This window comes from Stigmatopora argus, chromosome 6 (assembly GCF_051989625.1).
Source record: "Stigmatopora argus isolate UIUO_Sarg chromosome 6, RoL_Sarg_1.0, whole genome shotgun sequence".
Classification (NCBI taxonomy): Eukaryota; Metazoa; Chordata; class Actinopteri; order Syngnathiformes; family Syngnathidae; genus Stigmatopora; species Stigmatopora argus.
Genome location: NC_135392.1, coordinates 14,792,505 through 14,933,703, shown reverse-complemented (window position 1 = coordinate 14,933,703; position 141,199 = coordinate 14,792,505). Strand labels below are relative to the sequence as shown.

At 39.0% G+C, this 141,199-nt stretch overlaps 6 protein-coding genes and 1 long non-coding RNA gene across 27 annotated transcripts; 1 reads left to right on the top strand and 6 right to left on the bottom strand.

The window, feature by feature from the left end:
• Window positions 1–1,507: 1,507 nt before the first annotated feature.
• Window positions 1,508–37,457, bottom strand: LOC144075527 (semaphorin-3F-like). 5 transcript variants are annotated; one of them, XM_077602648.1, is made up of 19 exons: window positions 37,100–37,457; window positions 35,548–35,724; window positions 16,426–16,586; window positions 16,040–16,102; window positions 15,630–15,749; window positions 14,630–14,719; window positions 12,975–13,068; window positions 11,327–11,446; window positions 11,063–11,202; window positions 9,942–10,056; window positions 7,653–7,722; window positions 6,889–7,033; window positions 6,439–6,661; window positions 5,567–5,655; window positions 5,385–5,426; window positions 5,067–5,224; window positions 4,451–4,518; window positions 4,076–4,209; window positions 1,508–3,800 (listed from the first exon to the last, which is right to left on the bottom strand). In XM_077602648.1, the coding sequence occupies exons 2-19, from the start codon at window positions 35,663–35,665 to the stop codon at window positions 3,354–3,356; spliced, it is 2,397 nt and encodes a 798-aa protein (XP_077458774.1). In that variant the 5' UTR covers window positions 35,666–35,724; window positions 37,100–37,457; the 3' UTR covers window positions 1,508–3,353. The 5 variants fall into 5 exon arrangements, with proteins under 5 accessions (XP_077458774.1, XP_077458773.1, XP_077458775.1 ...); XM_077602647.1 differs by having other exon boundaries at window positions 4,451–4,534; window positions 5,068–5,224; XM_077602649.1 differs by having other exon boundaries at window positions 4,451–4,534; window positions 5,068–5,224; window positions 14,630–14,701.
• Window positions 37,458–68,627: 31,170 nt separating this feature from the next.
• Window positions 68,628–73,802, bottom strand: arl8bb (ADP-ribosylation factor-like 8Bb). The gene is made up of 7 exons (XM_077603862.1): window positions 73,583–73,802; window positions 72,912–72,992; window positions 72,077–72,150; window positions 71,595–71,688; window positions 71,325–71,392; window positions 70,165–70,235; window positions 68,628–70,076 (listed from the first exon to the last, which is right to left on the bottom strand). The coding sequence occupies exons 1-7, from the start codon at window positions 73,703–73,705 to the stop codon at window positions 70,027–70,029; spliced, it is 561 nt and encodes a 186-aa protein (XP_077459988.1). The 5' UTR covers window positions 73,706–73,802; the 3' UTR covers window positions 68,628–70,026.
• A 499-nt stretch (window positions 73,803–74,301) lies between these two features.
• Window positions 74,302–76,655, top strand: LOC144075521 (uncharacterized). 8 transcript variants are annotated; one of them, XR_013300572.1, is made up of 5 exons: window positions 74,313–74,497; window positions 75,066–75,152; window positions 76,024–76,311; window positions 76,398–76,417; window positions 76,576–76,655. It is a non-coding gene; the product is annotated as an uncharacterized LOC144075521 (long non-coding RNA). The 8 variants fall into 8 exon arrangements; XR_013300574.1 differs by having other exon boundaries at window positions 74,341–74,497; window positions 76,024–76,268; XR_013300573.1 differs by having other exon boundaries at window positions 74,353–74,497; window positions 76,024–76,115.
• Window positions 76,656–76,701: 46 nt separating this feature from the next.
• On the bottom strand, window positions 76,702–80,385 carry LOC144075244 (peptidyl-prolyl cis-trans isomerase FKBP3-like). Its single transcript, XM_077602092.1, has 6 exons — window positions 80,382–80,385; window positions 78,299–78,396; window positions 78,042–78,119; window positions 77,174–77,232; window positions 76,949–77,086; window positions 76,702–76,825 (listed from the first exon to the last, which is right to left on the bottom strand). The coding sequence occupies exons 1-5, from the start codon at window positions 80,383–80,385 to the stop codon at window positions 77,047–77,049; spliced, it is 279 nt and encodes a 92-aa protein (XP_077458218.1). The 3' UTR covers window positions 76,702–76,825; window positions 76,949–77,046.
• Window positions 79,581–84,618, bottom strand: LOC144075520 (N-acylethanolamine-hydrolyzing acid amidase-like). The gene is made up of 11 exons (XM_077602636.1): window positions 84,351–84,618; window positions 83,201–83,368; window positions 82,611–82,734; window positions 82,296–82,386; window positions 82,127–82,212; window positions 81,387–81,559; window positions 81,237–81,299; window positions 81,082–81,148; window positions 80,972–81,000; window positions 80,596–80,665; window positions 79,581–80,489 (listed from the first exon to the last, which is right to left on the bottom strand). The coding sequence occupies exons 1-11, from the start codon at window positions 84,533–84,535 to the stop codon at window positions 80,415–80,417; spliced, it is 1,131 nt and encodes a 376-aa protein (XP_077458762.1). The 5' UTR covers window positions 84,536–84,618; the 3' UTR covers window positions 79,581–80,414.
• Window positions 84,619–85,632: 1,014 nt separating this feature from the next.
• On the bottom strand, window positions 85,633–89,853 carry bhlhe40 (basic helix-loop-helix family, member e40). Its single transcript, XM_077602635.1, has 5 exons — window positions 89,465–89,853; window positions 89,315–89,378; window positions 88,778–88,885; window positions 88,325–88,448; window positions 85,633–87,584 (listed from the first exon to the last, which is right to left on the bottom strand). The coding sequence occupies exons 1-5, from the start codon at window positions 89,533–89,535 to the stop codon at window positions 86,749–86,751; spliced, it is 1,203 nt and encodes a 400-aa protein (XP_077458761.1). The 5' UTR covers window positions 89,536–89,853; the 3' UTR covers window positions 85,633–86,748.
• A 3,217-nt stretch (window positions 89,854–93,070) lies between these two features.
• Window positions 93,071–139,630, bottom strand: itpr1b (inositol 1,4,5-trisphosphate receptor, type 1b). 10 transcript variants are annotated; one of them, XM_077602479.1, is made up of 61 exons: window positions 139,446–139,630; window positions 138,168–138,281; window positions 136,508–136,578; window positions 136,062–136,177; window positions 135,288–135,374; window positions 134,778–134,936; window positions 134,219–134,317; window positions 133,928–134,011; window positions 133,705–133,851; window positions 133,510–133,614; window positions 133,280–133,324; window positions 133,167–133,196; window positions 132,642–132,796; window positions 131,787–131,886; window positions 131,553–131,713; window positions 131,095–131,236; window positions 130,846–131,004; window positions 130,602–130,774; window positions 130,409–130,528; window positions 130,130–130,321; window positions 129,656–129,907; window positions 129,444–129,585; window positions 128,881–129,034; window positions 128,620–128,813; window positions 128,404–128,539; window positions 127,853–127,907; window positions 127,596–127,761; window positions 127,318–127,485; window positions 127,030–127,101; window positions 126,835–126,972; window positions 126,623–126,748; window positions 126,297–126,497; window positions 125,954–126,205; window positions 125,625–125,750; window positions 125,371–125,499; window positions 124,973–124,990; window positions 124,543–124,569; window positions 124,174–124,294; window positions 123,849–124,033; window positions 122,631–122,779; window positions 121,947–122,058; window positions 115,820–115,949; window positions 115,464–115,648; window positions 110,274–110,457; window positions 109,877–110,139; window positions 109,062–109,262; window positions 108,300–108,410; window positions 107,829–107,924; window positions 107,614–107,748; window positions 107,306–107,413; window positions 106,795–107,026; window positions 105,500–105,622; window positions 103,009–103,184; window positions 102,652–102,816; window positions 102,371–102,560; window positions 101,854–101,937; window positions 100,746–100,894; window positions 99,181–99,346; window positions 98,598–98,758; window positions 94,817–94,978; window positions 93,071–94,169 (listed from the first exon to the last, which is right to left on the bottom strand). In XM_077602479.1, exons 2-61 carry the CDS (start codon window positions 138,257–138,259, stop codon window positions 94,089–94,091), a joined length of 8,262 nt encoding a protein of 2,753 aa, XP_077458605.1. In that variant the 5' UTR covers window positions 138,260–138,281; window positions 139,446–139,630; the 3' UTR covers window positions 93,071–94,088. The 10 variants fall into 10 exon arrangements, with proteins under 10 accessions (XP_077458605.1, XP_077458608.1, XP_077458615.1 ...); XM_077602482.1 differs by having other exon boundaries at window positions 106,834–107,026; XM_077602489.1 differs by lacking the exons at window positions 124,543–124,569; window positions 124,973–124,990; window positions 133,167–133,196 and adding exons at window positions 116,463–116,510; window positions 117,150–117,182; window positions 120,928–120,963 and having other exon boundaries at window positions 106,834–107,026.
• Window positions 139,631–141,199: the final 1,569 nt, after the last annotated feature.

The window sequence follows — 141,199 nt, the reverse complement described above, 5'->3', positions numbered from 1 at the left end:
GTTAAAAGGTTATTTCAGAAATCCAGAGGCGTTTTTATGAATAGATAATTTGTTGTAGTCCTTGTTTGTTTAGAAGACTGACACCGTAAATACTGTTTGAACTTTGTCACTCTGTTTTAAGCAATCTTTTCCCCCCAACTACACTTCTCACTGTAGGTTTCTATGTGTGATCATTCGCCACCTATTCACAGGTGTGTTTTGTAGTTGTGATGTTTTCCACGACCAGTGGTCTTCTGTAAAGTCCTATCTTGCATTTGTGGGCTATGTAATGTACTACTTGACTGAGGTGATGACTTTGGTGGTAATAAAATGTAATTCACCTGAACTCGGTGATTCTTTTTCGTGGTTTCTATGTGATGTCTTTTTCACTGCAGATGTGATATGAAGAAAATTGGATTTTAGCACAATAACCCTCCAAGAGACATGCCTGAATTTGAACAATTGCTGGCAAGTTTAATCTGGGGTATGTTACCTCAGCGCATAGATACCAGCTCTGTGGTAACACCTGTGTTACATCATGATATAAAATTATGGAGTTTTACTTTCCAGTGTCTTTTCAAACTTTTAACGTAACCCTTAATGCCAAAGGAGATCACGTTCTATTAATTTTTGCCTAAAATGCACATGAAAAATGTCAACAATAAAAAATAATGCCACAGTAGTAACAGTTTAAATGACCAGAATACTTGTAATTACATCAATATAAGCTGAAAATAGTATGAACTAATAGTAATGGATGAATGTAGAATGTAATTGCTATTTTGTTGTACAACTAAACTGTCATCATGAGCCTGAGCTGTATAAAAAGGTGAGGGTTGCACAAACACTAAACTTTGAGGTGGAATAGAGTTGTAAGACATTGTCATCAGGGTCACAAATGTGAACAAAAATGAGTGATTGCTGATTGTTTGAGAAAAGAAACCATTATATGCTTTTAAAGGATAATATATATTTTAAATATCTACTGTTTTATTGTTTTTTGTGACACCAATTATGGTTTTTGTAAAATGTAATGTACATCCAAATGCAAAAGTGACTTCCAGGTAAGGTAATAAAAAATAAGAATTAACTTACCTTGGTGGACTCCATTTTGATACCTTGATAGTATTAAATGGGTTTTGCAGGTGAACTTCAGCTTCATCATCATTCTTTGACGTGTTGCCCACATTAGTTAGAAACACCCCACACTGAATGTTTTCTCAAGTTGGATGAACTGAGGGTGCCCTCTAGTGTCAGCTCTGTTTCCCTCCTTATGTAATTGTACTTCAGGTCCTACTGCCAATTTTTTATTTTCCTATTTCCCAACTAATGGCACAAATAGGCACAAATACATGTTTAATTTTCCAGGGCAGTTGCTTTGAGTTATTATAGTTATGATTTTCATACAAAGCAGTGCCCTAATATAAAAACCATAAGGAGTTTGCTATTGAATGTTATAATATCAGGGGGAAGAATAATAGTTTTCCAATAACTATTACAATGAAGAGAATTTACACAAATATGCATATGTAACACTTCAACAGATACAGCTTTATTCCAGAAAGAATTGGGCAGAACATAGAAAACATCCATTATCAAGTTAATCACAATGAGTGAAGTTGGGAAGTGGGGGGCATTCCATTTGTTATAAAATATAGAGCTTTAATTTATGAAGTTAGCAACAATTATGGGATGGTGCAAGAAATTTACACAGCTAGGTCAGTACAATAAAATCACCTCTTTTTATTTCATTCTTTTTCATAAAATCTGATACCGTGAAAAGAATGTGTAAACTTAGAACTTTTATTCTGCATATTTGCTCAAAATGTGCTCTAATTCAGGTTCAATTCAAAAATTGATTAAATTGAGGAGCAGCTAAAGCATCTTCAGATGTGTACAGGATTGCTGTACTTGACCAAAAATGAGAAGAAGTGAGTGCCCAAGAACCAAATGGGTCAGAATGATATTTTACCATGTTTCAAACATTATCACGTTTAACCAATTCATAACAATATACAGGATATAAAATTTACATGGAAAGTACAAATAACATGGTGGATTCAGTCCACATATAGAAGCAAAGTCATTGTAACACATATTTATCATCGGTCCAGTTAAAATATTTAATTATTGTATGTTTGGAGCTGCTGTACATTTACATTTGTTCTACCAAGTGTAATTTATTAGCAATGACTCTCATAACCTATTAGCCATCTGCTAGGGAGATGAACAGGAAAAAATAGACCACACATACAGTACGTCTTATCAGAAATACAGTACAAATACATGTTCATGCATACAAAGAAAGCCAGCTTCCCAATATTTGGTTAGTCACAAAATTGTTACAATGCGTAGTTGTGCATACTGTAAATGAACATTTCCTTTCCAAACATGGAAGTCAGATGACAGACGAACACAAGGTCTATCTATGCACCAATTCCCAACCTAAGCAACCTCAACTTTTTTTTTAATTATTACTTTTTTGTAATACAGTATTCACAGACATCCACAAGTGTGCTTGTTGCATTTGGCCCCAACCGTCGGCCTTTAAAATTACAAGACGAATGACCTTTGTACAAAGTTTGGACAATTTATTGCACCACAGTCTCAGCATATATCCAGTTTGCATTTGGTAAAGCCGCACCACTATATCTATATTTTAACCAACTGTATTGTTCATCTAAGAATGACACGCAGCATAATGCATTCTAAAAGAAGAAAATCCCTGTTTTATTTTTTTTAAATGCCCTGATTAAAACTGAATAATTAATGATTTGGTGAGAGAACTGTTCCTCCTCAACAGGTGGGAGCATTCTTCATGTCCATGGTGCCCTTAAAATCCACATGCATCGGCGTTGGGGTTGTGCACCAGGCGTTCTTGCAAATGTCCTGGTACCACGTCAAAACAGTCAAAAAACAACAGCGATCCCATCACCTCTTATCAGCCATACATTTTCCCCTGTTACATAAAGAGCTTCCTGGCTGGGCTCCATACAGCTTACAAGTACAAACTGTCTCTAATGTTATATGTCAGGTGACTTTTGTAATGGCAGTAACAGTAACAATAAATTCAACAACATTTGCCCAAAGTTACCTATACACAAAGAGCCCGTTTTCTTTTAAGTACAAATAAATCCACAGAATGATAGGCCTACTATATACAACCTAGAATAAATACTGAGTAGCATACTGAACGTGTTACGGTTTGAAACATTGCATGTTGGAGCTTGGGCCTAAGCTTTGTGTACTCTGTTTCTTTTAATATTGATGAGGGGTTGTGTATTTCTCTTGGTTTTGATATACTCAATAAGTCAGCTGTCATGGTGAGGGGCAGAGGGGGCGTTTGAGAGTGTTTGGTAGCATAATTGGCTACCTCATGTCTCTACATCCACCTGCTCTTTTCCCTCCGCGAGCTCCGCATGATGCCGGCGGTTGCGAGGCTTCTTCTGCTCCTTGAACTCTTTCGTGTCTTTGACTTTAAGGGCACCCTGACTGGGGTCTCCAAACTGCCAGTAGTCCTGGCAATACTGATTGATGAGGCTCATTTCTGGTTGGCTGAGAATGGTCAGCAGGTCCTTGTACTGCCCTGCACTTGGTGTCCACTGGGTGCTGGAGTGGAGTGATGGCTGAAAGGCTCCACCGCTTTCCACCAGGGCGTTATTGACGGCGAGGCTTGACAGCACCACCAACTGCAGCTTAACGAGGGTGTGCTTGAAGTTCTTTTCCGTGGCAGTGCACTGGTACATGCCGGAGTCGGAGGGCTGCAGAGACCGTAGTAGCAGACCTTGCTCTGTTTTTAACACCCGGCTGTCAGTACGTATCTACATAATGAAAGAAAAGGAAAACAAACACTTGTTTTGAAAAGCATCACAAGAGAAGTCATGTCAAACCGATTTTCAACCTTCTCAGAAAATGGACCTTGTTTAGTCACACAGGGAGGCCAAAGCCAGGATTTGAACCTATGACCTCTGTCTGTCAACATGACATGCAACACTGCATTTGTAATTATAATGTCCTCTATGTTTAGATCCTAAAATCTCCTGTTCCTACAACCGTCAGCATCTTTGCAAAATATATCATCTTGCAGATATCTCACCTCCTTCCTGCGGTCACTGTTATCTCGTTGTACATGCCATTTGATGACAGCGTGTGGGGAGCGGGCCTGGCACTCCAGAAAGGTACCGCTTCCCTCCACCCCATATTGTACCATCTCAAGAGCATTCTTATTAGCTGCGGGGCGACAGGAGAGAAGTGTTACTATAGCAACAAAACACTCATTACCATGAGCTCACGTCACCCAAAATCTTGGGAGTGGCAAATCAAAGCACTTGACTTCCACAGATTACCATAAAACTGTCAAAATATAACCAGTAAGGCACGAGTACCAGTATCGTTTAGGTGATCTGATGAATATACAAAAGGAGTCAAGAAAGGCTGAAGCATGAACGTAAATAAATAATAAGTGCCTTACCGTTAGAATTGAAACCTCGACACTGTCGAATCGGGTTCCCGTACTTGACGTCCTGTCTCCGGCTGCGTCTAAAGGGGTCAGACCAGTATAGTGGGGAAAAAAAGAAAAAAGAAAAGGCATAAAGCAATGGAAAGCCCTTTAAAGCATTTAATAACATACAGTATGATAACATCAATGTTTCAGATTCCATAAATTATAGTCGTAAAAGCGGGGATTGAATGTCAAAACTGTGAGGCAGACATGCTAAACCCTCCCTAACCATGATGCCAAAAACATACATTAATAGAATAATATATGATAGAATTTAAAAGAAACAATTTTGGTCACACTTTGTCCAATAGGCGTTGTGAGGGAACATTATGATGCGTGCATCATGTGATGTCAGTAGAAAATACATGTTATATACCGCACTCGAATATCAGAACACATCCCTTAGGTTTATGGTGCAGATGTAATATTAATTTCACCAAGGATAAACAAAATACTGTACATATGCCTTTGAGTATTGTGATATCATCCGTGTACAATGCTCTGTTTGTGTTCAGTTTAACAACAAGCAAAATACATTGTATGACCGATAAAATGCTGGCTGAAAACACACAGTTTTGGTGGATACCTCTTCTGGGAAGCGGAGTAGCGGGAACACGACTTGCCGTCCCATGCGCAGTATGGGTCTCTGGCCAAACAGCAATCAGCACACGCTTCTCCATAAACGTCACAGCGGTGAAGCGCTAGCTGCGTCAGCCCAACTGCAGATGAAACGTACAGCTGTTGCTGTTGAGAGAAAAAGGTAGAGGTGGGGGAAAAAGTGAAAAAAACTTTTACCAACTGTCTATGATATGTATCAACAAAGAAAAGATGAACATTGAATGTTTTTTTTCTTTTCTTTGTCAATAACACATTTGTTGGCGCTTAACAAATCCAACATGCTTACCCTTTTAGAGGATACTTTCATTGTTGTAATTGGAGTTGGAACCTTAAATATAAAAAGAAAAATATGTTAAAGCAGTATAGATTTTGTCTATCTTCTATGGAAAATGTTAACCAAATGATTGAGGGCAAGACAAGTAGTTGTTAAAGATAGAATAATAATAAAAAGCCAAAACAAATGCATACCCTAAACACTTCAACCTCCTCCAGCACCAGCTCCTCAGTTAGCAGGTCATCTCTGGGCAGAACGATAACTTTCTGAACTGTCCCCTTATCTACGACCCAAAACACACGGACACAAAAATGCACACGCGTGTCAGTTAATTGCAATTGTGCAACCCTTTGCCATTTCACATCAAAATTCCCCCACATCGTTGCTTTCCCCCTCCCCTCCCCTCTAAGCAGCCCTTTAAATTTAGAAACTCTAAAATAACTTTCAGATTCCTCCTCCTTCGTCATTAGACATCAATTGTAGGCTTGATTTCTGTTGGCATTCCTGAGAGCAGGATGCATAATTTATTGTTATGACTTTTGTAGGGAGTCTTCAATGGTGGTTTAAATTGGTTGTGTCTGACAGCAGCTGAAAGCCAACACATTCCTTCGCCACTCCCAGCATCGCACGTGAAGCCATTAATCTCCTCCCCATAATGCACAGACGAACAAAGACGCCAGTTGGGAAGTGGCAGCATGCTATATGTGGGGGCTGCCGTTGTAATGACTGCTGTCATTATGTATGTACCCCCCTCTTTATAGCCCATGCCTCTTCCTCACCTCCCTGATCTTAATCTTCCGTTGCCCTCCAGGTAAAAATCCACAGTTGTTGGTGTAAGAAGAATGAGTTAGAAACAACTTAAATCGGCTAAATCGCCCATTTTCCACACAAAAACAAAAGGAAAGAATGTGTGTTCAGTTAAATGAGTAATGATTATGGGGGGGTCCTCCACACTGACCCTGGCATTATCTATCCTATTCAGAGTGATCAAAGAGCCTTTTCCTTTAAATTATCATCACAGCCACTTAAAAGTTTAGTGCGAGAAGAAAAGAGACCCCCAACTCACCAGTTCCTAAGAAAAGCACTTCATAGTTGCCATCTGCAGCTGTCACCTGGTCCACTGCGATGGTGGTAAACTCATAGTCCACGTTAGTCCGAACCACTAGGGGACGCTTGTGTACTGGGTAGATTGAGTTGTACATGGCAGGATGATTCCTCATGAAGTTGATCACTTCATCCGGATAGTCCTTAGTGGACTTCATGTTGGGGGTGAAGGTACCACCAGGACACTGCAGAAAGAAGTTAATCGTCAACATTCGGCAAGCTCTGGTGAGGAAAAACATTTATACATACAGAGGTTTCTTAAAGAAATGCTGAGTTTGGTTGGACTGACACTTTGCTGTTTCTATTTGTGGTTTAGGTCAAAGAAAAATCAATGTTATGCCAGCTTGGTGCAGGATTCAAGTGTGGGGTCCTTGCCGGGTTAGACTAGCTTCTTTCGTTAGGTGAGACTTACTGTGCCCGGGCGGGGATAGGGGATCTTCCCAGTGTAGGCCACCCACTGGTAATTGGGACCTTCCTTATGGGCAAAAGGGCCATTGAAGACCATGCGAATGTCAGCCATGGAGTATACACAAACTGCTGAGCCTTTAAAGACAGATCTGTGAAAAAGAAGGGGTACAGAGAAAAAATAAGAAAAGGTGAAAAGAATTTGCCCCCGTTTTCAAATTATTATTACGATTATTATTTTCCACATTGTTTCACCACGTTAATTTTTAAAAGATAAACAGAAAATGCATGTTTTTGAAAGGTGATTTTATTTATAGATCTCAGGAAAATACATTATTCCATTCCTGTCAACCTCTGCCGATAACTGCCCTTATAAATGATTATGATTCCCTTTACAAACCCCCAAAAAACCTTACGAACACCGTACGAGTCGTACTCATTTATAAGGGCAGTTATCGGCAGAGGTTGACAGGTATGTTATTCTAAACTATCCGTAATTGAGTGAGTAGCAATAGTTAGTAGTTTTTGGATGGAAAATCTGTTCTATGTTTTCTCCATTTGTGAATAATGGCTCTCACCATTGCTTATTGATAGCTTTGTAATGCCTTCCAAATTTATAGTCTAAAAAATAATAGGATATAAGGAAACCTATGCAAAAAAATCTAAAGGGTAAATATTTAAGAATTTGAGAAGGAGGCATGGCGTTATACAAATACAAATATATTTCAAAAAAGCTTTAATTTATTTATAATGAGCAGATAGAAAACGAACCCAGAGACAGAAAAGACTCCATATAGAACAGGATTTTTGGTGTCCTGTGTTGGTTGTATGTAGACATTACCTGAAAGACAAGAGAAAGGTGTCACATAACTTAATTGTAAAGAGTACAACATCATGCTTGACTTCATTTATACTTTTGTGCAGAAACCTTCCCCTTGAAATAATGTGCAAAAGATACTGAATGTTTATCTTTCTATAGAAATACGGATAATTGGTGGGAGAGCTAAAGCATATTACAGCAGACTTTGGGCATGAGGTAGTCTAAAACCCGTATTTTTTTTAATGCCCAATGAATAGTAACAACAGTTTACATCACAAAACGGAGTGTGCCTTGTGCTTGGCTGCAAAATGGTAAAAAAAATATAGCCGCATGAGACAAGCAAGTGATGCAGGGCTACTATAAATATAAATGCTATGCGCTCCAAAAACAAGACAGAGAACTTGTCCCACAAAGATCAGCATGGGAAATTAACTGTCAGAGGACGGAGCAAACAGAATGATGCATGGAGGGTGTTTGAACACAACCCTCAAAATCTGAACTGCAAGTGTAGTTGTTATCCACAATGGAGTATCTGTACAGTGTTTCATTCCTCTTGGGACTTGAATGAAATGTGAGTTCATTCCCGGGGAAAAAGAAAAAAAACTTGCTATATTTCTTAGTAAGAGTCTTGTACTCAACTCAACTTTATTTATGAAGTAAATCAAATTGCAGCATTGTAAATAAACAAAAAAAATGCAGTGGATATTCTCTGCCAAAGCAACTCTTGGCTTAAACTCTGTAAATATGTAAAAAGTTAAGACACAACGTCAATTCATCGTTGTTTTACTCATAACAGTAGAAGTAAAGAAATATAATTTGAGCATTTGATTGCTTAGCTGTATGCTGTTAGAGGAACAACATTGGTAAGCAGTTGGCATGCTACTAAATGTTTCGGGGAAGTTATTGTTTAAACTAGGAAGCACCAAAGTGGTCAAGCCAGTGAGTGGTTAGGTTGCCCACTCAGTGAGTTATTGTGTGACCAAATTGTTCAACAATTAAAGAATGCTCCCCAAAGTATAAGTGCAAAGAGTTTAGTGATTTCATCATCAACAATGTGCATGAGTTGGTAACTAGTATTCTCTTTGAGAAAACCCGTACTCCCCGGTTTCCCAATGATACAAAGAGGTTAAAACAATTCTTGTCAGTAAAAAGCAAACTGCTCTTCCGGACTGCAGCAGGGTTGAGACAAAAGAAAGAAATGGGTCATCGTGATAAAGTGAGCTAAACTCACTCATATCAAACCCTGAGCATGGCCCTTTTCATTGTTGACATTAATTCAAGAGCATTGGGGAGCTTCTGCATCACTCCCAAGTCACTGCGTGCCTCTATTTTAAACTGTGAGACACCCAGGGACATATCCGCCACCTCAACCAGAGACGCTACTGTTCCCACAGTCACGCACATTCCTATTTGGTGATCTGATCTGGAGAGCGTTAGTCCAACCTTTTCACACAAATAAAAAAAAGAGACTTGTGCAAAACATCCCAAAATGAGATGATATATGGACGGTGGTGGAGGAAGGGGGGTGCTTATGTCCCATGAAACAACCCCTGTTATGTCACATAAAGTTGAAAGAAGGTAGAAAGTGGCCAAAAACCAAGCACTTGTACATAAAGGGCAGTTTTCGCAGATACTGACATAGAACCTATAGTTTTTTTTCTTTTAGCATATTAGATGGAATTAATCTTGACAACTATACTTGAAATTCAAAATTCTTGTAACACATCTGGGGATTTAGTCTTTTATTTTGTGAGATGCAATACTTACCGCCAAAGTGACGAATTGCATATAATTATAGGAAGTCAAAAAGGTTCCTCACCTATTTGTTTTTTTTAATTTAATTTTTAAGATGTATCTGTAATACATTTGAGGATATTTGTAAAAACCTTTTGAACTAAAGAGATGCTGCAGTTCATTATCCGATTGGGGGAGGGAAATACTATAGCAGGGGTGGCCAAGTACGGTCCTCGAGAGCCCCTATCCAGTCTGTTTTCCATATCTCCCTCCTCTACCACCCCTGAATCAAATGGTCAACTCATCAGCAAGCTGTCCAGAAGCTTCATACCGATCCCGATTATTTGATTCAGGTGTGTTGGTGGAGGGAGACATGGAAAACAGACCGGATAGGGGCTCTCGAGGACCGGACTTGGCCACTCCTGTACTATAGTATATAGTATTAAGGAAAATATGTGTTGATAGGAATGTTAATTAACAATGCAGATAGTGTATATTGGACTCACGGAGTTCATCAAAGTGTGTCTCCATGCCATCTGCTCCTGGCACCGAACAGATAAGCCTGGCTTTCAGGAAGGTGCTCCACTTGTTGACAAGACAGCAATGACCGCCATCATCATTCTGTGCAAAAAGGTGGGGATGATACACTGTTTGTCCATACGCATATGCGATACGCCTACATATCTTTTTACTCTACTGAAAACAAACCACAGGTGGAGTCTCTTGCACAAAAAAATCTCAACATGTTGCTTTGCATTATGAGGAAGCTGAAGAGAGGATGGAGGTGGGGAAGATAAACACAGCCTCCTTGTATTTATATTATTCCATCTGTGTTATAGTAAAGAGTAAAATGAGAGCAATACGCTTTGGTGTAAGACCACACTTAAATTATTGTTCCATAGCATAAAGGTAAGAATTACTAGATATAGAGATAGAATAGATATTATACACATAGATTTGATTCATTATTCTTTGTAATAATTTTAATATATTATGTTATTCATAACAGATCAAAGGGCAGGTGGACTATAGTTTCGACAGCCAGATTGGAGGGTTGCAGAGTGAGGTTTTAGATGTAAGACTGATAGGACCCCGTCCCTTGAGACGTGACAAAACCTGTTGTTAAAAGGGCATCTGTTTGTGTACCAGGTTCACGAATGACAACTTCAAATAAATAAAACAATGAGAAGTTAACATTACAATCTCATATTTACGATCTTTTCTAACATATTCTTGGCGGGTTTGCCTTAAATGTCCATGTAAATCCACATAAACATTTCTGTCCAAATGTACAGAGGTTTTGATTCCTTGTTTTATCTACAACAGATCTATATTAATGAAATACTATTTCTTCAGTCTTTTTTTTTACACTGCAAACGAGGACGATTTGACAGAAAAGGCCGTGAGGTCAAAAGGTGAGAGGTTAAAGTGCAGTCTAACAGACAGAGGCGTGCATTGTAGACAGGAAGGTTAAAGACACATGTGGATTCCAGCACATCAGTGTTGGGCAAATAGGACCTCGGCACATAAACACTTAAAAACAGTTGGGGGAGTCAGGAGACTGTTTTCATATTGAAGTTTCATTATGTTTACATCCCCAAACAAACACGGTGCACAGTCTACACACCAGGCAAATGCGTCCAATGCGGGATTGGGTCACAGGACTTTGGCCCATCTCAGAAGATGTCTCCCGGAAGAAGAAATACAGCTTGTCATCATTTCTTTCTGCACTGTCAGGGATGAGGTGCACGTGGACGAACGTGGGATCTGTGGGTAGAAGTGACTAACATATTTCATAAACTGAAGATATTCTATGTTCATCACATGTTTAGGAAACGAGTTGAATAGTCAAGAATTTATCAGTAGTCTCTTGAAGAAATGAGAGATTTACCATTCAGCCATCTAGAGTTGTACTGGTCGGTTCGCATGGCTGTCTTTGTCCCCAAAGTCCGAAAAATGGCCGAGTCTGTTCCCATAAAATCGACATAGACCCCAGCATACAGTTCACCATCTAAAAAAGAAATCCAATAATTCAGTTTGGTAACACGTCACCTTCATTGAAGGCACCAAAGCTACTTAAATAAGCTCTTGTCTTAAAGCGAAATCTGCAGTGTTTTCAAAATGAATTTAAACTGCATTTCCTCAAAATTCTCTGGAGCCAACCAAAGTAAGGCAAAAAGGTGTTTGACTTTTTCCTTGTTTGCATTTGAACCTCAGCCTAAAATATACTGTATGCACAAACATTATGGCCAGATAAGTGCATATAGAAACCTTATTATGCCAAGAGAAGGCAAGATGATTGTCCTTCGTGTGCTGTGTGGGTCACATAAAAAAGAGTAGACACGACAGCAGGACAAAGTTCAGAGGAACATCGCTCTCTGTCCCCCTTACATTGATTGTCCTAGTTCTCTGCAGCATTCTGAATCTTTCCATCCATCAATGAAACACTGCCGTATGATCTGATTAAATAACTATGTCATGTAGTGTGAAGATAAAAAGTCAATGATAAACTTAATGTCGTCACACTTGGCTTGACAACACTGCCCGTCCAAAGATGCCAACTATGTTTTGTTCCATGCAGCTCAGTTGGCTGTCTTGAAAGAGACTCGTGTCAGCCATTAACTTTCCACAGAGAAATGACTTGCCATCTTTAAGATTTTGATATGACCTTGCAAGGTACACGGTTGATTGGTCGCCGGTCTTTTGGTCGCCGATCTTTTGGTCACCGGTCTTTTGGTCGCCCGGAAGGTAAGTGATAATTACCATTTAAATCGTTGCTCAAATTCCCTAAATACAAACTGCGAATTACTATTTAGTCATACTTAATGCCCTGGTAATTATTAGGCTAAAGAAAAGTTCCAAATTTCTCGGACTTTTATTGTTTTTTGTTGGAGAACTTGTTAAGACCCTGACTGACGTAGCTTCTTAAAGGGACAACGCATGTACATACAAACTCTTATACACTCACACGTCGGCTCAGTGAAACTGGTCATGGCCATTGTTGGCTTTTATTGATGCGTAGACTGTGTTGTTTTACCTTGTTTTATCGCCGGTCTTTTGGTCGCCGGTCTTTTGGTCGCCCGTTGTCGCGGTCGGGGCGACCAAAAGACCGCGACCAAAAGACCGCGACCAAAAGATGGCGAACAAAAGACCGGCGACCAATCGACCGCACAAGACCTTTCAACACTTTCATTACAAAACAACAATAGATTTTTTTTTCTTTTGGTTTCACTATGACAGCATACAAGTATCAAAACTTGCATTTGTCAATGGGAGGGTAGAACATTTACCAAAGTAAACATCACACCAGGACAATTTAATCCAGATAGGTTTGAAGGAAGTACAATGTAAAAAAATGATTTTCTTTGTGCAGCCTTGAATTGGCATCGATGGCCTACTAAGTTAAAGGCTGAGTTAAATTGGTGAACTTTTCAAAATAATACATTTTGGAGCTGTGACCTACAATATATGCATACGCTATGATCTCATCCAATAACTCACTGCACTACATAAAACAATGACGAAAAAAAGGTACTCACTAATTAAAGCTGAAACACTGTTGAGCTTAGGGTCATAGGAGCATTTTCCCTTCCCAGACTCCACTTTTCCTGGCTCCAAATGGAAAATGTCTTCCTGCAATTGTAAAATCAGATAGAGATGGCAATAAATTCAGCACTCTTGATCATGTCACAGAAATTCCCATGTGTTGGGAAAAAGACACTCCCTCCAACTCCTGTGGGACCTTTAAGGCCTGATGGGGGATGGAGTATTAGAATAATGAGCGTGCATTCACACAAAACATGCAATGCTAGGTGAAGGAGGAATTTTAAATCCATTCTTAGCACTAGTGCGTAGCGAAAAATCTTCTGTGTGCTGCTTATCTAGGCGTAATGCAGTCTATGCCAAATATTTTCGACATATTTCTTAGTGCCTACGGTGGTACAGGTCTACTCTTGACACCTGTAATCCAGCAATGTGAAAACAAGCCATGGCTAGAGGTCGCTTGATGGATGCCTCATGCATCCTGGGATACCAACACTGAAAAGTGATTATGAGGAATTTATGAGAGGGAATAAGTAAAGCAGTGGCATGCAATGGTAAAGCCTGTGGCAGGGCCTCCAAGACCAGCAAATCATGTCAAATCTTCTTTCCGATGCCCTGTGGGTCTGTTATGGTCCATTGGTACCAAAGTGAAGGAAAGACACTAAAAATCAGTTATCATATACACCACTCTACATATTCGAAATCAAATTTGATTATGATCACCACTCATGCAAACAGAAACATGCTGGAAGCTGATTCTTAATCTTATCATTTGAAATACTGAAAAAAAAATTATAGAAAGACACATGCCCTAAAAATATTATCGCTCCACTTCTATATACAGTGGGCAACAAGAAGGCCGAACAAATGATATGATGAAAAAATGTCGCAATTATTCAAATGCTTTATGAACTCAAATTTGGGAAGACGTTCAAATATGCAACTCTTTTATTTCCTTTACAGCTACAGATGATTAGTGTTTGCTCGGGGTGAATGTAGCCTGCTGGGTGAGTGAGTAAAAGATTCTCATGAAACCTGAAACCTCTGAGGGAGAGACTGAAAAAAAATCCTGTTGAAGGTTGAAGACTGTGCCGAAAAAGTATTATGGTCTAATGTATATGAAAAATAAAATCACTTTATGCTGATTAATTTCATCTCTCAAGTATTGCATCTTGTAGGCAATCTTGATCCTCAAGCCAATCAATCAAGCAATCACACTTTTCATGAATAAAATTGCAATCTCATTTTCGGATTTGAGCTCCAGAGCTTCCAAATGTTAAATATCATTTTTCATAATGGGAAAATGGGGTAATGAGAATTTTCACACGTCTACATTTTTTAAATTAACTGATGAGAATGCACATGTGCCGTTGAAAAGGAAGTGAGCACGCTATACTTAAATTTCAAGATAATTTGAGTTAACAGGCTTGAAAAATTCAAACAATTAAAAAACAATGATAGTATTCGTAGGGAAGACGGTGAGGTTAGAATGAAGATAAACAATCAAAACTTGATAAAACAATCTGCACCAAATGATACAAAACATGCTTGAGGTTAATAATATAAACACACGATGGCCAGAATCAAAGAAACGGCACATGCAGTTCATGATAAGCAATATGCAGGCCTATAAACAGGGCCGACATCACACCTTTAGTCCAAGTGTCTCATGCACCGCGCTGGGTTCGGCAGCACGGTTAGCCCTTCCTTTGGCCTGGGTCATCTGTAGATACAAGGATGTCTAAAACAGGAGATAGCAACACAATCTTGGGGTTACACCACTGAACTGAAAAGGGTTTGGGATCTGTTTGTGGAAATGATTAGTGACTTCCTTCTTTCGAAGTTGGAACAACTTACATGCATTCGAAAAGCATTCACGACAGGCTATTCTTATGTTTTGTAAATTAATTGGATGGAGTTCAGATAACTTAAAAGCTGTTAAAATACCGAGCATTGTGGTTTATTACAGGATAATCCCCGAGAAAGAAATAAAAAAAATTCCAGTGGCAAACCATAATGGGAACTCACACCTTCAATGACCCATTTTCTCACATACAAGTTCTAGATGGAGTGTTGAGGGGAATCTATTGGTCACTGAAAAGATGGAAGACCTTTGTTGGAAGAGGGGGATATAGAAACCAGGTGCAATAAAAAAAAACCTCATAAAAACACTTAGTGCTGCATATTTTCCTCACATTTCTAATAAAATGTCAAGGGCGAGCCTAGTTGTGAATTCCCTATAATGTTTCCTTTCTATTAAAGTCCCATTGTTCTCATTAGAAAACAAGTGCAATACCCAAAGAACAGTGAGGTTTTACTGTGCCTGTAGAGGGAGGTTATGACTCCTGGATTGGTTTAGGAAATTCAAGTGGCGCCATTAAATCCTGTGGCTAAGCGGAGTGTCTTTAACAGCTCATTTGGGGTAATAGCTGGGGGTGAGTAAATCATTGGTACCTGCTTACAGGCGTCGGACCACAAAAATATAGTGTTGTAAAATCATTAGATATCATATATAAGTACCCTAACACCAGATGCATACAGAGCAGAATTTAGGTGAGAGAAAAAACTGGAGGCCACAAAATGCTGAATTGGAGGAAGACAGTTTTTGTAGTTGCATTCCAGGCCAGGGACTTCTACGAGTAAATTCTTACCTGAGATTTACGGCCCCGATTTACAAAGGTACAGACTGGATTGTACGCGCCTGTCCCACAGACATACAACTGTGTCCTGTTCCATGGCTCAATCAGACGGATAAAGTTAGCACACTCTTCCTGCAGGGATTAAGCACAGACCAGAATTGTGTTGAAACAAGACCTTCAATATTACTTGAGCTATGCCAAAATATAGCCATTTTCATGATCATATTATAGCGCTTAGGTACGTCTCCACAGCCCAAAGGTGAGTGTCATTTATTCAGATTACAACCACCGATGTAAAAGTTGATTTTGGAGGACTACTCACATTTAACATTATTTATATTAGAATGTCCAGCCGATGAAAATAATCTAAATCTAATAACTTGTACCAGGACTATAGGTTTTCTGTCAAGGGGCATACTTACATTGGCATCCTTCCCACTTACGAGGCATTCCATCTTTCTGCGTTCAGACACAGGCCAGTGAATCTACAAGCAGAAAACCATTTTATATTTGGAGTCAGTTTTCTGTTAATGGGTGTTTCAGTCTAAATTTGTCATGGATGTCCACCAATGCAAATATTAGTCCTGCAGGATTGTCCTAACCCAATAACAGCATAAATGACTCACTATAAATGGCACAAAAAAAAATAAAAAAGACAATTTGGGACAGCCCAAACAACTATTGCTGATGCATTGCAATACAATATTTTTCCATGAGGGCAGCTGAAAGTGCCACTTGTTTTATTTCATTTCAGTTTAACAACAGCGAATGAAAGAGCAAAATCCTTAAGAGTAAAAGTAGGTCTTACAATATGAGGATCCTTGTTGATGTCATGGAGATCCAGGGACAGGATATGATCTTTGCTGCCTATGTACATGCGATCATAGTCTTCATCCATTCGCAAGATCCGGTAATCAGAAGTGTTGAGAAGGTAGGCAAAATGATGAGCTGTGCCAGTAGATCTCAGCTCTGTACGGTGAAAGAAATGTTCCCGTTATTTATTCATTTATCTCTTTTTCTCTTAAGTATTTCACATGATTTCTTTTTAGAGTTCTCTCATGGTTTTCTGCTAACACTGATGCAACCCTGTATTAAGAAGAAGTGCTACTGGGCCTGTGTCACAAGGTGCTGATAGGTTAGCTTAGTACCACCAGTGGAACTGAAGAGGTGAGATGTCTTTTAAAGCTTGTCTATATAATTCCAAAGAAGGAGACATAGTCAGATAAAATCGTAGCGTGATAAAACAGACATACAGTAAGCGACTGAGACAGATCTTCTAAACAATCTCTCTGAGTATTAACACCAATGTGCAATAGGGATCCAACTTTGACCCATAAATATGACCTTGTCGGGGGTAGTTGCAGAAGCTTCACAAAGGCTGTGTGTAAGAAAAAAAGTGGCGTTTAAAATATGACATTCTTTGGTGGTTTTGTCCTTGAGGCACTCTATTTACTTAGTACAGTGTTAGGCAAGAAGTGGTACACCCCTTAAAATGAAGTTATTAGAAAAATTGGTAATACCATTGTATTGTACAATAATATCTGTTACATGACAGATATTATTATTATTTATTTTTTATAAAGTGCAGTAGACACATCCTCTAATGTTATGGGTAACCCAATATTCCAACAGCTATGTGCAGGACTGTTTGTTTGATACAATCTTCTGGCTAGAGCACTCGCCGACAAACTAAGGAGGGACTCCATGCCGTACCATGGGCAAACACACTCCTCTACAAACAATAGGGGAGAGGCATTTGTGGATACAATTTGCATACTGTTTGACAAACACAGAGGTTCCTCTTGAACTAGAGGAAATCTCTTTTTCTGTTTTGCCATTATTCGACTGACAACAACAAACTGAAAGATAATTTGCATTTGTTGAATCACGAGTTGCACATGTAGTGGAAGCATATGTATGTAAGACAGATAATACAAAATATATGTAACTTATACACAATTAAGTTACTGACTGTGTTTTGGCTTCAGATGATTACATTTGGGAAGTATTATTCTTACATAGAAGTGGTCATCATTGGGCTCTAAAACAAAGACCATTGACAGACCTAGCTGACATCTCTCATCTATTTAGCCAGAGGTAAATTTAAAGAGGTTACACCAATAAGCAATTAATTAAAAAAATACACACATCCGGGAGGTTTGAATTCATAGCATTGCCCACCAAGGGAATGTTTACATTTACAAAGTGATGGACAGCTGTCAAACCATTGAGCTGTGGAACTACAACATGTGGCCTGATCCTGTGATTATTTGTGTTTGGAGACTTAAGTTGAATGATGAGTCCCCATACACTCAACAGAGCTGTTGTGTTTGTGTGACTTTGTGTGTATGAGTAAAAACACGAGTAGACATTGTTGCATATGTGCACACGTTTCGAGCAAGTCACAGACCTTAATTTTCAACAACGTTTTAGTATATTGGAGTGCATAGCTGGATGAGAAGCGAGTGTGCAAACAGTACCCAAGAACAATTCCGCAATACTAAAATACACTTGTAAGTTGTAACCTCTGGCACAAAATTATTTGCCAAATAGATGTAAAACAGTGTGTTCTAAATGGTGTGGACAGCACAGCCTGTTACCCTATGCTACACTGTCCCTATTAAAGCCTTCAGAAGTTGAACACCTATAGTATGAGGTGATGGTCTTGTTAAGAAATGCTAAGCCCACAGCTCTTTCATTACAGTGAATGACTCAGACATTATATCAAGTCTCTGGCACTGCACAGACCTGACATTAATGTGCATCCGATAACAAGTGGACATGTCGGCTCACGCTTGGCATCCGAGTATGATTAAAGATGTGCCTCTAGTGACCACTTGTCATTAGGTGTCACTATCCAGCTCTATAAAAATAAACCCTGACATCATTTTTTTAACGTGTAAAGACAGAACTGTGATTTTAACTAGCAGTACTGGATTTGTCATGTTTGTTTCACAATTAATGATGTGGCTTTGAATACATCCATGAAGGTTCCAGCAACATGGCCCAATTTATGAATAAAAATGGATGAAACCATTCAAAACAGGTAAACACTAGTTAAGACCACACAATCAGTAGGTGAAGTGATATTGCCATAACATAAAAAATGTATACATGCCAAATAAGGGTGTTCAAGACATCCTTTTGAATAGTCCTACTTGAATAAATGAGAAGTTCTGCCTACCTTAAGTACAGTACAGGATTTGAAATTGTAGGCTGAAAGTTAAACCATGGTTTTAATGACCCTAACAAATTCTCCTGTTAGGAATGTTGATAATCTTGGTTTAAAAAAATACTTCGGAGGTCATTAGAACAGCATTAAATATAGTGATTATAAACAATAAGGATTAACTCCTCTTCAGCATCCTTAATCAGAAGGTGTTGCAGTTTCCCCTGTTATCTATCTAGTTCAAGTTTCTCACAGTGATAATCAGTATTAACACAATAAGGAAATACCTACGACAATATAATGACAATCAGTGAACACACAATCAAAAAGATTAGGAAACATAGCCCAGCACATTGTGTGTATTCTCTGGATGTGCCTGTATTTTGCCGCAAAATCAAAGTTCTAATCAGTAAAGCCCCAGTACATTCAGACTCGAAAACTGTGCTCTTGAGCAAATGTTTTGCCTTTCTGTCAAACATGTGCATAGGTTGTTTAGCTGTATGTCATTTACAAACTTCAAAGGCAACAAAAGGAGATGACACCAGAGTTATAGTATGTGATTTCAGTGTTTGAGTTTTTTTTTTAACCAGTAAATGAAAAGGAACACCGTCTGAGCACAACACCTGTTTTGTGCTATTTAGTGACACTATGGACTAGAGAATAATAGAACAATCATATATGTGACAGTCATCAACAGCACAGTAATTCAACAACATGGGCCAGGCAAGTGAATATTATGTCTCGTTTTGCTGTCTATCAATTACAAAGGTGAATAGCCAGACTACTCTAATAGGTCATGTTTGCATTGTGTTGCTGTGAGCGCTCTCACAAGGGAAAGGGTGTGGCCTTCTCGTCTCAACAAGTTAAATGTGATCCTTCATAATGGCTAAGCTATTCGTGTGGTACCATATCCCTAACACTGTTTATTAACTACAAGTCATGACCACAAGATTTTCTACACTATTAAAAACTATGACATTTTAGGACATAACAGTTCTTGTTTACCACAGGCACATCGTTAACACCATGCCCCCTTTGTGTCCTGATGCTCTCGTGCTGACCTGGGTGCTCATCCGCTCTATAATTGGGAGCTACAATAAACCCCATCCCTTGCATCCCTGTCACTCCTTTGCAAATGGCACCAATTTGTATTCTCTGCCAGCTCTGGTGAGATATCATGTTAAAAAGTGGCCTAACAAGACTTCATCACCTGAGCCCCACTGTTGCTTGCTGAAGTCAAATGCTGACGAATAGGCAAAACATTATACACTTAAATTTACCCAGAAATAAAATCTGAATGTCTGAAGTGTTGAAGGTTTATTACCAATCAATTGTGGTGATATTTAGAGAAAGAACGTTTTTTAATTGCTCTAACTCTTGGACGTAATTGTATTCTAATAATTATGTTTTTTTAAATGACATAAATAGTGGCATTTCCCATCAGGAGCATTTAAAAAAATATGAATGCTGATCAGCAGGGTTACTGTTGCCAGGAGACATGAGCAGGTCACAGATCACTGCGAAGCAGTGGCAATTCTTTATGTTCTGGTTTAATCTGGGATTAGCTCAGGGTCAGAGTTATCGTTTCTCAGCCTGAGTGGAATCAGGAACAAGGGATTGCCTCGGGTAAAGTGGCATTACAGGACAGCCTGCACAGAATCACAGTGAACATGTGTTTGACAGCGCGGAAGGACACTGATTGACAAATTATGTCTATCTCAATGAACATGAGGTTGAATCCCCTCAACTCTTCTAACTAACAATTCGTGCCCATGTGTTCCAGCTCGGCAGCGAGTCACGTGCTTTTAAACCGTGAATTACTGCACTCGATGAACCATGACTCACTGGGTTGTTGTATTTGTCCAGCCACCTTCGCGCATACCATGGTTTCTTAACTAGTTTTCACGATAAATCAAGACACATAGAAAACATAGATGAGACTCTCAAAGAATTGTCCATCCGTGAAAGAGTGAAAGCCAGCAGAACAATTGTAAGACGACTAAGTATTAGGACCTGCTCAAATGAGCGACGATTACCTTCACATTTTATCTTCACATGTCTCATCTTTGTCAAAATATAATCCCTACTTTCTGGACTCTGTCAAGGGAGAGACAGAATCCACATTCCATTGTGTCTCGGAAATTGACAGATCTTGGAGTTGTAATGAAGATGGAACCCTTTTCCCCGGTACTACTACTATTACTGTGTGTCCTCTTGCAGGTCTTGGGAACGTATTTCTTTGGCGTGTTAAAAATAAATGGATACCTCTTATAACAACAACAAAAAAATAGACATATGCTACTATCAACAAGATATTCAGCTGCTAACTTAAGCATCAAATGTTATTAAATGCAACCTAAGGAAAGCATAAAGAATGAAAATTTTGAAAAAGTATTTGTCATGTTGAGATTGTTTTCTTGTCAAACACAATAGGTGTGTATTGACAGCATTTGTGTATTTGTTGCAACCTCATCTGAAAGGAAGATTCCTCTAAGGAGTAAAACGTGCAGTGACTATTTTTTGTGTGTTCTTACGTGACTTTCAGAGTGCCAAGATAGCAAGTGAACAACTTTCACAAGCTTGACTCTGAACTGCACAATACACATCTATACTTCTGTATAATTGCATTAAAAAGCTCAAGTCAGTACTTGTAGGACATGACAATAATCAGGTCTGCGTGCTTGAAAGCTATGCTTCACTGTGCTTCCATCTCGTTTATTGCAGCTCATTCTTGTAACTTTAGTCAATGATTATATATCGGTGCATCCCAGACTGAATACGTTATAATCTAACAAAACCTAAAGAAAACAGTATTACTCAGCCTGTACCATTTTGAGATTATCCAAGGCAATCAAAAATATTATGTTCATGTAACATAATGACAATCAAGTGGTGGAGCGGTACCCTCGTGCCCTCTGTTCATTAGCCACCATTAAGAGCGTAATTATCATGTTACGTTAGCTCATCAACGGTTAAAATACACAAAATCCATCAAACAAATTTAAGTCTAAATCTCTAATCTGCTCTCTTTTCTACATGGCAATTGCATAGTTGCAAGCACACAATGGTTCTGCTCATTGGAAAAAAGCAGGCCTTTCAGCTAAGAAAGCAGTGGGGGATACAAAATATCTTAATGAGACAATCACTGCCTCAGGTGCATCCTGAAAAGTCACTGCGAGATTTACAAGTAGACAACACAGGATACAGAAGACTTTGGATGTGACACCCACCGGCATGCCCCATAGCTACGAACGCATTATTTGTTGAAGCAGTTTTAGGTCACCATGTAGGGAGTCCAATTGTCCGAATCCCTTCCTGAGAATGACAGGAAAGTGGGACGGATTGTGACAGCAACTATTGTGGCTCTGGTCCAGGTTTCCTCCTCTCAGTATGATACAGCTGCTCCCTCACCGTGTGGTGCCATCATACTGTTCTTACCCAGAGCTAAATAAGTAAGTAGTACTAAGAGAGGAATGTTTGGTTAAAATTGTACACCTTATTTATTTAAAAAAAAAGATTATCAGTAAACTATAGTTGGTCATGAGAGATTTTGATTTAAAAATGTACTGTAATCTATTTAGGGTTGAAAGTTGTCCTTTTAAGGGAATATTCTCTTTACTAATAAGACATGATCGTATTATAGTGGTTTATGACCAAAATATTTTTGATTTGACAATGTTCTGGATTTTAAACTCTCTCTCTCTAGCATGCATGTCCTCCCTAATCTTACTTCAGTTTCCTTCCACATTCTCCAAAATAAATAAATAAATAAAATTCCCCATGGACCTGTTTGAAATGTTTTTGTGTCCCAACTGGCAAGGATATATGCTCCAGTCGGTCTGAGACACTGAACAGAATACCAAAGATGAACAAAAGGAATAGAATGTGTTTGCCGAAAGAGTAAACCATTAATTCATTATAATTATTCAGGTTAATGCTGTACAATATAACACTATTAATTCATTTTTTGTACCGCTTATCCTTAGGGGTGCTGGAGCCAATTCCAACCAACTATGGGCATTAGGAGGGGGACACCGTGAATTGGTAGACAGCCAATTGCAGGCCACAAGAAGACGAACAACCAGTCATGTTCACACTCATACCTAGGGGGAAATTTAAAGTGTTTAACCGGCCTGCTATGCTTGTTTTCGGAATGTGGGTGAAATTGGAGTGCCCGATTGAAAAATATATTGACCTTTCCAACTAGCACAAAGTAAGCCTGCAAATGTGTTGGTGAAAGTATTTTGTTGACTGAATTTTAACAAAGTATATGTCAGCAGACTCATTTCATTTTGCCTCATCACTTTCTGTCTCCATTCAGAGAGCACTCATCGTAAATAAATGTGATTAGTCTTGTACAAACAACTCTCTTTCTGGTTGCTACTGTCTCCCTGGAGCATTCAACCAAAGGAAGTCCAAACTGGGCAGCAACACCCAAAGGGTCAAAGTATTGACCTCTTGTGCATACAGCACTATTCAACAATCACCGCAGGCTGCTTGTGCTGAGGTCACAAAACAGCAAAGAGCAAAAGCCACTAATTCCAACATGCACTGGGATTGTATAAAACTGCTGTTCCTAAATCATGGCTGTTTGTAAAGACATTCTAAGACTCTTAAGCTCTCATCCTGTTTCCGAGACAGAGCGAAATAATTGGTTCATGAAACTAGTTACTAATCATTCTAGTGGGAGGAGTTGTCCCCACCAAACCAGAGGTATTTAATAGCTACAGATTACATAGACAGGCGGATTAAACCATTAGATTTGCACTGCACTCCAAGAGCATGATTCCAATTGGAGGGTGATAAACATTTATTTACATATATTCCCACTCAAACAGTTATATCATGGCTCTATTTCAAGAAACACACAGACATTGTTTGGCTCCCTTTTAAGATTAATTTGAATGTGGTTACTTCTCAACACACCTTTGCAAGCACATGAATTAATTTATTTTTTTAATTTTGGCTGCTTTATTGCCAAATTGTTAGATATCTGAATCTCATTTGATGCATAGGATTTTCTTCTGACATTAGATCTGATGACAATCAATTACTTTTGAAATGCTTAAAGAGTGTTCTTTACCAAATTGGTTTGTGTATGATCAGTTTTCACATAGTAAGTTTATTTTGAACCCATCTAAGGTGGTACAAGGGAGATAATGGATTAGAGGAGAGTGGTGGGAAGAGGATGGTGGGGATGATGGGTCAGTGAGTTTGTCAATCCGATTTAGCCTTCCCAGTATGTCGCTGTTAATCTTTGTGCAACTAACCGACTGGTACCATCAGCCTGATAAGTGCAGGAGATAGAGTAAGAATAACACAGAGTGAGTGAGAATGAGATGTGATTAGAAGTGCGCTTATTGGTGCATGCGCTCTTGGCGTGTATTGTTCTTCAACCGCATTTGTATTTTTGTAACAGATGAGGTTTATGGCATGCCATTACATGCACACATAAGTCACTTATATACAAGAAGTGTGACACGATGGCTTTGCCATGTGGTATTGCAATGCCGTCATGAAATGGATACACTACCTATCTATCAACATGCAACTGTTTTCTAGAGCTGCTGCATGAGGACAGATCGGCTGCTAATCAAAAGTAATACTACATTCTACCAGAGCTGCAACTAATGGTTATATTACTTATTGATTTTGGGATTTTGTGATTATTTGGAAAATTGGGTATGAAGTATTAGATTATATTCATCCTTCTCATTTATTTTATTTTAATTTTTTAATTTAAAATCCTATTGCCAAGAAGCATGGACTCTTGCAATCCTGAAGCTTTTACTTTTGTCAGGCATTCATTTTGAGTATGAGTTTTTACAGCCAACATTTGCATTATATCAGCAAGTGTTTTTGTAAACACTGTTTCGACAAGTTAAATGAAAACATGGCTACCAGAATACAGGGAAAATGTAAGGACAATTTAGCTGGTGTGCTTAATAACCTTTTAAGGTTGAACTCAATTCCCAACAGTGACTTTTGATAAAGTCCAACTGGATCATCATATGCCTTCTTTAAGACACAAATAAGATTGGAAAGAAAAGACAGCGATATGCACAATTGGTCATTCTGAAACCATTTTACTGCGCCATTGACGTCATTTTTAGCTTTCCTGACAGCATTTGTCAAATCCAAACTTAGGTTGCTCCCAATTTGTCCTTTCAGACGTGTTAGCTTTGTTGAATAGTCAGGCACAGCAAGTCTGAGTCCAACCTCCCAGTGTTGAATCAGAAGCTAAAGAGACAAAACGAGCCTTCTCCATCATTTGTCACTGCTTTGCCCTGCTGCTTTTCTTCCCACAGAACTAATCAAAGTAACCTTGAATAGCAAGTTGAAATAGCAACTGTCAATCATTGATTACCAGGAGGCTATACACTTTGACTTAAGGGCTCCATTTTCAAGTTTGATAAATATCAGACAGAATGTAGGAAGAAAGTAAGAGATGACTGGGTCCAAAAGAACATACTAAGCCTCAGGAAGGACACAGCCTTGAGAATAACCATGCAGGAGAATGTGAGGTGGGAGCACACTACACAATTTACTTCAACCACCAAACGGGGTGTTAAAGCCTATCCCCACTAACTACTGGCAGCAGGTGTGGTACACCTTGAATGAGTTGCCAGCCAATCACAGTCAAAGCAAATAATGTTTACTATGAATGAATGTTTAACTCAAGACCTCATGACATAGAAGTCTTTGGGGTTAGATAAATGTGTTATCACGTGATAATACAAATTCTGTCAAACATTATTTTTATGCTGTTTTATGTTTTGTATAGGACAAACATTAAATTAAGCCATAAATATTATTTTAGTTCACATTGTTGAAAAATGTTTTGAAATTATTCAATATATATCATTATTTTCTAATACCAAAAAGATCCTTCCTCTGGTTGATGCTGTCATCATTTTGAGATAGAAGATTTTAAATTAAATTTCAAATAAGTAGGACGGGACTAAGAGATAGAGGTTTAACATTGCTGTCAGGTTATAAGACTTCAGAGGGCTGAAGCAGGACTGATAAGGATTGATGTGGGTGAGCTTCCATCCCAATCTGCTTCATCACAGCTAATGGGGCATCATCATGGTCTATCACAAACCAAAATGGCAACAAGACAATGAGTGCAGTGTACGGTCATCACTGCTGCTACCCATTCCACTATAGGTCTACAGGCAGGTTGGAGATGATAAGTAAATCTTCGTGCAACTTACTCGTTAAATATGCACATAAGACTTCCTTTTATAATCACCGTAAGCCTTTTTTTTAGAATCACAGCAATAAAATTGCACTTCAAACCTCCATGTCTTTTGAGCACGATAGCCTTATTTTGACCCCAAGCAATTAATGCTTACAATGACACGCTCTTTTTCAAACCAGTGAAAGGCTCTTAAAGAAATCCCTTGGTTTTTTGTTGTTGTTGGTTTTTGGTGGGGAAGTCTGGCTCATGCCAATGAGGCAATGCTATTTCACTTCTCTATACTACAGGGCCAATGCAGTGTACGGCCGTCACTACCAATGATCATCAGGAGGAGAACTATGAGGTAGTGTGATTATTATGTATCACAGGCTTTACTGCAGTCATGGCAACAATTAAATGAACCTAAAAGATGGATGTGATTATGAATATTTTTGGTTTCTGTGCACTTGAATGGGAGACAAATTGGGAAATAATTCCAGTATGTGTCCAGTCCAGAACAAATTTCAAGATGATTTTCAATAATCTTTTGCTTTTTTTTCATTAACATTTAATGTCATTTTATCAGGCCTGCAAGACAACTTGAGATGTCAAAGATAATTTATAACTTAGCTGATTTTTGTCTGGCTTTTTTCTTGACTTATTTTGAAATAATTGCTGATCAGTTTTTTTCAGTTTTCCACCTGTCTTTGGTTTCAGGGTTAGGCGTGGTGAGGTGTGTTGACAGGACAGATGTCTTCCATTAATAACGCACTAGGAGTGCAGGTGTGTTAGAGCCCATTCCAGCAGACTTTGGGCGAGAGGTGGGGTACCCCAAACAATTTGTCAACTGATTTGCTGTTTAATGTTGATTACGCTCCACTAACTTCCCAGCCTTATTTCCGTTATGCTGATTTATTACAGTACCAGTATTTCTTGGTATTAGTCCAGCATTTAACTTGGCTCCTCGGGTTTCTCTTCGTTACATGCTTGGCTGGTTACTCCTTATGTTTCTTCACCAATTATGCAATTTGTCAGGAATATATCTTTTCACTAACATAGAGTCAAAAATGAGTGACTTCCAGAATTAGATCTATTATGTGGGAGGACTGTGCTAAGCCACAAAAATTGGACTGCAATAGACGGCACTGGCACAGAACAAGTTAGGTTTGATCTTATTTTCTTGGTAGATCCCAAGCAGTGGATAAAAATGGGTGAGTGACAGATATTGATTCACTGCTCATTTGACCAGCTCGCAGAGTCCAAAACTTTACGGTAGAGCAAATTGATGCAGCTATTAAATAAACCACACATTTCTACTACAGGTAATTCAGAAAAAAATAATTTCCAGAAGCTCAATTAATGCCATCTGTGTCACCCACACTTCTCATTACCATTGTTCTTCCTCATTAGCCAAGAGGAAAACAGTTTGTCCAATCTCAGTTTCGCCTGAGGTAAAAACCACATAAGGTAACAGACATTGACAGTTTGACAGCCAGGGAAATATATTATTGAGGTATGACAGAATCAAAATTTTAATGACCAGTGCATCTCTCCAGAGTTGACTTGCAATTCAAATCAGAGAGACACAACTGTCAAATTTGACGTTTGACTGACAGGCTAGATATCCTCATTGTGACCTCGGCATAAGCGACTCCGGCAAGGGCTAATGAGCTACAGGACTGAAAAGTTTTTTCCCCTTAAATGCATTTCTGACAGGACTAAATGACCACACATTTTTATGATACTAAATGGATATTCTTAAATGGCACACCGGCCGATAAAATGAAAAAAAATAAAGCAATGCTTTATAAAATAACCAAATCATGTGAAATAAGATTAGGTGATGAAGATGAATTGACGATCAGATGAAATAAAAAAAAAACGGCTTCAATTCATAAATGCAGCACTAAAGCCCCATTTGTCTCTCTATGTGGGTTGTGGGCTCTCCGAGATGGGCTTTTCAGGGGCTCGGGTGAGCTTTGTGTGCGTTTGGCTCCCACATAACTTGAACCTTGATCCACACTCATGACAGCTCTATTCATAGATGGTTCAGACTTGCCCTGTGATGAAAGTGAATTTCCTCCTCACCACAAGAGGCCATTGCCAAGCCGCCAGTTCATGTTGCTAAGAGAGATCAGGGACGTTAAAATAAAAGCAATGAGGAGACAGAGGTTAGCCCCAGGAGTGAAAGGCTTGTCGCTGCATCTATACTAATCCTGCTGCCTTCTGTTAGTGTAGAACGTGTCAGAACTCGATCTTTTTCCTCCTTTTTTAAAGTACATATATGAAAGGATGTTAACTTTACCTTATAGGAATAAGTGTCAATATATACAGTACCTATCATACTATCTATTCATGGACCACCATGTGGGCTGGTTTACCATGGTGTTTTTATTTTCCTTGAATGTCTACCAACTAAATACAAAAGAAAATTGAATAGAAAACAAATGTTAGTTGTAATTAAATGTCACAATTGATCAATATCATTATTTGATATTGTACAGCAAGAGTCTGAAAATGCCCACAAACACACATGACTGAGCTTTACTGTGTTCTTGGAGTCTCAACTGACTTAATGGAGGGTTAAATCCACTGGACATTCTCTCTCCCACAACATGCCATTAGGAGTGTCACATCTCACCTAACCATCATTTATCTCTCGGAGTCAATTAATTCCGATCAATTACCTTCCCTCAATGCCTCTTGCACTTTTAGAAAAAACAGCAGTAGCTCCTTATTTAGTACTAGCGCATGCTCATTTGCCAGTCTTTCTAGAGTTGGTTCCACTTTTTTTGCTGTTTTTTTTTTTCTTGATAGGTTTGCCTGGATTGCGCACTACAAGGCTTATGACAGTACTGTGCGTGGTAAAGTATCACTTGTTATAACAATCATGACATACCTGGTAAATAGAGCTTAATAATAGAACATGATCACACAACTACCAACTAAAGATGAGAGAAAATGTGAGTATATCACCAGCAATGTATTCCCAGGAGACACAAGTATAGACACATCCAATGTAATGTGCTCTAATGTGTTAGTGCGCACTCTTGCCAGAGGAGTTAAAGAAGGAAACAAAAGAAATGTAAGTCAGTAGGGTATGAAAAGAGAGGGAGTGGAACTTGAACATGCAGCATAGGGAAAGACTTTGGGTCTTCTCCTAGATTGGGAGAAAACGAGAAGTCAAGATGGTTTTCTGACGTCTATCCTGGGTGCCTTTCAGAATGGAAATGCAGAACTGACTACTACTTGGGAACTCCGGGAAACACCACAGGACTTCCCCCGGGGGGGGGGTATTAAATGGACATTGATAGCCACATGGTAAAGTGGCAATAAAATATTCATTACCTCTCCATTGATTGGTTAAGTAGGAAAACAAGCAATTGGGAAGTCAAACCTTTACTACTTAAGTAGCACCTTCTCGCTCAAAGATTTACAAAACAATGAGGGTTCTTGCCGCTCTTAGAATCTTGTTCAAACACGCAAGGAAATGAGAATATCGAAGTAAGGTGTGACTGGAAAAATTAAGCAACATTAGGAAATTAACAAACAGCTTCATGACACTCCCCGTGAAATTTCTAACGCCTTTTGATATTGTATTTTTGAAACACCTCACCCGCACTAGGTTTAGCACAATGTCAGAATGGGTTGCTGTACTTAAACTGCTTCTTCTTTTCCTTTCAGTGTAAAGACCTCATTTTTCACATCTATTCTAAGTTGTTATCCTTTCTTTACAGCTTCACAGTGTGCTATTTAAACGTGGACGGTGGAATCTATGAGATTCACAGAGCTAGTCCAGCGGGAGGTTGTGCCCCACATTCATTGACCCCCCAAAAAGTCTGATGCCAATTTGATGGCCACCCCCATGTCTCCCAGAGCGTGAATGAACTTTTCTGAATAAACCCAAACCTACACAAGCACCCCCGCAGCTCGAGGTCCTTCATATGGGAAAAGTATGTGGGTGAAGCCAAACAACAACAACAAGGGGAACTGCATGCCAGAGTTTCCCTGTTTCACTTCATCACCAATCATGAGGGGGCACTGCTACGGGAGAGTCAAAAAGGATGGGTCAGTGACAAAAACAGCCTTCCAGGGGGTCTTCGCTAGCCCCTGGCAACTCTCAATAGATGTTAACTTTAGTCCATCCACCACACATTACAATTAACACCTACTCCAAAAACAGGGCGTAGGAAGGAATAGGGAAATCCACAAATCAGCATTTCAAAACCACAAGAACACAAAGGCATCAAAGTGGGTGCATTGTATCACACTCTCGGGCTCCTATTGGCATCACTGTTCAGCATTATCCAAACAGCAACATCACCTCATGTGAAAAAGTATGACCTCATCACGGTCGCCTTCATGAAACAAACACACCTACACACCCAATCTATTTTCAAATACCAGGATGCATAAAAATATAATATTTTGCCAGACAAGTATTGGTAACAAGTATCACTATGCTGTAATGACATACAATCCTGATGCATGCTTAACAAACAATCCCTATACATTCACAACAATCTTCATAAAACTGATATGTCTCCCAAGCATGACAGAAATAATCTGTAGACCTAACCCTGACAGTCTTCTTCATCCCTAGTGAGACACAATTTTGTTTTACATGGGTTTAACATGTGGAATCATTGCTAAACACATCTTTTTGGGGGTTTGAAGATAAGCACCGATGCCGTAAATATTCTCTTAGTACATAAAAGAAGATAATACACTGGCATTGCGAAAGCTATTCATCTCATCTTGAATTTTAAGCCTAGTGATGGGCGCTTTGGGTGAAGCAACAGATGCAACAACATGTCCATGAAACACAAGACGGACAGACAACACTATGTTCTCAGTCTTTTGGTAAGCCAGTCTCAGTTTCATTGAAGCTGGTCACAGATAAGGCTTGTAACCTGATTCGAGATGCTGTACAGGTGTAACCCTCCCTCTCAAAAGGGGCCGCAAAGCGCAGTCTAGAAGGATTTCAGCACATTCTAATAAAGAGTAGTATTGTCATGCCAGGAATCGTAAACACTGTGATCCTGTGATTTAACTGTTTCAGTGTGAAAGGGTAAAGAGCCTTAACTGCTTTAGGGAACTGAGAATTCCAAAAGGTTTTAACTCTCACTGATGGTGGGCAATTCATTCACTTGCAATTTTGTCTAAACTGTGAGAATAGAAGAACTGTTCTCTTTTAATCACTTTGACACATGCATGAGATTCAGGATCCAGACGTTACAAAATCACGGAAAATATTTCGTCTATATGAATAACAGATTATATTCCCCAAAAACAAAGAGGCATAGCATAATATGGGAGGCAGAGACAAGGGTCTCAAGCTATTTTATATTTAGGTTATTTTTTCAAAATGATTAAAGCTGCACATGTGATGATGGGATTTTGTAGACTATCAAACTATATTCAAAATTTGTCTTACAAAGCTGATTGGGTAAAGCAAGGAGAAACACATTTATGCCTCAAATATATGGGAGTATCCCTTGACATCTGAGGTAAACTGAATTAAATTAGAGCTGCTAAAAAGAAAAGAACAGTTTGAGGCATTAGAGACTATAACCACGAACTAGGTTAAATTTGTGTACAGTTGAAGCAATTACATATATCACATTAATCTATTCTATGAAACAATTTAATTGACATCTGCTGAGCCGTGATCACAGTAAAGATAATTACTTTTGAACCACTAATGTGGAGTGCATAGAAATTAGCCACTGGAATGTGTTGTGTGAACAACCGTAATCACCCTTTAAACATTTACTAGTTTAAGTGACGAAGCGGTAGTAAAACGACACTCCCAGAGATAAACCGTGAACTTCTGACAAGTCAGAGTGGATGAAGAGCTCGAGGCTCAATGAAAACAGTACCAAAAACACACGGTATAGTACAATTTTTAATGAGTAAAAGCCAGTGGTAAGCTCATGCATTGTCGCAAAGGTGACCCATATTCTGTTGTCCCAGTAGATTTGTTCTTGATTTTTACTCAAAAGGGAGGTGTATCTGAGGAGTACACTGTGGTTACTATACACTAGTACTTCATTTTCCTTTGCTGTAATACGTATGTAGTAGATTATAGTTTTTGCTATGACTAGAAATTAAAATTTCATGAAGGTTGACGCTATGCAGAGAGGATTCACGCAAAGTGCAATGCCAGCCAACTTCATTTACTTTTGTAAGTGGACTAGAGAAGTCAAGTGTCACCCTTTGCGAAGGACAGCATTACAGCCCAGATGAGGCAGAAGTTTTTGGATGGATTAGAGGGCTGAAATAGAGCCATAATCATACTTAATGCATGAACTCAGATCTGTCAGAAGGTAATGTGGGCCAAAAATCAGCAAGCTTGACCAAGCTAATTGTCCATTCAGAAAAGGTACAGCTTTTAGTGCTCTCAGTATCGCACCATAGGGAAAAACTGGGCATATTGAGTTGACATCTTAACGGGGTTTAAGTTACAAAGGCGATTGCATGACTGGGGTCTCACGGGGGCCCATTTCGCTCAAACAATCATTTCACATTTTAATGACCACTTAAGTACTTGGGGGGGGGAAATATTTCACTACAAATAATTTACATCTGGGATTGTTTAAATAACAAAAGAAAATTAAATTTCACAGCAGTGTTACTCAAAAATAACAAATGTGAGTAAAATGGTTACAATGATGTATTGTCTGTCTGCTTCCTGTAAATGCCCCCAAATGCTATTGCACTTAGAACAGAATTGCAACTGCTACAAAAAAAAATAGAATTTTTGAATCATATAATTTTGGGGGTTGGTGAATGTTCATAATAGTATACAGGCTTAAGTTAATTATGTGAAAATCTTATTAATAAAAACGCATTTATTTGAGTATTACCTCAACCTGCAGATGTCTAGAAATTCCATATTAACCTTAGCATTAACATTAACGAGGTCAGTTCCGGTCTCCATTAGATAACATCATGGAGGAAGCATTGTCTCATTTCTCTAATGTATGAACCTCCTTCCACGTAGCTCCTCTGTCAATATTCTCATGTCTTCGATGGAATTTCTCATGGGTGGAGCTAGCAAGTAAGCAGAGATGTGAGGAAGTTGCAATAATGAACCCCCAAAAAATAATGAATTACTCTTTTAAAGTGACAAATGAGCTGAATTTTTATTTTAAATAAATGGTATTGTGTGTATTCATATACACGTAGACAAACACACAGAAATGTGTGGCCTGGTGTTGGCTGAAAGAATCCCTGCCCAAAATGTGGCCCTGCACTCTGTCCTTTCTCCTCAGTTTACTGGCAAAAAAAATTGGACAAAGTTGTTTGTCTGCTCTGTCTAAAGTGTCTCCTTGTCTTGTCATTATACATTTTCAAACATACTAAGACAAGTTTCACATGTTTTACGACGTCTGCATCCATTGATTGCCCAGTCATTAAAAAAATGCATGAGAAAGCCATTAGAACCACCCATTTGATATACACACACATATATACATATATAAATATAAATATAAATATATATATATATATATATATATATATATATATATATATATATATATATATATATATATATATATATATATATATATATATATGTGTGTGTGTGTGTGTGTATGAATACACAAACCTACTTCACCTTTCACAGCTATCAAGTTAGTAGAAACAAGAATGTTGTTTTGATGATTAAAGCAGCAGTTGGAGGCTTAATTTTAAAACAAATAGAAGAGAAATTTACAACACCATTCTCATCAAGTTGCAGCACCTTCTGAATCACTAAAGCCAAAAGTGCGCATCATGATGCATCAGGAGTGCCTCCAGCTTGCCAAGGTGAGGACTACATGGGCCTCTCAAAAAGCAATTAAAGGAGATAGAGTCACGATATTGAATGTAGGGGGGTGCATCCCTCAGAGACAAGCAGCTTCAGTCGACTGTGAAATTTATATTGACTGGAGAGCCAAACACAAGCAGGTAGGCAAGGCAGTCCAGCCTATTTTTTTAACCAAAAGCAATGTGTAGTGCCTGCCTCAGACTGCAAATATATTCTCACTTCAGTCTGTCCATCAAGCGCCATGCCCATTCCTAAGTATCCAATAAATTCCTTGACTATGAAGCACTTCAAATAGATCGGAAAGAAAATTGTAAGCACACCAATATACAAGTGTCAAAAGAAATTACAAGCTCAGTATAAAAAGTAGACTAAAACCATATCTGAATGTAAAATGAAATAAAGCTCAGCTCTGGATGTGTTCAATGATGTGTTAAATCCCTCTTGATTAAAGAAGGAAAACGACTTCAACAATGACCCGTGCCGGTTCACTTAATTAAGTCAACTTGTTCGAGGGCGCGTTGGGAAATGGAAAGCAAAGCAAACATGGGCACTGCTGCTCGCTTCCTCCGCTTTTCTCTTGATGCTAATCAAAGGCTTGATCTCCCAGCTGGACGGGCCTCAGGGACATCGCTGTGCTTGACTGATCCTGGCAATTTACTTTTGATATTATGGTTGGTCTCCAACTCAGACCCCTACAGAATCCATCACACCTAATCTGTACAGCCTCTAACACACAAATGCACAGCACAAAATACAAATCACCAGGGTATGATCATGGCCAACAATCCCTAACAACTTATTACATGCACTGTATTGTCCCCCTTAATTGAATGAGGAAGTGTAACAAATGTGATATAATGGGGGGACTAGTGCATATGTTTTCAAATTTGGCGCATGTTCTGAGTTGGCCACCCCTGGTCTAGTTAACAGGGGTGGGCAAACTATTCCACGAAGGGCCGCAGTGGGTGCAGGTTTTCATTCCAACCCATAAAGAGGACACCTTTTGACAAATCTGGTGTACTACAAGTCCAATCACTTGATTGCTGTCAGGGGCTTCTTGTTTTCTGCAGAAAACTCATTGGTTAAAGTGTCTTTGCTGGATCGGTTGCAACAAAAACCTGCACCCACAGCAGCCCTCGAAGACCAGTTTGCCCACCCCTGGTCTAGTATTGCCCTTCATGTTCAAATAGTTCAGCAGCATTGCATCTGGGTGGTTGATTGTACATAAAAGTAAAACCAAAAGTGTGGACAATAAGCGAGTGCTCAAACAAAACTCTCACTTCTCACCGAATAGAGCATTCCATTGTTTTGTTATAAAAATGTCCAGAAATGAACAAAGGACTAAAGAATGATTTTGCAGCAGACATCTCAACCCCAAAACAATTACTCAAAAGTACAAACATTCCCTAAAGATAATTCATTCTTTCACTCCACGGTCATATGAGAGCGCAACCCTTTACGCTTTACATTTCTGTTTAACTTCAGAGTAAAATCTTAATCACTCCAACTATGCAGACATTAGCTGGTTTTTGTGAAATAAAACATGTGGTCATAGATAAACATGTGTAATATAAATCTTATTCCATCCAAATTCTACACTGCTTATTGTGTTCACAGTTGTGTTCACATTCCCAACTTATTATCTGTTAATCACAGTAAACGGGATATTGAGTGCCTTTCTGCTACATCAACCACTACCACAATAATGATCCACAGCGGGTGAGGGAAATTCATCAATGAATTAAACATGATGAGGTCCTACCTTTGAAGGAGACGAAGACACGAGGAGCCGCCAGTGGTTCATTGCTCATTAGGTTCCCCAGAGCAAAACTGCACAGCGCCAGGAGGGTGTGGACTGTCCACAGACTGTGCAGTTGCATGGCTGATCAACTTCCAGTAGCACAGAATGAGTGATTAGCAAAGCAAACAAACAAAAAATCTGCAGGAACAAAATTGAGCCCATGAGAAAAAAAATACTTCATGTTGTATTATCAATTTGACAGATATTTCCCCTCTTTTTTTCTTGATTCATTTATGTGAAATGAAAAATAAGTGGCTGCGGGGACTCATCCCTGCAGGTTTTGAAATGCAGCCCTGAATTTAAACTGAGTGCTTCACAGTGAATGAATTTTTATGGAACTAAGCTAGGCTTTTAGAGGATATCTATGCAGTAAAAATAAATTAATTATATACCATGAGTGTCTGTGTTGTTTTCAACCCCATAAAACAAAAGCACAATTCTATCATTTTATGTCGTGTTATTGTATATTGTCATGCTTACAGGGGAATTAATGACTGTAATGAAGGCAAAATTGGAAAAAAATGCTGATATTTGCTATATTATAACATTTAACTGATTAATGATAGTCCACAGAAAAACAACCACAGTTCTCAGATGTGATGTCTGATAAAAATAAATTAAATTAAATTAAAAACACACACACGCACTTAATTCTGGATATCACTTTGACCAAGTGCCTGAACCTTATACGAAGATTAGGATGATTCTATACAATGTCCATCCTAGCACCATACAATGTACATCCTACTACCATACTACGCAGTTGGACTTTTCAAAAGTGTCCAAACAAAGGGTTCCCGAATTGCTTTGCAATTGGGTGAATTTACGGGGAAAAGCAGCTGTTTAAACCTCTGATTTTTACAGAGAATTTGTGAACCAGCCAGCTGTTTACCCTAAAACAGAAGCCAAGTCATTCACACCAGTAGATGAAATCAAACAAGGCACTGAGAGCAGATGACAATGAGGACAGTAGAAGGTTGACAATCTTCTAGGGAAGTTGTGCATTAAAGAGTAAACGTGTCTTCTTCCATTTGCCCTGCTATGTTTGAACATATTCCCTATAAATACAATTTGGTGACATCTAAGAACAAAATCTTTCCGTTTTGAGACTAATAAATCATTCATTATTTTATGTAAACTCATCATGCCACTTTGCGGATAAACAAATCAATCTCCCATGTTACTAGGAATTCTATGTTTTTATAATTAGGTGAAAATATTTTTTTTAAATGAAGTTAACACAATAAGAATGAGGTTAAGATGGAATGTGATTTTGACAGAGACGTGTTTGTGACAGATTGGCAATCTTGGCTACACATGGATGACAGAACAGAACAATCTGGAGATGAATTTGAGCTCAAACTAAACTGAACATCCATTCATGAATAGTTTGCTATATTATAAAATGTTATTTCCATCAACTGAAGGTCATGAAATAATAATAAATCCCAATCTATTGCAAAGGCAGTCAAATAATTTGACGGCAGGGAAATCAAGAGCGCAAAACACTTACCTGTCAATCCCAACTTCTCGAATCAAGGCCAAATGTGGCCCGTCAAAATCCAATATCGATCACTTCCGCTTGGATCTCAACAAACATTAAATCCAATGCTGCTTCTCAAAAGCAACGGCGTATACCTGTGCGCCCTCTCGAAGTCACTTGGTTTTACTCTCTCTCTCTCTCTTTCTCTCTCTCTCACTCACTCTCTCTCTTGCTCCTCTCTCTCTCTATCTTTTTTTTACTTGAGCCTTGACAGAGCACGAAAGGCGATCTGCGCAATCCGCATCTATTATTGGGGTGAAAAACAGCGTGAAACTAAGTCCCCTAGGTGGAAGCAGTCCAGGCACGCAGCGTGGGCTCCTCGCTAAAAGTTGGCCACTCCTGACGGGGAAAGAGGCAGGGCGGGAGCAGGTGGATGCGGAGGGCCGGCCGGCTGCTGCTGCTGAACACACCCACGGGGCGGGCAACACCGAGGGAAGACGCCCCCAGATACTCTTGACACTAATAATATATGCCTCTCATATCTAGTCAATCAAACGTATCCTTTTGGAAAGTTCATAAGAAATAAATAGTAACACACCTAACCCAGATTATAAAGCAAATGCTGTCATATTATTGCTTTTTAAACACTATATAGATCAGGGGGGGACAAGTCCGGTCTTCGAGAGCCCCAAAGTGGCGGCCTGGGGGCCAAATCTGGCCCGCCGTATCATTTTGTATGGCCCGGGAAAGTAAATCATGAGTGCCGACTTTCTGTTTTAGGATCAAATTAAAATGAAGAGTATAGATGTTTATTAAATTTCTTGATTTTCCCCCTTTTAAATCAATAATTGTAATTTTTAACCATTTTTTCTGTGTTTTTAGTTCAAAAATCATTTTGTAAAATCTAAAAATATATTTTAAAAAAATCTAAAATAAACATTGTTTTAGACAGATCTAAAAAAACTGAATATTCAGGGATTTTAATCCAGTTATTTTAATCCATTTATTAAAAAAAATCTAAATATTATATCTAAAATGGTCCGGCCCACGTGAAATCAAGTTGACGTTAAAGCGGCCCGCGAACCAACCTGAGTCTGACACCCCTGCCCTAATCAGTCTATTTTCCACATCTCAATCCTGTACCACACCTGAATAATACGATCAATTCATCAGCAAATTATCCAGAAGCTTCATACCAATCCGGATTTTTTGATTCAGATGTGTTGGTGGAGGGAGATAGGGAAAACAGACCGGATAGGGGCTCTCGAGGACCGGACTTGGCCACCCCTGATATAAACAATCATTTTAAAATCAGTCCTTTTTTTCATTCATTTTGTGAATCGCTTATCCTCACAAGGGTCGCGGGGGGTGCTGAGCCGGCCCGGTGGAGCGAGTGGTTAGCGCGTCGGCCTAACAGCTTTGAGCTCCTGGGTTCAAATCCAGGTCGATCCACCTGTGCGGAGTTTGCATGTTCTCCCCAGGCCTGTGTGGGTTTCCTCTGGGTACTCTGGTTTCCTCCCACATTCCAAAACATGCATGGTAGGCTGATTGGACACTCTAAATTGCCCCTAAGTATGGGTGTGAGTGTGTATGGTTGTCGGCTGGTGACGAATTCAGGATGTCCCCCGCCTCCGGACCGGTGTCAGCTGGGATAGGCTCCAGCACCCCCTGCGTCCCTAATGAGGATAAAGCGGTTCAGAAAATGAGATGAAATGAGAAATAAGTTACTGTATATATAGGTGGTTCCTACAGTTATTTTATGGTTATTTTTTTGTCTCATCATCATTGTTCTTTGTGCTGTTGCCGTTGCTGTGCAGTTACAATAAATTTGAATACGGACAACAACAAAGCATATTCCTGGCATCACATCCATTATTTGAGAAACACTGATGTACTATACGTACATAGATGCATTAACTAGACACACCTATCAGCCCAGCAATAAACTCTAATGGATGAAGCCAACAATCTGCTGTAAGAGCAATAATACTGCGATTCAATTGACATTTTCATCTGATTAAACTTTACCATATTTCATGAAGCAAATAAATTAAAACTGAATAGAAGGAGGAAAAACACAATAAAAGAGTATTTAAACTGATAATCATAAAAAAAATTAAATGAACACAAGGGCTAATTCCTGAGTTTGACATTTATTGCTTATTCACAGCCCTGCATATAAAGACAGAAAGCATGCTGACTCTATTTGTGAAAAAGGTTATCACAGTGCTATGTTATTATGAGTTAATTTAACTGAATTAGAGCATAGACAATACAATGAATGTTGCTCCAATTTGTCTGAAAGGTAAAATGTTATCTGAGTGAACAAAAGGGGGAGGAAATGGAATTCATTTTTGATGATAGACAGAAATTGATGATAAAACGTTTAATATGTTCTTTTATTCACACCATAATTGCCCACCTAGTGACATAGTTACAGCACTGAAGCTCAAAGAGAATTGTGCAAGAGAGATTGTGCCTTTTTAAAATCACAGTAGTTCCTCAGTAAGGCCACTTGCACTACGTTTAAGCTATTTCTTTAATACTCAGATGCTTCACCATCAAGCCCATTTCAGATTGGAAATAAAAACTTTTTCACGTATTCAGCTATCAGTTCAATAGGGTCAAAAGAACTTGTCCTGCTCATCCTTTCCTCCATACACAAGCAGAATTCTAATTCCAAACCCCCCATTCTAGGAAGTGATTCAGCTTAAAGAATGCGTTTCCAAGTGATTTGGTTCAAAAAGTAATCTGTCCAGTTCCGGCGACCTTCCACATCAGGATAACTTTTGTACTTGACACAAATGGTAGAATCACTCAGTGGAAATGCCTTCAGCTTCATCAAAGCCACGTCATTCTACATTTCAGCGCCATTCAATGATCCTAACTGTCAACTTGACAGCATTTACAATGGAGACACATGCATGCAAGTTCTGGTTGATGCTAATCAAAGGTGAGTTGTGTACATTACCCCCAAAACACTCCATGCACTTAAGTGGGCTTGCACAATAATATTTGCGATAAAAATCTTGCCAGCGCATGTTTTACCCTTTCTGTTGACATCTTTCGAGCAGTGTATGAAATTGTTTTAATGTTGCATAGAGAGACTCACATTCCTGCTGAGATGGGAACTGTGATTTCTAAAAGGCTTCGCCTGCAGGGCATGAGGGGATGGCAGGTGTTAAATCAGCATTTTGGATTATTGCAGAGTTCAAAAGATCACCTGTAACAAAATCCTTGTTTTATTGGCTGAAATGTTCGGTAAAGGCTGCTTGAGTATTTGTGTGGAGCTGAGTTTCAGGTTTTATTATGGTAGGCTGGGCTTCTAAAATGTCCTTTTACTTAGATTTTAACCACGTTAACAGCATTTATACACACAGAAATATTGAATTTTGTCTTCTTAGTTGGAAAGTGAGGTTAGTAAAACAAATGGAAATAAAGGTCAAGTATTTCAATCCTATTTGAAACTGTTTAATCCAAATATGGATTACTAATGTGGAATTAGTTTTGAGGCTGAAATAACAAATAATGCAGGAAGTGATTGTAATGTTAAACTAGTCTGGTCCATTTAAAATAGGGTGATTCTTTCCTTGCTGTTAGTCAGAGTGTATGTAATTGGACCAAGTGCATTTACTTCTGCAGAGTGCTTTCGTGGTGCCTTCTGGTAACAGTGTCTTCTGTTTTTCTTGGCTACTTGTGTGGCTTCATTCACTTTTTCAGGCTTACTGCCACTCTGTAACCACCCGTACCCGACTAACCTTAGGGAACCACAAGCCACAGCAGCCAAAATGAAGGAAATGGCTTTGATTTCCTTCCACTTTTCACACATCAAATGAGTGAGGGAAATAGGATCACATTCTGTCTTGACCAAGCTGTATAAACAAAGTAATGCCACAGTCTGTGCGCGTGTGTGTACGCAAGCTATGTCATTTAAATTGTGAATGTATTAGGCACAATATAATGGCAATTTTGAGAAGCAGGTGACTTCATTTAAACCCTCCATTGCGGAGAATTAGTGTTGACTTTGTGCAGAAGGTAAATATTCTCAACGTGTATAAAATCACAAGCTACAGCATCAGCCCCTGGAGGAAGCCACTAATGCACATTTCGATTCTCAATAGTCCTCTGTTCCAAGATGCTGGCTGTCATTTTTTCCAATATTATTAATATTTGTGTAAAGTTTTCCCATCCATTTGCTATACTGCATGTTCTCTCCATTGTGTAATGTGTGTTGGTTCAATTAGAACCAATTACATTTCAGGTCATTTTTAGACTAATGTTTTTGTAAGAGTATTGTCTATATGTGCATTGTGATGAGGAGAAAACATTTTTGGCACCACTGTTTTATATATATATATATATATATATATATATATATATATATATATATATATATATATATATATACATATATATATATACATATATATATATATATATATATATATATATATATATATATATATATATATATATATATATATATATATACAATTCGCATTTGAGGATTTTTGCCATAGTGTCTTTATTTGTTCAATGAAAACATTCTTTTGCGTGTTGTTTTGGCATACAGCATGGGTTGAAGCAAAACTTAAAATCACAAGCAAAACATGCTGTAAATTTCAACAGGTCTGAGAGGAGCGGAGATGTTTGACGTTATCTTGAGCAGCAAACCCACTATTGCCTCTCCAACTTTTGTATCCGGAAAGACAGGATACACCCTTCCGTTTCCAACAGCTTTACCCATTTAACCAAAAATAACCCTTTTTTCAAAAGTTGCTTAATTTTTAAATGAATGTCAAGATATTTTTTTATAATCCAAATTAATCCGCCAAATAAAATTATACTAAAATTACGCCCACTGTCTTAACAATTTCACCTAGCATTGATGTCTTGGACCAAGTAAAGGTATGAGTACTATTCTCGCTGGAGCCAGAGAGGAAATAAGCTCAAGTGTTTGTGCTGAAGTGTTTATGCATCTATGCTGACGTCTGCCTCTTTCCTCTTTACAAGTGTATGAAATTCTGGTGCCATGGTTACACCTTCAATAATTAAAGTTATGCCTGAGCCATAGTGTATTTTGAGGTGTGTTATTTCCCTGTCAAGGATACCATCAAATAATGGGAAAATTGAAGTCAGAAAGTAATGTGTCTATACTTCTGGTGTCAGTTTGTTTTTCATGCATTTATTTCATTCACACTCTACATCAAGGGTGTCAAACTCGAGTTGGTTCGCGGGCCGCATTTACGTCAACTCCATTTCACATGGGCCGGACCATTTTAGATATAAAATTGATATATATATATATATATTTTAAAATCAGATTAAAAGAAATGGATCAAAAGCCCTAAATATTCAGTTTTTTTAATAGATATAAAACAATGTTTATTTGAGCTTTTTTTTCTTAGTAAGGGAAAACGTCTTTTAATCGTTTTTCATTTCAAAAGGAAACAAAATATTTTTATCCTGTTCAATATTAAAATGGAAAACAGAAAATATTATATATTTAATTTTTGGATTTTACAACATGCCATTTGAACTAAAAACAAAAAAATGGATAATAAAATTGAAATTATTGATTTAAAAAGGAGAAAATTAGGAAATATAATATACAACTATAGTCATTGGAATTTGTTCTTAAAACAGAAAGCCGGCATTCATGATATACTTTCTCGGGCCACATAAAATGATGCAGCGGGCCAGATTTGGCCCCGGGGCCGCCACTTTGACACTTGTTCTCTACATTAACAGAAGGTGCATATAATACCAATGTGCAGCACCGACAGGGAACTTTAAATTCATTTAATTAAGAACTATGTGAAAAGCTTTTTGGTTAATGTGAGCTACCTTCACTATAGTACACTGGAGAAGGAGCATACATGTCAGGTCTGACATGTCCAGGCTGCTCTGTTTCACAGTTTATAGACTACACAGCGCCAGGTCAACAAAAAATCCCAAGGCCTGGTTTGTATTAACTTTTCGGAGCAAAAGAGCAATGCTGGCAACACCAATAAAAATATATTAAGTTCTGAGTTTGACATACAAACACACAGCATGACATCAAACAAGGTTTTCCCGGTTCTAACAATATATACGTCAATTAATGCAACAGAACAGATCAATACAGTGGCGGTTCATCGTCTAAAAATTACGGTAATCCTTAAATACGACAAATAAATTTCTCCCAGTCATTGTGTAATTTTTAAATTGTCACGATTTCAGGAATAAAATTAAGAATAGCGCAGGGGCAAACTCATTAATGTCTTCAGGGTGCACATGCACGCAATAAGAAAGGATGAAAGAATCCATTGTTTCCGCAGAGAAGGGACACTAAGTGAACAGTCCCTCTATCCCTTAATCACTTTACCGTTGCTTATGACGTTTTCTCATGGGAGATACCTGCAGCAAAAAGCAAATATACAGGAGCCCTACTGCCTCCCACTTTTAAGTTATCAAAGGATGCTAAGCAGCTGAATTACAAGAAAAAAAAAAGTGAAGACTTTACTAAAGGGAATGCTGAGAGAAACAATACAGCACCTACAAATGACACCAGAAATTATGTATTTTACAGAATAGGGGAATAAAGAAAAGAAAAAAGAAAAAGAAAAAAAAGAACATCAAATTTGAGTGGAAAAAAATTCAAGATGCAATCCTTCCTAAATGGAGCAAGATTCTTTCTTGGCCCTTGCCTTTCTCGTTTAAAGAGTAAAGGGAATAAAACAATTGAAAAACAGCGTATTTAATAGCATTGTTGTGATTTTTGCCCAGAGTTGACACTATATCCATTAATTTTGGGGTTCAAACAAAGAAACATCATCAGAGGTCGTGAGCCCACTGCCATTTTGACTCATGCTTGAAGAATGTTCTTCTCCCCTTCTGTCCCTTTGGCTATATATCTTCTCACTCTTTGCTCAGTCTCCCTTTTCTTATGCATAGCTGTGCAAATAAAGACCCCCTTCCAGGACATGCGCACACAAACATGCACATGCATTGTCAGTTGAATACTACCTGTACTTTCAACCTAGAGTTTTCCTGCTGGGCAGAAATTTACATCTCAAATATCTAGAGACACTGGGAGTCCATTGACAAGGTAATGGCTTCCATTGGTAACTTAGGTGTATTATTTACAGAAGCAAACAAATGAGCTGCAAATTGTTTTCAGGAGCCAGCATTTTTTCTTGATGAGGAAGCCTCTGGTGTTTGTTAATACTCCCACTAAGACCTCGGCGAAAATTTGATGGGAGGAGCCAAGATATCCCATTGATGAGAAAGGATTGTAATATGTCTTCAAGATAATTTAAATAAAACAATTCTAATAGAAAAAGACAAGAAAATCCACTTAACACTCTCCTTCTCTTAACATTTCCAGATTTCAGTAATACAAATGTGATTATACATGGATAGCACCATTGGTAAAGGGAAGGTAGTTTGGGTTGATTATTTAAAATATTATTATTTATATCAAATAATTATATCAATTAGATCTCCGATCACGTGATTGGGCCCTCTTCACAGTTGTCGGATTTTTACAGTAACACTTGAAACAGTCCAAACTGAGTTTCGATCCTGATCAAAACCACACTTTGATGAAAAAATCTAATTCAAAGGGACATTTATTTGAGGTAACGATGAAACCGTGATGACGCCCGTGCCGATTTATGTCATTTCGATGTGACCTCTCAAGTAACAAGAAAACAATAATAAATCAGCAATTGAGTAGCATTTGTGAAAGACAAAAGGGAAACAAGACAGGACTTGTATCTATTTTGCAGTCTTACAAATTTGAGAAAAAAAGGCAGGCCATTTGAAAAAAGAAAACTGTATTATTTCATATCAACCAACTATTGAAAGGTAAATCAAAACAGGTGATTTGACCTTTTCCACAATTAATAACAAATTAACAAAAAAATAATAAAAAAATTCTAATAGAAAAAGACAAGAAAATCCACTTAACACTCCTTCTCTTAACATTTCCAGATCTCAGTAATACAAATGTGATTATACATGGATAGCACCATTGGTAAAGGCAAGGTAGTTTGGGTTGATTATTTAAAATATTTTACAGGCTTTCTGTTAGAATTATTATGGAATATTCTATATGTGTTGTAAGCATTTTTCAATAAGTAATAAGGCTATAAACCAATACAAACAAACAAACAAAAAAAACTCAACAGTCATAGTATTTTTAACAAGCCATATTTTGAACTTATATCGACTGTGAACGGTTGGATGAACTGGATGGCAAGACAAGTACTTGATCTACACTGGCAGCACCATGTAATGAATGGATTTTTCCATCCAAGCACTTTCCCTCCCTGGGGAGTAACCGAACAAACAGAATAGCAGATAAAAGAGAGGAAAGAAGCGGGCAGATAAAACTTTGTGTTTTGAATTCTCAAGTTATTCTGAGGGTTGACTGTCATCTCTGCTTCTATGTTCAGATGAGAAATCTTATTTACTAACACAATCTGTATCTTTTTACAATAAGAAATAAACAGTTTTTTAAAAAAGCCCAAACTTGATCTTGTCTTGGCAATAAATGCTCTTCCCATTGAAAAAGAAATCTAGATTGATATTGATCCTTCAAGCAGTGCATTGGGCAAGAATCAGTGCTTTCATTTTGAATGCTTCGGAGTTTCATTCCTGAAACAGCATGGCCTTCGCAGAGAGAAGACATCGATGGTGAGTATGTGGGTAACCATGGTGACCATGGTGCAGTTAAAGTGGAGTATTAAGAGTCTAGACCGAGTAAGCGTTCAGCAGTTGGGTGAGGCTGAAGCGAGTCTGGCGCGCCTATTTTCTTGGGTTAGATCTGAGCCATGTTGATGTTGCCTGTCAACTCAAGCTCATTTTAATTGGCAGGTTATGAAAGCAAACAAAGATTGCAGCTGATGCTTCTGGCAAATATTTCGTAAAACTCAGACTGAGGTTAAATTCTTTTAATCAGTAATTGCAAATACGCCCACCCTTCCGTACTTTCATTCTGGCAAGCCTCTTTTAAACCAAGCACCCAAGTTTTTACCAACCAAAAACCTACTACAGTGGTACCTCGACATACGATCTTAATCTGTTCCGGGACTGAGATCGTATGTCAAGCTTTTCGTAACTCGAGCGGACGTTTCCCATTGAAATGAACTAAAAACAAATTAATTCGTTCCAACCCTCTGAAAAAACACCAAAAACAGGATATTGGATTGGAAAAAATGTTTTATTTCTTCTAATTCGTCATCTATTAACAAAGTAACACATAACTAGTGGTTTAATAGTAATAAAATGTGTTTAATAGAGGTAAAATTAGACGCATTTGGCGGAGGGTAGAGACAGTGATATACACGCAGGCGGAGGGAGGGTTCGGGGGGACTTTATCCACGGCACTCGTAAACGAACAAACTAATTTAAATGAACTTGGATTAATATATACAGACACACTCAAACATACGTTTAATGCAACTTTACACAAAACTGACTAATTTTGTTTTAATTTTTTTTACCTTCGTTCTGGGCGGGTTACCTGTTTGCCACGCCTCCACCCTCACGTTCGCTATCGTTGGGCTGTTTGCTGCTGTATTTCCTTCAAAATATTCCGAAAATGATGCACACAAATGTTTTCACAATAGGATAACGCACGACCACTTGCCAACGAGAAGTAATCTTGAATGAGCGATCACGGGAGCTAAGGCTAAGGAATGAATAACAGCCAACCCACGTATTGATTGTGGGTAATGAAGTTTTATTCTGAGAAAGGGTGCCATTGCCTATCGGTGTTGTGTGCATGAGTATACTTCATTACCCAGAAAGCCCTCTTTTTGCCCGTGCATGCGCATTGTGCGTTTCCTGGTCGAAACTCGTCTGAATAAATCGTTCAGTGCTCGTAGATATCTGTTATACACCAAAGAGATGCGGGAAAAAAAGACGTCGTACATCGTACCTCGAGCATGTCGTAGGTAGAGCTGATCGAAGGTTGAGGTACCACTGTAGTACACATACCGAGATTTTTTTCCACTTTTTTCTCTACACGTACAATACACAATGCTGCAGAAAATATTTCAATGGGTTGTAATTTTGTAATTAACCACAGCACCAGTAAAAAATGTCAATCCTCACAATAGAAATGTTTGATGATAAGCAGGCTACAGACATGTGTGAGACAATGGTAAGAATAAAACACCTGTTCCTCTGATGATTCAGAGTTCATGGCATTTGATAACAACTCCATCAACATGGCATCACTGAGTTCTCATTAGCACAAGAATGACCTCATTGTCCTGTACCCATTTCCTTCCAAGACTCCCGCGAGCCAGAAATCCCAGTATGTGGTATTTTGTCTCACATTATGTTTTATGGTAACTCGTAACTTAAGACGCTGTGCATAAACCAGACTTTACAGAATTAGAAGAAATTTTGCGAGTTACAAAACACGCATCAGTTGCGTGGATAAAATGCAATCAGCCCTTATCGTTGACTTTACCTAAGCATTGAATTTGTTTCAACTGGATTATTCTGGTTGCCTCTGGTGATCATTTAGAAGACAGTTTATATTAAAATCTACATAGTAATGTATCAGGAAATAGAAAGAATCTGATCACTAAAGGCTATGGTTAAATTTCCGATCTGTACATCTTTTGCCCGCTCTTTTAAATCACTATATCCGCATTAAATGTTGAGTTATAAAAAAAATATTTATTGGCCCTACAACGCTCTAAAAATCCAAAACAGATGTAAAGGAACTCCGTTCACGCAACTCAACATAAATGGCTTGATGTCCTACAATAGACACTTTGTATTCAAGATCAGTGATGGATGAAAAAAAGAAAAGTAGCAAGATGCATTGAATGTTTTGCCAGGAAGTTCAATGGAGTATTTTTTCAAAGGGTCATGGTGACGGCACGAGTGGAAAAACTGCCCTGATGGGGAAGACCTGACCGAGCATTTAAATGAGTTGGTACTTTTTGTTTTCTTTTGCCATCGAGGAATCAGCGTGACATGCACACTCTGCTGTTGTAAAGATGACCTTAAACATATTTTTCTGGGTTTGCATTCACTGTTTCTGGGATAGGTGTCAGCCAATCTCTGTCTCTGAAGAATGATTACAGAATTGATTTAATTTTCATGCAATGAAACTCTGAGGCATTCTTGACTCTTTGAATTGCCTACCGACAAAAACCGAGGAAGGCTACCTATATGGGAAGCAAAACATATTCTAAAAACACCAGAAGAATTCAGTTGTAATTAATTTAATACTGTAGGAATACAACAATTTGGTTAAAATGCAGATTTCTAACTTTAAAACAACCACCGTTGCTTCGTCAGTAAATATAAACCTAGATGCAGATTCATCCATAAAACAGTCAACTTTATTGGCTGTCGTTTTAAATTACATGTGACATCCACTCACTGGGTCACATTTAGGTGCTGGATTGCGCTTTCAACAATACAGCATGTTTAATCAGGCCAATGTTTTTTTCTTTAAACGGAAAATTGAACATTGGCTCGTGTTCTCCTTGCACAAGTCTTGTAATGCTGTCAGTTTATGTGATTAAGGCTCCAGAGGCACAATGCAAACATATGTTTCGAGTAGATCTTTATTGCTGGGGATTTCTTTATGGTTCACTAAAGCATTATGTCAGTGTGTGAGTGATGCCAGGCAAGTCTGATGAGGAGACTGGCTAGTGGGATCATATGACAGTGTTTTTTTCCATTGGTGATTGACAGATTTTGGTTTGATTTTTAAAAATGTTGTATACTAGAAGGCTTTCACATTAAAATCATTAATTATGCAGTTCTGTGCTAAAACAAACATTTTAATATCTATGATATCTGTGTTCTATGTAAATATATTGTTATCATTGTTTGCTGCTATTTCCAGACATTGTTATATACTCTAATGCAGGGGTTGGGAACCTTTTTGACGAAGAGAGCCATAAACAATTCATATTTTCTAATGTCATTCCTTGAGAGCCATACTCGGAATTTAAAAGTCAAAATACATGTAAATGGGTGTCTTTTATTTTAGTAATTTCACCACTTTTAAAGTGGAAAAAAAGAATACTTTTGATAACATTCTTATGCAGTTGCTAATCAATGAGAGTATGCATTCTAGCAGAGTCTAATGCAAAAAAAAGAAGACTAAAGCAGCACTGGACGTAGTATCTCAGTTCTGTCACCAGCGGGTTCCATATTTTAGCTCACAGGTTAGCGAAGAGCCAGATGCACCCATCGAAAGAGCCACATGTGGCTCCCGAGCCATAGGTTCCCTACCCCTGCTCTAATGCAAGGGTGTCAGACTCGTGTTGGTTCGCGGGACGCGTTAACGTCAACTCGATTTCATGTGGGCCGGACCATTTTAGATATAATATTTAGATTTTTTTAATAAATTGATTAAAAGCCCTGAATATTCAGTTTTTTATAGATCTAAAACAATGTTTATTTTAGCTTTTTTTAAATATATTTTTAGATTTTACAAAATGATTTTTGAACTAAAAACACAGAAAAAATTGATTAAAAAATTACAATTATTGATTTAAAAGGGGGAAAATCAGGAAATTTAATATACATCTATACTCTTCATTTTAATTAGGTGTCCGTATATCAATGTAATCACTATCTGAATGTGTTTCCCTTGTGGTCACACGGTCTTTAGACTTATCATAGCCTGTTAATTACTTGCATGTCGTTGGAGACTTCTGGCACGTCCCTCATTGTAGCTGGCATCAAACAACAGCATGAGTTGATGTTATCTGCCTTAATTGCTTTGAAGACTAGCGGTCTTTTGTGCAGATTAATCTCTGGACATCAAAACATAGGCAGACAAATGTAAAACCATCCCTGATATGAAAGACCTCTCCGTGCTGTGGGTGCAGACGTCTTCATGCAAGTTATCCATTTAGAATACCAAGTAGCTGCTGGTGGTTAAACCTTTGTTGTACTCCCATAGAAAATAGGGGTATTTGATTTAGTAAAGATGGCTATAATTGCTCCTTTTTAAAACCACACTGCAGATTCACAATAAACACATCAGCATTCCTTTTTAGCTTTTAGAATGCACAACAAAACTTTGAAAAAAAATGCCTGTACAAAATCCAAGAGAATTTTGAGAAAAAAAACATTTGCTGATATGTCAAATTTTTCATACACGTTTATTAATTGGTTTAAATCATTATGGAATGTTATGTTCTAGCTGTAGGAACGGTTTTATACTGAATATAAAATAAGGTATTTACTTTCAAACCTTTCATTTGTGCAATGTAGAAGTTGACCACTTCTATTTGGTCTTTTCCATGGCCAAATGAGTCCAAATGACAATTTTAAACAACTGAAGTCAAGCAAGGAATCTGTTTAGTTTACAAGTTTAGATATTAACAAGACTAAGACTTCAGTAATACAAAGTTTTTAGTTACTAACTTTTATCATTTGTCTTGGACAGATGAAATTCGAGTGGACACATGCCAATAGCTTACTAGCACATTCAGGACATAACCTTGTCATTAGTGATCCTGTTGAGGTCCCAAAAGAGAGTGAGGCGTTACAAGCCTTTTGTCGTGATGATATGAATCTTATCTTTTCCCCATGGCTGTTCTTTGACCAAGCAGGTCACACAAAAGTATGTAACCTCATAGTCCTCCAGTTATTTATCAGTTTAACTTATCAATATATATCAGCTAAAAGGGTGATCTGACCACACAGGATTTCACACGTACTATGTCATCATTAGTTTACTCTTTTTTGTTTCGCAAATCTGCTTTGCATCAAAAGATCAAATGAAAATTACTGGAGTAATCTTTTTTTTCCGAATGTAATATTCCCAAAACAATGCAGGATCATTTTTACAGGTTTTAGAACCTGAAAGTTCACCCCTGAGTTTTTTCATAAATCATGCACTCTTGCGACCTTCACTTATATGTGCAGGCTCAGAAGTTGAGGTCAATTCAAAACATTGAAAGAATATTTTCACAGAGAAAAGCCCTGTCCACTACTGCAGACCTCACTTCCACAAAGAGAATTTCTCATTACAGAAGCCCAAGCAATAACCCCCCTATAACACATACCCCCAACTAGGATGCAACAATCAGGCAAGGCCCCGATTTTAACGCCCATGTCTGTCCTCCAAGCAGGGAAAGTGGAGTACTACCAGTGGAACCAATTAAAGAGTGAACACCAACCATCATTTTTAGTGCGTTCCTACAGCTGTGGGAATGGTGCTAATGAGAAATGTTGTATCATACATGGGCTGTTATTGCAAATCACAAGACCAATGTGCTTGCGTGTATTATATTTCTGAGAATGAATAATTAATCATTCACTGGGGCAGATTTATAGCTAAATATTGCATAATGTTTTACGGCATGTTAGACATTTTCGGGATATACTTTCCGTATTGAGACATTTGCCCCCAAAGGTTCTAGTCTGTAAAATGAAAATGTTGAGCTGTTCCTTTTGTCCATTTTTCTTTTAATGATCACTTCCGCATTTCAGGGTCACTGGTAACTGAAGCATATTACAGCTGAATTCAGGGAGGAAAATGGACTAAACTCCGGATTGGTCACCACTCTCTTTCAGGACGTAGAGAAAGAGATAACCACCACTCTCAGATTTCCATGGTCACCATAGTCAGATTTGTGAAGCACTATCAAAACGAGTCATTTTGCTGAGATTCCCGACAAGACCTAAGAGTTTATCTGTGTGGGGCTTTGTGCATGCATTTCTGAAGGCAGATGTCACTGATGTTGGATTGGATTGGATTGGATTGGATAACTTTATTCATCCCGTATTCGGGAAATTTCATTGTGACAGTAGCAAGAAAAGGCATAGTTATAAGTTAGACGGTACAGTCGCAAAGGCCGCAGAACAACAAAGCAAATCAAAGTCAATGGGATCATTAAGAATCACCAAATCAAATCATTAAGACAGAAAAGCAGCAAAAACACAAAACGAGCAAGAGTGGACGGAGCTACCGCCACCGACTGCCACTTGAACGCCGCCATTTTGGTTGCGATAGCAAAAACGGATACAGACTCAAAAGACGTAAAGTTGGACAAAAACTGGAACCACACACAGGAAGTCTTCCACAAGATGTGGAACTTCTGCAGACTGTGACCAAGGTAGAGAATATGCAGAGTCACTCTTCCAAGCTTATCCGCACAGTTCCTCTGGCTGTAAAACACAAAAAAACATAAGAGTGTACAGAGCTACTGACGTGAAAGAAAGGTTTGCTCACAATCTCTGCACTAGATTCAAAAATAAAAAGTGACTTTGTTGACGCCAGGGCCATTACTGAAATTGGTATCTGATTGGCTGATTAAAAATAATGTGTAATACAAACAAATCAGTAATTTTGTGTGTCGTGGCTCAATTAATAGGGAATTGCTTATCAGAGTTGAGCAAGATAAGACAACAAGTATGAGCACAAAATAGCAATAACAAAATAACACAGGGGTGGCCAAACTGGTCCTCCAGGGCCGCTGTGGCTGCAGGTTTTTGGTGCAACCGATCCAGCACAGACCCTTTGGCCAATGAGATTTCTGCAGAAAACAAGAAGCACCTGACTGCAATTGTAGGACACCAGATTGGTGTAAAGGTGTCCTCTTTATGGGTTGGAATGAAAACCTGCACCCACTGCGGCCCTTCGTGGAATAGTTTGCCCACCCTGGTGTAACGGTTACGTAATAATTCCAGGATTTTCATTCTTAACCTTGGAACAATTTTAGGGGGAAAAGCCTCAAAGCTATTTCTTATTGCTGATTAATCTTGTAATTACCCCTGGTAATGGTTTGCATTCAAGCATGCTGGAGTCAGCATGCCTGTTTTATCTTCATTAGAAGGAAGGCAAAAAAATAAATGAACATTTCTCGTGTCCATCGAGACACATCACATGCCAGCAGGCTATCATATTCGAAAAAGATTGCATTTTATCTCACTCCCTCATGTCTTTAGAGGACACTGGAGAGTCTTTGGGTAAAAACAAAGTTTCATTTAAGGAACAATATTTGCTGCTCTGTCTGCATCCCCATTGACTGAGTACCTCCATCCTTAGACTGCTCACTTAAGTAAATATTTACAAACGTGCACTCAATAACATCTGCTACGGTTTGTGCACAGCGGCATAGTGGAGTAGGGGAGATGATGCACATCCTGAACTCATGGGAATATAACTGGCTCTCAGGTTCCATCCGCTCATAGGAAAGCTTCAAATGCCACAAACAAATGGTCCCAGATGCTATGGCATGATGCAACACAGATGAATTCAAACCTCACGGGTTGTATTGCTTATTTAGCGCAGGGGATAAATGGCACTTGGCAGGATTAGCGGAAAACAATAGAGACATAGAACGTGTGTAAAATAAATCATTGTCAAAAGCATTCATGAGTAAGCTGAATGTGGTGATGATATTATGCTAATACTGATTAATTCTAAATATTGCATCAAAGATAAAGCCTTAAATATGGGAGTCTCCCTTAGGCTAGCGCACATGTGTCAAAGTGGCGGCCCGGGGGCCAAATCTGGCCCGCCGCATCATTTTGTGTGGCCCGGGAAAGTAAATCATGAGTGCCGACCTTCTGTTTTAGGATCAAATTAAAATGAAGAGTATAGATGTATATGTTTTTAGTTCAAAAATAATTTTGTAAAATCTAAAAATATATATAAAAAAGCTAAAATAAACATTGTTTTAGAGCTATAAAAAACTGAATAAAATGGTCCGGCCCGCATGAAATCAAGTTGACGTTAATGTGGCCCGCGAACCAACCCGAGTCTGACACCCTTGGGCTAGCGGGATGTGATTGGCTAATCGAATGATGAGGACATCACTCAAAACAGACTGCTTCTCTTATACGTCGGAAAATTTAGAAACACTTTTTTTCCTACTACATGTTAATCATTATTTGTCTAGCTTAAACCAAATTGCTATCTGAACACAAACATAATCAAATTTATTTGTTGCATAAATTTGCTCACAGCTGACTCATGACAAGCAAATAATAATTCAGTTTGCAGATGTAATGTGACGTCCATGCCAAAAATAACTCTCTTTGCATTCAACCCCTGACTCATTATTTATAATACCCACGTCATTCTGTGACTAAGTTTGTAAACGTCTGAATATCTATAGTAATAAATGATTAATACTTACATTACCATTTTTAGTACACAACAAGCATGAGAGTGTTTTATGTCAGGAAACCACTACTTTAACACTCAAACTTTGAAATTGGTGTTTTTTGAGCAATGGGGGTATGCCGTCAAGTAGTTTGCATGTGTGTACGCAAACCCGTACGTGGGAGGCTGAATACAAAGGTCATGCCGTCCAAGACCTATCATAAACCATGAAAATAATGAAATGATGATTATGGTCCTTTTCTATGACAGTGTAAGGGCTTGCCCCATAAAACTCCTAGTCAATCAAGTTGTCGCCCTCCAGGAGACTCAGTACACCCTTGCACAACATGGCTGTATATACAACCAGTGCCCACAGCTGTGGCCATGTTTTTTTTTATGAGTCATACTGAAACTTTGCCTCGCGTGAGGCCTAATGAGCTCTTGCCACTGCTCACAGGATCAGGTCAGAATGTTATTACTTTGTTTTTATTGGATATGTTACTCAAAATACAGTTTTACTTCACCGTTAAAGCAAATTGGCGATAATTTAGATGCGAAAGGTTCGCTGAATGCTGAAACTTATAAAATATGAGCAAATTAACCAATCACATTCACACCTACTAATATTCTATAAAGTTCAATTGAGATTCTCTTATAGGTTTTTTTTATTTACATATTTCAGGCAACCATACGTGACAACGAATACATTTTGCGCAGCGCACATCTCATTACTGATTTTGAAACAATATCTAAATTGTTTCTGTGTAAAGTAATGTATAAAATGTTCCTTATGCTTATAAAAGTCAGAGTTATGGGATGTGGAGGGAAAATTGCTTACTTTTGTAAAGAAGGGAGGAAAATATTGGGCGATTTGCAGCATAACAAACGAGAGAAATGGAAGCTTGCAAAGGTGAGGCTCCACTCTCCCTCGTTCCCATTAAAGTCAAACAAGCACAGTTAATTCTCCCCAACTTATGGTGTAGCGTTACAGTGAACGCCATAAAACCACTCTTGCTGCGCATTAATCAGTGTCACGTGTTAGCTAACCGCTGCTTTGCCATTGGGAGACCTAAATACCCATTCAAAATTGTTAATACTAAGGCTAAATTCTAATTTAATGAGGATGATTTTTAAATATGACAGTTTTTATGGCAGGCGAAGGACCGCATGGTCTGTTATGTCTCAGCCAGGTGTTGTCATGTGTCCGACGGTGAGTGGTAATGTTCCGCCTGTTAGAAAAGCAGGCGCTCTAAAACAGTTAATTAGAAGACCTGGGTTTTGTTTTTAAGGAGGATTTCATGGTTAAGAGGCCCCTTTGACAGAAATCCATGACATGGTCATGCTTTCTGAGGTTATTCTAAGTGACAATGTGAAAGCATGGTGACTTTGCTTCGTTCATTTCCTCTGCCTTCCCCTCCATGCCTCCTAGTTTCAGACCAAGAGATGCTTAATGAGACCCAAAGCAAGGTCAAGCCGCTGCGTAGACATAGAAACCACTGTGCAAATTCTACACATACCATCTCTGTTCATCCAAACCAGAACCAGCGCACTCCATTGACCTTGCCTCACCACGTATGAGAGACAATAGCATGGTACCACCAAGAACCACAAGAGTAATACAATATGCAAACTGCTATTTTCTTGCCACGCTTAATCTGCTATATGACAATGTGCAAAACAGAGCATGAAGATGCTGTCAGTAAGTGTTCTGAAGCAAAAAAGAATAAAGGACTCAAATTTCCACTAGCAAAGGGCAAATGTGAAGCAGCAAAATTGCATTTTTTGGTGGCCTACTTCATGGCAGAATGCATCATTATTGTAATAAATAAGAATATTCTTCTCTTAGCTCATTAAGATCTGCTACTCATGTGTTTTTTAAAGGTCAATCAGCGGACCATGAACTAGTGAGCCTTTGGATTCAAGTCCTATTTATCCCCAGTCCAAAACACATTGCCTTCCGGGTCAGAATATAAACCTCCTTGTGTTTTTCACGTCCAGGGAGAAACTCATGTGATATGAATGAGAGCCTCTATCCTGACAAGTTATAGATCTTCTCAGCGAGCTTTGAAGAGTCTTTTGTTTTTGTTCATAAATTCATTGGGTATAGAGATGAAAACCTATTCTCCAGGGGACAGCTGAAGAGATCAGAGAAATAAGTAAAGTATTTTTTTTCTCGGTGAAGCAGGGATACGCTCATGTGTCGAGGAGGTCTCAAAGCCTTTTCGGGTTGAGCCAAAGGTACCGTAGATGGAAAGAGCAAGCGAAGACAGTTTGACGAGGCTGTCGTCTTGGCAGAAGTCTTTCCAAAACAGCAACAATCAAAGGTGAAAGGTCCCAATTGGATTGGATTGGATTGGATAACTTTATTCATCCCGTATTCGGGAAATTTCATTGTGACAGTAGCAAGAAGGGGGGGAATGCAGATACAGAAAAAAAACATAGTTACAAGTTAGACAGTACAGTTGCAAAGGCCGCAGAACAATAAAGCAAAAGCACAAAGTACAAAGCAAAGCAAAGTAAATGGGATCATTAAGAATCACCAAATCAAATCATTAAGACAGAAAAGCAGCAAAAACACAAAACAAACAAGAGTGGACGGAGCTACCGCCACCGGCTGCCACTTGAACGGCGCCATCTTGGTTGCGGTCGCAAAAACGGATACAGACTCAAGAAAAAGACGCTGTAAAGTTGGATAAAAGATGGGGAACTTCTGCAGACTGGGACCGAGGTAGACAATATGCAGAGTCACTCTTCCAAGCTTATCCGCACAGAGTAGAAGCCCTCGACTCCGTTTCCGGCCTGGTAAGCGCCGACAGCTCTTCCATCTTATCCCATGAAGGAATACAAATCAATACAATCTCATGAAGAACTGTACGTGTGCAATCTGCAGCCACTTTAACTGGGAACATTTAAATCAGACTTATTTCTGACACTGCTTGGGATACAATTTGTTGCAATCATTTTGGTTCACATTTTAAAAATTGGCTTCAATGAATGAAAAAGGCCTCAGACAACCTCTCTTCTTTTTTCTTTGCTATATACTGGCCCTGATTTGTATCTGGATTGCACCTACCTACTTTTTAGCCTTGCTATTTAAAGATTCAAAATAGGCCAGCACAATTCATCTCGAGTTTTATAAATCACATTGCTCGTAATTATTTGCACACTCCTCCCATCACAACCAAAAGAAACTTAGCACCTGGCAACCGTTTATTCTTGCATTTTCACAGAAAATATGGTTTAACAATTTTATTCATTTTTGCTGTATATTTTTCTTTTTATTATCAGATACCGCCTCCACAATAGACTCAAAACCATTTTCAGAGACAGAGAGGTAAGGCTTTATAAAATGATTCATACATAGCATAAATGGAAGCTGAATTCCTGTCATCAAGATGCCCATGTTGATTAAAAAGATGTCATTCTTCCAACGCTAAACATCGGTCTGGCTTGTTATCATGGAAAACAGATAACTTTTGTTTGGTCTCATTGTGATGACAACAAACCTTTTAAAAGGACTCAGACAAGTACTCAACTTGGAAGAATGAGTTAACAATGCGTTGGCTACAAAGACAAAGAGAACTCAAAACTCCTTGCTTACTTTCTATCCCAAAAGAAATGATTTTGATTAGATTTTCTGCCTCTTAAAAAAAATCATCAAAAAAATATGCAGCAAATAGTTCAAAAAGCTATGTACATTTAAGCAGCACCATACGGGTGACATTATGTTGTCATGGGTGGCTCCTATGTTGTTAGTGACATCATGTGCATGGCGTAAAGAATTGTGAAAAAACACAGAACTTTCCACTCTTTCAAACCACAATGCGATTCCAGATATCCAGACAGGCACCGTCATATGTTATTCGTAATATTGCAATGCTTTAAGGAAGTGTATCATTTCAGCTACTTTGGACCACAGTTCAGATCACAGAAATTAAAACAAGATCTTCATTTGAAACAAAATGACAGCTTTTTGTTAATATCAATGATGCAGGAGAGAAATATTAATATTTAAGAAATATTGGTTAGGAGTAATTTCAGGTTGGAGATTCTAGATAATGAATTATTTAAATATCTCAAACAGTAATTTTACAACCACGGACAGATTACATCATTTCCAAAACATTTTCTGTGTTTCTGACAAAAGCAATGCTTAATTTGATGGGCTAGGCCACAAAGATACTAAATACACACACTCCCCCCAACCTTTTAATGGGCAATCTATTACTAACCTTCCAACCAGCACACTCTCACTCCTACAAGCTTGACGGACAGCAGGGCCCCAGATCACAACCCCTGTCCAATTTTTCCCCAAAACCACTGGAAGCCCACGAGCCTCTTCACAGAATTTACGAGCAGGCTTCTGGCAGTCCAATGTGGTTTTGACACTTCACATTCTTTGCAGTTCTGAACAGAAACATTGCTATATTGATATGATAGCCACAGTGCAAAGAGTTGAATTCTTAAAGCATTTGAGGGTTCCTTTTTGTCTGTTATATGCTGCTATAGAAGTTGTTTTTAAAGTCTGTGGATGGAAGCTGTCCAAAAAAAAAAAACACTGCAAAGAATGAGTTGGATGTGGAGAGGATTAAATTCGGCTAGAAAAAATACATCTGAGATATCCAACAGTGAATTGACTCAATTTAAAATCATTAGCTCATAATCATAATAGATAATAATTAGATCATATGACTGACTAATATTTTTGGGACCGTAGAGATGACTATTTCATTTATCCCTGAAGTGCCTCCATCACCACACAAGCATAAAGTGATTATATTTTCATAACCCGGTTATGATGAGGTAAGAGTCTCTGAAAGAATCTTTGAACAACAGCTGCGATGGAGACGACATTTCCTTCTGACCGTGCAATAATCCCCCCCTTTATATATACATAGATCGACAAAATAAAAGTAAAATGTGATTATCAGCATTCAGTGTTAAAGTGTTGGAAAAGTCTCATTTGGAGAAGGCCACCAAGTATATTTTTATAGAAAGGTGTGGTTGCTTCAATAATTTGTTGTCATTTGCCCCCTGAACACCGCTTTCCAAATATACAAGTCATGGACTTGCGTGACACACATTCATTAATTTAGACATTTTACTTAAAGCGGTCTGAATTAGTAATGGGCTAATAAATTACCCATTACTAATACCGAAAAAACAGCTCAATGGCCTAGCTAAGGAGTCATGACAATAAATAATGAGAGTTTTCTGGAAATCATGCTACAGTTGTCTAAATATACATTACTCACGAACAAAGTAATAATCAGCCCTCCTGCATAAACCAGGCACAGGTCAGTGACTTTATTTTGAAAAGTTAATGGACACAATTAACGTGGAGCTTCGTTTACCAGAGGTTCTGCCAACATCTGCGTGTTGTTGCAGCTGTCTGCATGAAACATGATGAGTGACTTTCTGTGTTTATGAAGGAGTTTGGGGACACTGCGGCACTGTCTCTGCTGCTTAATAACAGCACTGTGGGGGTCACAGAGGTGCACCTCAAATTATTAATTGGCAAGTATTAAATTAACTGACAAAATATTCATGTGAAGGATAGGCACGGTATTTTTCAAAAGGTCACCAGAAGGTGCTTAGGGGACAGTTTAATATTATGAACTTTGTTGAAAACAGGATCTTGTCGAAGAGTTGTCAAAAGTATTTGGCTTCACCAAGGTAGTAAACTTTAGGTTGACTGCTACTATGTTTGTTATTAAATTTGTAGTGTGACATGCTAAAGTGTTTAAGTTATTAACGATTGCATGTTAGGGATGTACAACGGGTTTGGATTGGATGTGTTTATCGGTGTTCGATTGTTGATGCCTTGATCCACATGGCAAGTGTGTGGCAAGAGTATCGGTATTCGATTATTGATGCCTTAGCACATAGCTTGGCAAACACAGGAGATCTTCCTTATAACAGTAAAAGTTGGATTGAAGAAACAACAACGGATCACTGTTCTGATGATTTCTCCCTGTGTTTTAAAATTAAATGCAGGGTGCAACAGCAGCAGTATTGAACAGCATTGCATCGTGCTATTTTCAGAATTTTGGAAATCTGATTAGTCTGCGTTAGTGACTTAAAGTCAAGTGATGTTTATTTTTGCAATGCAATCGCTCCCTATGATTCTGTGATGGCTGTATTAGGGGTCTGTGTTTTAGGAGACACTACATGGGCAGCCTTCCCAAACTAGAGAATAACAGGTGAGAATTCCTGCAAGAAGGCCTTCCTTTATACTACCGTAGCACCAAGTGAGTAAGGCGTTAACAATTTGACAGCTCCCCTGGGCAGTGAAAATCATGCGGTGGGTCTTTGCGAAAGACTTTGGTGACAGGTCATCTCGGCGGAAAGTGGCACTGTCCACTTGAGTGTGCTTGAGTGTGTAATTTGGGTCACGTCATGCAACTTCAAGAAATTATAATGAGGGGAAATACATACGCAGTTGTTGTTCAACTCAGCTTTGGGCTTTTGATTAAAATGCTGGTTGCTCTAATCATGACTTTTACTTGAAATTTGTACCGTATTTTCTGGATTATAAATCACACTTTTTTCATAGTTTCGGTGGGCCTGCATCTAATACTGAATTGTGACATATATGTTGTTGTTTTTGGTTTTTATTTTATCACTGACCACCGACAGGCTCTTATGTTGTTTCTTAGGTTATAGTTATCTGATTTTTTTTAAATTAACAGAGTCCTATTTAGCCCATTGTTATCCACTTTTTATTGCATGGCTAGCACTACTCAGAAGCAGGTTTTATTCTAGTCTAAATTAGCAGAGCAGTCTGGTAGCAATTCAAAAAATCTATTGATGATCTACTGATGATGTGAAGATAAACAGTTTGAAATGTCAAACTCTGAATCTATACATTTGGGAACAAATAAAAATCAACAATTAAGATGGCCGTCATGTGTTTTTGGTTACTAAATACTTTCTGAGATAGTATGAATTACTGATTTTTTGACAGTTTTTCAAAAGCAACTCTGAAATAAAACAGGATGTGCAGGAAGCCCCTGATTTTGCTTGGCTCTCCACCAAATGCTCCAATTGCTCATCACAGTTAGAATGGGAAAGGGACTGCTGTTTTTCTTGCCAGACTTGAACGTGGACTAGGATTACTCAAGTTTGTCTTTTTAAATTCTTTTGATCAAAACCAAGTGATGACCCCAACTTTAACAAAAGCGACTTCAAATCTGGTCTTATGATTACATTGAGAAAACGGTAGGGTGGCCCAGCTGCAGGGTTCAAATCCAGGTCGGTCCAACTGTGGAGTTGGAATGTTCTCCCCGGGCCTGCGTGGGTTTTCTCTGGGTACTCTGGTTTCCTCCAACATTCCAAAGACATGCATGGTAGGCTAATTGGACACTCTAAATTGCCCCTAGGTATGAGTGTGAGCGTCAATGGTTGTTTGTCTCCTTTTGCCCTGCGATTGGATGGCCACCAATTTAGGGTGTCCCCCGCCTCTGGCCCGAAATCAGCTGGGATAGGCTCCAGCACCCCCCGCGACCCTAGTGAGGATAAAGCTGTTCAGAAAATGGATGAGATGAGAAAATGGTGTGTATTTTGTCTGGTTGCCAAGCAGTTGCCAACAAACAACCACTCACACTCACATAATGAAAAATTAGTATTCAAATAGCCTACCATAAATGTTTTTTGAATGTGGGAAGAAACTGGACTACCCGGAGAGAACCCATGTGAGCATGGGGAGAAGATGCAAACTCCACAGAGGAAGGTCTCTGGTTAGCAAATGTGACAGACATGAGGGAGGAACGGTCGGACAAGGCGCCTGGGAACCTTGGTCCAAGAGGATGACAGCTCTATAAGTCAGACACTGATAAAGCAGTCAGCAGTGACAATCTCTGGGCTGCAGCCAGCAGCGCGTCCGTCCGGCGCAGATAAAGCGAGACAGGCCATCCATCAGTTTGGAGACAGAGAGTCGAAACCACCTTAATAGAACCAACTCAATGACCAACGACTGGAGGAATGCTCTCAAGGGGCAACGTTGGAATAAGGAAGCCTCTCTGGAGAATTCATGCATAGAGATTGGAACACATAGGAGTCACATAGTAGCTTGTTGAAGAGAAGGGGGTACCACAACTACAGGTTAAAAAGGTAGTCAGTCGCTTGTAATGCTGACACTACAAGCTGCGGTGACCATGTTGGCCGGCCGCAACAGGTCATCCCACTACGGAAAACTGCCAACCAATATAACACAAAACGTTCCCTCTTGTTGATGTGAGGACAATCTCTTCCTTATCTATTTCAGGTATACCTGACATTTAGGATTGATTCAAAATAAAATAAAATGCTTAAACTTCTTTGCATCGTCTTAATTTCCAAATTTTCTGCTTATAGGTGTTGCATCGAACATTGCAATTCAATTCTTAATAATTAAAAAAAAACACCTGTTGTGCACCACTGTATTATTGGATTCGATTGGATAACTTTATTCATCCCGTATTCGGGAAATTTCATTGTGACAGTAGCAAGAAAAGGCATAGTTATAAGTTAGACAGTACAGTCGCAAAGGCTGCAGAACAACAAAGCAAATGCACAAAGTACACAGCAAATCAAAGTAAATCATTGAGACAGAAAAGCAGCAAAAACACAAAACGAGCAAAAGTGGACGGAGCTACCGCCATATGACAGTAATAAGTATTTGTAGTAGTGTGTTGTGTTTAACGCGAGCAATCTTAATTAAATATTGTCTTGTTCTTATTTATATTTCATAATTGGGCGATAGACATCGGTGTGATTTCTGCAAATATTCCTACCATTCTTACTTTGCAGCTGAATATGAAGATAATTCTATTTTCACCATGAACGTCTTTACTGTCTTCTTTCATTGCCACTTGGCAAAATGACTTCTTTCCTTGTTTTTGTCCAAATGCCAACGAGTAAAGAAGCTGCACTGCAGTCGAACAATGGCATTCTTGTGATGCTTGGTGGTGCTTCTATACAAAGGATTTGTTGCTGCTTAAAGACATACATGCTCAAGTGTTACGCAAGCAACATTTAATCACACTACTTGAAAATCTGGCAGTGGAGTGAGTGTGAAGGACACCCTGTCAAAGATTTCTATTCTCTCTCCAGCTATCAATGCCTTGCCCCGTCTTCTTTCACGTGCATCCAAACATCGCTGCCTTCTGCTGAAATGCTCCTTTCATTGCAATAGGGAGAGGATTGTGTGCACCAAGGCTTCGGGCAAAAGGCGGCAACGGAATTGTGGACGGCAAAGTTTCTTTTGGAAGTGTCTCAACAACAACAAGCTAAAGCAAAGCAAATTTCTGTGTAATTAAAATGGACAGTTGATTAATCTTCCCCACTGAGAATGCACTGTGGAAAGCATGAACGTGTTCCCCGAAGGAAAAGAATACCTCACATATTTATATTAGTCAGACTTCATTCGATTACAACCATGCAAGTTTCCCTTTTCAGCTACCTGTAGCTAAAAAGGGTGTGTTTGTATGCATAGCTTTTAAAAATATGTCAAAGTTCCACATATGACTAAGGTAGCTGAGGCTACAGCTGTTTCTCATCAGCAGGATTTGGGGCTTCGAATGAGACCCCGAGGGGAACCTCTGCTTGTGCTGTATGAGCAAAAGTAAGCCGTGCAGTTATTTCCCCCAAGTAATATAAAAGGGAATGAAAAAAAAACGTCCAACAAATACAGTCAAGACCTGTCATGACCTGTCTGTACGCCACCTCATGAATCACTCAGTCATTGCTGCACAGGGATTGTATTGTAAGATTTTGCAACCTTGTGTCTGCCAGGAGAGTTACGGAAGATGCGCTTGGAAGGGGATCAGAGCAAAAGCCCCTCCATCCCATCTAATTTGCCTCCTCTGCCAAGCATGGCCATATCTGACTTTGAGTCCTCACAGGTGGCCTTTTCTATTCAAATGTGCGCAGTCAGTTGTGCAAAGTGACAAATATGATGTGCAAACCTCTTGGTGCCTGCAAACTGGCCTAAATAGTACAGAAGACAGGAATGTTCACTCTAAATGGTTAAGTACACATTTAGTTAAAGAAGTCTGCTAGAAAAGTTTACCTGATTGTGTTATAAAAGTGCAATGGATGGGGCATATTGTCTCCAAGCAGTGGCGGGCCGTCAGGGCCTGCAAGACTTTCTCTGCTGGCCTAAGATATATCTGAATCATATATTATATTTTGTCCATCAATACTTATGAAATAATTCCAAATTGTCTGTTAGCTTCCTTTCATTGCTTTCCCCCCTGGTTGCACTGCTTCCAGATGTGTGTTTTCATATTGAAGCATTTAACCAATCACATTTCAGCCATTATTTGTTGCCAGGGTCAGAAATCTGCCTGAAGGCCTTCACAATCAGTTCTGCAGGCTCTGCTGCATTAAACAAGCGTCGATAAGACTGTTGCTTTAACCAATCAGAATTCGAGTTGGCAACACCACAATGCCTTGTCGCAGGCGTAGGGATACGTCATTGCCTTCTCGCAGGCGTAGGGATACGTCATCGCTTTCACCAACTATGATTGGCTAGTGATTAGCCAGACCTACAAAACTGTATCTGCAGCGAGCTGCACAAGCAAATATATTGTTGTGTTGATTTAAAACCATTTTCAAGACGGACTACGCCAGAAATACGACAGGACAGGCTCGACTTTCAGCATTAGCTTTGATGGCGAAAGAAAAGAAGGAAGAAAGAAAGGAGGATGGATATTGTGTACAGTTAAAAAGGATTTTTGGTGAGTAAAATATGGCTATATTCCTAAATAATATTTCAACTGTGGGCCCGGTTCTGATATCTGAAAAGCTCCAGTGTTTGTATTTAAGCTCCAGTATTTGTATTTAATCATTAAATGCTGCTTGGAAGTGGATTTTACCCCATTTTAGTGCAATTATCTACGAGAAAATGCACGGACCGCCACTGTCTCCAAGTATACCTCACCCAATAAATGCCACACACAAACCGAGCCCAGACCCATCTGAGCGATGTGGATGACCAATAACCATATTTAGGATTAGAAAATGTTAATGGGGTACAGTAATCTTCCATCTTGTGAGAGCTTGTTAAAAAGGCTACCAACTGAGTCCGTCTGCAATATCAAAGGTAGGTTCCTTGAACTTCATCCAAATGTCAGCTGGTCTCTGGTACATTTGGCTTGGTGGAAACATCTGCTCTACACTCTGTGTTGAGACTAATTGAACCACACTTTAGACAGGTGCACTGCAGTGGTCATGAGATCAAACGTCACCTTTCAAAATGAAGCGCAAGTAAGATTTAACATCGAAAATGTTGAAATTGATAACAACTTTGTAATCACATTTTGATATGATTAAATACTGTTTCCTTTGTATCCTTTTAGACATGGGAATATGGCTAGACAAAGCGAACAACTGATGGATTGATGAGTTTGACACAGTTTTCGAATATTAAACATGTTTTGTCATTTATCTTTCGAAATCCAAAATGTTTGAAAGTGGTGCTAGCATGTAACAAAATGAATCTCCTTTCTACACTACCATTTTGCAGGAATTATGTTTTTTGTATCTTGCAATAGCTTTGCTCCTTCATGGAATTTACCTTAGGGAATGTGCATTACTATACATATAAATTGTGGTGAAGTTTAAATACAGTATGTACTATAGTTCTGGTTGATGACTGCGTTTCTCACATAGATCTACACTTCATCATTCTCAAGAGACCATTCATGTTGGAACTGACCAGCAAATCCCAATGACTCCACACTATTCATCATGCATACCAAGCATGATGCTGTGCATCTAAACTTCCAAGACAATTTCCTTTTAAATGCACAGTGCATAAATCCAACAGGAATGGATAAAAAAGAGGATTACTTTAAATAAAACTTTAAAATGCAGAATGTTAAGTAGTCAATCTATATGTAAATACCAGGTACATTGGAAAAACGCATTATAAGCACCTCAGTTGATCAGAACCCAAGGAGCTAAAGTTATGGTTTTAATGGAATCTGAGGGGAGGAAGCTGCATGTTGTGGCCTAGGCTGGAAGGTGAGAGTGTGAAAGCTTTCGCAAGGGAGCAGCCATCTGAAAGAATGTTGGATGACAGAGTACTTGAAAGATTACTTCCACCAAGTGCAAATAAAAATGATTGCATTTTGGACTTCACAGTAGCTTTTTATGCATGGCCACATTTGCAGGAGAGATGACAAAGTCAAGGTTGCAAAAAATGATACATAGCTTTTCATTTTTTTATTTTTTTGTGTTCTTGTGCCTGGAAGAGCTCAGAAAGGGTGAAGGAAACCATTGGTATTGAAAAGTTTTACAATCCCAATTGTTTTAAACAGAAATAAAAACAGAACACTGATTTGCAAATCATCTGGATTCGGGCATGTACAATAGAAGAAAGAAAGCAACCTAATATAAAACAGCTAATTCCAATAATAGTGTTAAAACCATACTAATTGCTAAACCATCTAATTCAATTGTCCAATGAGCCTTAGCAATCTTTACAACAAATATGCCCTCACCCATCTGTTGTTTTTACAGCGTGAACAACAGTTCATTAAATACGGTGTTGAGCCCCACAGCTCCGTATTAATCCTGTAACATTCCACGCATAATGATTAGTAGTACCAAATTATGGTTCTCACAGCAAATTGAGTGAGATGTTGCTGTCACTGTTGGAACTATGAACACACACGTAAAGCACTTTGTGACATTGGAATGTGGAAGGTGCTATATCAATAAAGTTTTCTTGCTATGCTTCATAACACTAATTATAATGCAGTGTTTAACAACATTGATTGAGCCAAGAAATTAAAAGGCAAACAGAAATGCCCCAAAAAAGTGACACAAAAGCATTTCAGTATTCTGCCTGCCAGTAATTGGTGATCAATGACTGGGACAAGCATTTTATTTTACCAAATTGGGACCCGATGATGACCTACCATTCTCAATAACTCCCCACACATTTTGTGGATAGAGCCAAACGAGAAATGTGTGAATGTGTGCATTACATAATGAGCAGATTCGTAACACGTGTAGCTACATTCACGGTATGTCACACGTTGAGGTCGCTCAACGGCCTGCTCGCCACATAAATCCTTGTGGCATATTTGTAACCACTTTATAATCCCTTGTGGTCTTCGCAACAGCATACCGCACACGCCCACACAGGGTAAATAGCACCAAGTCATGGAAGTCATCAGGAAACACCTCAATCTGTCCACAACCCCAACACGGACGTACAAGAAATGGCAGCAGCTGTTTGGGAAAAGCTGTGTTAAAGAAATGAGATGAGGTAAACAGCGGCCCTGCTGTAACAGCTGGCCAAGTTCTACGTTGGAGCCATTGTGGCGTTATAGTGGTGAAAACAACTGGTTTCATCTGATTGCATTCACACCACAACACACATCCCATCTGCCTTAATACTCTCTTTGGAAGAGTATTATATTTCTGTAGTGTTCCACTTTCACATTTATGGCCAAAGTGAGCATGTGATAATGACAATGCATCGATAAATGTTCTTCAAGGCTTTTGATTTCCATTTTTTTAATCCAGATTCTAGAAATTCGAGTGGCCTGGTGGGGAGAGTGGTTAGCGCACCAGACTCACAGTGGGGAACCTGGGTTCAAATCCAGGTCAGGTCCGCCAGTGTGGAGTTTGCATGTTCTCCCTGGGCCTCTGTGGGTTTTCTCTGGGTACTCCAGTTTCCTCCCATTTTCCGTAGACATGCATGGTGGCTAATTGGACACTCTAAATTGCCCCTAGGTATGAGTGTGAGCGTGAATGGTTGTTTGTCTCCCTGTGCCCTGCGATTGGCTGGCCACCAGTTGAGGGTGTCCCTCGCCTCTGGGCCGAAGTCAGCTGGGATGGGCTCCAGCACCCCCCGCGACACTAGTGAGGATAAAGCGGTTCAGAAAATGAAATGAGAAATGCTAATGTTTCGTCAGCAAAATATCAGACACATAGGTGGTGTTTCGGCTCTTGAGAAATTATACCAACAATTTTGAATGAGGCTGGCAGTGACATCTTATTATAATAGTAAAAAAAATGAAAGGGCAAAATAAACTAGTGGTTAGTGGCTCATACCTGAAGTTCTTCGAATCTAGGCTCCACTGATGCCGTGGATGTGAATGCAAGTATGAATGGTTGTTTGTCTCCCTCTACAAGTGCCATTTGGTTGGTTGACAAGTATTCTTGTGTCAGGCAGCAACAGCTCCTGTTCCATGACCCTTACGAGGTCAACCATTACAGAAATGCAAAGACAAATGAATTTTTCCTTTTCTATCATTTCCAAACAGGTGATGCTCATTCAAATGATTTGAATATTAAACTTCAGTCAAAAAATAGTGCAATGCAGTAAATGCTGTGACAAATGCAACTTTGGCAGCGACATCAAAACAGCCTGTGTGTGTGTGTGTGTTTGGCGTCTGAGTAGAGTCAAAGTACTCTTCCTCCACCTAGTGGCGAATATTTAATAATTAAGACAAACATGGAACCGCGTTAAAAAACCAAAACAAAATTTATTAGCAATTACATAGAAATGATGCATGAAAGCTACAAGAGCATTTGTTGGAATAAAAATGTCAATTTCATATTTACAAAGTCTGCAATTGAATGTGAATAATATTAGCACATGCACATACAAATTGCTATAATATTACACAATTAACAAAGCTTTTTCTTCCCCAGTTTCCTTAATCGCACAACTATACAGCCCTTCACTTCTGATAATTAGAAATCTGATCATCACCAAAGGACAAAGGACACAAAGGAGCGTGCGATGATTGCCCAGTTTGCAGACAGGATGTAGGATCAAGTATAAATGCAAACTATAGGATACATTAATTCCAAGTAACCAATTAGATAGCAGAAAGTGGATTAAAATAAAAAAATTGAATATGACTGTGTTAAAAGGGAGTAAACGGTGCTATTACAGGGAACGTAAATGTCAAATCAATCATTCACAAATGCCCAAACTTAAAATAATCATTCAATGTTTTTGATCTCATTGATGTTGTTTTTTTGTTATTCAACCAGAAAGAAATGATAATAAAACAGGCTATGTGGGTACACCCATGTTACGTGTACAATATTTTAAAACACCTGTTAGGTTTTCCCCTCACTTAAAGCTACATAAAAGGCAAAAAGAGCTAAAATCCACTAACTGGCGGAAAAGTAACATTTTCTCGTTTTTCTGCATCGAGCAGCGTTAATGCTAATTAGGTGGTTATACATAAGATTTTCTAAAATGGTTGTTTTGTTTTCAATTTGTTATTTCGTAACAGTGTATGGGACGTAACTTTGGGCAGTGACTGTCTAATTGGAGCTTTCATTCAGCCGAAAGGCACTTAAAACTCTGCAGGGATAACAACAAACACTCACCATTGTATCTTCTACTCATTTTTATACAAATTCCAATTCACGCCTTGTAGTAAATAAAGTTATTCCATGCCTCCTGCCAAGTAACTGAAGTCTGCATTGCTAAGAATTATTGTTGATCGAACGCCATCCCGCAATCCTTATTTGGTAAGCATGATTAAAAACCACAATCGCACTGTAAACATCCTAAAAAGGAGAATTTGCGTGATTTTCTTCGGGGCATTTTGACAACAGAACACTGCAAAGCCATTGGACTCCTGTGTCGAGGAATATCCACAAGATCGGGCTGTAAGGCATGAACAATCCACCTTTCAAGCATGAATATCATTTGGGGGGAAAAAAAAAGAATTGGCCTAATAGTGCTGTACGGAGGCTACGCAGCTGTGTTTGCAGAGACTGGTGGTGCGGACGTGCAGCAATAGTATGCAAAGAGAGCTGAAGTACTTCACAAAGGCAGTTGAAGGGATGACTATGGACGACCCAGAAGTGGCTGGAGCTTAGAGCGCAGCTGCATTTAACTTCAGCTTCTTCGTGACTTTGAGTGCTGGATGAGCCACTGTAGTGTGATATCTGCCATGGGGATGGACATGCCTCATGACCAACAGCCAATACAACTCAAAAGAAGTAGGACTTGAAGTCATTTAAAGGCATTACATACCAATGTTGTCTTTCTCTTTGCAAGATACTGAGTAGCAGCAAATTTCCCGATCCTGAATGGCAGATAGGTTCCTGTTGATGGAAAGGTATGTAATGTAGTGTGCCATTAATACATTATCCAGTGAAATCCAAGTACAGTGGTACCTCGACCTACGATCAGCCCTACCTACGACATGCTCGAGGTATGATGAAAATTTCGATCAAATAATTCGCCGAGATACGATCAAAATTTCGAGATGCGACCAAGCCAGGTGGCCATGACAGGAGAGGCTCTTTATCATTGTAGCGCACTGTCTTTTTATGCCACATCTCTTTCGTGTATAACAGAGCACTGAACGATTTATTCAGACGAGTTTCTCCTAGTATCGACCAGGAAATGCTGTTAGCTCCCGCGATCGCTCATTCAAGACTACTTCTCGTTGGCAAGTGGTCGTGCGTTATCCTATTGCAAGGATATTTGTGTGCATCATTTTCTGAATATTTTGAAGGAAATACAACAGCAAACAGCCCATCGATAGCGAACGTGAGGGTGGAGGCGTGGCAAACAGGTAACCCGCCCAGAACGAAGGTAAAAAAAATAGAATTCAGTTTTGTGTAAAGTTACATTAAACGTATGTTTGAGTGTGTCTGTATATATTAATCAAAGTTAATTTAAATTTGTTTGTTCGTTTATGAGTGCCGTGGATAAAGTCCCCCCGAACACCCCCCCTCCGCCTCCGTGTATGTCGCTGTCTCTACCCTCCGCGAAATGCGTCTAATTTTACTTATATTAAACACATTTTATTACTATTAAACCACTAGTTATGTGTTACTTTGTTAATAGATGGCGAATTAGAAGAAATAAAACATTTTTTCCAATCCAATATCCTGTTTTTGGTGTTTTTTCAGAGGGTTGGAACAAATTAATTTGTCTTTAGTTCATTTCAATGGGAAACGTCCGCTCGAGTTACGAAAAGCTCGACATACGATCTCAGTCCCGGAACGGATTAAGATCGTATGTCTAAGCACCACTGTAAAAGGTTAAGTTTCTCTTTAGACATGCAACTGTTATTCTTCAGACAAAAAGATATCTTAGTTGTTGTTAAAAAGAACGACATATACTTGAGTTTCCTGAGTTCACATAAGACACAAAGTCGGATTACTTTATCGCGGACGCCTTACATCTTTTCAATGAGCTGCTTCTCGTCCAGGGCACTGGTTAGGTCTCGCTTGTTGCCTAGCACTAGAACCTGAAAAACAATTCAGCAAAGGCAAATTAGTCTTTCACAAGATAACAACTAAAATTATTTCTCCTAATTACACCCATGAGTCACTGCGGTCTCCCTTTTTCTTAAACACACTGCTCGCAGGTGGAGTACACACCACAAATTTGCAAACGCTCAAATAGGAGCAGGTCTTACAAACAATAACTTCAAATACAAAGTGACTTACTGGAATTCCTTGTAGTTGTGGTTTGTCCAACAAGTTGTGGAGCTCATTTCGAGATGCTTCTATCTTATCTCGATCTGCTGCATCTACCATATACCTGAAATTGTATATAATAAGGGTTATTTATCTTGTCAATACTATATACCGTATTTTCACGACTATAAGGCGCACTTAAAATTCTTACATTTTCTCCAAAATAGACAGGGCGCATTATAATCCAGTGTGCTTTATATATAGAAAAACCATTAAAATGTGTCATTCATTGAGGGTGCGCCTTATAATGCGGTGCGCCTTATAGTCGTGAAAATACGGTAATCATATTTGGAGTATAGTTCTTCGAAGTGAATATTGGAAGTGTAGTTCTTCTGTTATAATCACACAAACAAAGATGTTTGGGCTCTAGATTAATTTCTTAGCCCTTACAGATCTTTGGTGATTTGGACATCAATGGATTAAGACAAACATTGTTACAAGAAAGCACTTACACAATAGCATTGACTCCTCGACAGTAGCGTTCCCACATGCTTCTGAAGCGGGGCTGCCCACCTATATCCCATATCTGATCAGAAAAAAATATTGTGCATAATTAATAAATATATAGATAAAAGAAACCTAGTCACATGTTCACAGGGTTGTAGACTAATATACTTAATAGCTTTTCCTGGCCCCCCAAAATGGTCAAACTAATGAAAATTATTATTCTTTGTAGTTTGTAATTTAAACACAAAAAAAACACCTGAAAATTTTGTACAAGAAGAGAAAATCTATTGTTTGGATGTTTTCTTCATCTCAGTGCTTTTTAGGGTTTTGGTTAAGGTGCAATTCCATAGTACCGGTCTTCATGATGCAAGCTGTTTTAGAGATGGTAGCCTCCAAAATTTATGAACCGGACAAGCCAAATATACCAATAAAAAGTGTTTATTATATTAAATATGCTATCATAACTCATTGCCAATAGGTTCCCCCGGCGGCTGGGTGGGAGTGGGAGACCTGGGTTCAAATCCAGGTCGGACCACCTGTGTGGAGTTTGCATGTTCTCACTGGGTCTGTGTGAGTTTTCTCCGGGTGCTTCGGTTTCCCCCCCATGTTCTAAAGATATGCATGGTAGGGTGATTGGACACTCTAATATGGTTGTCGGCCCTGCGATTGGCTGGCCATCGATTCAGAATGTCCCCCGCCCGCCTCTGGCCGGAAGTCAGCTGGGATAAGCTCCAGCACCCCCCACAACCCTAGTGAGGATTAAGAAGTTCAGGAAATGAGATCTCATTGGTACTTAAGGATAGTAAAGTCCTGCTAGGTTTGGTCACTTGGTCTCCCTACCTTTATAGTCACGTTGCCTTTTGTGACCTTCCGCATGTTGAATCCAACCGTAGGAATCATGTCTTCACTGAACTGGCCTGACTTCAAAACAACAGGGGTTTTGTTAGCATCAAGTCAGCAAGTAAAAATAAAGCACAATTTTACACTTTACACAATTTTTCAGTGGCAGTCCTCAGAGACTGAAAAAAAAATAAAGCACAATTTTACATATTTTCAGTGGCATTCCTCAGAGACTGAAAAAAAGCACAATTTTACATATTTTCAGTGGCATTCCTCAGAGACTAAACAGCTGTGTATTGCTGCTATTTATTGTGTATCCGTGATGAATGCAGGTCTGGTGTATTTCAAGAACATATGTCCAATATAGACTTGTGACTGCGGATGACGTTGACATGCAGTGGCTAGACTAGACAAAATGACAACACCAGCGCTGTCATCCACGTGACAATTTTAAGAAGCTCTTAGTAAACTTCGTCATTTGACAAGCACCAGTCTTGGGTAGAAGCCAATATCACGCCCTGTTTGCAGTCGAGTCATTAATTTCCGGGTGTTAAACAAAGGGCACAAGCATATCCAAACGTTTACCTTAAAATTAAATTTATTTTTTGTGGAGATGCAACATTTGCCCAGCACTGGGCCCACGCTGACAAGCATGTTTGTTAGCGACTTACTGCAATCACATTGACGAACGTGGTCTTCCCAGAATACTGAAGTCCCACGAGGGTAAGCTCCATTTCTTCTTTCCAAAAGAGTGATCGGAACCAGTCCAAAAGTCTGTTTATCAGGGCCAACATCTTTGATGTCCAAATCGCTGCGACTTTCTTATCTGACGTGAGTTGTAGGATAGTAGCAACCGATACCGGAAGTAGGGAGATGCTCTGGCTGTCATGTGATGCAGTTGCGTTTGGGATATACTCGGAAATTACAAACATAACACTGGATTTTTAATTTATTTTTGCCATGACGTCTAAAGACGTATTTATGCTTTCAAAGTTTATCATTGTGTGGTAGTATAAAATGGAATTTTCGATAAACGACATAGTATAGTAAGGCTTTTTTTTCCTAAAAAACGACATAGTATAGTAAGGCTTTTTTTTTCCTAAAAAACGACATAGTATAGTAAGGTTTTTTTTCCTAAAAAACGACATAGTGTATAGAGTAAGGCTTTTTTTCTTTTAAAAAAACGACATAGTATAGTAAGGCTTTTTTTCTTAAAATACGACATAGTATATAGTAAGGCTTTTTAATTTGTAAAAAATGACCATGTATAGTAAGGCTTTTTTCTTTAAAAAATGACCATGTATAGTAAGGCTTTTTATTTTTTTAAAATGACCATGCAAAGTAAGGATTTTTATATTAAAAAAAAAACCGAACACACTCTTTTACAGCATCAAGACTACAAAAATGGCGACTATAGTACGTCATCTTCCAAACATGGTCATTGAGTCGGGAGGACAAATCACCTCCTATGGGCGTGGTTACGCCCATTGGTGACGCAGGTCCTTAAATTATGCACCTGCGCAGCATCTCGCCCCTTGCCGCAGCCATTTCCATGCCGTCGGTCTAACGACTAGCGCCCAAACGAGGTAAGCCCTAGACTAGAGCAATTTACTGGCCTATGTGCATTTTTAACACCCTACCGGGAGATTTTTTTTAGGAATCAATTGAGCCAAAACGCCAACAGATCTCTTAGTTTATTGCCAGGTCGAACACCGTCGACATTTGAAGTATGGAGTCCTTGGCATGTCACTAGCTAGCTTAGCATTAGCCTCACGACATTTGACTTCAAAAGTATTTTGTCCGTATTCTCTCCATTATTGAGTCGTGGGGGAAGACTTCATTTGATCAAACAAAGCCGAGATATCAACGGTCAGTTTGCCAGGTGAAGGTGTGTTGAATGTAATGATAGTTTTCACTGCGATTGCTAAACGCCCTTTTCCAATTTGTAATTGTGTTTTAAAACAAAAATCATTTATACAAAAATTGTCAAGCCGACTTTCTCCTAGCTTTTAAAATCAGGCTGTATATTGAATCGCTTTGTCTGGTAAGGGGAAATTAGCACCGAGCATTCACTAACTTATTTTCATTCTTTATCTTGATCATTTGCTTGAAGATTTCTCTTTCCTGTAATAATTGTTTGCACTTCCCAAATAGCTTGGTTCAATCAAGATGCAGCTATTCCCGTGTGTCCAGAACCATGCACACCCTTGAGGGGAGAGGAGACTGGGCCAAGGTATCAAGGTAATACTAATGACCAAAAAAAACCACCTAAACACATCTGTTGAATCTCCAGTCTCTGTACAGTGGGACCTTGTCATACGACCGCTCGTCATACAAAATGCTCGTCTTACGGGGGAAATTTCGATCGAATAATTCGCCCGTTATGCGGTCAAAATTTCGTGATGCGACCAAGCCAGGTCTTTTTTGCATATCTTTCGTGTATAACAATATTTACGAGCACGGAACGAATAATTCAGACTAGTTCCTCCTAGGACCAGGAAACGCACAACGCGCATGCAAAAAGAGGGCTTTCTGGGTAATGAAGTATACTCCTGCACACAACACCCGTAGGCAATGGCAACCTTTCTCAGAATAAAACTTCATTACCCACAATCACTACGTGGGAAGCTCAGCTATGTCATTTCCTGTTATTCTTTCTTAGGAAAGGTCCCGCCATCGTTCCTTAAAGACTATTTCTCGTTGGCAAGTGGTCGTGCGTTATCCTATTGTGAGGAGGACATTTGTGTGCATCATTTTGGGAATATTTTGAAGGCAATACAACAGCAAACAGTCCATCGATAGCGAACGTGAGGGCGGATGCGTGGCAAACCGCCAACATTTTATTACTATTAAACCTCTAGTTATGTGTTACTTTGTTAATAGATGGCAAATTAGAAGAAATAAAACATGTTTTCCAATCCAATATCCTGTTTTTGGTGTTTTTTCAGAGGGCTGGAACAAATTAATTTGTTTTCCATTCATTTCAATGGAAAACGTCCGCTCGAGTGACGAGAATCTCGTCATACGAGCTCATTTCCGGAACGGATAAAGCTCGTATCTCGAGGTACCACTGTATATGATAACTTTTGCTCTTTGTTTTTGCACGCACCAGGTCCATGGTGATGTCCAGACCCTGGAGGACCAGGTGATCTTCCCAGGTTGCCCACTTGAAGATGATGCATCGTCTCTGAGCTCTGCTCTGAGGTTAATACCGTATTTTCACGCCTATTTGGCGCATCGTTTCTTACGCCGCAGTGTCAGTAACGAGTGCTATTTCTGTATTTTAGACACACAAAGCACGCACTATTTCGTCAGACGCATATATATTATATATTTCATATGGATTAAGATCGAAATGTGAGTGCTGGTTACCGGAAGCAGCTTATTTCCGGGTTATATTGTAATGTATCCAAGTCAAAACATTCCAATCTCACATTATTTTATTAACTAAAGTTGCAATTTACTAACCCCCCTCTTATTTTATAGGTGATGTCCCGATCCCTAAGGTGAGGAGGATTTCTTTTTTTTTTTCAATCAGAAATTTCAATAAAAGAGATTTGAGTGTCATTTGTCTTTGTTAAAACACTCGGAGAAAAAAGACCCAAGACCCTCAATGGTCTTTTTTTCTTTTGGTGTTTATTCTAAATGCTGCTTTTGTCTACAGGTGGAGAACACCAGCTACACCAATTAATGTGATCCTAAGTGTGCAAATGTATTTCTTTGAATAAAAATTATAAAATGTCATGTTGCTTGCATTCCTTTGCTAGTTCTATGAAGAAAAATACATGAGTATATTTCAAAGGTTTTATTTTCCCACAAAATGGGGTAATTGAGAAGTTCACATAGGTCTTCCAGCATTTAAAAATGAGGTGGTGTTTCCCTTGATGAATCACTTCTTGGCACTGGATGAAATTCTGGGAAGGAAAAAAAGAGGGTCAAAGCACAATAGACTAAGTCCAACATTAAAAAAAATAGACTGGGGGCCAGTTAGGTCAAAAGATTTGACCAAAAAACAATAACACTAAGTTAGGTTTTACCAACATCAGAAGGACCCATCTCTCTTTTCAGATGTGGAAAACATACTGGATAGGGGCCCTCAAGATGTTGGTGTCAAAGGCTGTGCCACGCTCCAAAGTCACCTTTCTTTAGCGTTCATTTGGTAAACTTGGGTGGACCTTGAAGAGAAGCAAAATAGAGTATTTTTAGTACACGACATGAAAATAATAAATCAAATAACCTGAAAAACAGGTCTTATGTCATACACGACTTCTTTGGTCTTGTAGATTTGGACAGCTTCCACCATCTCCGTGGCTTTAAACCTCTGCAAAACACAACAGCATGATTATGTCATTGCTTATTTAACCATTTTGATGCACAAATGACTCCCATTCAATCAAAAAAATAAAATATGTCTCACAAAGCTCCTAGACCAGGGATGGCCAAACCGGTCCTCGAGGGCCGCTGTGGGTGCAGGTTTTTGTTCCAACCGATCCAGCACAGACATTTTGACCAATGAGATTTCTGAAGAAAACAAGAAGCACCTGACTGCAATCCACTGATTGCACGTGTAGGACACCCGATTGGTGAAAAGGTGTCATCTTGATGGGTTGGAATGAAAACCCGCACCCACTGCGGCCCTTTGTGGAATAGTTTGGACACCCCTGTCCTAGACGGAGGAAAAATTGTTGTTTAAACGAGTCAAAAATGACCCCTGCGCTACGGTTGAATGAATGTCTGGCTTAGGTTTTGTCAAAACCACAATTAAAAATCAAAAGGTCCAAGCCCTGAAGTCTTCCTTTAGGAAAGGGAAGGGCAAAGGTATATATATATACGTATTCTAGAAGTGTACTGTTTATTCCTTACACCTCCACTTGATGGCACTAGTGTGAGTGTGAGTTACCCACACAGGATCTTGCTATTAAAAATCAACGCCAACCCAGTTAAAGTGTCTTCATTCAAAATTGGAGTGTATCATGATGCTGAACAAGCTAATTTAGGAAAGCCGTGAACACTGGTCGCTGATATCTAAACATTACTGTGACAACAAAATTTCCCGAATACGGGAATAATAAAGTTATCCAATCCAATTACACGGGTAGAGGAATTAGAAGCTATTAAAAAAAGACTCACTTTGCCGACAAACTGCTCCTTTTTGGCCGTTATGGCCACATTCTTGATGTTTCCCAGCAGTCTGTCCTCGTTGAGGGACTGAAACACACAATGGAAGGGTTTCTTTTTAAACATTAATTGCAATAGGTGACGCAATGTAGCCAACTTGCTAGCAAACATTTGTGTTTGCATCCACGTCGGGGCTACATCACGCCAATGAAGCACGTTCCCGTCAAAAATGAGAACAGGGGCTAAGAAATCCCCAAAAGACAAAGTACCGAACGCGCTGCATTGTCCTGGAAGAAGTTTGTCGGGTCTTTCTTCGGGAAATCGTCAATTCTGAGCAGCTCAGCAGTCCAACGCGCCCAGCCTCCGGCTCATCCGCCATTTTGAAAAATGGCGGCGTGGCGGCGGGTCTTTTGAACTCTGACCACAGCCACGCCTCGGCCACGCCTATTACACATAGACACAAAAAAAGACATCGTTTTCATCATAGAGTGCATTAGTCAGGGGGCTGGGGCTGCAAATACTTTTAGGTTGGGCATTAATACTTCAAAACAAATACATTGTTTTCATAATAACGTACTGTAAATACTTTTGGGTTGGGCTTTAATACTTTAAGATACAATATTGCACATTATGAACATTGCGGTGACATGCACTTAAGTGTTTATTTTTGACTTCTAAGGTTACATACTTGGATATGCTTTTTCAATTGGGATTCATTTGGCTAAAGCAGGGGTGTCAAACATACGACCCGCGGGCCGGAACCGGCCCCCAAGGAGGTTCGATCAGGCCCGCAGGATAATTTGAAAGTGGAAAAAATGCATAAAAGACATGGAATTAATATTTTTAATTCGCTGCAATTCATGGATTATCCGCTAAGGGGCGCACTCTTTCCATCAGAGTAGAAGACAAGCCGCATCACTGAGACAGACTGAAAACAGCAGCAACTCCATAAATTTTCAGTATGTATTGTATGTGTATGTATGTTTCATGTATGAAGTTTACAGATTTACAGGACAGGCGAACACTTTCTTCATTACACATTTAAAATCACTCTCCTTAGTTTGTAAGGTCGCCCTTTTAAAAAAAATATATTTCTGATAGTATATTATGTTCTGGTAACAGCATGCAATGCGGCGCCGCGGTCGTGTGAGTGCTTAGCACGTCGGCCTCACAGCTCAGGAGTCCTGGACTCGAATCCAAGTCATGTCCATGTGTGGAGTTTGCATGTTCTCCCCGGGCCTGCGTGGGTTTCCTCTGGGTACTCCGGTTTCCTCCCACATTCCAAAAACATGCATGGTAGGCTGATTGGACACTCTAAATTGCCCCTAGGTATGGGTGTGAGTGGTTGTCCGTCTCCTTGTGCCCTGCGATCAGCTGGCCACCGATTCAAGGTGTCCCCCGCCTCTGGCCTGGAGTCAGCTGGGATAGGCTCCAGCACCCCCCGCGACCCTAATGAGGATAAAGTGGTTCATAAACTGAGATGAGATGAGATATAGCATGCAGAGGGTTGCTGGACTGTTTTTTTTTAAATTAAAAAGACATTTTCAGACATCTTTTTAATCACATTTAATAAAAAGATACATTTCAAGATTTTTTTAAAATTTCTAAGGCACATGAACGCTGATATTGATTTATATTCGAGCAGCGGATATAGTCTAGGTCAGGGATCGGGAACCTTTTTGACACAGAGAGCCATAAACAATTCCTATTTTCAAATTGTATTTCTTTGAGAGCCATACTCAGAATTTTAGTGTAAAAATGTGAAAATGAGATATGACTTTTTTGGGGTCATTTTACCACTTTTAAAGTACTACATGAATTATTTTGACAGCACTGTTGTGCAGTTGCTAACCAATGAAAATATGCATGCAGAAAAGTCTAATAAAAATGTAATTTAAAAAAAGATGATTAAAGTTAGAGGTACTGTCAGCGCCATAGTGCCGACGTGACGCTCCTATTGGTCCATTCGGGACTCGGCTCTGTCTCCAGCGGTTTAAATACATATTTTACCTCACAGGTTAGCGAAGAGCCACATGCACCCATCAGAAGAGCCACATATGGTTCCCGAGCCATAGGTTCCCTACCCCTGGTCTAGGTCATAGCCCTTGTATTTGCATTTATACATCTTTTTTAAGACTCACAAATGTAAGTAATAATAACTTTAACCACTCACAACGCTGTTTCACACATAGTAATTATCTTTATGATAAACACATAATTAATATCTTTTACCAGTCAGATTTGGTGACTCATGCCATCTCAATAATTCTCTGATTATATGACCACATTCATAACAATAATGAGAAAAAAATGATTATTGCAGCATAGACACTAATTTCTTCAGCTTGCTACACATGATGCTAAAAAGTTGATCATCGATTTCCCTCAGACATGGGAAAAATCCCTTTTTCCACCAACAAAGAAAGGAATCACTTCAGCTTGAACGGTCTTGTGGCAGTACTGATAAGACCGGAGGGAAAATTTTATTTTTCTTATCATTACAAAATAAAGTGAACAAGATAAAAGACAGAAATATAATACAAATAATATAACCTAATGTACCTACCGGTGGTCTGACAAGAGTGGTATACTTCTCAGGGGTGGCTGCACTCATGATTGTTGTATAAACAGTCATCCTGTGAAATAGTTGAAATCACAAACAAGTAAAGTAAATAAATTATCCTAACAAGAATCATTATCTGTCAGCTGACAGGCTGGCCCAATTTAGTAAACAAAAAAAATGTGAAGGGAAGGGTCATTAATTTGATGAAATAGAGGAAAGGCAATACAGAAAACAGGAATCATCCACCCATCCTTTTTTATTTCTACTATATCTGGTTATCATTTAAGTTGCTATTCGTTCAATATCCCGGTCATTAAATACCGTCATGAAAATCACCAGTCCAAAAATGAAATGATAGTCAAACTAATTGTAACCTTACCCATTACAAACTGGCGGTTTTGACAAAACCTGAGGAGAGACATTGTAACAATTCATGAATGCAACCTTTAAAAATGTTAATGTGCTATTGAATCATTTGTTAAAACTTGCCTGATAAAGCGCATACATATTGATATGATCTTGACCGGTAGCATTCAATGCTTTTTCTGCCGTTTCTCTAGGAACAAGAGATGATTGGTGTATTAAGATTACATCATGCATGTTGCATTGTGTAATATTCCAGCAGATAAATCATTTATTAAAACCTTCGATGATCCTTGGCTGGAGATGGAAGCCAGTGGTCAAAATTGGTCTCAACTCTGAACCATCTAAACAAATAAAAACAGCCAAATGTTGTATAACACCAATGTCAAAGGAGGCCACAACAAGAAGAGTGCCCATCTCATGATACAAACTGTCCATTTGGTAGATCCAGGGGCCAGATATCAGCAGGGCCCTTTCTGTCTCTAGTGATGACTACGCCTTCACCTGCCTTTGGCCCGCCAACAATGTAATACACTCCTGTGATGATGGGAATTTTGGAAAGATGCAGGACAGCAACTTGAAAGTCTTCTGCCTCCTCTAGGATCTGCACAGAAGACAAAATACCATCATACCAAATTCTAAAACTCTGGCTGCACAGGCACTAAAATACAATTGCATTCCATTTTGCACAGTAGCAAACAAACGGTACTCGGACGATTCGCCGAAAGACGTTTGGCCGGCAGACAGGTCGCGGAACGGACGTTTCGCCGAAAGGCTCGCCCCGGCCCCGGATCGTGTGTGTACATGTTTTTCAACCTCGGCCTGCGGGCCATATACGGGCCGTTACAGATAACATTCATTTAGGAATAACAAGGGAATGTACTGCCCCCCGCCGTATATGGCCCGCAGGCCGAGGTTGAAAGACATTTACACACGATCCGGGGGCGGGGCGAGCGTTTCGGTGAAACGTCCGTTCGGCGAACTGTCCGTCGGCCAAACCGAATCGTCCGGTCACGCAAACAAACATCTTTCGCACAGTTTTGGCCCCTTCGGTTTATGGCTGACAGCACAAAATGCATTTATTTTGATTGATACAGCTAACAAGGTGAAGCCATGCATTTGGCAGAATGAACTTTACCTTCATTCCTTATCTGCTCTTTCTTGGTCTCACCTCTCTCATCAGCCAGCTGACTGGCTTTCTCTTTAACAGGAACGCTGACACCAAATTCTTCCAGAAGTCCCACCAGTGATTACTGCCTAATCATTCACACAACGCCATATTCTTCATAGTGTCATAATGTTTTCAACACTTTGGAAGAGCGGAGGAAATTCGGGTTTACCTCGCTGATCACCGGATACAGTGAATTTGTATGGACTTTGTCCTGTCCACAGACCAACATAGCCAGCAAACGTGGTTCCAATATATGAAATCTGTAATGGTTCAAAGTTGTCTGACCACTTGTGTCAACGGTAAATGACTCACCATAGTTGGGAACTGAATTTATAATACACCCAACAAATGAATGCCAAAAATCATTTAATCAGTTACATTTCTCAAGTCATCATTTTGAAATGATTAGGATAGGTCAAGGCAAACTAATAATTTTGGAAAACATCCTTATTTTTTGAGTTGACGGACATATGGTATGGTGTACCTTCCCGTTCTTCTTGAAGATAACATTGACCGTAAGATTCCTCAGAACAGCGTGTGGGTAGTCCAGATTCCTGCCGTGGTAGATGTTTCCATCATTGTCTTGAGCTACTATGCTTGTGCAGAATCTGCAAATGCAAAATATTTGGGGTCGTTTTCATATATATTTTGGTCAATATGTGTAAACAAATATATAATTTAACAATAACGACACTTTCTTTGAAAACACATTCAACAATAGGAGAAATTACATACAAACACATAATTATCAAATTCAGAAAATACTGTACACCCAACCAGCAAGCCTTATAATTGTTTTGGTTATGTCTTTTGAGTTTAATAGCTCTTTTGTTTACACGCTTTATGGTCTTTTGTCAATGCTCATTTGGTTGTAAGTATTCAGACTGTTTTCATGTGTTGTTTTGCCCGATCTTTTTCATTGTCTCCGTCACGAGTCCAAAACAAAGTTTTCTTTACTGTTTTTGATCAAATAATACGAAAATGTTTCGTTTACTTACCCAACCATTAGGTGGATAAAATATGTTTACATTCTATTATGAATGATTTGAAAGAAGAGTTGGAAAGAATACATACGCAGTTACTTCGTAGGCAAGATTCAACATGATGGTATCAGAGAGGGGGAGGCCAAAGTGGGAAGCCAAGCCACGAATCTCGTCGCCATAAGGCTTGGGAAGAATGAACTCCTCTGAGACCTTGATCAGAGACCTGAGAACCTTGTGAAGCCATTTTGGAATCGTTGAACTGACAAAACATAAATAGTAAAAGGTTACAAAATGTTAACTGAACCTTGACAACAAGAGGAATCATTGCTACTGTAGATAACATTTTTGGTCATCAGTTACAACAGTGAACATTGTATTTTACACCCCCACACCCCCCAAACCCCCACACTTATGCACGTACACACATTTTAATCTAGACTCAAATATCAAAAATATTTTTCAAATCTTTCAAGACTCTATTTTCTTGACATTAGGAAATGATCTTGAAAATTGATTCTCTCATCTCATTTTCTGAAGCGCTTTATCCTCACTAGGCTCACGGGGGTGCTGGAGCCTATCCCAGCTGACTCCGGGCCAGAGGCGGGAGACACCCTGAATTGGTGGCCAGCCAATCGCAGGGCACAAGGAGACAAACAACCATTCACGCTCACACTCATACCTACGGGCAATTTAGAGTGTCCAATCAGCCTACCATACATGTCTTTGGAATGTGGGAGGAAACCGGAGTACCCCAGACAAAACCCACACAGGCCCAGGGAGAACATGCAAACCCCACACAGGTGGACAAACCTGGATTTGAACCCAGGTCTCCCACTGTGAGGCCGGCACGCTAACCACTTATTCGCCGGGTCACCCTTGAAAATCGATGACTTAATGTCAAATATTTATGACTTAAATCAGGAAAAGGCATGACTTTTCTGTAAAAAAAAATATATTAAAAAAGTTTAATACAAAAACATCACTTTTCACCTAGAAATTAATTAATATTCATTCGATATAATTATCTACTTTGTAAGATTGCAATTTAATTTTATACTGTGCATATATATTTATTTTCCCCAATTAGTCACAAGGGTCACCACCTCCCCTTACAACACGGGTTGTAACTTGTGACTACAGAACACAATTTGTGGCCACGATACGAGCGAAGCCTGATAATAAATAATAATAATTGTACATATTTATAAAACAAAAAGAAGAAGAAAAGAATTTTCCCTTACTCAATGACATCTTGAGCAGCTCTGTTGAGGAAGTCGGCGTCAAATACATCAAGAATTGGCTTCCATCTCACTTGCGGATCATCATTCAAATCAATACTGATTGTGGGAGGAGCGAAGTCCGAACTGGACGACACTGCCAGTCCCAGCAGCAGAATCGCAGAATGAACTGGGCCCAGCATAACCATCGACTGCAAAGAGGAATTATAACTGGTACGACTGGTGTGGATCGGCTCCCGAGCGTGTTCCCCTGATGGGCAGGGCAGCTCTACTTCCGAAAAGGTTTTTCACAATTAAAGCTTCTCTCGGGATTTGCGCTGAAAATAAACAATATAGGTTGCGTAGCAACTTTATTGGCAGTCCGCAGTGTTAGGGCGAAAACTCGAGTGTTTGAACACAAAAAGTGATAGCTCAGAGCAAATCATTTATCATTCTTACTACGCTACGCATGCTAATGAAACGTCATTTGTGGGTCACATGTAAAAACAAGGGCCAACTCTTGCGAAAATTCACATCTGGTTGCTGATGTGCACTATTGCCACTAGATGGCAATATTTGTCCAATTTTTGGGCCTATAAAAAAGTAAGTTGAGGAAAGTAGACAAAATGATAACATTCGTTTTACTATCTTGTCTTGCAAGTTGCAAAATAGCATTAATGTTTTGTTTGACAGAGTGGAAAATTTCCACGCGTACACCACAATATTACTTACTATAATATAGTATAATAAATATATATATATGAATTACTATCACAGTATTTGGGGTCTCTGCTTCCAGTAATTTTATGACATCAATTATATTGAATATTCTTTCTCACACAACGAACTTTTTACAATTTTGGAACTGAATTTTTTATATTTGCACAACAAAATGAAGGGATATGAAATGAAGTTTTTGCAGTTTCTCCCTTTTTGGCAACGTTTGTGTTCAACGCGTGCGAAAATCACGAATGCTGCAAAAAAGGGGGACACTTATAAAATTTTTCAGTTTTTCGGGGTGTTTTCATTTTTATATCATCAAAGGGTTAAACATTATATTGCCTTTTCGATTACATTCAATGTATGTTATCTAATGGGAATCCTTCCACTAATTAAACTTTCCTGTTCGAGTGCAATATTGTCTATTTTCCATTTCTGCAGACTTCTTCACATAGTTCAGTTGACATGTCAAAATTTGATATGTAATCTTAGACATGCTACTGATTTACAGCCGTTTGACTGTTTTATGGGTTATATAAGTGTTATGTAAGCACGTTGCAATAGAGTAACTGTCAGCATGGCCGACTTCAACACGTACACCACCAGACAGTGGATTCCACTTTTATTAATACTTTAATATATATGAATAACACTTTACAAAATTCTGAGCAACAATCATGTTATAATTCTAAATAAAAATCCCAAGTACCTTTTCCTATATAAAACTATTACCACTTTTTGTTTGAAATTTACATTCACTCTCTTTGACAAAGACACAAAATTTAAAGCAAAATGTATTTTTTTTACAAATAAAAAAACATTTTCAGTGTGTCTCCACAAAATGAGTCAAAGGCAACACCATGAGCAGAGATCAGGCATGGCTCGATCTGATGTTTGAGGGACAACACAAATGGGGCTAAAAATATATATAATATATACAATAAACCCTTCTCGAGGAGCAACCCAAAGCCACTCATTAGGTCACGTATCAAAAATAAAAATGAGAGTAGCATAAACAACTTCACAGGTGATCAACACATGGGTCACAAAAAAAAAATCATAAAAGTATGTACACTACGCGCACATCCAATCACGAGTGACACACCTTTTACAGTGACAACGCCCTGAATTCTTTACAAACACTCATTTGTTTATCTCCCAAGATAACCAGACGTGGATGAGTGATATCAGATGGTCAACTCAAAAGGAATTTTTTAAAAGTAAAAAAAACAAAACAAAACAAAAACAAATATCATGAAAAGTTGCAGTTCTGAGACAAAAACAACAACAAAGAAAGAAAGCACAACTATCAGTAGATCTGTCGTTTTTGGATCTACAGCAGTTCATACAAGACCAAGCAGCATCTATAGTACAAGGGGCTTTTGTTTAATTCTTACATTCATTAAATGTTCGTGTGTGTGTGCGTGCAAATAGGTCTTAAACACATATGCTACTATTGTTTTTGTTGAGGTGCGGGCGGTGCTATGTCCTGTACATTCAGGATTAACCTCTGACATTCAGCACAGTGTACAGAAAGTCTGCAACACTCTTCCACGGTTATTCCTATTGGTTCACATTGTTTTCAGAGCCATGCAACCGGCGGCCATGACCCTTGGAGGCGAAGATGGCAATTTATGATTTCACCAGCCATTTTTCTTTTGTTCAGCCTCTTTGACATGAACGTTCCCCCTCGCATAAAAGTCTATTTCTCTTTGGTTTCCAAATTTAACGGGGAGTCCTGTTTTGAAGCTCCGTGAAGTACGGGGGGGTCTATGAGACTCTGGCGTGCAACTGGAGATGCTACCCTCTGGGACAGAAGAGGCGGGGAGAGGGTCTCTGCGGGTAAACTGGCCGTGGAGGCGCTCATTCCAGGATACATTACGGGCATGCCCCCCGTGTACCAACTCTTGTCCAGCATTGGCAAGTAGGCGGCCGCCGCCGCTGCAGCTGCGGGTGGAATGAGATAGAAGGGGAGGCAGAGCGGGTGCTGGTTTGGGGAGAAGGATAAGTAACTGCCGGTAGGACCAGGGAGGCTTTCGTCCTCGGAGGAGTCGGACCGCGACTTCTTGGCCAGAGGCTCGCCCTCTTCGTGCTTTAGGTTGTCAGCGTGCCGAAGCTCCCCTTCCTTTCTGTGGCTCTCCGACCACCGGGCTTTGGGGTCCCGTTTGTCGTGTTCGCCCCCGTAGCCGCTGTCAGTGTCTGTGTCACTGCCGCTCTGTTCCCCGAAGCCGCCAGGGTAAGTCCTTTGAATGACGGGAACGCAATTCTTGGACGGGCCGTCGGTGGCTGTGGATGGCTGCTCTGAGCTTTTCTTCAGTTTTTCTGATCTCTGATGGACGGACTCAGTGAGGAGTGTGTCACTCTGATGTTGGAGAACCTCGGAAGCGACCTTGTGGATGTGGCTGATGACATGGGAGGGCATCAGATTTTGACTGCTGTCTCGGTGCGCCAGGTAGTGGAGGACCTCTTTTGCGCAAAGGTGGAAACCAGAACGGAACATCTGTTCGCTGACCTCTGGGCTTTCACCTCCATGGTCACCTGACACAATGTGAAAGGCAACAATGTTACTCGACAACATATCACACGTGCCTTTTTTTATTCCCAACACACTAAAGGTAAGTTCTCTATATCTACTTTCTACATTGAAAGTAATTGTGATCATCATTTATTACTCAAAGGTCTACTGAAAGTGAATTGAAAAACGGTCACAACTGCAGATGTTTGTTATTGATTATTGAAAATGCAGATTAAACTGGGAAGAGCCTGGTTTAATTATATTAAAAATGCTACTTTGTATTAATCTGTCTATTAAATTTGCCTTCAATTTTAACATTAAGCGAACTGACTTTTGGCAAGTAAATTATATTTAGTCTCCCAAAAGAAAATGTTTAGGTCTGTTTATTTTTCTTCTATGAGGCGTGACAAATGGTGTGAAGTAAGCAAAATTTCATTCTGTAAATATAATTTAGTAATTTGATCTTATTTGCAGAGCTCTGCAAGCAAGGGAAAAAGAAATGAAATGCGGTAAGTGAAAATGATGTTTCAGCAAATGTATGAGTGTTTTTGGTTTCAATATATTTAAATTGTGTGGTTGAGGTAAACCTATTTTTAAAAATTGCCGCATAAAAGTTCTCCATTTTGGAAATTTTAACCTATTGCTAGGTCTGTAATCTATCAACTGGAATTCAAATCCTGCTTGTTGCATTCTAGACCCTATTAAATGAGGGATAGCTAATAATTGAGGTTGACTTTATACACTTTTATGAAGTCAAACATACTCATTTGGAGGTCTTTCTGCAGTTCTATGATCTTCTGCTGCTGCTGCTCTAGGAGACTATTCAAGGCGTTCACGTGTTTCAGAGTGAGCTCCAGCACCACCGCTTTCTCCAAATGACCCAGCGTCTAAAAACAGGAAGACCTTCGATAAGAATGTTGATCTTTCTTATGTAACACATTCAGCAGCCAAACAGAGGACAAGCCTCCAACACCCGGGAAGTCATGCAATGCAATCAGCTTCTACACAACGGCTGACAAAAGTCAGTCTTTGATGAAAACCACTAATGAAAATTATGTTAGTATTTAAAAAAATAAAAAATAAATACAAGATCAACTGTATGAGGGTTTTGTATTCTCCATCTGAGCTTTTTATGTGTTTTTTTCACATATATATAAAAAAAACACAAGGTGTGTGTTCGTTTCATACACATTCAATAAAGTTAAACAACACTCACTGTAAGTTTGAGGTGCTCTGGCAGCAAATCTTTGAGCTGGGCAATACATTCGTTGATTCTGTCTCTTCTTTTCTTTTCGATTAGTCGATGTGGCAGTTTGTAGGTTTCCTGCAAGTGGAGAGTGACGCGCTCGTGTTGAAATGTAATCTCTTGATTTTTTTGTTGAGATTAAAACAATGATAATAATAAATGAAATAAATCATTGACTGCCATTGACGTCGCTAGACGTCCAATCCATTTTGAGAAGGAGTTTGGAAGCGGTCATAGAATCACTGAAATATGAGATATTCAGAAGCAGCCATCCCATTTAAATGAATTGGATGCCTATTGTTGCCAATGATTTATATATATATATATATATATATATATATATATATATATATATATATATATATATATATATATATATATATATATAGCACAATTATACTATATATGTGTGTATATGTATATATAAAAAAATATATACATAATTTATTTATTTATATGTACATATACACATACACACACAGTATATAAATATGAAAATAAACTTACCCTGCTCTCATCCCCGCGCTTCAGACCCCGTCTTGATTTATACACGTACATTGGAAAATCCATCCTTTGAGGGGCAATGCAAAGGTTTCAATATTCAACATGGGAAGTTTTTCACGTAGTTATTTAAAGCGTATGTTATCTCATCCTTACCCCTGCATGTCCGCTAAATCCAACGATGAGTGTTTGGGTACGCACGGTTGCGCCCTCGTAATCCCCTCCATGTCGCTCAAAAACGTCCACAAAAAAAAACAAAAACAAACGACAAACGATCCAAAGCGAAGGGAAAGAAAAGCCAAGAATATTCCCGTGACTCCCAGGCTTTTATTTTTTCAGTAAAGGTGCCTTCGTCATGAGAGTTGAGGAGTTATGCGCTGGTCAGTCAGTCACCCTGTAAGGAGCGGAGCGCTGAAATGAACGGCCCAAACTGGACTGAGTGTGCGCAAGCATGCAAAAGGGCGGGCGAGAAAAAGTCCTGTGACTACAGGCACGTCCCTGTCTGCAACTCAAGTCCATCACATGAGCCTCACGTGTTGGACGGTGCTTTCAAGCTGAAAAGCCGCCTCCCCTCCCCATCCTCACCCCGCTCACCCTGCGCTTCTGCTGCCGCTTCCTGCGTGTGCACGCCCCCCACGCACGCGCAGGCTGAGTACAGCCCATTACTGGGGTAAGCTTGTCACCTCCCACGGGAGCCGAGTCCCGTGTACAACCACGCTTGGCTCTCGGGACGCATTGTGCAAGCCTTCTGCTCCCTCCCCGATGTCCTTATTCTCAAAGAAAGATAGTAGACAACAGAGTTAGTAAACAACAAACGCCCTGGTTTTATTGTCTTGCATGATACACGCAGTATACAAATAGTATCTAAGGGTGGGAGTCGTGGGAATCTATTTTAAAATAAAAACAGATCACCCTTTTCATGAACCCTACATGGTGGCTATTCAAGTGCTGTCAAAGACAGAGTATTTATTTCATTCATCTTCCGCACAGCTTTTCCTCACAAGGGTCGTGAGGGGTGCTGGAGCCTACCCCAGCCAACCACAGGCAGCAGGTAGGGGGCTGCCCCCGAATTGGTTGCCAGCCAATCGCAGGGCACGATGAAACAGACAACCAAAAACACACGCTCACAAACACACTGCCACCGAGTAGGAATCGGACCCAGACTGCCCACGCCGGTCAGGCAGAAGATCCACTACACCAGGGGGTGCCGAGTCTGTCCTCGCCTGACCTTAACTCTAAACCTAACCATAAACCCAGGGTGTCTTTACCGCGCTGCGTTAGGTAGTGGAATAAGTTTAGGGTTAGGTTTGGGGTTAGGTTAAGGGTTAGGTTTAGGGTTAGGTTTAGGGTTAGGTTTAGGGTTAGGTTTAGGGTTATGTTTAGGGTTATGTTTAGGGTTATGTTTAGGGTTATGTTTATGGTTAGGTTATGGGTTAGGTTTAGGGTTAGGTTTAGCGTTAGGTTTAAGGGTAATGTTGAGGGTAATGTTTAGGGTTATGTTTAGGATTAGGTTTAGGGTAAGAGTTAAGTGTTTAAAGAGAGAATGTTTAAAAATTGCACGGGCAACAAGTCTGTATAAATGTTTTTATGTTTCTTTTTCCATCTTCTCATTGGTAGACATTATTTCTCCTTTATATAATAATACTAATGTAAATGAAGGCCTTATTACAATGCTCGTTTTGTACATGGCAGGGACTCCCACCGCATTACTATCCCCAAAATAATCTAAAGACACACAAAAAAGTACTGCCAGCACAGAGGGAGTAATCTATACGTAGGCCGCGAGACAATCATCGGGTCAATGGGGCCATCTTTATTATTATTCTATTTTTTTTTTTAAAATGGGCAGACAGGCACGTCAATGGCAGCGTCATCCGGAGAGGCATCCAACGGGTGCTAAGGAGAAGCTTGGACGCCCCTCAGCTAAGTGCTAAATGTTTGGGTAAAATTAAGTGCCAAGGTTAAAAAATAAGTACCCACTACAATGAAAATATAAAAAATAATAATAATATAACCAAGCCAGGTAAAAAGCACACAACACACTAAAATATGATAAATATATAAAAGTGATTTTAAAACATTGGCTCTTAAAATGAATTTAGAAGTAAGGCGCAAACGAAGAATCCCCAAAACCCGCCATCTCAAAAGCCTCCCCAGAAAAAAATGCCACCAACAAATCCCCTGAAAAAATGTTACGGCCCCAATCTATTCCAATAGCATAGCCTCCCAACCCACAATTCTGAATAGTTGGGTGAGGGTTAGGGCTAGGCGCAAGGGTTGCCAAGTCCGGTCCTCGAGAGCCCCTATGCAGTTTGTTTTCCATATCTCCCTCCTCTACCACAGCTGAATCAAATGATCAACTCATCAGCAAGCTTTCCAGAAGCTTCATACTGATCCCGATTATTTGATTCAGGTGTGTTTGTGGGACAGGGAAAACAGAGATAGGTACGGAAAATGAATGAACATTACTATGAAGTACCACTATTATTCATGATTCATGATTATAAATAGTTCTTTCATCCAACTTTTTAGAACATATTTGAACATTATCCATTTTGATAAAGATTGGAATGGAAATTTGAAGAATGTCAAATGGCTTGGGGCGACTTTACATGAAATATCAGAGTAGTATTAGTTGACAGCCTTGAAACATTAAAATGTCATTTTATTTTGAAACCATACTTATTGACTGGGCGACCTGGCGGCTTAGTGGTTAGCGCGTTAGCCTCACAGTGGGAGACCTGGGTTCAAATCCAGGTCGGTCCACCTGTGTGCAGTTTGCATGTTCTCCTTGGGCCCGCGTGGGTTTTCTCCGGATACTCCAGTTTCCTCCCACATTCCAAAGACATGCATGGTAGGCTGATTGGACACTCTAAATTGCCCCTAGGTACGAGTGTGAGCGTAAATGGTTGTTTGTCTCCTTGTGCCCTGCTATTGGCTGGCCACCAATTCAGGGTGTCCCCCGCCTCTGGCCCGAAGTCAGCTGGGATAGGCTCCAGCACGCCCCGCGACCCTAGTGAGGATAAAGCAGTTCAGAAAAGGAGATGAGATGAGACTTATTAACTGTCACATGTTGACAACATTAAAAAAACAACCTGGTTGGGCACGTGTGGTATTTGAACAATCAGTGCAAGTGTCAAGGGTGCTTGAGTGATGTGACTGACAGTACTGCATGCTGAGGGTTTGGCAGCGTTCTTTAGTTTGCTACATGTTTTATGCTTGCTGTCATGAATATGATAACTCCCAAACTGGACCTGCTTGTTCTGACGAGCGTGTCACGTTGCCTCCGAACTGCAAGTGAGAAAAACAACCCCGACAACCCTGTGGCTTGTTTCAGAGGGTCACAAGACGACAAGCTCTGGTTAGCGTTCGACGTCAACCCGGCAAAATTTTTAATTCATCATGAACTCTTCTATTAGAAGACATTCTGTTTAATTTTAGATCTGGATTTTTTTTAATTTGAATGTGACAGCACATGCACCAGAAGTCTTCAGAGCACCAAGATGGTACAGGAAATGGGTTGATTTGCCAAAAAAACTTCCGTTCTGGCATCCTGTATTTATTAGCCTTTTGACTTGCATGGTTTAATGTGATATTTCTCATATAAATAAATGCACTATTTCCTGAAAAGAAAAAAAAACCCACTAGTATTGATTAAAGGAGTTATGGCAGAATTATATTCAGAAGTTACCTATAATGTAATATAACATTTTCAATCTTAGTGTTTTATCTATTAAAAAAATAAGACAACATAATGCAAAATAAAGGATAATTACATTCATTTTAATAAATATAATTCTACTATAATACACAAATTGACAGGACCTGGATTCTTATAATTTCTACCAATTCTTAATATAACAATTATTCTCTATAACATTTAGTTTCTCTATACAAATGTGAAGGCAAGCAAAATCCACACAGTAAAAAAATACAATGATATGATCACATCATACGACCCGTTCATCCATCCATTTTCAACACTGCTTATTAAAATTAAAGTGCGAGAATGTGTTTCTGCAACATAAACAAAATCCTGATTTGTAAGCGTTCAAGTTAGAATGACAAATATTTCGTAAACCACAATATGATGATAAATCTCATCTCATCTCATCACATAACATAATTGACATTTTTTGTTCGGTTTATACACTCTATATGGAGATAAATCATTACTGGAAATAATGTTTGAATTTTCTGTATAGCTGTAAAGGGAGTGCAGTGTATTTAATGTAAAGAAACTGAACAAAAAACAGCAGCTGTCAGCTTATTAAATACAGTTAAGTAAAATGAAAATCAAGTCCTTACTTTACCCAGTAACACTTAAACACAACATCACCAGTAAACACTGAGAAATAAGATGTGTTATGGACCTCAAACAAATGACATTGCATAATTAATTTTATATATTGCACAAATACAAAAACAAATATTACTGCTAGTTTGGCCTAAAATAGAAATGTGATTTAAATTAGAACGTGATGAATGTGAACAAATACACCCCCTCTAAGTTTGGCCAGTAAATGACACCCATGAATAAACTCAGTATAATATTACATAGAAAACATTTGGCACAAACTCCTTTCTACTGAAAAGAACAGGGTGTTCTGAGTGAGATACCTTTGCACACAGAGTTAGACACCATATGACTACAACTATATATTAGAGTTTCCTTCTCTGTTGACAACTTACTGTACTCACGCTGGTCACGTGCAACATCGGAGCGTTCTGTCCAAGCGTAAAGCTGACGACGAGGTGCTCCAGGGTCTCTCTCTTGGGCCTACGCAGGCTGCTGGGGGTTCATGTGTTGGGGATGTCCCAGCAGGCCAATCCGCTGCTTTTGCTTCCTTTGTTCAGTCATCTAAATCGGGACAGAGTGTACGCAGAAGGAAAGAAATGAAGTGTTGATAGTTACATTAGTGAAACAGTCGTTAGAAGTCATGGAAACTTTCCGCCACAATGGTGCCAATATCAATCTCACGTGGTCACGTGTCATCAAGTAGAACGATTAGTTATTGAAAAACTCCACTTAAAATGAAAGAGATGATAAGTCAGATGAATAATTCAGTGTACCAAAGTAAAAGCGTGTAAATGTGTTTCTAATTTTAAAATAAAAATCAGCCGCCTACATCACAAGAATTCAGCAACACCATCATTTCCGCCTGTCTGGGTCAAAAAGTCTTGGTGACATTCACTTCCTCACATGCGGTTCTCATTTTGAGGGGAAAACCATCGTACAATTCTGTTTACTAGAAAAAGATTGCAACTATTGTGCAAGACTTAAGCCTGTCTTGCGCGTGTTAAAAAGATGAATGGCTTACAAAAATATAATTTGACTTGGAATTTTTATAGATTAGATTCACAATGGAAAAGCAACAGGAAAGCTACACTGAGTTTAAAAAGAATGACTCATGAGCATTGTATTTATTTATCGATGCAAGACAGGGCAAAGATTGCCGTCCAAATTTAGACAAGAAGCAGCGGGGCTTGTAATGAAGTCGAACCAACCTGTTCTTTGAGCTCAGTCAGCTGGCCAGAAAGGTTGGACACAAGTTTCATGGTGGACTCCAGCTTTTCCTGGAGGCTTCGAATTTCATTCTGCTCCCCATCTGCATCACTGCTGACCAATGACATGGCCCTCATCCGGGGAAACCAGTCCAGGTTGTGTTCCTAGTATACACAAACCTGCCATGTTACGGCCACCTCTATTCAACCATCACTATTAAGTCAGGACGTCAGGATGTTAATTGCAACTCAGAAATTTCAGATACCCAAATAACCTTGACATCATTATCCGTTTTCGAGTATGACAGCACTTGTTTGTTTTCTGTGATTTGCATATTTAGATTCTGTGAGTTACCATCTTTCACATGATTTGTCTCAAGATTGCTAAATAGAATTAGTTGTCACATACATATATGTAAGGACCAATTAAACTTCCCCTGAAGTACATATATAACTAGTGGCTCTTTGTGTTAATCAGTTCCCAAGAAGTAGCTTTTAGTTTCAAAAAGGTTGATGACCCCTTTACTAGCCTATTTAACTCGGCCGGGTCAAAGGAGCAACTCGGGTAAATTCCTTCACGCTTTTATTCTATGGCTATGACTGACTTGACCACCACGTGCCATTGTAAACGAAGGCGTCTGAACCTACCTCTAAATTAGCTACTTGAGTCATGTGAAGGGGTGAATGTTTAACCCTTTAAGTTAACACATTTTTCCCACACACAATGTCACTCTTACAAGACCATTGCAAGTAATAACAGAAGGATGCAATCACAAAATAAAAGCCTGTTGTAAACAATGAGTCAGATATGAAGCACAAGTGTAATCGTTATATTTAGAATAAAACCAAATGGGACTTGAGCTAAAAAAAAGCCTCCATTTTATACTACAAAATGCATTAGTACTTTACAAAATCAGTTTTTATTCCTAAATAAGGGCCACTTGTACTACAAAATTATTTCAGTTGTTGAAAACAATATTTGATCCAATTAGGGATGTTTGATTACTCTCACGGGGCAGTAGTAGAGTACTTGAATTGAATTGAATGCCTTAATTGTCATTATACAAGTACAAGAGATTTAAAGCTTCACTGTGAAGTGCACACATTAATAAGTAGTCATAAAAAGATTTATATACAATAAAAATGAAATGAGGCAAAAAGGAAAAAAAAGTGACTAAAGTTGTTAGCAGCACGAGAGGTAGCTATGGTGTTTTAGTGCAAGTATCAAAGTACAAGATAAATATTTGCAGTGCCAAGACTGAAGTAAATGTCTGAGAAAATTTCTTATTGATATGCATCTGGCAGTGTTATGGTATTTTACGTAAAGTGCAGTGACAGTGCTTAATTGAGTCTAGATTAGGTCCTCGAACTATTCCCCAACCCAGAAGTTGTGGGTTCGATTTCCCCCCAGGGTCTGAGTATCCTTGAGCAAGATATTGAACTCCACATTGCTGCTGATGATGAGTCAACAGTAGGTCGTTGACGATAGAGTCAACATGCTTTGAGTGCCGTGAAGGTGGTAAGACGCGGTGTATAGGTCTATCTACCATTATGAACACAAGGGTGTTTCCACACCACAAACGTGTGGTTAGGGGGAAATCAAACAATACTAAGACGAGTAGCTCAGACTCATTGTGAAAGGATGAGAGAAGTGCCATGCACAGGTTTCCTCCTCCAGGATTTAAAGAAGCCTGGGTTCCAAAAGTGTGAATCAATTTGATGCTGTTCTTGTTTCTAAATGTTGGCGAATCTAACAAAAAGTAAACTCAAATGAAAATATTTACTTAGCGAGCATTACAAATTGTGGCAAAGTCATCAACATTTTTATACAGTACAGTTTGTATTAAATTTGTGACTAGAATACACATACAGTAATTATAGTCTAGTAGGTCAAAGAAAATGGCAAAACTACTGTTTTTTTTTATTTAAGTCACCAAGGTCACAGTACAGAAATAGCTCACTGTTTAAAACGGGCAAAATAAAACATCCCACTGGACATTTAACAAGTTAGCTGCCTTCTTTGTTGCCAAAACCCCCCCACCAAACCTGCAACAACACGTTTGAATTTTCTACTGAGAGTAGATGGTGGGTTTCACAAACGCAATAGAAATGAGGGCACGAATCATCTTTGGTTGCTGTATGCGTAACACTTTACCTTGATTCCTCCACTAATGACGTCAATCTAAAGTTCTCTATGGAAAGTCAAATGTCTTGACCTTAGCGCCACCTTTCCATAATGTTTTTTGGAATGTGTCAACAGTTCAAGTGAAGATGAAATGATGATTGTTTTTGAGCATACAGTGGAAACACTGCTTCAAAGAAATTTTACTTTGAATTCTGACATAATTGTACGACAGCGGCGATGATGAAGTCATCCTCTACGTTTTCTTCCTTGGCGTTTACACGTTTGCATATATATATTTATGGATTGTATGATAATTTTTGTTTATAGTTAATTGATTTTGTATTGATAGCGGTCCAGCGGCTTAAGTGGTTAGCACGTTGGCCTCACAGCTCTGGGGTCCCGGGTTCAAATCCAGGTCGGTCCACCTATGTGGAGTTTGCATGTTCTCCCTGGGCCTGCGTGGGTTTTCTCCGGGAACTCCGGTACTTCCCACATTCCAAAGACATGCATGTTAGGCTGATTGGACACTCTAAATTGCCCCTAGGTATGTGTGAGAGTGAATGGTTTTCCGTCTCCTTGTTGGGATAGGCCCCAGCACCCCTCGCAACCCTAGTGAGGATAAAGCGGTTCAGTATGAATGGTTTTGTATGGTTAGCTTTGTTACTTTCATTTTTATTGAAGAATTAGAATAGAATTTGATGTTCATAATGCAAGTTTTCTTATATGCTACCATATTTTTCAAGTTATATGGCACAACTAAAGTCTTTTATTTTTCCTCCAAAATTGATAGAGCACTTTATAATCTGAAGAGGTCTTACATAATTGTCAAAGTAGTGAATGATCTACCCTGATACCACTTTCAGACTACATTCACGCTGCTTCATCAGTTACAATAACAACACGTGCCTGTTCTTTAAACCACTTGAAATGTTTGATAAAATGCTGCCCTGACAAACCCGTTTTTGTTCGGCACGGGATGAAAGGAAACAAAGATAGGATGGGGTTAATTTCAAACGATCTGTGTGCTCACGTGACTGAGATAAAGAAGTTAAAACAAATCAGAACGTGAACAAGATCCAATCAGAAAGTATCATAGCAGTACACGGCCATGCCCATGTGAGCAACAAGTTTAGACGAAAGGTATTTTTGGCTTACAGGTTGGATTGGTTTTGAGTGAGTGTTCTCAATTAATCATTGATCAGTAATTTACACCAAGGAATCTTTTTCTGTAAAAATTGCACTTGTTGAACATATATTGAATATGAATGCAAGACCTTGGCATTATGATTGGAATGCACAGAATAGGTACTATGACTCCATATGGAGGTTTCACCCACCTAATTTGTGGGTCAACATGAAGAGGACTTTTATAAAAGGTTAATTTGGTGAAAAATGCACTTTTGCATGTTAACAGGGGGATTAAAAATGCATTTCAAGTGAGGAGGACAGTCTGGATGTTAATTCACCACTCACAAAGCCGAGTCATGCAGTAATACCTCAGACAAATTTGATAGGACGGGATTGCATAACGCTACTCTTGGTCAAATAGTCAAAACAATGTTGTAAAATACCTGTGTAGTAAAACAAAAAATGGTGCAAAAGACTGAGCTTAAAATGTGAAATTAAAAAAATAACAGAATATGTTATGTGCAACCTTACCCTGATCATTTCAGCCACATAGCTCTCAGGTCCAGTGTACTCTGTCGAATCCTTGACCTTTACCAGAACGATGAAGAATAGGTAGTGCCACATGTTATGCTCAACTTTGATGTGCTCTTCAAAGGTTACAGTCTTATTATCAAATTTATCTCGCTCAAGACCTGAAACAATATAAGAGAAATGCCCACACAGATGAGACACAGATGTAAAATTAAGAACAAGCTGTTTTAAAACACATTGTCTGACGTCACAGCTTTCTGGCCCACCACTGTTGAAGTCAGTTTTTTTTCCTTCTATTTTAGAAAGGACCAATACCACCACAAGTCAGTCGCAGGGCACAAGGAGACAAACAACCATTCACACTCACACTCATACCTAGGGGCAACTTAGTGTAAATGTTACTGTATTTTGAAAAATATATATATAAACATCGTCAGCTGTTGGGAAAATATGTTTTGATCCAATGACACCAAGGTTGAACTTTATGGCCACATTAAATAGGGTCTTTTTGTCATTCAAACTAGAGTGGGTGAACTTTGGACTTTTATTAGATTCTGAAAACAAAATAAACAAAAATGCTCACCACAAATGAAACATGTTGTTTTCAGAATTTCCTCTTTCTTTTGCTTTTCACTCCTCAGGTCAGCAAACGTATCAATAATGACACCAAAGATGAGGTTGAGAACGATAATGATAACCATAAAGAAGAACAGTAGATCGTAGATAACCCTTGCCGCAAAGAGTGGCTCCTAGTAAACCAAAGAGAAGAAAAAAATTAGCTGCAGTCAAACCTTAAATAATGTACTGTACAGACGCTCCCCTACTTACGAACGAGTTAGGTTCCGAGCGATTGTTCATAAGTTGAATTTGTTTGTAAGTTGATTCAGTGCTATATTTTGTATTATAATTTATGTTTAAGGCCTATATAAGTATATTGAAGGTTTATATAAGTGCATTTGTATGTTTAAGGGTTGTATAAGTAACACGCATTGGTTTGTACTGAAAAAAACATTTAAGAAAATGGAGAGAATATGTACAGTACTGTATAGAGAGAGAGAGAGAGAGAGAGATTTATGTATTAGAAACTGGCCGAAAGAAGCGATCTAACGACGATTGCACAGTTTTCTTTTTTTCATCATAAATGATGCGGTAGCACTGTATGGCATCATTCAATTGATTTGCAAACTTTGTGCAACGTTAAATATTTGGGTCCTGCTGCTCGATCTTTCTGTTTATAAATGGTACTGACGGTCGAACGATTCAAGTTGTATGCCCGTGCAACGCTCACCACTCTCACGCGCATCAAGCTTCGTTATTATTGCCACTCGTTTCAAATGAAATGGCTTGCCTCTTCCTTGCACCTCCCTCAATAGAAGCCTTTCGCTTTTTACTAACCATATCCAATAATGGATGCACGAGATATTTAATGATACAAATGAAAAAGGTTCTTTGCGCACTGGAGATACGTTCACGCACTTCCGCATTGCAACAAATTGGACAGAAGAAGGTAGATGCTGGGTGAGCTGAGCTCTCACAGCGCCAGGCATCGGTATTAGCGGCGGAAAGAAGCACTACTCGGGGAAAAAAATACAAAATCGAACTTACGAACATTTTTCGACATAAACGCAATTTGCAGACATGTTCGTATGTACCGTTGTTCGTAAGTCGTATGTTCGTAAGTAGGGGAGCGTCTGTATTTCCAATTATTGAGTTGGACATTGGAGTGTTCTCATTACTCGCATAGATCTACTCTTATTTCCATTGTATTCTAAGGAAATTTTGCAGAGTTCTCATACTTATGGAAGTAAAAACAATTTTAACCTAGCCATGCTGCTGTAAAGAGAATTGACCTACAATTTCCATTAGGTTTTATTGAAAGCAGTGCCAATTACTGAATCCTCCCATGGAATCACAACTTGGGACCTCCACAAACCTTCCTCATTCCCAACCAGATAATGAGTGATGTTCTATTATTGGACTTCTGTCCCTAAAAACACCAGGTTCATTAAGGTGACCATTTGTACACTACACCTTAGGTATAAGTTGGACAAAACTATTTATTCATTATGGTTTTCAATTGAGCTAGATCATCACTTTTGTACAGTTGTGGAAAACCCCATTTGGTGGTGAGCTATTTCCCTTATGTACCTCTTTAGATGGCTTCCTGAGCACATCCCCGACACCTCCTCCGCTCCTGAGACCGTGGCTCAGTACTGTGACAATGCACATGAGTAAGGAATCACACACTCTTTCTTTGTCCTCTATCACCACAGCAGATGGCTGGATAGCAAGGGAAGCTACAGAGAAAAAAAGCACACATTGTGAGTCTTTCGAGTCTATTACTCATGGAATTAAGCATCGTCTTGACGTAGACAGCTGTTTACTGGTAAGCAACAACACATCCTTTTAACCTGATCTTATTCTAGTAAAGTGTGGTATCCAAAAGTAACGTGCCTATACACATGCCCAGGCATACAGAAGAAAAGGAAAAATACACACAAATGACAAACGTGTTCAACAGAAGATATCATTAGTATATTGACTTAGCTTCACCAGGTTCTGCATGGATATCTTACATATGGCAGTTTACTATAGCTAAGATAGGTTTTAACTGGTTTCAACCAGGTACTAGAAGCCCATAACTAGCTTGACAGTGATGTGAACCTAATAGAAGAACAAGTTGTGTCCCAGGCAGTCAAAGTCATCAGGGATGGCTGAATTTGAAGGTAGCATTTATATATTCTTTACCCACTGTTGCCTTTTCTCATCAAGGTCAGTGGCTTTGCAAGAAGAAGAAGCTTTAAGGCAACAGCCCCTCCACGCCATCACGGTGTGGCGGTAATGACTTGCTTGTGCCTATTGGTCATCAACCCCTGACCTGTAAACCCCATGGCCCTATTTAATTCTTGAAGCTTACTCTCCTGAGACAACAAGGAGCCTTGGCATTTCACCCCGCAACCTCAAAAGCCCCTAATAGACCCAGTCAGTTTAAATCTGATCACCAGTATGGTCAGACTTACACCCAAGCAGAACAAATCATCTTGGGCTGAATCAGTCAGCTGTGAGAGATTTAAGGTACGAGTAACTACAAGCATGCACATTGAGAGGGTCAGGCATTAGCTATTTGTGTTTTCCGAAGACAGAATGCACAGACAAACCTGCCTTTGAAGGCCTTGTCCACCTACCTGAATGTGTATACAATTTTATTTATTACTGTTTATTGTTACGAAATATATGTTGTTGTTGTTTTACTTACAAGCTTCGGACGAACAGTTTCCTCCATTTTCTTTGTTACATACTCCACCAGAAAAGAACTGGCCCATAAAACTGGCTCCAAAATCTGTGAGGAATCAATAGAAAGCTTATTATGATTCTATTTTTCCGAGCAAATTTTTGGGGTGCAGAAAGTCTAGTCTAGAAATAGAAGTTTCAAGTCAAATAGACAAAGTCAGAAAGTGGTAAGCACATCTCTGGTCTATAGGGATTAGACAATAAGATAACAACAAATAAAACAATAAAGAGACAGTAAAGAGTCAAGGTTATTCACTCATTGGCTGCTATTGACAGCAAAAGACGTCTAATCCATTTGAACTGGGAGGACGCCAGTTAATAAATAAAAATCCAGGCAGACTTCCCTGTTCAAATTGAATGGACATCTACTAGTGACAAAAAAATTAAATTCACAGCAGAAAATTAAACAGTTACATGATTATAATATTCAATGGCACTGAAGGAGTTAAAAAAAATCCTGAGAATCCTGTTGAATGACCTACCCAGGGTTTTGTTGGGTATCCTGTCGACAGCTAAAATAAAATCGTCTTTGAAGAAAATGTATCCCACGATAGAGAAAAGGTAAACAAGTATAAGAGCAAGTACTGCTGTTAAAACAATGGAGCGGCCATTGCGGGTGACACTCTTTATAACATTCAGCAAGGTCTCTTCTCTGTAAATTAAATCGAAGAGCTGAAAAGACAAGAGTTGATCATTGTTAGACATTTGGACAATATTGAAATGCATCTCTAATCGTGCAGTGTTTTTGTTCATGTTCACCCACTAGCAGGCTATAAAAGAAGACATGGACGAAGACCCCCAGGGTGCAGATAATCAGGTACAGCAGGTGGTACAGGAACTCCACATCCATGATCATGGCTCCGTAGCCTCGTGTGAATGTTCCACGGTTGCCAACAAAGCTCATCAGGAAGATGAATTTATTACATAACTGACAACACAAAAACATGAAGAGACATGAGACCAATACACCATCTTATTACTGGAAATGCTGGAAATGTTTTTTCACTCAAGATTAATTAGAGTCAGACTTCTATTATGTAATTTGATCTTGCTGGATATGGCATGTTTTCGTGTTTGGTCCAAAGATTTATCAGATTAAAAACAAGTGTTAAATGCTTACATTAAAGCCACCCAGTAGCAGTAGTGTGGGTTCCAGGCCAACAGAAAAGATGAGCCGCAAGATAATGGAGGCAATGAGTGCCCGAATACCATGAGGCTGAGGCAATATGACAACAATAGCCAAAGAAATCAGCATCGCCATCCACAACAAGGCAGACAGATGGGCATCCAAGGTTCCTGAAAAACATGACAGCTGTTAGACTTTCCAATCAACATAGATCCTATTTTTTTTTTTTTTTAAATTACAACTTTGGCGTGGCAACCTCTGAGGAGAAATGCCAGTCATATAAAATATACATGTAGGATGGTTTGTCAGAAAAATTATTTACAATATATCTCATCTTATCACATTTTCTGAACTGCCTTATCCCCATTAGGGCCAATTCCAGCTGTCTCCGGGCCATAGGCGGGGGACACCCTGAATCGGTGGGCAGCCGATCGCAGGGCACAAGGAGACGGACAACAATGCACACTTACACCCATACCTAGGCGCAATTTAGAGTGTCCAATCAGCCTATCATGCATGTTTTTTGGAATGTGGGAGGAAACTGCAGTACCCAGAGGAAACCCACACAGGCCCAGGGAGAACATGCAAACTCTTTGAGATAATTCTTTTTCTATTTTCCCAACATATCACTGCTATTTAGATATTTTTAAAACTCGACATACCTTTTTTGACCAGTGAACTTTGACCTAATTACGCGAAACTTGAATCACCTTTTCCATTTCATATTCCCAAACATATCATGCAAGTTTGATGCTAAAGCCATTTATTCATTCTTGAGTTATATTGATGACAAACAGACATACAGAAGTAAACACAACCTCCGCTTCTATAAGCTTCACCAGTAGCTGAGGTAAAAACTTTCAAATTATTCCAAAAGATTTCAAATGACTTTGAATGATCACTGAATATACGAAAAGAAGATAAGCAGGTATTGTCTATATAGATACACCAATTGACAAGAGCTTTTTGTTTTAGGACAAAGCATTCACTACGTTACATTGCCATCGGAGGACTCCTTCCCGCCTTTATGCTCAGATCCAAGTAACACGTATGTGTTACATAACCCGGCTGGCTAAAAATATACTTGGCTCAAGCTGAATTCATAGGGGAAGGACTGGGGTGCTGAATTGTAGCACGCTTGAGTTTGGACTTGGGAAAGGCAGACAAGGAAGGTTGGCCTGTCTGAGATCATTAACTTATTCATGCTTGCTCTGCAGCATAAAAGAATGATGGAAGCAGATCTTCAATTCAACTTCCAATGCCAATACATGGTTTGTGTGTTGCAGGAAAAATGCATACAAAACCGCAGATTTTTATCTGCGGTTTTGTATGCATTTTTCTTTTCCATTCAAGGTTTATTTTGTTATCATTTACACTACAGCTGTGAATTATTGCTCTGGTTGATTTTTTTTCCTAACCTTAGACAATATTAAGATTAGAATGCTATTCATTTGTAGGTCTGTGTCTAATTTGTGAAATGGTATTGTTACCATGGCTGGTTAGCTTGAGTGAGTTGTTTTTTTCTTTCTTTTTTACTGAATTATTCATACAAAGCATAACTTAAAATACTATGACTAAACAGTATTGTGGACTAACAGTTAAGTCCTTGAACTAAGCCTCAACCTAAATGGGAATTTAGACGCTCATAGCCATATGATGTTTTAAAGCTACTCTAAACACCTCTTTAGTCTTGTGAGGAAGTTCCAACAAAGGGGATCTCGCCGGTCAACCCTAGATTAGAACAATTGAAAGTTCATGAGTACCACAATGCATGTCTTTTTTCTGCACTGGAACAATGGAAGCCTTGCTGACCATGTTTTCGCACATGCCCACAGCTATTGCGTTATAAAAAGAACAAAACGTTTAGCAAAATTACGGTTTTATTTCTACCAGATTCCTTCTGGTTTCAATCTTAAAGTGTTTTTAAAGCTGTGTCTCTTCTGGCAGTAGTAAAAAAAACATATTGACCAGCGCAAATATAAAATGTAACATATGATCTGTAGGTACCTGCTTATTACTAGAAGTAAGCTTCTTGTTGGAAAAAAAAAATCACTCCCCTATCTACGTTTGGATAAGAATGTTTGAAGAATTGAATAAAACAGAGAGGGAGAAATATATAATTTGATGAGTAAATTATTACTTATTTACCCACTTAATCCTTAATGATAAAATTCAATGTATACATTTGGCATATTAATTTCACAACACACCTGCTAGCAAGGAGACGAGTTCTGTCCAAATAGTTGTGCGCCTTTTAAATTTCAATTTTCCCCCATTATTATCTGTACCTGAACTCAAACCATGCCTCTTTGATCTGACAGCTCAAGTGGGTACAGTTGAGCTTCCGCTGACCCACAAATAATTAAATATAGATTACTATTATTAAACCAGCGTTAGTCAGGTCCGAGGATAGAATTAATGGAAAATGTTTGGACAACTGGCAGAGGACAGAATAGAAAAAAGAAGGAAACAAGAATGTACTTACCTTCACGAAACCCCTCTAGAGGATAGAAGAAGGCCACCAGCAGATTCATGAGAACAGCCAGGTTGAACGAGATGCTGCTCCAGAAAGACATGTTCCTGGAACACCAGTAGAGGATGGGCTGGGCTGAAAGGTAGGTCATTAAAACTGATTAATTATTTATATTACAGAGTATAATAGATTTAGTTAGTGATTATCAAGCAGCAAACAACCAATAACTTCATAATTCAACACGTAAGTTGTTTTTCCTAGTATGTTTTGTTGCACTGACATGAAAAAAAAGTGGTCACGACTTTGAAATCTCAAATACTATTTCTCAAAGAAGTTACATTTAACAAATATTTTATGGATAGGAGAGAAATCGGAAATTTTGAATAAAGCCCATAATTTTATCAAAACCAAACTTTTACATGATTAGTAAACCAAAATGTTTTTATTTTTCTCCAGTCCACTGTTGATTGAAATAGAGGAACCGCGGGTGGGGATTTTCAGAAGTTAAGTAAAAGACGTCATTCATGACAGAGATGAGCATAAGTGGAACAAGTTACTCCTCAATTGTGCTTATTCATTATGGCAGAAAGAGAGAAAGAGGTAATATTCTTCTCATGATGTCCAAGAAATTATCATGCCTTGGGTCTAATCACGGGACAAGCCACAAAACAGTCAACTAAAAGAGGAACAAAGGGCCGTTTATTCAATGTTGCCATCTCTCAGCAGGTCAACTGGATGTGGTTTTGAAAATTATGTCAAGGCATTTATTCTTGCTGTTGCTGCTCTAGAAAAGAAATATTGCTGGCATGGGGATTAACCCTTGCATATCTAAAACTATCACCTGAGGAGTGTGACCAATGGTATTAATTTGTGATCAAATATGAAATTGAAAAAATGTGGTCATTGAAGGTTTTGGTTTGATAACAGCAGATTGTAGTAAAACAAAGATTTTAATAGTCAATGTTTTATTCTTTTACTACTGCGCCATCGTCTTTAAAAAATCCTCTATATTCCACAACCTAACTCTTAATAAACTTGGCCAAACAACTGACTGATCAACAGTGAGGAATACTGGTCGAAGTTACTCAACCTGTTCCAACTAAGGAATACAAAAAGAATAGCTTATACGAATAGCAAACACGTTTAACAGTCTCAACTCTAGGTGAAAAATGGAGCACAGTGATCATTCATGAAGCTAGACAGCAATTCAAACTAAATATCTCTATTTACTGAGGCCTGGAGAGATATGAGAGGAAAAAATAAAACGGGAACTAAAAGGAATAAAGTTGCTGAGGAGGAAGACGCACAAGGAACGCTGTTTGTGTTACCAGGCGCCTCTTGAGTACCTCGCAGCTTCTTCTGCCAGTTCATCTCATTTAAAAGGTCCTCGGAGCGCAGGAAAAAGTCATTTATCTTGCTACCTTGTTCATCGCGCTCCGTGGTGTAATAGACACGTAGTTTGGATTCTTGAGTGAGGAACTCGCAGATGTTGGGCACAGGAAAAACAATTTGCTCCATGGTTCGATCTAGTCGGACAATCTAGAGAAGACCACCAAAACAATCAATCAATCAAATTTAGTTTATCTCGGAACTAATACTTTTCGGTCATATTTTAAGCACTATATATGTGGATTTAACATTTTGCAATGGTACAAAACACTACAGAATATCAACATGTGATTCAAGTATTTTGATTTGCTAAGGGTCAGAATACTGCTTAAAGGTTAACACGAGTTGTACGTATTTATATTCATTCAAAATGAAAACTGATAGCTGCATATAGGTAGTTCAGCTGATGCAGAAGCAATGGTGGCTGACCTCAATCTGAGCTGTGTGCTTAGCATAGAACTCCAGAGCCTCGTCACCCTCTCCATACGTACCCCCTGGTTTCAACATGGCTTGCAGTTCCTTGTTATGACGGGCCAACTGAAACAACAAACGGAATGCCATTTGACGAAGATAATGATTCAGCCAAATATTGCTTCATCTATCAGGCGCACTATACTGAATAGCAAGCGTCAATGCGGTTCACACAAACGGATCCTTTGAGTAAACTGCGCTTCTAAATCTCCATGGATGCATACAAATTGTGAGGGTGCTCATGTGAATGCGTAACAAGCTCTTACTTGATGTGCCAAAATATAGATGTTGTGGCCCACATTTCGTGGCGATGCAGAATGTTCCTCTTCTCCTTCATCACTTTCCGAAGGCTCTTCTACTTCAATCTCACCCTGCATGTATGCCTTTTTTATCACTTCGACCTACACAGAAATTGTGTCAGAAGAAATCCACATTTCACACTGTATCTCCCGGTAAATACTTCAACTTCAAAAGCACACACCAGCTCTTTAGGCCTCATGTTGTATAGTATTCGTTCGGCGTTCTCGTTGTCATGGCGACTTTCCATAATTGCGAGAAGAAGCTTGGAGGCATTATTCTGTGTAGAGGTTACAAAGAGGAGTATTTTTTACATTCCAAGTATAAATAAATACATTTTTTCCCCTTAAGAATTTTAGCAATGTAACTAATAACTCATCCATGAAAGAACTCCACCAAAATCTAAAACAAAGTTGTTTATGATGTTTTAAGTCCACGGTTGCAATGTGTGGGATGCAGATTACAAAATGGCATCCACCTGACTGATACTGTAAACTTTTAACTAACATACTGCAATATAATGGGATGTAAGTAAAAAACGAGCATTTCCTCTTCTTTATTTTTGTATCCAGATCCAAAGTTGCACTTCTCTATAGAGCTTTAAATAATAATATCACTTGAATGGCTGGAGAGAGTGGAAAAAGACATCACTTACTTTTAGTTCCAACACCAAATCCATCCTCTTTTTGCCAAGGGGATTGATGTCATTGAGGATGAGTGCAATGATAATGTCAATACCATTGCATTCGTGAGTGGCAATACAGTTCTATAGAGCAAACAAAGACAAATACATATCCACAGAAAACATTGAAATTCATTAGTTTATCAGTGACATAGTAAACACGAAATAATTAGCATATGTCTGTGGATCTGCTGTGTAACAGCAATAATATAGCTGAGAGCGGATTAAGCAGTAATCAAAAGCAGCTCTTTTCATGAATGATCTGCATGTAAATGTGGATATCACAAACCCTTCAGACAAAGTCATGTACTGAGGAAGCAGGTCTCCACATCAAGTTTGTTGAAGGCTGATTTTATGCTGCTTGTTTTTTTTTCTTTTTTGGCAAATGTATGTCACTCATTATAAAAAAAAATATTTTATATATTTTTTTGTGCCAACCACATGATTTCCTTTTGCATTTCAGTTGAGAAAAATCTTCATCTTGCATTTCATTTCCTTTAAAAAGAAAAAAACTTTTTGAAAAGACACCCAGACAGCAACACATCCAAACAGTTGCTGTAATCGCTGTAATTTTACACTTGCCAGAATATTACCCGGCAAAGCAAGAACAAGGGATCTTAGTTTGGCCATCTACTCAAGGAAAAAAAAAAAGTTACTCAATTACTTAAGATTGGTTTGACCTATCAGTGTTCAGATAAACTACAGACTTGTGTTGTGCATGCGCTCGCTCGTCACCTGGTTTTCATGACAGGGACCTTGACAGTATTCAGTGAGACTCTCCACAGTTTGGTTGATGAGTCCCACATTCTTCTCATTGATGTACAGTCCAAGCAGGCCGAGACCTCCCGTAGTGCTGCCGCAAATGCAGTCGAGGAATTGCAGTGTCTCGCAAACTAGGTTGTAGTTGTTCTTGTTATTCTGATTGCGTAGAAAGTTCTAAAGACAGATAAAAAAATATCAAAACAAAATCATGAGAACATTTGACATCATCAGAACTCAGCAAGTAGCTTTTGTACAGTTTATCTGACACTCACTACTCAATGTCTAACTTATAGTGACAAATAACAAAGATTAATTACGTTTTGATAAGACAAATACGTCAGAAAGTGAAACAATGGGGATCACTGAAAGAAATTCTTGAGTCAAATAAAATAGTGAAAGATGTAGGTGGTGATTATGTACTGTATCTGTCATCAATCAAATATCAACAAAAAATAGTGGTAGGTTAGCCAAAGTGGTTCTGCTGCCGTTAGTCCAATGTTAGAATTATTTCAGTATTACTTGCATTGCTACATGAAAAAAGTCCAGCCCTATAGAAAAGTCTCAATATGAATGAATAACAACACAAAGCTCATAGCGAAAGTAGACAGAGCCTGACCAGACATGAAAACAGCTGCGACAACAAGTTCTGCAACCGGTGCCTATTTTCAACCAAGTTTCGTTTTTACACAACTGAGCGCAGTTATGTAAAAAAAAAAAAGGCCCGGGCAAAGAACAGGTACAGAGATGTGAATCCCATTGCACAGTGTCTCTATTACGGGTTGACAGACCTGCAGATCTCGGTTGTGATTCTCACACAGCAACTGCATGAGGCGTAAGATGGGCTGCATGATGGTGATAATAACACTCATCTCGCCATCTTCCTGGCCCTTGTCAGTGGTGGCTGTGGAGGAGCCATCAGCAGTCGCTTGGTGCTCTTCAGCTTCAATCTCCCGACGGTATGTTGTGAAGGCCTTTTTCGTGACAGCTGAGGCTTCAACGAGTTGTTCCTTCACTTCATCAGTAACCAGAGCCACAACTGGCACATCCTTGACTAAACAAAACAATTAAATCAGGCCATCAGATCATTTTCAAACATGAAATTGTTGAAATGACAAGAATTTGTGCAATTCTTTTTTTTTTTAAGTAAGGCATAATTGACATCACCTTTAGTCTCTGACTACAAACCTTTATTGCGTGCTGGTGTGTCTTTGTCAGGAGGTTCTTCATCTTTCTTCTTGCTGCCCAAATCACTGGTGTTTACAGTTACAGTTGCTTTAATTTCCTGCTGGGCCAGCTTCATCCGCTCATTAAAAACTTTGAAGAATTTCTCTGACTTGTTGTCCCCCGTCAGCCGCTGGTAAAATGAGCGCTGGGGAAATTTGGGAAAATTGTCATGTGGGGTTGCTTTTTGGTCAAATACATTGTATTTTGCTCCTGAAAAGAGATCGTTTTAAAGCGCAAAGATTTGTTCAGAATTTTCCAATGTTGTTGAGAAAAGTACGTAATTCACCTCCTAACTAACCTTTGCCTTTAACTCTCTCTCTTTTTTGGAACTCTTTTTTTGTGTTAATGTACTATTATTAGTATTAATATGAATGAATATTTATTTGGGCACAACTTAAACCTGGTTGCATGCAGCTGCCAATGATTTGGAAATGTTATCCATTAATCAAACGAATGTTTCACTCAGTGCAGAAGAAATACTTGCAAACAGGCACATGCTGCACATGCAGTCAGTCACATGTTTGCACACTGCTGTGCAGGGAGGCAGAATTAACTTTATTTTTTGGTGATTCCAGACAACAGACCATATAAGACCATTGTAGTTCACAATTATGCAACTGTACCACGAAGTCCAACGTTCTTATAGTCGTTATTTACATGTCACCTTATAGCTGTGTACACAGAAAAGTATCTTGTTCAATGGCATTGTATGGAAGACTCTGTTGTACTCCTGTACCGGGCTCATATGTTGTGTCCTATTTTCTTCTCAACAATCCCACCTTACATAAGAACTGTAATCAGCTGAGTGGTTACAGTGAAGGCCTGCCGTCGCCTCAACGCTAACACTGTTACATCAGCTCACACAAGCTGATTAATAGGGAGAGGGAAAGGATAGCAGAGTGGGAAACCTAAACCTGCTCTACTTTTATGTGCTAAGATTGAACATTGTGTGCACAGTGGCGGCTGATGTAATGTTTGCTAAGGACATATGCGTGAATACTAGATACTGTATGTAGTATAATATTCATTTGTATACATGCACATGCATTCAAGTCAGCTAGTAGGAGGCAGATCACCAACCAAACATCTATTCATATGCCACAGAAGGGAATGTGTGTATGTTAGCGCGAGTTTAGATGTCTGATGGATGTGGGGAAAAAACTGTCCTTAAGCCTATTTGTCCGAGCTTTGTGGGACCTATAGCGTCTGCCAGAGGGCAGCAGCTGGAACAGATTGTGACCAGGGTGGTAAGGGTCCCCTAAGATGTGCTTGGCTCTGCTGAGGTAACGCGGGCTGGCAATGTCTTCAAGTGAGGGCAGAGAGCAGCCGACAATCCTCTGGGCAGTGTTAATCACTTTCTGCATGGCCTTTTTGTCTGCCGCCGTGCTTCCAGCGTACCACACTGTGATGCCGTACGCCAGGATGCTCTCTACAGTGGTTCTAAAGAAGGTTCTCAGAAGATTTGAGCCCAAGTTGTTCTTCCTGAGTACCCTGAGGAAATGGAGTCGTGTCTGAGCCTTCTTCACCACTGCCGTGGTGTTTGTAGACCATGAGAGCTTGTCCGTGATCTGCCTCCTACTAGCTGACTTGAAGGAAGGTAAGTGGCAGACAGTGTGCGGTAATCGAGAGGTAAGCGACCTGTATGTAATCAAGAGGTAAGCGACCTGTATCCACAACAGCGGAATGACAAATTACAAGTCCGTAACTTACACTTATTTAGGTCTTTTGCCGATTAAACGTAGCTTATGGAGAAGCACCATCAATTTCGTCAGACGCAGTTTCTGCGTGTGATGACAAGTAGGCTTTTTTTGTGTTGTGGTAATGACGACATGGCCTATGTCCGATTATTATTATTATTACGGTGTGCCTACAGTGGGTTTTTAGTCAGAAAAAAACATGATGATGACTGTGTATCATGTACCAAGATCTTAGACAGTTTAGGGGAGATTTCTTAAGTTTCTGTTGTTTCTTGTAAAGGAATCTGGTGTTAACGGATTAAAGGAAGACTTCTGTAGAAGTCAACATTTATAAATTATTTGATTGGGTCAGAGAAAAAGTGTTGTTAACAACCCTGCCCAATTTGAAGTGATAAAAAACATTCTAACTTTGTTTAATTAGGCTTCAAAATTGGGGAAAAAGTCTCAGACACAATAATTGTGTTTAAACCACGGCCCTCTCAAATATCTGTGTTCTTAATGCAACGTTTTCAGCACATATCTTGAAACATTTGAACATTTGTAATGTAATGACACACAGAGCATATCATCAACATCTCTTTAAATTGGATTAACAAGAGCTTTATCGACTACATCTGTTGTATTTTTCTACACAGAAACAATAGAGCTACTGTGGTTGCCTTTACATAATTCCCCCACATAATTTAGGAGCAATTGTCCACAAGGGAGTTTTTAGTTTGCCAGAATTTTGTTTTTACATCATTTGTTTCCTGCTTTGTGTAGTTATTGGAAAGTACCGGTAGTAGTAAGAGTAACAATGTGCAACAAAAGGAAGAAGATTAACTCAAAAGGAAAAAAAATCAATGGCAATTTGAAAATAAACACAAAAAAAACCAATTATTTAATCCATCAATTACATTACTGTTTAACATCCGTCATTTAATTGTTTTACCGGGAGATGTTTGTTAAAAAAGCTTGGAAAATATTTATTCCAAGGCAGCAGCAAAGAATATTGAGACAAGATAGATATGAAAAGAAATTCTAATAGCGTAGTGCATTAAAAATGAATATGAGATAATTATGTGAATTTGTGCAGTCATTTGATTTAAGTAGAGTAGTGTAGAATGCAGACTATTTAATACATTAAGTGAATCAGCTCTTCAATAAACTAAGTACCTAATATGATTAGAAATCATTAGATTCAATCCAAAACAACCCATCTATGTGACCGACAGCTAACCATTTTTCCAGGAATGTAGCACAGCAGGATGTAAATTATTACATACCAAATTATAGTGGCAATAGAAATGTGATTGAACGGCTCTCATTCTGTATTACAGACTAAAATATTAAACAATGCATGTACAACTAGGGACTAGAGGCTCAATTCATTTTAAAACAATATAAGGTTACTGTTAATCGAACTTCAACCGGCATGGTGGGTAAGTGAAAGCGGTAGGTTGTAAATCATACTAAGAAGACCAAGGGGAGCCACAAAAAGCCTATTGAGTAATAGGGTGGCACCTGTTTTCTCATGTGACAGGATCTGATGTCATGTTGTGAAGATGGTGTGGAAGAGCGTCTACATTGCTTTTCTTACGTAACGACACACACACCCTCCACGGACTGTTTTGATCCCTTTAGCATCCAAGTATATCCTCAAGCGTGTGTACCCACGTGCATGTGTTGCTGAGGTCGGGCCATAGATAAGGGGAAATGTTCAACCGCTATTACAATCACAGCATACCGCTGTCACTCAAAGATAAAAATGCATTACTTAAGACTTCTTGATTATTATCAAATTATAAATCCTTCCTTGAAAAACATAGAGTAGTAAATGTAAAAAAATGACACCACCGTTTTATGGCATTACAGGCTAAACTCATACTTAAGTTAATCAATTCCACATCATTAGTAAAAAATATAAAAGTAATGTTATTTGCTCTTGATATGTTATGGAAGAAATGCATTAAAATTTTAAAATGGTCAGTCATTCTCAAGTAATGAATTTTGGGTTACAAAAACAAAAACACAAATGCTGGTTTTGGTTTCGCAAAAAAAAAAAAAAGGTAGCGGGGGGGGGGGCAGCATTAAACTGACGGTAATTAACGGACCTATGTCCATTTCACCAAATTCAATTCTACCATGTGACCCGCAGCGAGTAGAAATCATCATCTCTCTGTCCTTTCTTTGCACCAAATTTGTCGTCACACTGAAACCCAAATGCAAATCATCAACCTTCTCGGCAAACCTTGTGGATAGTATGTTTTTGTCACGCATTGGACAACAAGAAGCCCTCTGTCCTAAAAAGGGGCAAGGCGACCCGTCGTTATGTAAGGCAGGGAAATGTGATGCATCTGTTGATGTGTTGTAAATTCTCTTCACGGCAAACACGATCTCCCGATGTTCACTGGTGCCAGCACAGTGTCAAATAAGGAATTCTGTAACACCTCAAGTAGATATAACTCTAAAAAATCATAGAAGTAGTCCCATGTGCCTTAGTGCCTAAAAGCTAACATAAAGGTAGACTTAAAAAAAAAACAATAGAAAAATTGCTCCTTAAATTCTAGAAAGAAAATCGGGGCCTGTTCAAAAAACAACATTAAAACTGTAGGCATTCCCCATTGCCTTAGATCCTAAACAATAGCTGCAGATTTATGACAAAATGCACGGAAGAAGTGCAGGACAGTGAGCCCGTTTGTGCTCTGCCTGACCTTAGCGCACAGTCATCGAGTGAAATGAGTTGACTGTGCACAGGGAGGCTATTGGGAGTGTCTCTTGCTCAAGTAGCACCAGAGCCCCTGAAATCTCCTGACTCTGCCTTGAGGACATAGACAGGCAAGCCCTTTTATTGCCCACTTTTCACTGGCAAAGCATGACCCATTTAAGAGTCCAGTCGAAGTGTTAGGGGGGGCAAAGCTACTGGCTTCATACCCAGGGCCGGCAGCAGCTTATGTAACAAGAGTCATGTGAGTACATTTGTGTACACTTTTGATACTCAGGCTTTGTCAGGTGACGCCGACGAGGAGAGGATTATGCAACACGTCAGTTTATGCAATACAAAAGACCACAAATACACAATCTTTACTATAATAGCTGAATATGCAATAGCTTTGCTAACATGTATTAGACACTGATGTGGGAACCTCTGGTGGTTGGAACCCACTCTGCTCACGGGTGAACTTCCTATCCTTTACAATTTTATCAAATGATGTTTTTCTATTAGAATACCTTCTGAATATTTTTTCCAGCATTGTGCTTTCCATTGCATGACTCTCAAACTACATTTTGCTGGAAAAAAATATCGACAACTGCATTACAGATCAACACCCACTTGTTGATATTGTACATGTTTCTCGGGGCAAATATGATTCCAAATTTCATTGTGATTCCGGACTGAGCCGTGCAAACTTAACTAAAATAATATCACTAATATCGTTCTGCACACTTTCCCGAACCAAAACCGCCTGCTCACCTGGATGACTGTGTTTCCACCCTCCAGTAGGGCAATTGCGAGCAGTATGCTTTCTTGAAAGATGCGGTCACTGGTAGCATTCATAATGAGGTCGATAACCAGATCAGAAGCTCCCTCTTTATCCAAGTGGCACTGGACGTCTGCTAAACTCAGTTCACCTCTCCCACCAACCCCAGGGCTGACAACTACAGTCAAAGAAATACATTAATTTAATAAAGTAAAGTATAGAGTTGCATGTATAAAAGGTCTTCTCAAGTAGATGTTTGTATTTTATCTTAATGGTCATAACACCAGCACAAAAGAGACCCAATACGGGATTCTCCTTTTTTTATTTCACATTTTATTGCAACACCTACCTGTAAGAGGTTTCCCCTGTGCTCCGGTAGAAATTGGACCATTGCTGAAGTGTGTATGACTGTCTCTCCTCTGTCCAGCTTTTACATTCCCATAGTATCTGTTGACCAGGATCTGCCGCAAAACCTCACCCTTTGAGGCAAAGAGACATATGAATCATTTTATTTTATTTCATTTGTTTTATTAACACAATTCAGCAAACCACACTTTAAAGACCCATAATTACCGATAGTTAATTAGCCGGCTTTAACATAAAACTCAAAGTTATTAAAATCACTTGATTCAAGAATATGAATTCTGTGAGCCAAAACTTTGCGCCATTTTGACATATTTTGTTATTGGATTGGATAACTTTATTCATCCCGTATTCGGAGAAGCCAATATTGGTATATTGTCTTCGAATGTCTGTCATGGATGTTCGAGGGTCACCACAGTAATTTATATAGAAAGGAATCAGTGCAACAATATAAAATACACACACCTCTGTGTGGAAACTGTACACACCCACACACAATCATGGGTGTATCGAATTAGACATTTAGTCAGCTGATATATGAGGGCCGGAAGGTGTGTGAGCGCCATGCAGTGGAGGTTTTATGACTGGGGGGTCAGAAGAGGTCCTTTTTTTTTGTCAGCAATACCTACCCTCCGCTGATCCTCCTGTTGCTTCTGGGGCTGGTTAGGGTCAAGCTCCTTTTAAGGGTGAGTTGAGTTAGCAGAAAGCAGTTGAAGAAGGTGAAAGGGTTAAAATTTGTTAATACAGTGCACATTAGTTTGACAAGCAGTGCATTGAGTGCAAATTACGCCATGAAGGGAGAAGACAGTGTCATGCGGGGAGGCTGATATGCTGTGTACATACCGGCGGGTGAAGGAAATCGCTAGATTGCTTATTTCTAACTAAGTTGAAAGCAGCAAGACTTTGTTTTGAATTGAGAAAGAGGCACCAGGTAAACTGACATGGTCAACAACTGAATTTTCTAGCACATTGCCACTCCATCATGGGTGAAAGTTTTTTGCTGCGAGTTCTCATTTATTTACTTGTGGGAGGGAGAAACCATTGCAATGAGGAAACGAGCTATTGACATACTGTGACACAACAACAACAAAAGAAGCAGGACGTAACTTCCGTCATACACAAGGTTCACTAATAACAAAAGCAGAATTAGTTGCATATGTATATGTAAAACGTATGAGGAATTAAAAACAATTAGAATTTAAAAGAAAAAAAATCAGGACCAATGTTAGATAAAGCAAAAACAATGGGATTGCATTGAAATACTATTAACAGTAGTATTCCATATTTGCATCAGGCCAAAATAGTGTTAAACACACCTCATCTGGGACCTCAGGCTCAGGTGGTGTCATCTGATAGGGAATAAAAGCATGATGTTAGTAAAGGGTTGAAGATGGTCAGTTAGTGATGGTGCTATGTGGCAAATTAATTATCCCTAATGGCAACTATTCAACAATTCAGCAAAACACAGCTCTTTTCATAAAGCTCCAACCATTCATATGGCACATTAAGCGTGCACAAGACAGTATGACTAACAGGGATTATCATATTATATGTATAATCTAGGGCATGGGTCGCCAACCACTTTGAAGATTTTGGGGAAAAAAGGGAAAAAATGATCACTCCAGTCTTAGGAAAATTAAGCACAGAGCTCACTTTGATTGCAACTACATTCCGTGGAGTTTGAGTTGTGTATGTATATTTGTTCATTAGTTTTATTTTGTTCTACGGCGTTCTGACACAATGTTTTCAAATGAAAGTGGTCCGTAACACAGAAAAATGTTGGGGACTATACTGGGTTAGCATACTGTGAAATGAATGACAAGGAGCATTATTAAGATGAAGCAGCATTAGACGACAAGAGAACAGACCACATTATAGACTAGAGGTCACGCCATAAAACTACAAATAATTCATATTTCACAATGGTAATGGCTATTTGTATTTTTAATGCCAAGTAAATACAGCATTTTCTTAGCCGCACCCTGATCCCTCTAATCAACCTTATGTTTATGGAAGCCGTGACTACAACAATGAGCGGGAAATAACATCTGAACCTTCTGTAATTAATTTTTAATCAGAGACATTTTAAATGGTGAAAGGTATGCACGGATTCCCATTTAACAAGTTTAAAAGCGACTGGTTTATTTTTAACATGGCCAACTTCTCAACTGAAACACGGTGTGCAACAAACAAAACAACTGGTTTTTTACTTCCCATGTTGATATTTGAATTGAGAAGGTTACAATAATAGTGCAAAAAGATAATTTATGAAATGTTTTGTGGATACGCCAAAAACTTGATGAACAGGAGTATTGAAACATTTTATATCCCCTAGCAGGTGTCCTGCAGATTGTTAGACTTGTTGCGTTTGATTGTGAACATTGTCAGCTACCCTGTCATTACCAAATCAGTAAAGGGTTTATATTCCAGGAAAACAAAAAAGGGAGGGGTGTACTGGCTGTTATGCAACAGCTTCCTGAAGCTGGCTTGTGCCCAAGAATCGTGCAGTATTAACTTAGCAAAACTGGGACATGAATGCTTGGTGCTTAAGAATCTGAAACACCCCCTACTGTGTGTGGAAAAAAATAACAACCTCCTGACTTCACCCTTTCCAGCAGTACGACAGGAAAAATGAGGACAAGTGAACTCTGTGTGAGTTTTCATTGCAAAAAAAAAACTGTCGGAGGTGAGGGTAAAGTTAGAGCAGAGAGAGAGAGTAGAAAGTGTCACAGAGAGTAAAATATTCATTTGCATAGCACAAAAAAATGGAGGGAGAAAAATAAAGTTTAAAAATACAAATACAAAAAAAATATGTGAAGAAAAAGGCTGATTATATTACCTTGAACATTCAATACAAAGTAACTTTTGGGTACAGAAAAAAGAAACCTGAGACCAGCAAATATAGTCTAGAGAATCAAATGAAAGTGCACAAAAGTGCATGGAGTGAATGATATAATCGGGCTTGATTACAAGAGTGCCAGCATATTCACATGTGGTTTTCCCTTCACTAGCATTTGATCACCTTGCTATTCCTGGAAGAATTGGATTACAAAGAACATTGGCAGGGCAATTGTGGCGTGTGTAGGAGTCATAGAGGCTAGCGTCTTTTTTGTTGTTTATCTTGGGAGTTGTAAAAACCTATTAATTTGAGTTAAAAAAAATATGCACAGCCAAGTAAGTGTAGGTTTGGTCCCATTAGTCAGCTATGACAAATGAGATGGTCTGTAGTTACACCCAGCATCCCTTTGACACCTACACAACAAACCAAAAAGGGGAACCTGCTTTTATTCACTTCCTTCTGGACATTGTTCATGATCAAACGTATGCTTACAATGCGCACCTACGACATGCCCGCTGCGCTGCAGTCTGTACACAAAATCCCCCGCTAAACGTACTCATGAGTCAAGAAACCATAGTAAAGTCATTATTATGGATTACATGTGCATAACATGGAACCAGAAAAAGTGAATAAATTAAGGTTTACTTTTTTTTTTTTAACTTACTACAAACATGTTTTATGAGCACTGCAGATTTCTAACACCAGCTCAAAAACATAATTTTTAGGCTCAAGTGTCCCTGCAGGTGGGAACATTAAAGTGAACAATTGTGTTTCATTAATCATTTAAAATTTGTGATAATAAGAAGATCACGATAAACTACAAAATATGGATAAAACAACTGTACCTTCTACAGGAAAAAAATCAGATAAATCAGAACAGTATCACAAATGTGCAATCTTTGTATTGCAGTTAAAAAATATCCTTTTAAAGTCACACTATCACCTCAGGGTGTATTTTCCTAAGTTTCACAGGTTTGAATTTGCTGACGTCAACCCATGGTCTTTTTTTGTAAAATAAACAAAAGCAAAACTGTTTTAAACCCATTTCAATGATAGTGCACTTTAATGGGCAAATTGCACTGTTGCTCAAGAGGGAATACAGACTGGAAATATTCCTACTTAAAAAGTGCAAATGCACCAACTCCGAGCATAGTGCATATCAACAGCTACGCGCATTTACAGTATACAGTAATACTTTGACATACGAGAAATTTGAGATACGGGGAAAATTCAGAGCAAATTTCTGCCTTGAGATACCAGACAAATTTGAGATACGAGCATACGAGACGGTTCCCGATACGACCGCCAAGTGGCCGAGTATGCGAGAGGCTGCCTATGAGAACAGCATCGCTCTGTCTTTCTCCCCGCATCTCCCTCGCCTAAATATATCTACGAGCACCGGCCGTACAGGTTGCATTTTTTTGCAATAATCAGTGCAAAATTAAGGGGAAAAACACTGGGTCCAAAGCAAGCCTTAACTCCTCTGCCTCGGTTATATCACAACAAAGTTACACCCTTGATTAAAGTGTGTGTATCGTTCATTTAAGTTAAATTTAAAGTTTATGTTATTGTTACGAGCGCGTTGCTCTCTCTCTCGCTCGGTCCCCTCCGAATAATGTCACATGTTAATATTGAACATCATAACCACTAGATAGTTATTTGTTATTTTGTGAGTAGGTGGTGAATTACAACAAATAAAATAATATGTTTTTCCTATGTAATATCCTGTTAGGAGTGTTTTTTCAGAGGGTGGGAACAGATTAATTTGTATCTATTTCATTTTAATGAGAAAAATTGATCTGAGATACGAGTAAATTGACATACAAGCTCAGTCCCAGAATGCATTAAACTTGTATCTCAAGGTATTAGTGTATTCTAGTTGAAATTAAAGGTACTAGTACTGACCACATACACCGGGCAAATACATGGAGGAGCATCATGGAGAATAAGAATTTTTTGATTGATTCCTTTACTTGGGTGAAGCAAAAACTTTTTAACTGATCACTGGTATGATGTGGTTCATTCTCATGTAATTAGTAGGACATAAAAATATTGTTTGTTAAAATTGCCTGAAATCACAGATAGTAGTTCTCTAGACGATGTGAACGTGAGGAATATTAAAAAATAACACTGCCAATATGATGCACTATACTGTATTTGCCTGGAGTTGAATAAAGCTCACAAATAAAATGCTTGTATACGCATTTTATATTGTTAGTGTGAAGGGGAGTGATAGATGGAAAAAAAAAATCAACCTCAGCCACATCCATTTCATCATCAAAGGCAATCAGCTGGAAGAAAAAGTATAGGGGCAGAATTAGTACAGCTCCATTAATGTGTTAAGCTCAGTCACACATAAAAAATAATAATATGCAAGTTAGGTAAAGCTGTTTAGTCAACATGGGTCTGATTTAATAAAGGTTAAATGGTTCATCAAACCTTGTCCAAGTTGTGATGACTGAATTTGCAACTTTAAAAATTGCATCTGAAAGGGAGGTAAAAAAACAACATGCAAAAGCAACAGCATAGTGCAAGCCTCGAGAGTGACAACCAGGAGGAATTGCCAAAAATTAACATTGGCTCAAATGTGATCAGTTAATTCGGAACAGTGTCACCCCCCTCCACTTGTGATACTGTCTGCCCAATCACAGTACATCATCACAACTACTTGATTTTTATGGAAGCAGTTTATGGCCACTGAAGAAAAGAAAGTGACCAAGATTCTGGCTTTAGAGTCAAAATACTGAGATTAACATCAGAATTCAAACTTCTAAATCAAAATTCTGAGAATAAAGTCTCATGAGTGAATCCTGAGGTTAACGTCAGAATTCTCACAATAAAGTCAGAGTTCAGAATTAACTGCGAATAAAGTCAGTGTTGACTTTAATCTCAGAATTCTGACCCAAGTCAGTTTTGACCTTGTTCTTCACTGGCTCTAATCCTCTTTTTTAGTTTTTACTAAGCCTCACGAAAACTTTTTTTCCTCTCAAGCATGGGTTATAGGTCTCATTATTGGTGGGAATTGTTTTTAAAATATTAATTTGGGATTTATTTTTTTCTTTCACAAAAACATGTTTTTCTTCCTATATTGAGAGGGTTTGCCCATACAAAAGAAATTCATAGACATCGCTTTGTGAACAATAATGTTCACATGGCGGTAACATTGGCTTTAAAATCAATCCTCTAGGCACCCAAAAAAATCAGCCTAATCAGCTCAGCAAAAAAGGTTAAACATATAGTATTTGAGTGTTTTGTGAAAACCTGTAGTTGTTACCTTCTCCCCATAGCCACGGTCCTTTGTCATCATCTCCCTGAGAGTCTGCAGTACTTTGATGCACAGACGCTCCTCGTTCTCCTCCAGCAATTGCTTTGTGTGTTTAATTAGCCTGGTATGCAATTGGTAGAGGGGGAGAGAGGGGTGAATACACAATAACAAATAATGTAAAAATTGCAACTCTTCACTTTCTGGAATCATCTGATTTTACTTATTCAAGTTGAATTGGAAATCTAGGGGGAAACAGTAAAACTAAAAAACTATGTATTGTAAAGCAATATAGGATAGGGCAGTGGTTAATTTTTTTTTAAAAAATCCAAGCAAGTATGCCCATAAAGTCTTGTCCCTAAATAATTTAAAGTCATACGAGTTCAGAATTATCTGGCTCTGGTAAAAGTTGACACTTTAAGATGTAGGATAATCCATGTAACAGCATCGACTCCACGTGCCCTGCCAGTTTGTCTATAATCCAGTCTGAGCTCCTATCAGGGATAACACATTAGCCAAGTGTGCGTATCATGTGAGAACTGGTTTATGGGTTCAAAGAATATCAGTTTAAACACCATTAAGACTATGAATGCCAGAATTCAGAAAGTCAAAACACTATATCTAACACATAAAGTTGCCCTTTTACAATGACAAGTATCTTATTTATTCCAATTTAATTAGATATGACTTTCATACTTTGATATGAATCCTCCACTTTCACATTTCTTGCGAGCTTCTGTGTTCTCAGGGAAGAGCAACTCTGGACGGTGTAGAACGTCTACGAGGACCGAGAGCTCGGCTTGAACCAACGGCCGTAGACGGTCCTCCAGAGCTGATACTATGTCCTGCAGAGGAACATAATCTGTACTGGGTTTGACAGCAAAAAAACATTCAGCATAGTCATGATATGGTTCACAACACTTACAATTACTTTGACAGCGAATCATATAACTTGAACAACTGACAATGTTAACCCTAGAATGGTAACCCTCTATTTCAGGGGTTACCTTTCACGCTTCTGAAATAGAGGGTTACCATGGTTACCGGGGGGGGAAAATGGATACCCTTCATTGCACCGTCTTGCTTAGGACCCATTTTTTCCTTGGTAACCATGGTAACCCTCTATATCAGAAGCATGAAAGGTAACCCCTGAAATAGAGGGTTACCATTCTAGGGTTAAAGATAAATACTGCCAGCCAGACCAAAAAATGTATGTGATTCTTCTGATAGATTCATTCATTTTCCACACTGCTTATCCTCGCTATGTTCGCAGGGGTGCTGCAGACTATCCCAGGTAACTGGCCAGTAGGCAGGGCACACTTTGAATTGGTTGTCAGCCAATCGCAGGCAACATGAGGCCAACAACCATTCACGCAGAATTTCACACCTAGGGAAAATTTAGAGTGTTCAACCAGTCTACCATGCATGTTTTGGGGATGTGGGGGAAACCAGACCATCCAGAAATAAAGTTAGAGGCACGTCACTACCTGTGACAGGCAATAGAAATGAACTCGCTTGCAGTATGGGATGTCCATTTCAATGTGCACATTAAGCAAGGTTGGGAAATCACTCAGATTTGAAAGTGCACTTTTGATGATTTAAAGGAAGGATGTCAGAGACTTCTAGTGTATTCACACAGTTGTTACAAGAAATGGACATGCAACATCTCTCGTTTCCCAGAACATGAATTTGAAGATCTCTGTTTTTGCTCGTTGCACTGTAGTCATAGCTTGTCACTCCCCTCGTTTTCTTTCACTAAGTGATCGTGTGTTTTATTCTACGTGTGGCCTGCATGTACCACTGAAAGCCGAAATCTTGGAGTCAAAATAAATACTTAGTGGTTTACCTAAAAAACTGACAAAACCAATATATTGTAGAATTAATAATGATTATATAAAATTTCTCCTTCCACACCTGGAGCCTTTCAATGATGTTTCGATAATCTTTGGAGGTCGGAATTCCGGAATCTCGCCGCGAAGTGTTCTTAGCTGACAGTTTCCAGTTGAGGAGGCTCTTCTGCACCACATTATTGGACTTGACGAATAAATTATTCACTTGACTGTCCAGATCCACTGGTATTGCAATGGCTCTGCCCTTAGCTTGGTTAAAAGATATGAAAACTTAAAGTCAGATAAATTGCCATATAGCACGTTTTTTTATCATATCTTAAAAAAATAAAATAAAAAACAACAAGAACAAAATGCTTCTAATTTAATGCTAGATTAGTGTAATAACTTACCAACGTCTGAGAGTACTTTAATACAAGCCTCCACTGAAACTTTCTGTGTGGGGTTAAGCCAGGTACAGTGGTATACTCTGAAAACACCTTGCAGTAGCTGTACAAAAACAGGCTGTCGAGTCTAAAAAATAAAATAAAAAAAGACAAGATTAAACACAATCATGTTTGATGACATTAGTGGACCACTGGTGGCTGACAACAGCGGCATTAGAACTGTTAAATTCCCAGACTATTGAGGAATGCTCTAAAGATTTTAGTGATCCAGCTGTTTTCGCCAATCTGCACAACAGGACACTGGTGAACAGCTGGTTGCTACATGGTGAAAGAGACATCTATTGGCCTTTATCAGCCCTAGAGGAAGATAAATACCTCAGTTATCTTTCCCAGAATGGCAGCCTGCAAAAACGGTAGTGACATAATGGATGAATCTTGTGTAAAAATGTATAAACATTTACTACCTAAGTTCAAATGAAAGACAAATTCCACTGGGAAACTGCACGTGACAACAAATCACAACATTCCAAAATGTCTCGCTCAGCGGTACACCTAGGGCTGAGACTCAAAGTGATCATTTCATGTCATTGCATCAACTACGCCCAGTTCCAGCAATACTTGTGTAACACACCCACAGATTTGGAAACAACAAAGTCAGTGTGCTGACTAAGCCACGAGAAAAGCCACAAAGTGTAGAATAGATGCAGTACTTCCTCCAGCTCTATCTTTTCAATCACATACACAAAGCTGGTGAGCCACTTGGGATAGGTTGGAAAGCTACTTAATGAAAGAATACGTTACTCACATACAGATTGCGAGCCATCTATGCAGAGAGAGGAATATCATATTTTACAATGGATGTTCCATTTATACCACATTCACCAACTAAATCAATGAGTACTATACTGTAAATCAGCTCCCTCAGGCAACATTTTTTTTTGCAATGATGTAGATTCCAAACATATTTTAACTCTTTGAGCGCCACTAACCATGATAGACCTTCAATCACACAGCTAATTTCATCCTTTTACCATTAATGATGAGATTTTTACCATGATACCCCAAAATAAATGTATTGTCAATAGCACACTGATAAGCCTAAGCATCATCATGCAGTGCCATTCATGATTATCGATTGTATAGGTTTAAAACTTTGATCTAAAGTAAAGCATAATAAATGCTACACTGTAGAATTCTAATTACCTGCAAGCTAGTGCTCTGATCAGAAAAAGGAGAGCTGAAGAAACATGTGACGATGCTCATGACGGTCTCCGTTACATAAGTCTCCAGCATGGTATCTGCATGCTTCCTGTCACTGGTGTTGTTGCACACCTGGAGATGAACAAACAGGCGTGATGCACAGCCATTGTATCCATTGTATCCTACTACATGTGTCATTTGGTCATGAGTGACAGTGGGGCTTTTTTCTTCCTTTATGTTAAGGAGTCTTGTTTTACCCGGCAAATGTCCACCAAAAAATTTTCAAACAGCTTCCACATGTGGTTAGATGTATAAATCTCCTTCATTTCCACTTCAGTGTCCACATAGCAGTGGTTCAGGAAGTTGATATAGGCAATCTTTATCTAAAACATGTAAAAACATTTTTATAGTTAATGGTCAAAGGTGAAGAAGGAAGAAACTATCATTTCCAAAACAGATGCAGGTTTAGTGGCATCATGCACAACTATTAATTAAATGTGCTCACATTTCAGTAAATATCTAAGCAATTGACAACACTAAAAAGCAGGTCACCAAAAATGTTATTTAAAAAAAAAAACATTCTCACCTCAGGAATACAGTCTTCATGCGTGACTACCCGAACGATGTCATCCAGGGGCAATAGAGAGTTACATTTGATCTCAGTGTAGACGTTTTTCCCCTCCGTACAAACAGCTAACAATTCAACCAGGTGAATGTGGTACATTAAAGCGCTGTTTTCATCCATACGCTCCCGTTCTGAGCGCATCATTTGGATTAATGTTTGGAAGGATGCTCGATCATTGTAGAAGACCAAGACATCCTCTCCTGAGTTCACAAGCTGAAAGGCGCAATGGAGAGATGACAGTTGACATGAGTTGGAGTAAAAAATATATATACTATACAGTACATATATTAATAATAAGTCAAACCTCAGCCATGACAACATCCTGGCATTTTTTGATGAACTTATTCTCAGCCTTCACAATAGTTTGAAGGAACTTAAGGTACTGGACGTGTCGACCGTGTGTCTCTGCACAGTGAACAAAGTGTTGAACCACACGTTCATTGATTTCACTGCAGAGTTGGAAGTTATTCATGAAAATGTGCTGCATGGTAATGGCCTCTAGAATCTGAAAGAAAGACAAACAAGAAAAAGAACTCCCTGACGATCAGATTTATGGCATTTTTATTTTTTGCCAAAACTTCTAAGCAAGGACCCGAAAATCAACGGCTGAAATTTAGATACATCCCTCACCCCTGGGTTAAGAAAGAGGTTGATATGTTTGTGGAGAAGAGCTTGGTTTTGTTGGTTGCCAGCACAGAATTTCTGTAGAAACTCGTGAGCCAGTTTCATGATTTCCTGCATCCGAACATCTTCACCCTGTTGCAGAAAACACACAATTTCAATTTTTATGAACAAGAAAATGCACATGATAAAATGTGCAATAACAGAACCAAATAAGGGACCTTCTCGTAGGGGATCTGTAAAAGTTCTAGCACTACGCAGTGTGCTCCCATGTTCCTTAACAGCCTCTGCTGCTGTTTCTTAGTCTTTTTCCCTGAGCTCCCCTCTTGGACGCAAAGCATGCTGAGACGCAGCAGTATCTGCACAGAAAATTAATGTACCATAACATTGAAAAATAAATAAATAAAAAGATTTACCTCTTTAACAACCCTATAGTTATAGTTGCTGGTGCTTTCTGTACTATTCTTGTCAGAATTAAGCGAATCCCCCTGTAAAAGAATGAACAAACATCAGTTAAGTAATAACAACACTATAATGCAATACTATATTGCGACCAATACAACTCATAATTGCATTCTTTCAGATATGAACTTGTCCACTTTCTGGAAATTGTTTGGAACTCTCATTATATTCCTAATCATAGTCTAGTTTGCAGCTACTGACTGCTGAAGCGAGTATTTAACCCTTAATTGTAACTACTTTACCTTCTTTTTGCTATCTGACTCTGAGGGTCCTTCTCCATCCATTCCATCTTCTCCCTGTCTTTTGTAAACCCACAGTTCAGACTTCTCGACAATGGATCGCAACTGGTCAAGATCTGATTTGATCTGCTTGTAGTTATCAACATCTTGCCTGGTGACGAGAAGTTGGACCTAGAGTATATTTTAATGCACAGGATGGAGAATCTTAATTAGGTTCCCTATTAAAATGTTAAGTACTTTCATAGTTGAAAGTGGTGCAGATGAGGAGTGGTAAGCCCTACCTGTTTAAAAGCCATGAGAACTTCCTGCCTCTGACTAAAGTGTCGGAAGAGCAGGTGAAGAGCTCCGGACACGAGCGGAGGGTAGTCATGCATGGTAAGATGTAGCAGCACTCTTAAAAAGGTACGTCCACCGTGGTCATCCAGATCAAGAGGTGTGTTCTCTTCACTAAGTGACCAGACAAGACACTTTTCTTTAATCATTTTTAAAATAATTTGTTTCAAGATTTTGTTGATTTGCCAAGGTGAGTGGATATTACCTTCCCCCAAATATTCCTTCTGCTTGCTCTTCAATATTTTCAAAGTCAAGATTTCCTGAAGGGTGTTATATGTTCTTATTACTTTTTTTTCACTTTTCCTATCATTTACAATCTTTAAGAACGCACTCACACTGTGCCATTCTCCTTTGCTTCACCACAGCTCCTCTGTTCAATTACATTTAACCCCAACAGATCATATTTTATAGATTTGGAGCAATGAGATATATTTTCACCTGCACTTTGAAGAATTTTAATTTGCTGTCATTAATTTAGTGGTTTAGCTTTAAATGATTAAGTGAGAACCTCTTAATGCCGCTAAAGGCACAGCAACACCTTAACTTATCTGGCCTTGTGACTCAATTATCATTAATAGCTGGCAGGGAAAACCTCACTGAATAAAAGGGCAAATCCAAGTTCTATATTAAACCAGAGTGACTATTTCAAATATGTCGACACCGGGGACATCTCCTAGGGTTGAGAATAGCAGAGTGCATTTGCCTTCACCACCCAGAAACGAGTCAATTGGCTCGTGTGAGTGCACCCTCACATACCTGGCATTTGACTTGCGACATTGGTTCCATTCTGGCTGGCAGTGTTTTCGGACTGCGGGTTGTTTTCATCAAACTCTCGTTTGAAAATACAGAGCAAGCAGGAAATCCTGTAGTCCAGTCGCACATTTAGGATGAACTGAGGTAGGAGAAAGGTAGAAATAAAACAACATTGTAAGCTTTAACCAAGCAATTTTTGGGGGTTTTTTTATGCCACACCTGCAGAATTTCAATGATCTTAAGCTTAGTGTCCATGACCATGATGTCTTCTCTCTCTGGCTCAACCTGGGCTTTAACTACATCGCCCTCTGGCTGATGTGTTGGTGTGGTGTGCAGCAGACTGCCTCCTCGAAGCACAACCTGGGTCATTAGCTCACCGACTCCATGAATGGACTTCATCACATTACTGCCGGCTACAGAAAGACAAACCTCAACCATGATGGAAATACCATGGACCAAGTGTCAGGAGACAATGCTAACCTTTATTTTGTTCCTCCTTTTCAATCTTGTTGATGGGGTATGTAGTGCTGACATGAACACAGTCTAAGATATTTAACAATATCTTTGTCAGCCTTAACAGGTCACTGAAGTTATAGAACCCAAAGTATATGAGGTTCCTTGCCAGATTCACTACCTATTGCAAAACAAATTGAAATCTATGACTAACACAGAAATACAGGTGACGAATATCACCCCCCAATTACTTTTTCCAACATACTCATTTTATTATTTGCAATTATCTTTCCGAAGGATTTTGTTGCAGTTAGCCTTATAAATATGCCCACGTTTTATGTAACATGCGTTTGCTGAAAAAAAGAGAACAACTCTGTTGTCTGTTTTACATGTGCGACTTTGTCACTCCATCTGTCATTTTTTCCTGCGGTTATTTCATTCTATATTTGCATGCTCCTTACAAAGGATCATCATTTTAAGTGTTCAAAAAGACTTCCCAGCCAAATCAACGGAATTGATAAAAATAAGACCAGAAAATGAAATCGACAAAAAACACAAATAACAGACAAAAATCGATTAAGAAGGCATACCTCAAAAGTCAGCTTGTTTTTTTCCCTGTCAGAGAATGGAATATTTTGTGACACTACTTCTCTAAGATAGTTCTCTACAAAATCCATGGTGAGGCAAAATCGTTCTTTGATCTCATCTCTGCTGGTTCCGTCATTATCGTAGCTGGTGACACAAACGGAATGTCACACAAGAAAAGTTCCCGGCAAAAATAAATGAAATCCAAGGAACTTACTCGTCAATTGTGATTTGAGAAGGGATCTCAGACCAAAGGCGGGCATATTTCACAGGTGTGACCTGCTCCTGAGGATCACGGTCCACATGCATGTGCAGCATGAGGCGACAGAAAGAGGCCCGCAAGTCAAACGGCAGGTCCTCATCGGACATAGAGCGAAGGATCAAATCTACGTCCAGCTGCCCAGAGATCTTGTTGATTGCCAAGTACTGACGGTCCAAACACATCCGTGCAAATAGATTGAGTTGGCACCTATCAAGAAATTAAATGTGTAACTTGTGTCATCTAAGCATTTAGTTTTTTTTTAAACATCCATTAGTGTAAATACGTTTTCCAAACTGCAACGTTACAGTATACACGTAACAGGAATATTTTATGTGGTGTTTGTTTGGTATATTTTGCAATCCAAATTTCAAAGTCGTAGATTTCACAACCTAAACATTATAAAGTGCATATTCAAATATAGTATCTGACCTGTAGTAACTGACTACTTCATAGTCCTCCTTCTGACCCTCCTTTGCATCCTGGGCCAACTCTCGTACGCTCTTACTCCGTACGTCCTTGAAATTGTCCTTCCAGAAGAGCCACACTTCCTCTTCATCCTCAGCTTCAACTGGATTCTCACCATTTGTTATAACTTCAACTTCAAACCTTGATAAAACTAATCTAATGAATGAGACATACCAGAATATTAGCGCATTTCTAAATGGTCAAATCCAAAATAAGCAGGTGAACGCAAATTAGAAGGCTAACCTAGTTTCGATGAGAATGTCAGCATTAGCCTGATCAAGCACTGCATTACAAATGAGCTCCTGCGTCACAGGGATGGATTTGCTCATGGACACGCAGAGATCTGACAGGTAGTCCAAAAACCTATGTACAAAAATATAAGAGATAATCCATCAGAACATTGCTTATTTTACATTACATAACATTATTATTTTACCTCGGTTCACGATTCTTCCTCACAAGAGAGACAAATGTGTCTATCTCTGCAGCAGTGATATGTTTCTCGAGCAACTTCCTATTGTTGTGGAGCAAAGCAGTTATTGTGTCTTCTGCAAGCACATCGTAGCCTATTTGTTTCTGCATGAAGCGAAATTGCTTAGCGATATATTCCTGCCAAAAGAAGACAACCGTGGATGATCACAACTGTGTCGAGCCAGACCGAAGCAGTCGTTTTCACCCACCTGGTTCTTTCTGTAGTCCTGTTGAGAGTGGCGTAAAACTCTGTAACAAAGTCTACAAATGTGTCGAAAAGGAGCATGCCGTTGATCACCCAGCTCTTCTAAGCGCAGCATGGGACCGTCTCCGCTGTCTGTGAAAGGGGCTTGGAGAAGTTTGAAGATCTACAAAAAAAGTTAACAGATACTAATGGGAGTTTTTCATCACTTTTTAAATAGTACTTCTTACAAGACTTCCTAATAATTCAAACAAACCTGCTTCAGGATATTTTGTTCTCTCATGAGTTTCTGTCTTTCTCTGTTAGGTTTATTCACCATAATTTCCAAAACATCCTGTCCACTGTTTGGGATGTCCACGACAAAGAAAACGAGATCTTCCAGAAGCTTGGTGACAAATCTAGGGAGGGCAAATGGATTTAAAATAAACGTAATAAGAAGCGACAGACCTTCAATTGTTTTGAGAACTGAGATGCTTGTTGTTAATCTTATGTAATGTGTAATATGTAATAAATGAGCAAGAGAGGATTCGATTCGGTAGAATGATCTTGACCGGGGACGCGTGTGGATCGATTCTCTCTTGCAAGTCTTGAGTCAGATGTCTGTTTTATTACGGCGTGCATTTAGGAATGCCTATTGGTGAACCTATCAATAAATGTACATAGAAACTAGGGATTGTAGTGAATAAAAATAGGGAAACCACTAAGGCCTTTTACCTCCTTTCATTCTGGGTAATGGTACCCTTTTCCAGTTTGCCTGCAATCGACGCTAACACTTTGCTTGCATCGTTGGCAAAGTCTAAATCCCGCACTTCTGCTGGTGGCACTGGTACAATGGCAAAAGCCTCTTTGTCCTCTTTCACAGCGGAAGTTCCTATCTGAACATAGTGGAAAAGAAAGAGTTCATTCGACGATAAATGACAAAAAAAAAATTGAATGACATTTACTCACTCTTAACATAACAGGTTTTTCCTCCTCTTTGTCAATGGGGAGGTTGGTGCTGTGAACCCATGTGTTCGTACACAAATGCTTTAGCCGCACATAGGAGCTCCTACAAAAGACAAAAAAATAAGGAAAACAAATCAGCCATCTTTGAGATGTAGATACATTTCTCATTATACAACTGCCAACCCAGGAGAATCTTTAAAGGATTGTCATTTTCGGACCATGGCATTGATTCTATTCTACATTCTAGGCACTCAAAGCACTTGCCACTCAAAAAAAATATTCTGTATGGTAATATGTCTCGGTCTTTATTTGCTGCTTTCGAAGTAAAACTACACTCACCCTGTAATCTACAAAGTAAAAAATAATTAAAATACTCTATGAGGTTTGTAGTCTAAATATTTGTTTCTAGATGCTTATATAAGAACGCATGCTCACTGCATGTCTGGTTCTTTAGGACAAATGGCTGACAGAAGCTATTTTCTTTTTGAGGATTATGTAACCGCACAGTGCAGCAAACAAGTTCATATTTTGAAGGGCACAAATATATCATATTAAATGTGAGGCATTGCCTCTCACGAGGTGACGCAAGAGAAACATTTCACTAGTGTTGACAAATACAGTAATTGTGTGAATCTTAGTGTGAATGGTTCTTTGTCTTAAAATTGCCCTTGTCATTATTTGGCAACCAATCCAGGGTGTATGCAGACAATTTATTTTACTAATGTCAGATTTAATCGACCCCAGCTCCACGTGACCAAGAACAAGATCTAGAAAATCCATGCATAATTTGGGGAGCCTTTGGGGTTAAAGTAAATGAGTGGATTTGTAAAGCAACATTTTTTTGTGTTTAAATTGTACCTGGGTACCATGGAATCCCCCCCTCTCAACGTGGTGGGGTCTAATTCAAAGATGGAGGAGACGTCCATGCCATCTGGTACCGGGACAAGTGTGTACATAATTTTCTCTTGAGGGGCCCGTAGACGGCCACGTAATGCTTCGTTATCTGCATCCAGCTGGCAAAAGAAAAGGTACAATGTAACAAAGAAGGACAAGCAATTGGCTCAATGTGGTCCATGTTATCTACGTGTTATTTTGATAAGGAATACACAAGCAAACAACACCCAGCAAATGGGGGAGCATTGTAAATTTCTGCCCACTACTGGTAGTTTTGAGTAAGAACCGATTAAACACTAAACTGTTCTGACAAATACTAATTCATTTTTGTGTATATATTGTATATATTTGTGTGCATATAGTAATAATATTTCGGGCATTCCACGATTATTAATCCATGTTTTCATTTTTATTTCTAAGCTTTTATTTTACTTAAAGTACAACTGTACAACTTTGAGACTTAAATGAATTTATTTTTTTATGTGATACCTGGAAATTAAAAGGAGTGAAGTCCACTACCTGGAACAGGAAGCCAAGATCCATCACATATATGAAAACAAACACCAACAGGGGGACAGTCAATCAGCCCCAAAAAGACTTACTGCAGATCGTTGCTCAACACTTTCCACCTCAAACTCAGAGTTCACCTGTTAAACCAATCACACAGAAATATAAAGAGATAATAAATCCACACATTAATAAAATCAATATTGACAATAAATAATCTTAAAGCTAACTAAAATAAAAATCTGATAAATGCGCTATAGAGAAACTAATTTCACATGCACAGAATTAGGACAACGAGAGATACCTTGAAGGGGAAGACACTCACCTCACCCACCTCTGCAGCCAAATACCAACCAGTTGCCAAATGTTTAAACCTGAATAGACTGTTCCAGTAGCCTGCACCTCCCCGGCATGGGTCATGGTGAACCACCTGCAAAAGTCAAAATATAGGACCACAACAATTGAACCTTTTCTACATTAAGTGATTGCACTCCGAGGAAAAGAAAGCAAAAGGTCATACCTCTACTTCCCACAGTGCCTTGCTGCTCGTGGCGGATGTGGCAGACTGGCGGCCAGTTGTTCTAAGGAACACATATTGCTTCTTTCTGTGGTCATCACATGTGAGGAACTTTTCCTGCTCTGCATGAAACAACCGAACAACATCACCCTGCAATTGCAAATATTTTTTAGATTGGGACGCTCACCATCATGGTTCCCTCAAAATGTACAATCAATGCACCAACCCCTTTGAGAATGGTTTCCTTGTTGTCACTCCATTTCATGAATAAAACAACTTTCCAACTTGTGTTGCAATTTACAGAATTAACCTGGAAGAATTTCATGGGTTTATTATTATTTAGACACATTTATTAGCAACACCAGATAATGATAATGCGTTTGTTATTGAAATACTGTGTAATATTAGTTTGCAAGGCAGTCATTTTGAAGACATCATCACAAATATTCTTAAACATTTTTAAGAACATACATATAATGGAATTCAATACATTTTTTGAATTACTCTGAATTCTTACCTCGTTGCATCCTGGGTTGTCGACGAGTTGATGACTGCTGGCATGTAGAGGCTGCCCTGCATTCACAGGGTTAAGGACAACTTTATCTCCAATCACCACCTTAGTTCGGAGTGAAGAGAAATAAACAAATCAAATGATCCAAATTAAATCACACTTGTGCAGTGTTCCATATTTGCACTGCCAAACCTCTTCTTTTTCCAATTTCAATATGAACACTAGAGGGAGCGGTGAGCCATATCATGTAATGTTAAAAGTAGTAGATCTCCATTCCACACAAAACTGCAGTTGTGACTGCTTACATCAGTGATGTAAATGATTAAATAACAGTCTGTATATGTCAGATCAAAATTGATTACACACAACCAATAGTTTAATTTTCTGTGAACGCTGCATTAATTTGTATATTCTTCTGGCTGGAAGTGACCCCGGAACTAGCCAAAGGACTTTTAAAAATTACCAATAACTTTGCAAATTTAGTAATGATATCAATTCACGGTTACGTCAATAAGTAATGTAGTGATCAGAAAACTATTCGAATTTCACACTCCAGTCTACCCACGCTGTCTCCCAGGGAACGCAATTTGTAGAAAGGTTGGATGTAGAACCAGGACCCCTCATTTCCCGCTGAGTCCAGCGTCACTCTCATGGCATTCTTTTCCAGCAATGCAGGTAGACGCTTGTTCACTGTCAGGTACTTATTGCTTTTTAAATGCAGGAGCTGTGGAGCAAAAAAGGAAAAATGGCTTTTCTCACAAATTATCGCAACTATCACATTATCAAAGTCCAAAAGCACAAAGTCAAACCAAAGTTTGTCTATGAGAGCAAATCTCTCATAACCTGATCCAAGAGGACTAGAAGAGTAAGAGTAAAAGAAGATATATTTTTGCTTTCTATCTATTTAATTTTTAAATTGTACATGTGACCTCCTTTGAATATAATAAATGCTAATGCAAGGAAATATGTTATGTTCATGATCAACAAGGTTTGGCAGCACGAGACAGATGTATTTTGTAAAAGGAAGTGATAACTTGATTATCCTGGATATAATCGATAAGATTGTTGAACATACCTGAATAACATTCCCGTATTGGATGACTGATCCAAGCAACTTGCGGTTCTCGGAATCATTTTGTTTCTTTTCCAAATCAGCTGCATGCTATGACAAGATAAATATAAACAGTTAAGTTTGCAACTATCCCCCGGGGGTTATATTTTAAATTTTCAACATCAAAAAATTTGGCCATCACCAAAACATTAGGTGTTGATTAAATTTCAATTCAGGGCCGGGTTGGCATTTTGCACCAAGCTTTGTAACAAACACAATGAGTGAATGGAGTATAAGTCGCATTTTCGGGAGGGCAATGCTTTACTTTATTATTCTTTTAGGCATTTGTTAACATAACAGTGTTTCCTATAATTCTGTATAGAATGTAGATATAACGAATTGTTGTTAGCTCAGTGTTTATAGTAGATCAACTAGATCAGGGTTGGGCAAACTTTTCGGCCCAGGGGCCACATTGACTTTAAAAATTTGACAGGCGAGCCGGGTCAGCACAAGATACGATACATATAAAAACTGCATCCGTTAACAATACATATGAAACATAAACAGGAAAAAAGGACTAAAGGAAATGACACAAGCTGTCAATTTTTCCAAAATCACAAAACCGACAGCAGAATTGCTCATGCAGGTTATCCAATGATTTCCTGTATTTTTACCGCAAAAAAAAAATGGACAACGTCGGCGGGCCGGATTAAAAGGCCTAACGGGCCGTATATGTCCCGCGGGCCGTAGTTTGCCCATGTCTGAACTAGATACAGTATGTGGTGAGTAGCGACCTACATGAAGCTTGGTAAGGAGAAGAGTGTCAGTGGTGCTGTTGCCTCCAGGTTTTGCTGCTTTCCAGAATTGTTTCTGTGCTGAGTATCTGTTCATGGGACACAGTTTGAAAAGGCAATCTACGGAAAAATGAGAAGATAAGCCAAATTTGAATTTGACACTCGACCCGCGGGAGGCGACATTGCTCGCGTTCAATTTCTATGGAAGCCACGCATATTCTGTCTCCTGACACACAATAAAATAGAGTGTCTCAGAGAAAGGTGGGGGTCTAACAAGCAAGTCACTGATTGCAACGCGGTTGATTGCTCCAGAAAACTGAGGAAGACTCAAACATTATTTTTATGTGAATGTAACGTTGATTGGACCCACACTGAATAATTTATTAAGCCATGCTATAATGACATTAGTTCAAACAGGCCAAATTAACAAAAAAAAAGTTCTATCCTTACCCCTGAATTTCTTGGGTGGGTTGTTAAGGTCACCTGTGTCAGGTTGAACCACACAGCGGTCATCCACAAGCCTGCGGAAGTAGTATGTTAAAGTATTTTAATTGCATTTATTATTAACATACCTCAGAGAGGTGGCCTGTATGGATAATATATTGATTAAGATACAATACTTGCAAATGTTATCATTTCTACTTGATATAGGACAAAACTATCGTCAGACTCATGAATATGAAAAATGTAAGATTGGATTAAAAGTGCAAAACTCTCTTGTTCTCGCCAAAACACTGCTTAGAAAGACATTACATTTTGATGGAAAATTCCAAAATTCAGATCTGTCCTCACACTTTGCTGTGTAAATGTAGCATTCGTTTTCCATCACACTGCACAGACAGCACTGCATTGGAAACATTTGGGACTCAGATATGCGATTCTTATAGGTATTGTCTAAAATTCTGAAATTCAGGATCAAGCACACACCTAACCTAACCAAATGTTAACAAAAAAACCATCAACGGTCAAGAAAAAAAAGCTGTCATTGGCAGCCAATTCAAGGTGTAGATTACAAATAGTGTGGGGACAGTCAAAATGGATTTTAGAAGATATCTGTTAATACCAAGTAGGGAAAAAGACTATTTTACAAATAGACTTGTGTGAGTCAGCATTTCTACAAAATACCAACTCAATTCTTCTCTAATGGGTCACATTCAATAATGTGGCAGTGAAAGCAACACCTGATCCAACTAACCTATTTAAGTCCCATCCGCTACTCAACTCTAATTAACGGAAAGCGCTTCGTGCGACAGAGGCTGGGTAACAATTACAAAGCATAACTGTGCCAGATGCAAAAACTGACAAATGAGCTTTGATATGAAAAGTCTGTACAATGTTTGCCCTTGTGTGTGATGCAAAGAAGTAAACTGTAGAAAATCATCAAGATCAAGATTAAGAAGAGGGCCTCAGCATGGCCTCTAGTGAATAGCATACTGTACACACTAGTGACCACTGACCAGTCTAGAGAATTAAAACTGAGATTTTCAAAAGGAGAGAGTGAAGAGACTCAACAGGCATGAGAGAAAGTATGGTGAAAGGTCTCCTATTACCCACATTATGCCTTGGAAAGAAAAATGATTGCTAATACCATTATGTCTTGTACACACAGTACTCTAATAGGAGGAATATAGCCCAATTAAACATTTGTTCTCACTGACTTTACGATTGCGACACATCAAAATGCACATTTGAGAGGCTAATAACATTAAAATGAAGGTAGAGGAGGGCAGCCCGGTGGAACGAGTGGTTAGCGCGTCGGCCTCACAGCTCTGGGGTCCTGGGTTCAAATCCAGGTCGGTCCACCTCTGTGGAGTTTGCATGTTCTCCCTGGGCCTGCGTGGGTGGTAGGCTGATTGGACACTACATTGCCTGTAGGTATGGGTGTGTGTGTATGGTTGTCCGTCTCTTTGTGCCCTGCAATCCAAATGTTTGCCTTTATCTCTGTCTAGACTTTGAAGCTATTGACCTCCAAAAGCAAAGTGTTTTCAAGTTTTCAATTCACGAGGCCATTCATCAGGTCACTACAGGAGAACATTGATGACCAGGTGGTGTCCTGAGTCTGTATTATATGAGTAAAAATGTTTGCAGAGAAGATTAAAGACTGACTTACCCTAAGGTGCTGATAAAACCACTAGTAGAGCCCTCAGCATAAAGGGAACAAATGTCCCCTATATGGAGGAAACTGGACATCTTTTCAGACATGACTCCTCAAGCTTGACACCTCCTAAAATTTTGTAGCAGAAGTATATTATCATAAATGGAACTGGTGTGTAAGATTTTTCAATAGTAAAGACACTAAACAGTTACCCTTTTTCAAGGAAACACTCATGGTTTCTCTATGAATTAGACCTTTCAATTGGTTAATGCAATGCCTAATTAATTTTCATTCAGATTTTGTCATATTTGTATTTATGACACACACACACACAAGTAAAAAAAACCCTGACACCTCATTTTCTGTAGCAATGTTTACATTACTTTACCATTAATATTTTTCCAAAGGAAAATGCAGAACATACAATGGAGCTCTGTTATTAGACCTAATTTGATTCTTCATGGAAAGATGGAGATTGTAAATGAGATGTTATCCTAAACTTCAAATCCAGGTCATGTCCATGTGTGTGGAGTTTGCATGTTCTCCCCGGGCCTGCGTGGGTTCCCTCCGGGTACTCCGGTTTCCTCCCACATTCCCAAAACATGCATGGTAGGCTGATTAGACACTCTAAATTGCCCCTAGTTATGGGTGTGAGTGTGCATGGTTGTCCGTCTCCTTGTGCCCTGCGATCGGCTGGCCACCGATTCAGGGTGTCCCCCGACTCTGGCCTGGAGACAGCTGGGATTGGCTCCAGGACCCCCCGCGACCCTTATGCGGATAAAGTGGTTCAGAAAATGAGATGAGAATATTGAAACATGGATAGTGGCTGTTGTGAGACAGCCAATGGGAGCCCAGTAGAGGGTAGCGAGGTTAAGTGGCATATTTTTAAAATAAAATAACGGATAAGGAAATGCATTTACTTTTGGGGGATTTCGTAACTTGGATCTTTTTCGTATCTCAAGTCACTCATTTGCATATAAAAAATGTGTAACCTGAAAATTTCGTACCAGGGGACATTCGTAAGTAGAGGTATGACTGTACATAAATAACGAGCGGCAATACGCAGACATGGTCCAGTTTTGATTGTCAAGTGAACAGGCACATTTTTAAGTCTTTGCTCTGATCGAGGAGAACAGATATGAACATGCATACGTACGCTGTCATGACAAATAAATAAGTATATCAATAACATTTCAAAAGAGATGTGTCAGAGATGAAAATGAGCGCGTGGGCTTCTTCCTTCACAAGGATGCTAAAAGCTCAAACATCAAAGTGAAAGGACCACATCATTACCTGGACGAAATGAAGTTAAGGCAGCAAATTGGCGTAAGGAACGGAAGCAAATTGGGTCAGCACAGGATCAATTCCACCGTGCTATCCTCGGTTAAGTCCCCATGGTGCTGGAAGTCCAGGTAGGGAGAGAGTGAACCGCATTATTCTGTCAGTTGAGCGAGTGTTTAGCTACAATCCGATTCCACTCCTCCACATGTCTCTGATGGCCCGCCCCTTTCCTGGCTATTTATATATTACTGCGCTGGCCGATGGGAAATGTTGTTCTTTAACATATTTCCTCAAATGGAAATCAATTGCTGGGACACAAAAATGCCTTGTAAACTCTAAACAAAAGGACATTTCAGAATGTTTATAAACATTAGGCACTGGGTGGTAGGAGAAAAAAAAACATCTTTATTCAGCATTTTACTTTGTCCCTGTGACCTGACAAGGGTAAGCAGTGTTGAAAATAAATGAAAGAATTCCACTTTGCCTTATGATCTATTGAATTAAATGACTTAAATCTGTTTGTTTGCTAGCAGTATTGTGAGATAAGATTTGGATTTTGCCACCCGGAAGAACAAGGGGTGTCATGGCCAAATGTTTTATATGATGCACGGATCATTTTAAAATTCTGCATGGAGGAAAAACAATATATTGACGAGGTCAGGATGTATAGAAATAATCAAAATGAATGGAGCAATAAGCATGAGAATTTTTTTCAAATCTGATCAGATCCCCATGATACTAGATTGTCTTTTTGTATACAATGTCAGAAACAGAAGCAGACAGGCTCTGAGTTATAAAAGCGGATCAAGCTGCGCATGTCAACTAGTGAAAGGCTAGGAATAAAAGGTAATTTAAATGTGCAGTCTTCCATCTAAAAGGATGAAACAAATCACCTTGATGCTTCGGGGATGGACATCACCACTGCGCTAACCTGTACTTTGAATGATGTGGGTTATCTGGATCTGACCTATCAAAATCCCAGTATGATACAACTGGAACACACTCCTCTATAAATAGAAGTATACAATAAATGACTCAAATGTGGAGGTAATCTCAATAAACCCATTTATGATACAGGGGTACATAGGGTACAAGATACATACTATCTTAAATAATTTTAAATGATTTTGCTTCATTGACCTATTTATTGTTACGTCTCGAGTGCGTGGTTGTGCGTGGAACGTAGTGTAGGACCCAATGGAATAGAGTGCTCTAACAAAACTTTAAATCTTAAGGTAGGAATCTTTTGAAAATAACAAGAGCTTGGAAATAAAATCACCAAATCAAACCTGATGGGAAGACATGGGGCAACAAGGAACATGGAACAGGGAGCATGGCATGGCAACCTGTCATGGTACAGAAAAAGCAGGGAAAAGCAGACAAGGCAGATGATCCGACAATGACTAACAAACACACAGGGTTTAAATAGACAGACGAGGGTTGATTACAAAGTACACCCAGCTGGACATAAGAGGCGAAAAGCAAACAAACCAAACAAACCAAACAAAAACCCCAACTACCTCTAACATTTACATAATTTGATATTAATAGAAATGTAATGCTTATGCTTTCCATTACATTAGATATCGGGATGATTGAAGTTACTAATGATCAAATCAGTTTAAAAATATAAAGTATATGAAGCCCAGTTGTCACAAATGCTGTCGATTATAGGTATATATGAAAAGTAGAATGCAAGTAAAAGTATCAATGGCTGCTAATTCTAGTGAATCATGATCGTCAACCAGAATGAATGTGTTTTGCTA

Excerpts from the sequence above, each read along its gene's own strand:
- LOC144075244 (XM_077602092.1), bottom strand. Across the intron at positions 77,233-78,041 it reads AGGAGCAGTTTGTCGGCAAA|AGGTTTAAAGCCACGGAGAT; the intron begins GTGAGTCTTTTT and ends TGTGTTTTGCAG. Across the intron at positions 77,087-77,173 it reads TACAAGACCAAAGAAGTCGT|GTCCACCCAAGTTTACCAAA; the intron begins GTATGACATAAG and ends CTTCTCTTCAAG.
- bhlhe40 (XM_077602635.1), bottom strand. The coding sequence starts at position 89,535 with ATGGAGGGGATTACGAGGGCGCAACCGTGCGTACCCAAACACTCATCG. Across the intron at positions 88,886-89,314 it reads AGCGCGGGGATGAGAGCAGG|GAAACCTACAAACTGCCACA; the intron begins GTAAGTTTATTT and ends CTCCACTTGCAG. Across the intron at positions 88,449-88,777 it reads CAGAGCACCTCAAACTTACA|ACGCTGGGTCATTTGGAGAA; the intron begins GTGAGTGTTGTT and ends TCCTGTTTTTAG.
- itpr1b (XM_077602489.1), bottom strand. The coding sequence starts at position 138,259 with ATGTCTGAAAAGATGTCCAGTTTCCTCCATATAGGGGACATTTGTTCC. Across the intron at positions 133,325-133,509 it reads TGGCTGCAGAGGTGGGTGAG|GTGAACTCTGAGTTTGAGGT; the intron begins GTGAGTGTCTTC and ends TTGGTTTAACAG. Across the intron at positions 130,529-130,601 it reads AGGAAGAATCGTGAACCGAG|GTTTTTGGACTACCTGTCAG; the intron begins GTAAAATAATAA and ends TTTTGTACATAG.
- LOC144075527 (XM_077602647.1), bottom strand. The coding sequence starts at position 35,665 with ATGCAACTGCACAGTCTGTGGACAGTCCACACCCTCCTGGCGCTGTGC. Across the intron at positions 16,587-35,547 it reads TGTCTTCGTCTCCTTCAAAG|AGCTGAGATCTACTGGCACA; the intron begins GTAGGACCTCAT and ends TTCACCGTACAG. Across the intron at positions 15,750-16,039 it reads TAAGTGGGAAGGATGCCAAT|GAAGAGTGTGCTAACTTTAT; the intron begins GTAAGTATGCCC and ends TAATCCCTGCAG.
- LOC144075520 (XM_077602636.1), bottom strand. The coding sequence starts at position 84,535 with ATGGTTATGCTGGGCCCAGTTCATTCTGCGATTCTGCTGCTGGGACTG. Across the intron at positions 82,387-82,610 it reads TCTTCAAGAAGAACGGGAAG|ATTTCATATATTGGAACCAC; the intron begins GTACACCATACC and ends GAACCATTACAG. Across the intron at positions 81,560-82,126 it reads TCAGCTGGCTGATGAGAGAG|ATCCTAGAGGAGGCAGAAGA; the intron begins GTGAGACCAAGA and ends TCTTCTGTGCAG.
- arl8bb (XM_077603862.1), bottom strand. The coding sequence starts at position 73,705 with ATGTTGGCCCTGATAAACAGACTTTTGGACTGGTTCCGATCACTCTTT. Across the intron at positions 72,993-73,582 it reads CGTTCGTCAATGTGATTGCA|TCAGGCCAGTTCAGTGAAGA; the intron begins GTAAGTCGCTAA and ends GTTGTTTTGAAG. Across the intron at positions 70,077-70,164 it reads CAAAGAGAAAGACAACATTG|ATATCACACTACAGTGGCTC; the intron begins GTATGTAATGCC and ends TCCCCATGGCAG.